A 139,832-nucleotide genomic window follows, 5' to 3' on the forward strand; every position below is an offset into this window, starting at 1 on the left:
TTGCTTACAAATAATAGTTGGAGACGGGCTAAGAGTTTTAACTCAGACTACCTTTTTTACTTCTTCTCCTTTCACTACACCTTCTCCATCTTTTTCAAATTACTCAACCCTTCGACTAGCTAGATCCTCTCAAAGGAAACAAAAAGTAACAACGTCCATTTTACCAAAAAAAAAAAGTAACAACGTCCATGGCAAATGGTGGCGGCAACAATAACGCTGGTGGCGGCAATAACAACAACGGTGGTGGGGGCAACAACAACGCTGGTGGAGGCAACAACAACGCTGGTGGCGGCAACCGCAACGGTGGTGGCGGAAACACAAACAACAGTGGAGGTTGCAATAGGACGGTGGAGTTACTACCCCACCCGGTGAAAGAACAACTCCCCGGCATTCAGTATTGTGTCAACAGTCCTCCTCCTTGGCGTATGTTTTAAAAAACAAAGAATTATTTTATTAAATTAGTGTTTTTTTTATGCTGGGTGTAAATAATGCTATTTCTCGTGTTGTAGTTGAAGCGGTGGTGTTAGGTTTCCAGCATTATTTGTTGAGTCTTGGCATCACGGTTCTTATTCCAAGTCTCTTAGTTCCAATCATGGGAGGTGGTGATGTAAGTTTTGATCTAACTTTAATTTCTTTTATGCGCTTTCTTTTGATCTATGTTTAACCTTTTTCCAATATATTTTGTCATTTCTCAGGCAGAGAAAGCTAGAGTTATACAAACAATGCTATTTGTGTCTGGATTAACAACATTGTTACATTCTTTCTTTGGAACTCGATTGCCTGTAATAGCTGCTGCTTCTTATGCCTATATCATACCTATCACTTCCATTATTTCCTCAAGCCGCTTCACTCACTACATTGATCCTTTTGAAGTAAGTCTTAGTCTTGGTTTCATCAATTTATTCTTACAAACCAAACCTCACTGATAAAAAACGGTTTGATCACATAATTAAACAGAGATTTGTGAGAACAATGAGAAGTATACAAGGGGCTCTGATTGTCGCCGGCTGTTTCCAAGTTCTTGTATGTTTCTTAGGCGTATGGAGAAATATCGCCAGGTAAAAAAACTATTAATATTATTTTGCTTTACCAGAATTCGGACTCACCAACTAAATGAAAGTATATTTTTATTTGTGTGATCATTAGATTTCTAAGCCCACTCTCAATTGCTCCTTTGGCAACGTTTGCCGGTCTAGGACTCTACCATATTGGCTTCCCTTTGGTATGCTTATATATACTCATTATGGTTGATTATTGAATATTTTATTATATTATACTATGTGTTGTAAAAATCTTTTGTTTTGTAGTTGGCGAGGTGCGTTGAGGTGGGACTTCCCGGGTTGATCTTACTGGTTTTAGTCACGCAGGTAAAGCTCTAGCAATCACTTTTTTTTTTGTTTAACATATGATAACCTACAAACATTAATAAACGTCATTTCTTTTTCTGTGGGTTTTAGTACTTACCGCGCTTTCTGAAGATGAAGCAAGGGGGGATTTGGGACGGATCAAGATGCGATCGCTATGGGATGATGATATGCATTCCATTGGCTTGGTTGCTAGCTCTGCTACTCACATCAAGTGGTGTCTATAACCACAAGCCTCAAACTACTCAAATTAGTTGCCGTACAGATCGTAATGGTCTCATATCCAACACTCCTTGGTCAGTTTTTCTATTTCAATGTTTTCTTATTGTTTTTTCACTATCAATATATTCAATTTTTTTTAATTCTATTCTCTTTATGTGAATTACAATAGGATATACTTACCATATCCTTTCCAATGGGGAAGCCCAACCTTCCACTTCACTGATTCTTTCGCGATGATGGCTGCTTCTTTCGTCACTCTCTTTGAGGTTATTCTTTAGTTATGGAATTGATAATCTGGAATCAAAATGAGTATTGAATATTAAAAATCAAGGAAACTATATGGTTATTAAGAGTGCAAGTGTTGTATGTTATTGCAGTCGACGGGTTTGTTCTACGCATCTGCAAGATATGGAAGTGCAACTCCGATCCCACCATCGGTTATTAGCCGTGGTACTGGCTGGCTGGTTAGTCTAAGAATAATTTAATGTCATTTTTTTCATTTTATCCGTTTATTAAATATTAACTTTCATCATCTTATAATTACTTGAATGAATATCTTGTAGGGAGTTGGAGTGTTACTGAACGGCATGCTTGGAGGCGTCTCAGGGATCACAACATCAACGTAAGGAACCTCTTACCTCTAAACTAAAATTTTAATTATCAAGTATTTATCTATCAATAACTACAAATTTTTATGTATAAATTCTAGTAAAGGCTTATGATATGGTTAACGCTAATGTTCAGAGAAAATGTTGGACTTTTGGCAATGACTAAAATTGGGAGTCGAAGAGTGATACAAATATCAGCTGCCTTCATGCTCTTTTTCTCCATTTTTGGTATTTTGTTGTTTTTTTTTTGTTAAAACTTTTCCATTGTACAAATGAATTTGGTGAAATTTTCTCGGTTTAGATCTTATTTATTTTGATCAAAATGCAGGAAAGTTTGGAGCCTTTTTTGCGTCCATACCATTACCAATCATGGCGTCCGTTTACTGCATCGTCTTGTGTTTTGTGTGTAAGTCTTTTCATGAAATCACACTTACATTTTCGTACAATAAATATGCTTTGTCGCTTTCACTGAAAAATAAAATAATTTATAATGCAATGTAGCTTCTGCGGGGCTTAGCTTTCTACAGTTTTGCAACCTTAACAGCTTCAACACCAAATTCATCTTAGGATTTTCCTTTTTCATGGCTATTTCAATTCCTCAATACTTTAGAGAATACTACAATGGAGGTTGGCGGTCTGATCATCACTCCAGTTGGGTCAGTACATCTTCTTGGATACTTTTGAGACAATTTTTTAAAACATATTATTTTCATAATATGGGTTGTTTCTTGGATAATGTGAATACAAACCAGTTTGAAGATGTGATAAGAGTGATATTTATGTCACACACAACGGTTGGGGGAATGATAGCAATAGTGCTTGATTGCACATTGTCTCGTGAGAACGATGAAGCCAAGAAAGATTGCGGGCTGAAATGGTGGGAAAAGTTCAAACTATACAATCTCGATGTCCGAAACGATGAGTTTTATGGTCTACCTTGCTGCCTCAACAAATTCTTCCCTTCTCATTGAAACTTTCACAAATATATTTCTTTCTAATTTGTTTGCCTTTTAAATGTTTCATTCTCGCTCTTTGTGTCACCTCAATTTTATAGCGTTTGTTAGATTTAGTTTGATACATTTTTATCTTCAGTTTTTATATACCATAAAAGTTTGTACGAATATACTTAAGGGCCCTATACTTAACAATGTTTTTTTTTTTTTGTAACACTAACAATGTTTCAAACCTTTTATTAGTTATGGGGGGTTTCAATTTTATGAAAATAGTCAGGTGGTGCATAGATTTTGTAATATTACCTAGTGTGAAGATATTATTCTCTTTTTGCTAAACAAATTCATAAATCACGGCAAGCCCAAAAGATAGTATTCAAGCAATCTACGATCCATAGGTAGTAGCCAAACCAGTAAGTTAGACAAATAGATCAAAACCTAAACTCAGATTCTCCATCAAGGCAATTTGACATTCTTAAGTCTCACTATCATAAACCAAACTTTGTCTTCCATCTACTATAGACCCTTCAAGCTCTTATTCCAACAAAAATGCAATTTAAGCAGGAAAAAAAAATTCAAAACCAAACCAATTTCTTCACCTTACTAATCCTCTGGCTCATTCTTCCTCCCGCCTTCCTTCTCTTCCAAAAGTCGACCACTCTCTTCATCACTCTGCTGAGCACTCTTCTGAGCCTCTTTAGCCTTCAACGCTCTTAACTTAGCGTGATTGTAATAAGCAACGCCCAAGAACGCAATCCCGTAACCAAAAAGATTAATAGGAGTCACAGTGTCCTTAATCACCGACCATGAGAAGGCGATCAAGAGCCAGTCCTTAACCACACCAGCAACATTCATGGTCAAAGCAGACGTTTTACCGACCAAAAGAAAAACAGCAAGATTCAAAGCAAACGCACAGAACGAGTTCGTCCCGAACACGAGGTAGTCGAAATGGAAGCTAGAAGTGTCTCTAAGAACCGGAAACTCCACAACAATCCAAGGTACAAACAAGAAAGCCAAACAACAAGGTGCAACGTAATAAAGAGAAGTGATAGGGTTCAACGTGATTCCTTTAGACGCAAGTAATATCTGAATCATTACCAAACGCGTCGCTTCGAACGCAACCGCACCTAGCTGGAGAACCACACCCCACACATCAAACCTAGCTTCACCGTAAGCAGCGATCGCGACGCCGAAGGAGATAGACAACATGTTAACCATTGTCTCCGACTTAAAACCTTCCTTCTTAAACAAGACACCGATGGAGTAAACAGCGACAGGCATCAAGGCCTTGAGCATCTGGATGAAGGAGACGGAGAGGTAGATGTAGGCCGAGTTGGAGAGCCAGAGGGAGAGTGAGTACAACGCGCCTATAGGAACGACTGATCTGAGGTAAGTGTCGCGTGACATTGAGACAGGCTCGACGAAGTTGAGGACCTTGATGAGGAGGAAAGCTAGGGTTGAGCAGAAGGACATGTGGATCATGGTGAGGGAGATGGGGAATGGCCAGTTGTACATCTTCTTGTCGAGGATGTATTTGTTGTAGATGATCACGGTGAAGCTTAGGAAGATCCATATCGCTACGTAAGTGTACGAGAGGATGATGTTTTTAACCACGCCTTCGCTCAGTGATCCGCCTTTCCCCATTGGCTAAAAATATTTATACAGATTCTATCGGCGGAGACGGTGGTTCTATGGCTGAGACAGTGGTTGAGCGAGTGAGTTGGTAATTTTTTTGGGTGTGAGATCCTGAAAATACGTTTCGAGTGTTTACCAAACAAAGAGACGATTCCCACGTAACGGAAGTGCTTCACCAACTTATAAATTTCTTTTAATTACCGATTAAACAATATTCATATTATAAGAAAACAATATCTATATTCTTGTATATAAATGATATAGCAAAAACAAAACAGTTCTCTCGAATAATCATTTTTAAGTTTTTGTCAGTTTTCAAGGAATAAAATAACTAAAATAATCTATTTTTATTTTGAAAATTTTAATATTTATTTTTTTTATTTTTAAAATTTGAAATCCTATACTCTTTAATAAAACTTATTTTGGTCATTTTTCTCTGAAGACCATTTTTGTGAAAAAAAATTAAAAAAAAAATTATCCTATGAAATTTCTCATATAGTAATTATAGGATATTCGCACAATGTAACACTTTTACAAGTTTACTTATCATAGCATACACTAAAGAAAAGGGTTAGCGATTAATTGTACACCTACTTTTACAATTACTCTCCTAATTAAAAGTTTAAAACCCATTATTTTTCCACGTTGCTTGCTTATTTTTTTGGTCAACTGAATTTTATATCATACTCAAAAAGGAATACATTGTCAAAATACATAACCAAGGAAGGAGAGTAAATTCTTAGACACAAAGCTGGCAGAAACTCAGTTCTCCAGAGACAGAGCCCTATATAAGGGAAGCAATGATTTATAACATACCAGGGGGTTGTACGCGCTGAATATTATTTTGTTATGGTTAAATAAGATATTTTTGGATGATGTAATTATGTGGTCAGTATTTATTTGTGAAGAGCATGATTTAATATTGTATTGTGTTATGTAGTATTAGGTTATAGATTAATATATTATGTGTTCGTCTTTTCAATAATGTGTTGTTGTATGTATAGTATTATTTGTTAGTGGTGAATTGAGCTTCTAATGTAAAGCATATTGAATTTCAATCACTTTGAATTTAAGCATTTGTTGATTCTAACATTAATGGTTTCAGCGTCAAAATTGTATTTCATATTTTCACATTTTTGAACATTATTCTTTTTTTAACAACATTGAACATTATTCTAATAAAATTTTTTTTTTCGTCTCCGCGTAATTTGACTTGAGCCGTCACCATCTATGTATTTATTTACATTTCCGGTATGCGGTGTTTCTTACCACCACCGGAAAAGGCTCACCTTTGTTGCTCTTGTTTTTCCTCTTCTTCTTCTCTTGTGAGATTATCTGATATTTGTTGTAGATCAAGTTTATGAGTTCCCAGTTGTGCGGTTGTTTCTCATGATGTTGTACGCTGTTCTTGTCAATATTTTTCCTCTTCTTCCTTAGATTTGACTAATGTTAGGAACTACATCTCTTTGGGTTGGATCAGAGTTTAGTTGTCTTCCTCGTAGTTGGCTTGCCGTTGATAGTCCCTGCTAGTCTTGGTGTTTAAGATCTGGTTTTTGGTGATCTGACTTTTATGTTCTCTTCATAGCTCGAGGATGGCTCCACAGTTTGCTGATTTTGTGTAGTCTCTTTTTCTTTCTTTGTTCTCTCATCTCGTTGCACTTTTCATCGCTGGTTGTGTCTCTGGTGGCTCTCCATTTCACATATATGTCACTCAAGGTTTGGATAGTGTTTTCCTTCGTGTATGTTTTGTGAGCTTGGAAGATTATTTTTTGTCTCAAACTTGAGCTCTTATTTCTCTGTGGTTGGCTTCCATTCTCCCTCCCTTATGTTGTTTTTCTTCTTCTCCTGCTTCCTTTGGTATAGGTGTGTGGAGTTAGTCTTTTGGTGCTTTGGTCTCTTCTATTCAGAGCTTTGTGGTTCTTCGTTGGCATGAGCTCCTTGTATGTGGTTGTTTTGTTTGTGAGGTAATTCATACCTTTTAGCTGGTGGTTGTGCATGTATTTTCCTGTTTCGTGGTGACTTTGGTCCGATGATTATTCTTTCTCGATCTTTTTTTTGGTGTTTTGGATTGGTGTTTGATCGCGTTCATTTGTGTTTCAGACTTTTATTGAGTAAGTGTTACTATAGTATTCTATTTTTTCTTTGTGATTGTGGAGATTTAAGTTTAGATTATGTGTCTTACTCTAGTTTTTTTTAGTTTAGTTATTTTCTGATTTTTAATAGTGAAATAAATTATAATTTGTAAATAAAATAATAGAAAATTAATAAAAATAATAAAATAGTAAAAATTTATGTTATTTTTAGTTGTGAATAAATAAAATATTTAAAATCTATTTTTATTTTTTATTTTTTCTTTATTCATCTCCAATTTTATTGACTAATACAATATATTATAAAACTTCACATAATAATGGTTAGTATGAGAAAAATAATAGTGCACAATTAGAAAGTACTAAGCCAAATTGCAATAGTGTAAAAGAAGAATGACCTAAAATATAAAAACAAAAATACATGGGTACACATGTCATCAAACCCCCTTGCCAATAAGAAGAGAAAAAACTAACTTTATATATATATATTATGACAAGTACACCATCCTTTTTTTATTATTTGAGGAGCATTGATAAAAAATAACCTTGGCTTCATGTGTTTATTACATGTGTGTCATTTCCTAGGTGTCATCACTACATGCACTCTCACCTCATTTTTTTAAAAGCCCTTTCTCAACTAGAATAATTACAAAAAAATGCCACTGGTCATTACATTATACTATAAGATTTTCGATCAACAATACACTCGGATTTAAAAAAAAACGGGGATTTAACTAAGGCAACATATTATTACCATTCAAACAGAGACTTTATTGTTTGTTCGAAAACTTGGAAGTGGTTCATTTAAATAAGGCAATAAAATATACGTGTGTTTTAAGTCATTTACGCTTGAGTAAATAATTGATTCTTTAAACTTCGTACAACTAAGTTTTTTACGGTTTGAATTGGTTATTTTAGCTTGATATGCCGATTTGTAATAAAATATCATAACATGTATTGCTGTTCATATCTAATCTTGCAACAAGTAAACCATGTTTATCATAATGTTTTGAAAAACTAATATGAGCTTCAAATCGTTTTATGATCTTTTAGATTCAAGTCATCGAAAATCATTTTTTTATTCCCAAAACTTAATGCTTCAAATTTAAAAGGAAACACAATTGAATTAATCACGAGATCGAATATATTATAGAAAAGAAAAATAAGAATGTTAACGTATTCAAGGAAACAAAATTCGACGAATTGAAATACTTACCTTAATCGATCGGAGAATATTTGTGAAATAAAGTTTGCGTGACCAGAACTTGTATAGTATCACATGGTTTGATCCCCTTTTTTTTTTACAGTAACGTCGTCATTAAGTGTGTCGCTTATGGTGCACTTGCTCATGTTTTCAATGATTTATGGAATTCTATAGATGCAGACATAGTATTATGTGTTTTACAGTGTTGGCAATTAATTGGGGACAAAGTAATCTATTGTATTTATTGTATATAATAAATCTTTTGGTGCTGATATTATATGTATATCTTGCTAATATTTTTCATCTTTCATAATAAGGCCGACTTAAGAAGGTTACTAACATTGATGGGTTTTCCAAAATTGTCTTCGACTCCACTGGTGTTCCAGAAATTGATGCTTTACGATTGATGTAATACATGCATTCACATTTTTTGTTAAATAATGTTTTTAATTTCTCAAGATGATCTCTTTGCTATTGCTCATAATAGGATTGCAAACGAAGACTTCTGAAGACATTATTGACAGCAGTTATTTTGTCTGTATTTTTTATTTTCTTCTGTTTTCTGATACATTGTTCCTTTTCTATTTTATTAGACTATTGTTTATGTTTCATTTAATCTTATATTTATAATTTACCTTTATGCAAACAAATATACAATTTAATTTTAAAGTCCATCGCATATAAATTTATATTGACATACTAAAATTTTTAGTTATAATCCGTACTTTCTTACATATATTTTTTTTACTATGATTTTAACTTTTATTATGTCTACATATTAAAAGTTATAATACTTTTAAATATACTCGCTCCGCGCAGAGCGCGGATTATCACGTAGTAGCGCGGATTATCACGTAGTAGCCTGTTAAATGGTATAAGCTTTCTTGGTCGACGTAAGACTAAACATTCGAAGCACATGAATATGGGTTTAGAAAGATTGACAAGTCTCTTTCACATTTAGTCATTTACTTTTGACTCTTCTTTAATCAACGAATTAATTATCTTCCTTACAATTGTATCATGTCTTGTCGGTCTGCTCTACGTAATTATATCATGTCGACGAATACAACTGAGATAATAAACTCTTTATAATCAAGTAGAATACTATTTATAACGTAGTATACATTATACATGCAGACCAAGTTGTATACATTTAAAAAAGAAAAAAAAGTTGTATACATTTGAAAAGGTGTTTACGTATATGTCTGCTTATTTCGATCTATATAGCCTATAGGTTACCATATATATATTCGAAATGTATTTGACTAAAGCTCTGTATTTTTTTCAAAGCTCCATAAATTAATTATAACTTATTTTATAATAATATCTAGTGAAGACCTAAATTGGATGCAGAAGCAGGACAAGTCCAGTTGAGAAGCTCCTCGATCATCTGCATTGCCATCTGATCTTCTTCCTCAACGTCGTCGATTTTTTTCTTCATCTTATTAATCCCAACATCACCGGCCCGTGCGTTAACGCCGTCGCTAAGTTCAACAAGCTTGACCCAGTTCTGAGTCGTTTTTGACCCGGCGCGTTTCTGCCAGACGCCGATGTGTGAGCTGTCGTTATCGAGGCGGAGACATGTCAGATATGGTGTCTGGCCTTTACAGTTTTTCCTTAGCTTAGCGTTTAGGTGTTCTGATAACGATTTAGGCGACCTTGACAGAGAGTTGATGTCTGAAGAATCTGAGTCGTTGGATTTGATGACGGGAAAGTTGGTCTTCGCGTTTTGGCCGTTCATTATAACCGCGGCTTGGTCGTAGGCCTTAGCCGCTTCTTCCGCCGTGTTGAATGTTCCTAGCCACACCCTTCTCTTACTGACCACACAAACACTTACGCATTAATAACGAAACTAGAGTATAAAAAACTATATATTAAAAAAAATACACATCATATGAACTATATATAATGTTTGCTGACCATAGAACATGAAAATTAATACTTTTTCTAGTAGTCTTCTTTTTCTTTTTGAGAAAGGTGTATAATAGATATTAGATAGTATATCATTACTTACCAAATTCCTTGCTAGTTAGGTTATTTCAGTTATTAATGAAAGGGTACACCATATACCTAGTATGATTTATTAGTTATTACTATATTTAAACAGATTTACCCAAAAAGAGCACTAAAAATGTGAATGCTAACAAAACAATAAGAAGATTTTATTATACGATAGATATAATACATACGCATGGATTCAATTGTATTTTTATACATTTATTTATCAATTAATGTATAGAAAAAATTACAAATATAAACAAGCCATTCATGAATGTGGTCTCTCTAGCTAATTGGACGAAAAATGAGGAAAACGATTTAAATGAAAACACATGTCCGTAAGAGTTGCATCAATCTTTGAAAGTATGATCGATGATGGTTAATTGGATATTTGGATACATATGCTGAAAAACAGTTTATACATATATATATATATATATATATGTATATATTGTATATATGACTATGTGTGTTAAATAGTGAAGAAGAGAGAACTGACAAGAGAGGATGACGAATCTCAGAGACCCAAGAACCCCACTGACGCTGGCGGACACCTCGGAATTTCTTCGAATGTACCATTTTGAGGCTATAAATTATTAGGGTTCTTAAGTTTTCTGCGAGAGAGATTCTTCTTTTCTTTCTGATATCTTCAACTACTTACTTAAACTCTCTGCTTTCTGCACGTCCTCTCTACGCATTCTATGATATTTATTGTCTTTTCTCTTTCCTTCCCATGCTATCGTATAAATCTCTGATATATATTCCATCTATAATTTTGTAATTCCAATCTAGAAGAGTACTTTTAACCTTTTATTGATAAGACGCTCAAAAATATCTCAAGTAAAAGTATGAATATCTAGAAATAAATATATATAATTAAATTTTAATTTGAAATAGAATTACTAATAAAATATAAATAGTAAGATTTTGCTACACTTGGAAGAATTCCGACGCAGAAATATTTTCTTTTCCACTTTCACGATCCGACATATATCAAGAATTCACAATTGAGTGGCGGACAAGTTTGCACGAAGTGCAAGAAACTCCCCTTCTGCAATGTTCTATGTCGATTATATGTCTCCGGCTTGGATATCTAAGCCGGTAAGTCATACACCATATCTTAGTTTTTATATATATATATAGCATTTGAAATTCTAATGAGTATTTTAGAAGTTTTCAAATGAATCCTCTTTCTCTTTTATATTTATGTTATTTTTTAACTATAAAATGCTCTGAATCATTCTTGATTTAGTAGACATGATTTACAGTCCAAGTATCAATTAAGGGTTTAGGAAAAAAAGGTATACATGTGTTCTGAAACAGGTGTAAAAATATTTTGGTTATTGAAAGAAAAAAACGATTTGTTGTCTCCACGCCAACGAGTGGTACCAACTACCACCTGGTCATGTTGCTTATTGCCTACGAAGCGCTAAGATCTACCATTCGTCTATTTTCTTCGATTTATGTGAATATTAGTAAGAATAATTTTGTTCCAAAATAGGAAAGATGTAGGTAAACCATATGCACATCAGATTGGTAGCCCAGCTTTGTAAACCATATGCACATCCCTCAAATACATGTTTAAAGCTTTAAGCTAGAGATCGAAAGAACATTGTTTACAACCAATTAGGAAGCCCAGCTTTGTAAATCATATGCACATTAATTCGTCTATTTTCTCTAGCATCTTCTCAAAAGTCTTCTTTGATAATGATGTCTCATGTGTATTCAACTCTCTCGCCTCTCACTCCCAACCATCATCATTTCCACATGCCGGAGACTCCTCTTGCTTATGGGAAAAAAACTGGTTTAGACGCGGAGAAACCTCTAGTTATAACTTAACTAGAGGAGGAAAACTTAACTAGAGGAGGCAGACCAATAAAACCAACACAAAAGGTTCAAGAAATGGAATGAACAAATGTTAGAGGAAAGGGTAAAAAAAGTCGACGTGGCCGAAGAAACCATTTCCACTAGTTTGGTTTTTCTTTTCTTTTCTATTAGGTTTCATTTGTAAATCCTTCACTCGGGTTGTGCTAAAACCCTCCTCTTGTTGCAAATTTTCTCAAACTTATGAGTGAAAACTCATACTTATACCATTTATTCATTTTAATATGAAAGCTTTTTACAAAAAAAAAAGATGTCTTGCTATTTCTACACCTAATTTAATCGAAAATATATGAATGAAAAAAAAAGAACTAATCATAATTTAGGATTATGGAAACCGCACCTCTTTGGCTCTTTCCCTCGAATTACTACTCTTAAAAAGACACGATAACCATAATCTTAGGATGTTGATCAATTACTTTTTTTCTGAATTCGTCTGAATTTTCTGTTAAAACGTTACTAACACGGTAAGAGGAATAACCTTTGCTATCTTTGGAAAAAATTTACTCTGAGAGTGACAAATTTTTTTTTCTTTTTGACATCAAGTAACAATTATTAATTAATGAAAAACCAAAGAATTGTCGGTGAGTGGCTCGCTAAAGTCCACGCCTATTTGGAGTATTAGTTGTGCATTAAATGTCATGAACATATGGACGACAGGTAACGATGGAGTATTAGTTGTGCATTAAATGTTATGAACATATGGACGACAGGTAACGACTAAACCTTAGGCTTAAATAAATGAATTTACCAACCTGTGCCAAATGTACCAGTTATGTGATATTATGAAACAAATAAAAAAGTATTTTAGGATGTGACATATAAACAGAGACATCCACTGACAGACCCACTAGATGTGAATTTTCATCGGTTCTGCAATTTTGAGATATATATGTTTTGAGGAAAAACAATGTTTATGCATTATAACATATCGTTCGAGTCTTATTATATATTTGTTTAAAAAAAATTAAATTACTTAAATATGCTTACCGTATAATTTCACAAAACTTAGGCTGTAACTAGATACACATATTTTAGAATAGAATTGTGTGGAATGAGTCATTCACAAAGATTCCATAAAAATGTTACCATTTGAGATGAATCAAAAATAAAATGTAAAGAATGAAATGAAATGGAATATATGGAAATCAATGAAATGTAGTTAAAAAACATTCAGAAACAAAAAGTCTCGCAAAGAATAAAAGAAATGAAAAATAAAATAAGAGTTTTATATTAATTAGAAGTTTTTATTTAATTTAAACTAAATCTATTTCATTCCCTTACATTCATGCAAATAACTACCATTCATGTTACATATACACTTAAATTTTCATTCCTTTTATTTTTATAAAAACTACTATTCCATTTACTTGTATTCCATTTTTTTGAATTCATCGTATTTTTCATATTCATGTAACTTAAAATCAGTTGAAGCCTTAGAATGATATATGTAATAGAAGTGATACAGAAAATATCCTTTATTAGTTGGTCTTATGTCTAGAGATTATATACTTTATAAATATGTTTTTGTTAGAATGAGAGAATTATTGAGAGTTTATTTATGGAGAATGAAGAACATGAAGAACATAGAGAGAGAGAAAGTAGATCTCAAGATGTAAGAGAAAGAAGGAGAGAATAGTTTCCTTAATTTAATTGTGGATCTGGGTACAAGTATTTAAAAACAAGTGACCTCAGTACACAATATAATAAAATATATTTTTCTCTTCTCTTCAATAAAATCGAGCCTATAAAACCCTTATAAAGCCTTATAAAACCTTATAAAGTCTGGCAGCTTAATTCTCAAGTCTGGCAGCTTAATTCTCAAGTCTGGCTGCTTAATTCTCAAGTCTAGCTGCTTAATTCTGCTTCATGTCAACACTCCCCCTCAAGCTTGACCATGTGGAACAAGTCAAGCTTGGAAGCCATGAAGTATTCCCTCATTAAAACCTCAACTAGGTAAAACCCTTTGGGAGAAAACCCAAGTCAAGGAAAAAGAGTAGAACACTTCATGAAGGAGAGATCATTGACATGATAGGTCTATGAGTCCCAATTTTGGATGAATGGACTCACATACCTTAGTGCTTGCTGCCTTGGTGAAGATATCAGCTAGCTGATCTTCACTCCTTGTGTAGCACAGCAATATGATCTTCTGCTCCACGGCTTGTCTCACTTTGTGGCAATCTACCTCTATATGTTTGGTCCTTTCATGGAAGACTGAGTTGCTAGCAATGTGTATAGCAGCCTGGTTATCACAATGCATCGTGATTGGCGTTGTAACTTCAATTCCCAAGTCCTTAAGAAGTCCCTTGATCCAAATCAACTCGCTTGTGAGCTTCCTCATAGCTCTATATTCTGCCTCAGCACTTGAACAAGACACCACCTTCTGCTTCTTGCTCTTCCATGTTACCAAATTGCCTCCAATGAAGGTACAATATCCAGTAGTTGATCTCCTACCAACTCGATCTCCTGCCCAATCCGCATCACAATACCCAACAATCTCAGTGCTTCTATTGCATCCCATCCATACTCCTTGGCCTGGTGCCTCTCTTAGGTACCTGAGAATCCTCTCAACCATGTTCCAGTGGTGTACCTTGGGAGCTTGCATGTGTTGGCTTACTTGGTTTACTGCAAAGCATACATCTGGTCGGGTAATGGTAAGATAAATGAGTTTTCCCACCATTCTCCTATAGTGCTTTACATCTTCATATGACTTGTCTTCAATCTCCCCCTCACGCATCACTTTGTATCCTTCCTCTAGAGGTGTTTTGGCAGCTCTTCCACCAAGATCTCCAGCCTCATTTAGTAAGTCAAGGGTGTATTTCCTTTGAGATAGAAACAACCCTTCCTTAGACCTACACATCTCGATCCCTAGGAAGTATTTGAGCTCTCCCAAGTCCTTGATATCAAATGAAGCCTTAAGGAACGCTCTGGTCGAGATGATCCCTTCTTTGTCACTGCCTGTGATGATAATGTCATCAACATAAATGAGAATGACAATGATTCCTTGCTGGCTAGTGAGGGTGTAGGGTATGATCAGCTTCAGACTTGACAAAGCCTCTTCCATTGAGGGTGGTGCTCAACTTATGGTACCAAGCCCTTGGAGATTGCTTCAAGCCATAAATTGCCTTCTTTAATCTGAGAACATTTCCTGACTTCACCATGTTCTCAAGACCAGGAGGTGGTCTCATGTAGACTTCATCCTCCAATTCTCCTTGAAGAAAGGCATTTTTCACATCCATCTGCCATAAATCCCACTCAAGATTGACAGCAAGAGATAAGAGAATCCTTATAGTGTGAAGCTTGGCCACTGGTGCAAAAGTGTCTAGATAATCTTCACCATACACTTGAGTATATCCCCTTGCAACCAGTCTTGTCTTCTTTCTTTCTGGTTTTCCATTGGCTCCATACTTGATAGTGTAGAGAAGTCGGCTTGTCACTGCCTTCTTTCCTTTTGGAAGTTCAGTCTCAAACCATGTATCATTCTTGATCATGGCTCTCATCTCATCTCCAACAGATTCTCTCCACTCTTTGTGTTGCATAGCTTCTTCATATGTTCTTGGAATGTATTCCTGATCCAATTCACTGATGAAGACTTGATGATCTTCTGGATATTGAGCAAGGGAGCATACTGCACTTATTGGGTGAGCTACAGCTTCAGCATTGAAGTAAACTTCTGTGTTGATCCACTGTGAGGGTTTCCTGATCCTTGTACTCCTTCTCAAAAGTTGTATCTGCTCAGGTTCTGCTTCATTTCCTTCACTTGGCGCCTCTACTTGAGTCTCAACATCTGATTCTGATGGCATCTCATCTTGATCATGAGCTACAGAGCTCTCTTCAGGTTGAGCTTGTGTAGACTGCTCAACATTTCTACTGCCCCCCTCATGATTAGGATGAGTGCTCTCAACACTATCAGCTGCAGTAGATGATAAATTTTCAGGGACAGGTTCCACCCTTGGTAAAGAGGGCATACTGATTCCCAGGCTCTCCATTACTCCCCTAAGGTTATTTGCTCTATCTGAGGCTGATTGAGAAAGATCTTTGAGCTCATCCCAACTCTTTCCATCATAATAGCCTCTAGATTCTGCAAACTTCACATCCCTCGAGACAAGAACCCTTCTTGACTATGGATCATAGCACTTATACCCCTTCTGAGTTGGAGAGTAACCAATGAACATAGCTTTTGAGCTTTTAGCATCAAGCTTGTTCCTCAGCTCCCCAGGTATCATCACAAAACAGAGGCATCCAAACACACGCAAATGGTCCAAAGATGGTTTGGTCTTATTTAGAACCTCAAAAGGAGACATGTCGTTGAGGACTTTAGTTGGAGTTCTATTGATCAGATAAGTAGCAGACATCACAGCGTCACTCCAGAATCTTTTTGGAACATTGGTGTGGAACATCATTGATCTTGCTACTTCCATCAAATGTCTGTTCTTTCTCTCAGCAACTCCATTCTGTTGAGGAGTGTAAGGACAGCTTGTCTGATGAGTTATCCCATGTTGAGCAAGATATTGCTTAAATGCATGACTTGTATACTCTCCACCATTATCTGACCTTAGAATTTTCATCTTGGCATTGAAATGGTTGCAGATATAGGTCTGGAAATTCTTGAAAGCATCCAACACCCTGTCCTTAGACGGAATCAGTGTCACCCAAGTGTATTTGGATTTCTCATCAATGAAGGTGACAAAGTATTTGTGGTTCTCTCTGGACACACATGGAGCAGTCCATACATCAGAGTGAACTAGGTCAAAACATCTTTCATAGATGGTGCTAGACTGTGAGAAGACTGTTCTACAATGCTTCCCCAATATGCAAGCTTCACAATCATCATTCTTGAAGAACACACCTGGAAGCATCAAGTTTAGGGCTCTTGTATGAGGATGTCCCAACCTATCATGCCATAGTGTGCTATCAACCCCGCTGGATGTACTAGCCAAACACTGAGAAGTGGATGGTCTAGACATCTCTGTCTTCTGAAGATGATATAGTTCATTGTGAACGTGCCCCTTTCCAATCACTTGGCCTGTCTTTAAGTCTTGAAATTCAACCTCATCTGGTCTGAAGACAACCTGACAACTCAGATCAACAGTAGCCTTTCTCACAGATAGCAAGTTTGATGTAAACTGAGGCATATACAAGGCAGTAGATTCCCTATCAAACAACCTCAGTTTCCCTATCCCTTCTATCTTAATCTTATCACCATTTGCTATTTGAACATACCCTGAGGCAGGCTGGACATCACTCATCAAGTTTCTATCACTAATCATGTGATGGCTTGCTCCTGAATCTATAATGATAGGTTTAGGGTCAAGAGAGTGTGTACCAGCCTTCTTGAATGAGATAAAAGCTTGGATAAGGGAATGTAGGTCACTCATGGTTGCTGGACCATCAGTGTTGGCTGCACTATCAGTACTTCTCCATGTTCCTTCTTCATTTGAACCACCAATGACAGATGAATACATGGTTCGACCTTGAATCGATGGATGCTCAAACTCTTTGATTACATTCCTGGCTTGATTCAAGTCACTTCTTCTTGGCATATTGTGGTTCTTATGTTGTTCTTTAGCCTTCTTGTACTCTGGAAACAACACCATGTTGGAGTTCTCCCTCATGGAGAGATATGGACCAGTGGACAATAGATTGTTCCTACTGATTTTGAGATAAACTGGACTTTGAAGAAGCTTTTCCTGATATGGTTGAAGCTTTCTTGAGTTCCAGAGAATAGGGTACTCCTCTATCTTGAGTTCTGGTGAGGTTCTTCCCTTTTGAAAGACCTTTGGACCAGTGGATAAAAGGATGTATCCAACAGATTTTGAATATAATCTGAGAAGGAAAGAAAGAAATTTGCGGAAGCTTTTGTGAGTTTCAGGAGCTTAATGCTCTGATACCATGTTAGAATGAGAGAATTATTGAGAGTTTATTTATGGAGAATGAAGAACATGAAGAACATAGAGAGAGAGAAAGTAGATCTCAAGATGTAAGAGAAAGAAGGAGAGAATAGTTTCCTTAATTTAATTGTGGATCTGGGTACAAGTATTTAAAAACAAGTGACCTCAGTACACAATATAATAAAATATATTTTTCTCTCTTCTTCTTCTCTTCAATAAAATCGAGCCTATAAAACCCTTATAAAACCTTATAAAGTCTGGCAGCTTAATTCTCAAGTCTGACAGCTTAATTCTCAAGTCTGGCTGCTTAATTCTCAAGTCTAGCTGCTTAATTCTGCTTCATGTCAACAGTTTTTATGTTAGGTTATTCAGCATTTGTTGATTTGAAAAAAAAATTAAAACTTCTAGTCTCTTCTATTTTTGATATTGATTTCCAAAATCCAATAATCTTAAAAACTAAATTTCGTATATCCAGAAAATCAACAGAAAATCTAATATTATTATCGATATTCCTAATAAATGATTTACTATCAGAACAATATTAAAATCTTCATTTTTCCATATTGTTCGGATGTTAGCAATAATATGCGGAATTGCGGATCAGATTGATTTACTTCTATATTGATAGTATACACATTCAAAAAGATCAGAAAAATGAAGAATTTTTAATTCAAAAGGAAAAAAACGAGAAAAATATTTTTTTTAGTTAGCTTTAATAGCAAACTAACGAAGAAAGTTCTATTTGGGGTTGTAGTAAAAAAGGAGAAGTGGATTACCCACACATGAGACTCGAATTGAAAACTTACACTTTCAGTGACGGTTGAAGCCCAAGACACACAATTGTGTTCAACATTGGACGAAAACGCCCTTCTCCATCTCACACAATGTTCAGCACTTGGAGAGAAGTCAGAGTAGTTTTGTGTTCCCTCTTCTAGGCATCCACCTACTTCACTCCCCGTCCACACATTTGCTCAATTTTCAAGTGCTAAATATATTATTATCGAATTATAATACTTTAAGAAATATAATTACAAAATATTTTAATAGGTATAATAATTTATTGGTTGATAGGATTGACAAAAGAGATTACAACCTATTGCAAGATCTCAACATCTCTGAAATCTACAATTCATTCTAAATTTTAATATTATTGTTAAATTAATTGTTAGTGGTTAACTTCTTTGTTAGAAATATCACTAATAAAATGTGTTAACTAAATATGTAATCAATAACGATACAAAAATATTTACCAAAATAATACATTTATTCAGGTTAAATGTACACATAATCATAAAAAGGTAATATATAACGAAAAATACGTTAGTGAATAAAAATAATAGCTACAGATGAAGTTAACTGCGTTTAAATACACATTCATAATTAATTAATTTCATAACATGCTAACTTAATGTTTTCATCCAATAATTAAGGTATATGTAGAATGTTAAAAGAATAAATAACATACATATCAATAAATGTTTATTCTTTGGTGTAAAACCATATATCAGCTAACAAATCATGTATTCGGTAATAATTAAGGTATCAACTAACAAACCATATATCCAAAACAATGTATCATCTAACAACTCATGTATCCAAACCATGTAACATCAACATGTTTTGTTAACACGGTCTAACTATTTGTGTAATGTTAAAAAAAAATCAATAACATACATAGTAGTGAATACTCGTCTTTAGTCCTAAGTCGTGTATTGTCTTACAAAATATGTATCAGATAATAACTAACATATCAACTAATAAATCATGTCTCCAACAATGTATCAACTAACAAATTATGTGTATAATTATTTCACAACTTATTAATTGTTACAATTTGTGGTACCTATTTGTAACATCTACCAAAATATGTATCTTCTCTAATGAAATAAAACTAAAAAATTGTTAATATCTAAATAATATCAGATAATCGTTATAATCAACGACAAACATAGAAGTTATCCGCATAAGAAAAAAGCTTCAAGAAAACTTCATGACCCAATTGAAAAAAACTTCACTCTTTAGCAGCTTACAAATCTTGGAAATGACATTCTTGAGTTACTCAAAATTTAAATCCAACATAACTTTCACATGCGCTATAAACACACATCTAAAAACCAAAACCAAGAAGATATATCATCAAATATCAAATTTTTACAGAAAAAAATTAAACCCAGAAAGTAAATTCAAAGGAATCAAGAAAATCTATTTTGAATTCTTTGCTAAAAATCTTTTCACATAATCAGATCAAAAATATAAAAGAGAAAAAAGGTGCAAGACATATTTCAAACGTACCTGAGATGGGTTTCCACCCATTTTTTCAATAACAAAGATCTTCATATTTTAAAATCAAATTATAAACAAAAGAATATAAGCAGAAAAAAGAGAAGGCGAGAGGAGATTAATGATAGAAAGATTGGAGAAAGATGAGAAAATAGGAGAGGATAGGAGAGAAGAGAAGGATAAGATATATGTTAATTAATTGAAAAGAAGGTTATTATTAGATAAATATTTGACAAAGGTTAAAGGCGTGTTCTGACATGAAATCTTACAGTTGCAGGGGATGTAAGAGCATGCATGGACAAAAACGGAATGAAAATTAGTTTCAGAAAGTATCGCATTCTCCTAATTGTGGGAGTCCATGCAAATAATCTCTAGTAAATAAAGCCCAATAATGCTTTTTTTTTTTTTTTGTCATTGGATAACTTTTTTTTTTGGATAACTTCAGAGCCCGATCCACGCAGTCCAACCCATCCACATCGACCCGGTCCAAAGTTGGTCATCGATCATTGCCCAAACATTCCGAAATTGACTCTTAAAGAGTCATCATCTTGAGGGGGCGTATTAGGGACAAATGTCTCACATCGGTAGTTGGAAGGGATCTTTAGTAATATATAAGATAGATGGGCCAATCCACTTAGACCACCTCCATCGGAGTATCCAATAAAGAGGTTCTTAGGAAAAACACAAAAAAAAATAAATAAAAAATGTATTAAAGGAGTAGAACCGGTGTTAAACATGAGACTTTAAGAATCACTAAACACCCCATACTTGACCATTTTGTATTGGCTATTCAAAAGGGGAAAAAAATTCTCATCTCTCTCTCTCTCTTTGGTTCTTCTTTCTCTTTTGGCCAAGAACACGTAAAAGAGTTGAAGCTGTTCGTCGTGCTGCTGATGGAAGCGCTTTTGAGAAATGGTACTGCTCTCACCTCTCTCTTAAAGTCTTAATTTTTTTTTGATTCGTAGATTCGAGTTTTCTTAGGGTTCAATCTAGATTCGTGATACTCTGTTTTGGGCTTTGATTCCAGTGAAGAAAGTGGAGTTATGATCGCGAAGGGAAGTGAAGAGATTCAAGTGTGTTTCGAGTGGAAATATCAATGATGATATATCGAAACCAAGCTTTGAAGATGAACCTAGATCACCTTTTGTCTTCTTCTAGTACGGTACCTAAAACCTTCCTGTGTTACTTCTCTGAGTAGTATCTTCCTTTATTTAGAGAGGATTTTGAAAAGCTACGATGGGAACATGGTTGATGCTAGCAGAATATGTTTCATTGTGTGGAAGAACATGTCAGAAGAGGTATCAATTTATTCACAATCACTTAAAAACTTAATTTTTCCTCTTCAAACCTTTATTTATATGCTTGGTTTTGCAAATTCTGCAAATCAAATGAACCCAAGCTGCTCTACTGTATTCTTGTACGAATCCAAATTGAGATTTACTGTCTATTGTTGTGTCCCAATCCAAATTGAAATTCTGCCTTGTGCGCTCTTCACGAGCAAGACGCTGGTTAAGCTAACACTCGGATCACATATTGATCTTGGGAACATTCCTTCAGGTGTGTCTCTTCCAGCGCTCAAGAGTCTCTTCATCAACACCATCTTTTTCACTTATGGAGATCTGTGTAATGTGCTTCTTCATGGTTGTCCAGTACTCGAGGAGCTGTCTGTACGTCACGTGAATTGTGAAAGAATTCCATTCTGCATATCCAGTAGGAGCATCAAGAAACTATCAGTTTACTACAACTTTGAGACTGTGATTACAGATATGCCCGGCATGTCATCTGATTCTTACTCCTGCTTCTGCTGATGTAAGTTTTTACTTAACATAACTCATTAAAAAAAACATTCTCATTATTGATGCTTATATGTGTGTGTGATGATGTTTCGGGTGATTTCTCGATGTGTTAAACGCGGACTATCTCTATCGGTGTTCAAGAATCTGGTTGCCTTACCTTATTTTCCTTCCTTCATGTTTCAGGCCCTATTGAAGAAGACGCTGGCTTGAGAGATTTAATCATCTGGCTTCCTGAAGAGGTTCTAGGCAGCATCTTGTCCTTACTTCCGACGAAACAAGCTGCATCAACATCTGTACTTGCTAAAAAGTGGAGGCATGTGTGATGATGGTAATATATTGCAAACTCATGGCGCTCGTTGGAGCTGCAGCATCCAAGTGCTAGACTGATTTCATTTCTTACTTCTAGCTAGACTTTCATCATAAACTTTTGTTTTTGTTAAACGTGTCTAATTCATAGGCAAGATCATGATGTGAATCACTCAGTGTGCTAGTTTGCACCACTTACAAATCATGGCAAAACTACTTTACTACCGTTAATTATGTTCAAATGCATTATCTAGTTGAAAACCATTTCTCTTTATGCAATATTGGTTATCAAGAGAGTCGGATCTATTGGTTATCACGGTTGAAAACCATTTCTCTTTATAAGCTTTGCAATATGAGTTGATGCTATGAAAACCATTTCTCTTTCGAGTGAAGCATTTTTTTTCTTTACATGCTTTATAAGATTATTTTGTTAACCATTTCTCTTACCATTTCACAAGTGATGAGTTACCATTTCTCTTACCATTTCAAATGAAGCACAAGTGATAGTTACCATTTCACCTAAAATATTTTGTTTCAAATCAAGATTTCAACTAATCGGTTTTTTCTGGTTTATGATTTGTATTTATATTTTTAATATGCTTTTATGTCATTTTTATTTAAATTCTTATGTATGCTTTTCTTTCATGTTATAAAATACAATCATTCAACTTCTAAAAAAAATAAAAAATAATAAAAAATTTTAAGAACCTCAAATAGGTTCTCCCATTGGACCATAAAAATTTTAATTATATTAACAAGGGTTCTAAACTTTTCATATCACAAAATTAATTATTAAACTATTCATTAGAACCCTTAATGGACTCTTACCAATGGAGTTGCTCTTATAACCAATTGGTTTTAGGTAGGAAGCCCGTCTTTTTTTTTAACACTTTGTTTTATTGAACTGATTTGAAACATATTACATCATAGAAGAATACGACAAAACCATAATGAGAAACTAATGATTCTTCTGCAACAGAAGCTCGTGAGGATAATCATCATTGATGACACATTAGCCATATCAAACTAGTTTTATTATAGAATAAGGTAGATTAGGTGTTCCCGTTTCAGAAGTAGCAGACGGACTTTTAATACATTATCAAAAACACGACAATCTCATCGTCTAGATAGGTCTTCATCTTCAATTGGTTTTAGGTTGGAAGCCCGTCTACTTTAACAGTTTAATGGTCTCTTTCCTTTCCGTAAACATATATTTAGAATAAAAATGGAATCATTTGTATACATAATAGATCAAGAAACTGTAGAAACGAGGCGTCAGATTAATTGTCCAAAAGAAGAATATTCCGTTCTGGATTTCTCTTGCGTTCGGTTTGGCCTACTAGAAAAGGTATATTGTGGTTTACTTAAGAAGATATATTGTCTCAAACCCATTAAGAGACTTCACCTCTTTCTTCTACTAATCAGTAATCCCTATACAGTTTCCTTAAGTAAACCACAATCCTAATCCAAAGGTTTCATTTTAAAATTCGATTTATTATCCTTATATATTCTGTTTCTAACTTTATGTTTACATAATTGCTAAGCGGTCTGGAGCATTTTCAAAAAGATCATCAAAAGGGAGATTATTTTGGTTCCTTGTGGTTTGTTTATTATTGTATTTTATAGTATATTTATAGTATATAAACTCATCCACAAAAAAAAACTACTTTCCACGAAATTGATTCAAACCTTTAAAAGAAAGCTGAAAGTTGAATAGTTTGTAGGTGAAAACAATATGGCGGAACAGTTGTTGCTTCATGGAACTCTTGAAGTAAAGATATACAGGATCGATAAGTTGCATCAACGTGCAAGATTCAATTTACGTGGCAAGGTACGTAATTCAAATATATAATCAATATAGTCCCAATTTGAATATGATTAATTATAGCGTTAACTGAAACTTTACAAATTAATTTTCATTGTGTATTGTTTTATTTTAGTGGATTGTGTATTTTGTTATTGTTACAAAATTTCTTTTAGTACCTAAATATATAATCAATATGCTATATATATATATATATATACCGATATATTTTAAAAAATCAACATCTTCTGTTACTAATAGAGTATGAATGTTATATATTAGTACATGTCTTAGATATTACAAATGCGACCAAGATATAATTTAACGAATATGACAGGTTATTTAACTTGTTAAATAAAAACTCACAATGATTACTAGGGTGACAAGGAACCTACGGCGGGGAAGAAGATTCAAACCCAAATCAAGAGACTAGCGGCCTCATGCACAGATCTACTAGGAGGACATCTCTACGCAACCATTGACCTAGACAGATCAAGGGTGGCTCGTACCATGATGAGACGTAATACTAAATGGTTCCAATCTTTCCATGTCTACGCGGCACATTCAATCTCCAAAATCATATTCACAATCAAAGACGATGAACCCATCGGTGCAAATTTGATCGGCCGAGCTTATTTACCTGCCACTGAAGTCATCTCCGGACAGCCCGTCGACCGATGGCTCGATGTTTTAGACCAGAACAAGAGACCGATCCAAGGAGGTTCGAAAATCCATGTACGCGTGAAGTTCACTAGCGTAACACAGGACGTAGATTGGAACAAAGGAATAATATCATCACCTCCCTTTAAAGGAGTTCCTAACGCGTTTTTCAACCAAAGAGAAGGTTGCAAGGTTACGCTTTACCAAGACGCTCATGTTCTTGGTGAGTACCCGGACATTACTGTCGCGGGAGGACAAGCCATTTATATACATCATCGGTGTTGGGAAGATATCTTCGATGCGATATGGGACGCAAAACATTTGATATATATTACTGGCTGGTCGGTCTACCCCGACATAACATTGATTAGGGATCCTAAACGGCCGAGACCAGGAGGGAACCTAAAGCTAGGGGAGTTGCTGAAGAAGAAAGCTGAAGAAAACGTGACCGTTCTGATGCTTGTGTGGGACGATAGAACGTCTAACAAAGCGTTTAAGAGAGACGGTTTGATGATGACACATGATCAAAAAACTTACGATTACTTCAAGAACACGAAAGTGCGTTGCGTTCTCTGTCCGAGGAACCCTGATAACGGTGAGAGCATTGTTCAAGGGTTTGGCGTGGCTGCGATGTTTACTCACCATCAGAAAACTATTGTGGTGGACGCTGAGGTGGATGGTTTGAAAACTAGGAGAAGGATAGTAAGTTTTCTTGGAGGTATTGATCTTTGTGATGGGAGATATGATACTGAGGAGCATCCTTTGTTTGGTACTTTGAACAATGTTCATTCGAATGACTTTCACCAGCCGAACTTTGATGGCGCATCAATTAAAAAAGGCGGTCCACGTGAGCCTTGGCACGATATTCACTGTAGGCTGGATGGTCCTGCGGCGTGGGATGTTTTGTACAATTTTGAACAGAGATGGTTGAAACAAGGTATTGAAACAACTAAAACTAGATTTCAACGGTTTATTTTTTTAAATTACATTTTATCACGACTTTACCCAAACAAACATGTTATAATAACGTTTAAACTTTTCTAAAAATGATTTGTTTTATATTACAACTATGAGAAAGCTTTATCTGAATTTGGCGCTTACAAATACTTTTTCAGAATATATCTTATCAATTTTTTTTAAGAATATCTTATCAATTTTTTTAATGTGAAAAAGAATTGCATGTAAATCAGAACAATATATGTGTTATAAACAAAGATCATTCATTATAAACTAATTTTGTGTGCTTACAGGTAATGGTAGAAGGTACCTAGTATCGATGGAACGGTTCTCAGAGATCACAGTTCCGCCACTACCAATAGTACGACCAGACGATGTCGAAGGTTGGACGGTTCAAGTTTTCCGGTCGATAGATAACGGTGCAGTTGAAGGGTTCCCAGAGGATCCACGTGAAGCTTCGAGCGTAGGACTTGTAACCGGAAAAAACAACGTCATCGAAAGAAGCATACAAGACGCTTACATTAACGCCATAAGGAGAGCCAAACACTTTATCTACATTGAGAACCAATACTTCCTAGGAAGCTCCTTTGGATGGAACTCAAGAGACGTTAATTTAAACGAGATCAACGCGTTACACCTCATTCCCAAAGAGATATCTCTCAAGATCGTGAGCAAGATCGAGGCAGGTGAGAGGTTTTCAGTGTATGTAGTGATCCCTTTATGGCCTGAAGGTAAACCGGGGTCTGCCTCGGTTCAAGCAATACTAGACTGGCAAAGGAGAACAATGGAGATGATGTATACAGATATTATCATTGCTCTTCGTAAGAAAGGCTTAGATGCAAAACCTAGAGATTACTTAACGTTCTTCTGCCTCGGGAACAGGGAAGTTAACAAGGCCGGTGAGTATTCGCCTCCGGAAAAACCAGAGGCTAATTCTGATTACGCAAGAGCTCAAGAATCTCGTCGGTTCATGATCTATGTCCACTCTAAAATGATGATTGGTAAGTAAAAAAAATAACTAACTTACTTGACAAGAAAATTACAATCAACGTTAGGTTTTTAAGCGGGCCAAAGGCCCATGGATCCATCAAAACCGAACCAATAATCATGAAGTTCCTATTTCTATGCAGTTGATGATGAGTACGTAATATTAGGATCAGCCAATATCAACCAAAGGTCTATGGATGGAGGTCGAGACTCAGAGATCGCAATGGGAGCATACCAACCTAACCATTTGCTAGCTACCAATCAAATGAGGCCGAGGGGCCAAGTTTTCAGCTTTAGGATATCACTATGGCTTGAACATCTACGGATTGTAACCAATACGTTCCAGTTCCCCGAAAGCGAAAAGTGTATAAGAATGGTTAATGCAAAGGCAGACGAGCTATGGGGACTATACTCAGCACAAGTTTACCCTCGGGATCACGATCTACCGGGCCATTTGCTTAGTTATCCGATTAGCATTGGTAGCAACGGGGAAGTAACAAGTCTTGCGGGCGTTGAGCTCTTTCCTGATACTAACGCAAAGGTTCTAGGCGAAAAAACTAATTATCTCCCTCCAATCCTAACTACTTAGATGATCTAACACGTGTGTCGCATACTAACAGAATGTGAAATTTCGGTTTACAGTTAGTAAATATTGATTAATCAAGCAAAATCTTCTGCATTCTATTATGTTGTGTCCCAAATATATGAATTTCTATTAAACCATACACATGCATGCCTATATTAATATAGATGTCACATCATCAAGATTAGTTTATCATTAGTTAAATACTTAGCAGAAGAAACTCAATTTAGCATAAGTTGAGATCTCCGCTAAAACAACACGCACTAGGGTTGGTGCTCAAGCTCAGTGGCTGGCTCGCGCAAGGTCTAGCTCGCGGTTTAAAGGATGGTCGTCTATGCTGTCTCAGTGGCCGTGTGCTCTTCCTCCTCACCTCGAACCTCCTCTTCGCGGTTCATGATCTGTTTTTCCAGCTTTATTCTATCCGAAGTCGGCACCTCTTGTAGTGTTGTCGAATTCAGTGGGTTTCGGTTGGAAATTAGCCTTGTTCTTCATTCCATACTTGCTGGTGCAAGCGATGGCTTTAGCAGCTTCAGTTTCAGTTCGTCGGTTCTCTGACGGCTACGGACGTGTGATGGTTCTCGTGTCTTTGACTGTCACAGCTTGCGTCCGGTCTTCGCTCACATCCCAGCACTACATGGGCTTACTTGAGCTTCTTGTGGTGGTGTGCGAGGCAATTGTGTGCAGGTTGGGCTCAGATTATGGAGTACAGAGGTTGCAGCCTGTTTTCCTCGGATCGGCACCATGTACATGTCGCATCCAGACAAAATAAAAGCTCGGTTTGGTAGTTGAAGCTGTGTTAGGTCGATGTTGTTGCTGTTTGTTTTGTGGTCAGGTGATTTGACGCTATCGGCGAGCTGTTCTCAGGTGGGCCATTATCTTTAAGAGCGGATTCTTCGGGGAGGCCAAAATTATCGGATTCCAACTCTCGGTTGAACTTGGTTCATCTTTTTGCGGCAAGTTATTGGTGCGGATTATTCGTCTCCGGACTGCAGTTGTGGTAGTGTATTTGTCTGGCTTTTGCTTCTATATTGAGTCGTTGTTTAGTTTTTTTTCTTGTTTTCTGCTTCGCGTTATTCTCTGTAATTCTGTCAAAACGAAAATTGGTAATAATATCTTTACATTTTACCAAAAAAAAAAACAACTACGATTGGAGATGTATACATGCTTTGTGTTAACTATTGAGAGCACTTCCAATGGGAATTCTACCCATTGGAGTTCTAAACATATATGTATATATATGTATATGTTATATGTGTGTAATTATGGGACCTATGATTTTACGGAAAATCTAATCGAGAGTTTTTTAGAACAATTTTTTTTTGTTTGAAGTCAGTAGACTAGTAGTGCAATACATCTAGAGTCTAGATCCTTCTGAAGGTAAGCAAAAAACTTGAGAGAAAGTAAAGATTTTTTCTGAATATTATTGAAGTTTATTAATCTCAAAACTTGATTACAATTCTTGGTAGGTTTTGCTATTTATAATGATGGAAAGAACATTCTGGTGACCTCACAGCTGGCATAACATCTTACTCATCCTCACCTAGGAGAGCATCAAATCGGTTGTGCAAAGCCGGGTGATTAGCTGTGAGGACCGTACTCTTATCTTGTCTTTTTGTTCTATTTTGACTCAGAGATTTGATGACCCTTGAGGATTGTTTGAGCTTGGTACCTAGAGAGCCCAATGCGTTGTTGCTTTCTGACCCATTGTTTTAATACCTTCATTAGTCTTTTAATCAAACGTAATGAAAACTCTTCTTTCACATCATCAATAATCGAGATGGCGACATAAATCAACTTATCCATCCACATTGCCGACACAATACATTCATATACCATGTTCACTCATTAACTAATACTTTCTCTTCTTTTTATTTTGTTTATAAATGTCTATTCATAACATTGTTATGCTATATCATCCACAAATCAACCAAAAAGGAACTAAGCCACGTCATCTCTTTATACTGCAGAGGGATTACTTAGCTTGGAAATTCTCGAATTAATAATGAAATCGTGACAATAACAAAAGGAAATAAAATGTGCGTTGACGGAAAAAGTATGCCTCATCACTTCATCAGTAATCACAGTTGCTGGCTGTCACATGCACGAATATCTTTATTTTCTATACTCAATAAAGCACACAAAAAAAAAGCTTTTGGAAATTATTGCTTTCTAATATTTTCAACAAACAAAATTTTATAATTAAAGAAAAAATAATTTTAATAGAATTATGAAAAGGAAAAAGTTCTGATTAAAATGGTAGGTAGAAAAAAAGTATTTTCCATACATTAAAAATGATTTTTTTATAATAAAAGTACAGTTGTAAAGAATAACTGATAAATCTATTTGTGGAAAATAAAACAGAATTTTTCTATTCTTGCAGAACCACCACACACACACAAACGCAGAACACGAGTTAGGAGAAGAAGAAAAAAAGTGGAATAAAGAACGAAGAAGAAGACACTTCTGTTGTGTAATCAATCAAGCTGCTGGGGAGGTGGCTGAACAAAACACTAATCTCAATTTCCCCCGAATATGCCATTTCTGAGGTTAGTTTCCATATTTCTTTTCAATTGAGTGATTGATTTTGGCCAAATATGGAAAAATTGGAATTCTTTTTTTTTTTTTTTTGAAATTGCAGGATTGTGAGACTTCTGCTGCCTGGGATCAGGATCTTGATTAGAAGGTCGCTACTTTGGTTGCTGTAGATGCATATCCGTGAATATATTCCTTCTTGGATCTTCCAGTTATTTGGTTGCATGGGGTGAGTCTGGATCCGAAGTTTTCTTCTAATGGAGTAAAGTTGAAATCTTTATTGTTTCTGAATCTGACCCATCATCTTTTGAGATCTTGTGGCTATATTGTTTCATTATATCTGTAGGTTAGGTTAGCTTAGCTTAGCTAGTACTATCTATCTCTCTGTATGGAAACTATGCATATGTATATATGGTTCTTGCTTTTGCATTTTAAGCAAAAGAATATTGATTCAAAGCATCTCTCAAGTTTTAGTTTTGCTATCTTTTGTTTCAAGTCTTTTCTCACTGGCGTTTTGTTTTTGGTTTATGTGGGGTTTTGCAACAGTACAGAGGTTGTTTTGGGAGCTGTAATAAACCACCACCGCTTATAGTTGCAGTGGATGAGCCTTCTAAAGGGTTAAGGATTCAAGGTCGTTTAGTGAAGAAGCCGAGCGTATCAGACGATTTCTGGAGCACGAGCACCTGCGATATGGATAACAACAGCACGATGCAGTCACAGAGAAGCGTTTCTTCTATTAGCTTCACTAACAACACTGCTACTTCTGCAAGTAGTAGTAGCAACCCCAATGAATTTGTAAACACCGGTGAGTTGAATGTGTTATTACTGCAAGTACAGTGCTTTGTTTTATTTACAACATGGTTCTTTGCTATGTCTTTTCTTATTCTTGTTCTTTGTGGTGTCGCTTCCCTTTAAAAAGTGTTGTGTCTGTTCTTTTTTTTCCTGGCTAGGATTGAACCTCTGGAACCAAACAAGACAACAGTGGCTTGCAAGTGGATCTTCTCAAACAAAGGCCAAAGTTCGAGAACCTACAATAAGGTTGGTGAAAGCTAGCTTTCTTTTTCTCTTTATGAGTGTAGTTGTTCTTCACAGAATTTTATTAGGAACAAGAATCAAATATTGAAAATAATTCATTAACAGATAAAACAAAATTGTTTGTTTGCGGTAGTTTAGATGGTCATTCATCTTCTCAAAATAATTTGATCTTTACATAAATTTCTCTGTTAAAATGCAATTATAGTATATACATTTTCTTGGTGGATAAATCTTAGCCATATCAAATAGGTGATTATTTGTTTTTTTTTGTGCAGCTGGAATGCAACATATGAGAGCTTGTTGGGTGTGAACAAGCGGTTCTCACGTCCAATACCTCTTCCTGTAAGCATTTTGTTTTTCCTTATTCCAGATTTATTTACATGTGAGTTTCAGGGTTTGTTGATCTGTAATGATTTTTTGATTATTGTCAGGAAATGGTGGATTTTCTGGTGGATGTGTGGGAGCAAGAGGGCTTGTATGATTGATTTTGCAAACTCTTTCAAACTTACTTTCCTCTTTTTCTTTTTCTTATATGTGTGTAATATCTGAATTGTGGCATCTTTAGTCTTATTATGTACGTATAAATGATTAATGGTTTGAAGAAAAATCCTACCAAAATCAAATTATTGCCGAGAAAGTAAATTTATCTTTCAAGTTGTACATGTCTGACCATTGTCAAAATGACTTTCTTCGTTGTCTTCTACGTCACTCTCAGCATCATCCATTGGTAGTTTTTCGAAAATAATATAATGACTTGTCGTGGTTGCTATTGTGACTAATTAGTTTTGTGTGTTTTAAGTTGCTACCATTGTTGATTCGTCTTACTATCCAAGAAGGTTACATAAATAAACAATGTAACGACATACTCAACAGTTGGACTGATTCTTTAGAACAAGCAATAATTCATGTCGTCACAATTATGTGTGTTTTTATTTATTTCCTTCAACGGTGAAAATCTATAAAAGTTCAAAGAACCCAACCTTCCAATGCTTTGTCAACAATTTCCATCCTACCAAGAAAAAAAAGGCTTTGTTTACAATGCATGTACTTGAACAATGTCCTTTCCTTCAATGTATTCGATCTTTTTTGGTTTGTCAGCCTTAACCATCACTTTCGTTGCCTTTTAAAACAAATAATATTCTTTGCTTTTCTTCTTTTTTTAAACCTGACCAACATTTTTATTTTGTTTTCATAACTTGTTAATTAATGATGCTGCAACTAGTGAAACTATACACATCTAAACACATGAACAGCATATGACAGACAGCTCAACTGGCTAATTGTTTAACTGTGACTAAATTGTAAATTTGTAACAAGTAGACATGATGGATGTTTATTGGGGTTTTCTATATTAGTGAATAAACCGGTTCAGTTTGGTTAAGAGAACTATAATATAGGTTTTGTATATACACCAAATAGGCAAAAAGTAGTACCAATTACCAAAGACAGTCTATAATCATTTCACTCAGAAAAAGTAGCGTCATTATGAGCTATAACGAATACTTTCTGTCGGGTTTTATATAATCAATCGCCTAATTAATTCCCTGATTGCACATTAATGTCATATCTAATACTGTAACACACCAAGTATTAATGCAAAATTTGTAGTCATTATTGAATAAGAATGAATTATGTTGTCTGAAAATATTTTCTTGTAAAATCTATGATTAAATAATCCCCTTGAAAATACAAATATGTTTTTTTAAAAACATCATATTCTACATATTCATATGATTCACAAATCGAAGCCAAGAGGAGCTTTTCAAATTGGACTTCTCAAATACAAGATCTGCATGGATTTGGATTGTGGTATCTTCATATATCTTTCTTGAACAAAGGCTTATGAAATCACCATATATAACATCACTAGGAAAACACGTTACGAGATATCCAAGATTTGATATTATTTTTCCAAATAAACAATGACTAACATTGTTACAGTCATGTTTTTCTACAACTAAATAATATAATAGAAAAAAAAACCACCAACCAAGTCGACCTTCTCAATGTTATACTTCGTCAACAATGCATGTATTCGACATTTCCTCGCCATTTATTCAGCCTTTTCTGTCAACCTTTAGCTCTCAAAACTTTATGAATATAAATTTATATTTATATTTTCTCCTTATAATAATGTGTATGTCGTGAGAAAATTAAAATAATAACAATTGGGGGTTCGGTGGGTTCAAGGAACAAAGAAGGAAGAGAAGGAATCCGACTTTCTCGCGTGTATACATTGAACCTAAGAGTTTTTCTCCCCTACATTAACCCCCACCGTAAGCTCCCCAACGTCTTCTCCTTCCTCTTAAAAGACAGTTTCACAATTTTTCCTCCATTCTCATATCTCTCAAAGTTTTAATCTTTCTTCTTCCTCTCCGTAAATCTCCGTCACCCTTTTTGCCCTAATCTTCTAGGGTTCTTCTCGTTTTATGTATCTCTGTCTGTTTATCATCTTCGAGTTTCTTCAAACGTTGATCGAATCATGTCTGGGATCTTCAGAATTAGTGGTATGTTCTTGAATCTCATACTATCCCTAATCATGGGTTTGATTTAGAATCTCGATTTTTACTTTCTATTTATAGATTTCTCGATGAGGAACTTTCTAGGGTTTTGAATTAGAGAAATGATGGATCTTTACTTTCTATTTATAGATTTGCTGATGAGGAACTTTCTGGTTAGATTCTAGGGTTTCGAATTAGAGAAATGATGGAACTTTATTCGTATAGGTGATGATGAGTTTTTCACTGGAGGAGGATCATCCATGCATCTATCGCCGGGGAGCTGTCCCGGCGTATACCTCCCAGCACGCAAGAGACTACGCGTTGCCTCTGCTGCTGCGACGTCGTTTTACAGTTCCTTCGAGGAGAAGCAAACTTCGATCCAAGTGTTGCCTGACGAGTGTTTGTTCGAGATCCTCAGGCGCTTGCCTTCTTCAGGGCGAGAGAGGAGCGCGTGCGCTTGCGTCTCCAAGCACTGGCTTAGCGTTCTGAGCAGCATCGCTAGGAACGAGTCTGTTGAGGAGGTGGAGAGTGAAGGGTTCTTGTCGAGGAGCTTGGAAGGGAACAAGGCGACGGATCTGAGGCTGGCTGCTATCTCTGTCGGGACGTCTGCTCGCGGCGGGTTGGGGAAGCTTCAGATCCGTGGGAGTGGGTTTGAGAGTAAAGTCACAGACGCTGGACTTGGAGCTGTTGCTAGAGGCTGTGCCTCTCTTAAGGTTCTGTCTCTGTGGAATCTGCCTGCTGTTAGTGATGTTGGTGTCTCTGAGATCGCGAGGTCGTGTCCTCTGATCGAAAAGCTTGACCTTTCGCGGTGTCCTGGGATAACCGACAAGGGCTTGGTTGCGATCGCCGAGAATTGTAAGAATCTAAGCGAGCTCACGATTGATTCGTGCTCTGGCGTTGGCAACGAGGGGTTGAGGGCGGTTGCGAGAGGGTGTGGTAATCTGAGATCTATCTCTATCAAGAGCTGTCCACGTGTTGGAGATCAAGGAGTTTCTTTCCTCTTGGCGCAAGCCGGTTCTTACTTGACGAAGGTGAAGCTTCAGATGGTGAATGTGACGGGTCTCTCTCTTGCAGTTCTTGGACACTACGGATCGGGGGTTACTGATCTTGTCCTTCATGGTCTTCAAGGTGTGAATGAGAAAGGGTTTTGGGTTATGGGAAACGCCAAAGGGATGAAGAAACTGAAGTCTCTCTCGGTGACGTCGTGCAGAGGGATGACTGATGTTGGGCTCGAAGCTGTTGGAAACGGTTGCCCTGATCTGAAGCATGTATGTCTCAACAAATGCTTGCTTGTTTCTGGGAAAGGACTCGTCGCTTTGGCTAAATCTGCTTCCTCGTTGGAAAGTTTGAAACTTGAGGAATGCCACAGGGTCAACCAGTTCGGTTTCTTGGGGTTTCTCATGAACTGTGGCTCAAAGATGAAGTCTTTCTCTATGGCAAACTGTTTAGGAATCTCAGAGGCTCCTCTGCCATCATCAACCAGCTGCAGCTCCTTGCGTTCGCTGTCTATTCGTCACTGCCCTGGCTTTGGAGATGCGAGTCTCTCCTTCTTAGGAAAGCTCTGTCACCAGCTTCAAGACATCGAACTCTGCGGATTGAACGGAGTGACTGATGCAGGCGTCTTCGAGTTGGTTCAGAGCAACAGTGTCGGTCTAGTGAAGGTGAATCTGAGCGGATGCATCAATGTCTCAGACAACGCAGTCTCTGCAATCTCCGTCTGCCACGGACGCACGTTGGAGTCTCTTAACGTTGACGGCTGCAAGAACATCACCGATGCAAGCCTTGTGGCGGTAGCCAAGAACTGTTACTCAGTTAACGACCTAGACGTTTCAAACACTTTGGTCTCGGATCAGGGGGTCAAGGCTTTGGCGTCTTCTCCTAACCACCTGAATCTTCAGGTTCTTTCGGTTGGCGGCTGCTCGGCGATCACGGATAAAAGCAAGGCGTGTATACAGAAACTCGGCCGCACGCTTTTGGGGTTGAACATACAAAGATGCGGTAGAATCAGCAGCAGCACTGTGGATAACCTTCTGGAACATCTATGGAGGTGCGATATACTTTATTAAATAAGTAGTAAGTCGAAGTCGTCTTGTAGCTTTTGGTCGCTAAGCCCCATAGATCTCACTTAGGACTCAGTTTCTTTCCTAGGAAGCAGCAGCTGTTTTTTTCAAATTTTTAGCAGGTGCGAGCCTGTTTCTACAGTTGTTGTTGTTCTTAAGAACATGTCACTGAGTTCTGGTGATCTAGTTAGGGTTTGGTCTTGGCCTTTTTTGGAGTTGTTGTCTCTTTATGTTTAGTGTTCTTGTGGGGAGTTCTTGTTATCTGGTTTTAGGTATGTGGTAGTGCCTTTCATCTTTCCTCGTGTAGAGCTTTTGGCAATGACGGTGTAACTTCTTAGTCGCCATTTACAACTCTTTGGAGTTGTTTTTTATGTGTTGTCTTCTGCCAAAATCTCTGTTTTTCCACTTTTTTGTTTTTGTTTTAAGGCACTATCTGTACTGATTATCATTGTATAAAGCTTCCCTGAACATACTATCCTTTGTAATATAAACATGATCCTTGGATCATTTTGTTGTTGATTACAAAAATTAAATGTCTCCTGTGTGACAAAAAATCTTACAAATAGAAAGCAATCAATCGTCTCTCCAAGTATCTCTTAAAGAGTAATAGCTTCTATCATTGCCAAACCGAAAAAGCTCCTTTAAACCAAAAGCAAAGCAGCAACCTCGGAGAGTGTTCATACAAGTCCTGTGTTCCCTTGGTGAAGTTTCTAAGCCATCGTCTTTGTACCTAACTAAGCTTCCTTTCTCGAGATCATCCCAAGAGCCTTGATCAATCTCCTCTATCCTATTAGCTTCCTCATCTTCATCCTTTGGCCCTACCCTCTCTCTGTAATTTGTAGCACAACAATTATTAATTTGTACCAAAAAACGACATAGAATGTTTGTAACAAACATTGTACATCAAGAACGTAATTTAGAAAAGACAAGGACTTACGAGTTCTTTTGTTTGGATTTTCTAGAGTATCCCTTGTTCAATACGGCATTGCCTGACACATGGTTCTCGAACCTTACCTGAAACATTTTACGTAACAATAACGTCGAGTTATGCACCAACAACGTCTCTCCTCTGCCTAAACCTCTATCAATTATCATGAAAAATATTGAGATGGAAAGTTAGCTATAAAACCTCATCACCGTCCTTCATCCCATAACTTCCGATGCACTCCGTATCGGTGACCAGCTTCTGATCCCCAAAACACAAGCAGAAATGCCCCCACACGTGTGGCCTTCACCATTAAAATACATTCTTTTAAAAATTGCATTAACCATAATGGGGTAGGAAAAATTTAACCAATGTTAAAGCACGTACCATGAGATCTTGGAGGGGCCCTTCTTGGGGACGTGGCTGAAGGCAGTCTCTATGGCATGCTTAAGATCCTTAACGCTCGCCGAGCTCGTTACGTGAACATCTTCACGTGGTAAATATAAAATTATAATCGAAGCTAACCAAACCAAAAATTAAAGATATATATGATGATGATGATGCATTTACCGAAGGAAGAGCTATCTAGTTTGAGAACGGAGAGCCTAATAGGTTCGGTAGGAAGCTTATCGTATGAAAAAGTCCGGCGATGAAAGCTCATATTCTATGAGTAAATGATCAATGAAAATCTAGAAACCCTAGGGAACACGATATTAGCATCCTCTTTGGTAGATTAAGGTTTCAAGATTGGTTTAAGAAGGGATTTAAATGCACCTTAGGGCTTCCTTTCTAATCGAGATTCGAATCAAAGGATAAAGTTTGGTGTTTACCTATTGTCTGATTCGTTTGGGTGTTCGAATCAGACGACGAGAATTGGTGTTGATGGGCGTTTTTGTTATTATTCCTTTGTTTTGTTGTTACTGCTGAAATTCCTTGTGGAATAAGTTAGGGTCGGCCGCGTTTCTTGTGATCTCTTCTCTCTCTTTCAAGCATCCTTTTGCTAAATTTGGAATTTCCTTTTTCTAATTATATCGAATCTTGTAATTTTTAACCTCCACTCTCCATTAAAAAAGCAATGACGTCTAGCAAAACCCTTTATTAATTAGAACCTTTTTAAACATAGAAATGTACATATCCATGCATACATGAGACTCGAGTCACTCAACTCATATACTATATATTAGGTAATAACCCGCGCATTCGCAGAATGTGATTATTAGTTTCGTTATTTTTTAATAAAAATACATTAGTTTGTTTAATCTGGATATCGGTTCGGTTTTAGGTTGTTTTTTTATTTTTAATCTCCTAAAATATAACTATCATTTTAAATCAATATTTATTTGGTTTGTTAGGTTAAAATGTTTGATGTTTTTGGTTTTTATTTCCTGTGATAATCAAAAATTAGTAAATTACTATTATTTGTTTGTTTTCATGTTATGAATCTTAAATAGTCGTGATGTCGAACCAATAGTTTCATATTATAGTTTCTAAACGGATAATAGTAAAAAAAAAAAAAAAAAATTATTAAGACAAATCATTTTACTACAATTTGGTCGACAGTTAAAGAAACAATAAGAAAAAGAATATTTTAACTTCCAAAAAAATTAGATATTTTAGTTGTGGTAAATACTTAGTTATAAGGTGCTCACGTCAATGTGCACATGTATGTGTATGTAAAAGTATATAAAGATATTTGATAAATATATAAAGATACTGTTAATTAATATTAAATGACATTTTTTCACAATAATACATGAAAAATAAAATTCTTAAAATGAAATTATTTAAAAACAAAAATATTTTAAAATTTATATAAACTATAATATATAACTTATATATAATTCTTTAAATATATGTATATATATATGCATATAACAGATCAAATTGGATATTCGTTCCTATAAATATTGATATTTGTGATTTGCTTTTTTTTTTTACGGATATTGCATTTTAGTATTTGATTTGCTTCGTACAGTAACGGATATCCGGATTTTTTGTTTCGAATCAAAACGCATAACGAATCGAATAAAAATTTATGAATAATTTGTCTAGCTGCAGGCTGGACAGAGCAATGGGAAACATCAGTTGGACAGACCTTTTCCCGACCTGCAGAAGCCACTACCTCCGTTATGAAGGATCAGATCATAGGCCTCTGCTGTCTGTTCTCGATTCTACAAGGAAAAAGGGAAATCACATATTCAGATTCGACAGAAGGTTGAGAGACAATGCAGAGGTGAAATCTATTATTTCAGATATATGGACACCATTCTCACATCTTCCAGTGGAGATCAGACTATCTATGTGCAGAAGGGCTATTATAAGATGGTGCAGAGAATTCCACCAAAATAGTAGGAAGACTATTGAGGATCTAAAAGAACAGCTAGACACTACCATGGCTTCTTCAACGATGGAGGATACGCTACTCTATGAGCTAAACGGGAAACTCCTAAAGGCGTACAAAGCATAAGAGGAGTTCTGGAAGCAACGAAGCCGACAACTATGGCTCTCCCTAGGCGACTCTAATACAGGTTACTTTCACGCAGTGACCAGAGGGCGAAGGGCAAGGAACAAACTCTCGGTTATTGAAGGGAAAGATGCGCAACCAGTTTATGAAGAAGAACTTATAGCTAAAACCATTTGTGACTACTACAAGGAGTTGTTTACCTCGATCCCTTCAGATGGAAGCGAAGCTGTGCGCAAAGCACTCCAACCACGCATATCTGTACTGATGAACCAGGAACTAATCAAGGACCCTACTCCGGAAGAGATTCATACGGCGCTGTTTGACATCCACCCGGACAAAGCCCCGAGACCCGACGTCTTCTCTGCAAATTTCTTTCAGGCAAATTGGGACGTGGTAGGACCAGCAATTGTAAAAGAAATCCAAGCTTTCTTTGTATCTGGTCACATGCCAAGCTCTTTAAATACCACACACGTCAGACTCATCCCAAAGACTACAGGAGCTAAAGGCGTAGCTGACTACCGTCCAATTGCCCTCTGCAACGTTTTCTATAAAATTATCTCGAAGCTGCTCTCCATTCGCCTCAAGGCAGTGCTCTCCAGCATCATTTCAGAGAATCAGTCAGCCTTTATCCCTGGCAGAGCTATATCAGATAATGTGTTGATAACTCATGAAACACTTCACTATTTAAAGATGTCTACAGCGGAAAAGAAGTGTGCCATGGCAGTTAAAACCGATATGAGCAAGGCCTATGACAGGGTGGAATGGAATTTTATCAAGCTAGTGTTTCAAAGGCTAGGGTTCCACGACAAGTACACAAATCTGATCCTACAATGCATCACTACAGTATCCTACTCTTTCCTTGTTAATGAGAAGGTATATGGAGATGTTAGACCTAACCGTGGAATAAGGCAAGGAGACCCTCTCTCCCCCTATGTATTCATCCTCTGTGGTGAGGTACTTTCTGGACTATGCAAGGCTGCGGAACAGACTGGCTCGCTCCAAGGAATCAGAGTCGCTAGAGGTAGTCCAAGGGTGAGTCATCTCCTCTTTGCTGATGATACTATGTTCTTTTGCCAATCAAGCGAGGAGAGCTGCTCCACACTCCTGCAAATCCTAAAGGAGTATGAACACGCATCTGGTCAGAAGATAAACTCTTTGAAATCCTCAATAACATTCTCAAGAAAAACGTCCCAAGAGAAAAGAGAATCAGCCAAGAGGATACTTGGAATTCAAAAAGAGGGAGGAAATGGCAAATACCTTGGCCTTCCTGAGCATTTCGGTAGAAGGAAAAAGGATCTCTTCACAGCAATAGTGGACCGCATAAGACAGCGAGCCTCAAGCCTGGGGTCTCGACGCCTCTCAAAAGCCGGGAAGGTTACCATGCTCAAGTCTGTCCTACAGGCCATTCCCACCTACTCCATGTCCTGCTTTCTCCTCCCTGCAAGTCTTTGCAAAAGAATCCAGTCTGCGTTAACACGCTTCTGGTGGGATAGTGACGACCAGATAAGAAAGCTAAGCTGGATAGCATGGAGCTAACTAACTAGCCAAAAAGCTGAGGGAGGGCTAGGCTTCCGAGAAATCCAAGAATTTAATCAAGCGCTCCTAGCTAAGATATCATGGAGGATCCTAACTAAGCCTGACTGTTTATTGGCCAGAGTTCTTACCGGTAAGTACTGTAGAAACAAAAGCTTCTTGGAAACTCCAGCTGCATTGTCTTGCTCCCATGGCTGGCGAGGACTCATGGGTATCACCAAAACAGAAGATCATACCTTGTGGCCCTATCTCAGAAGATATAAGTGATCTAAGAATCTCAGACCTCCTAACTACAGAGCAGAAGTGGAACAGGCAACGAGTGGAGGAGGTCATGCCAGAATTCTCTTCTCTGATCCTCTCCTTGAAACCAAGCACTACAGGAGCTGAAGATGGATACGTCTGGCACCCCATAAGTAATGGCATCTACACAGCAAAGTCGGGTTATTACTCCTTGCGAAGTATTGCGCAACAAATTACGGGAACAGGAAGCATACCTGGGGGGTTTGACTGGATCAAAGATGTGTGGGCAGGTGATTACTCCCCCAAGATTAAGACCTTCCTATGGTCAGCGATCCAGAAAGCCATTCCCATTGGAGAAAATCTACAGAGAAGGGGTGTTACTCAAGAAGCCAAATGTATAAGATGTGGAGATCTGGAAATAGAAGCTCACATCTTTTTCAAATGTGATTTTGCGAGAAAGGTTTGGCAACAGTTTCATCTTTCACCAACTGTGGACATCGCTTCTCAAACAGAACTCAAAACGGCGTTAGTAGCCTCCAGGACAACCCGCTGCCTTGCCCCCTAGGAGTCACCACCAACATACTTCCTTGGATCTTCTGGGCTATGTGGACAGCAAGGAATACACTAATCTTCGAAAAGAAAACCTTCACAGTGGAAGACACAGCCATAAAAGGAATCAGGTTAGCTAGGGAATGGATTCAAACTCAACCGGCTTCACACGTATCACCAGTAAGGGCTATGAGAGGAAGTACCAGCATGCTAGTCCTCGAGGCAACCCACAGATCCTCCACCGACATTACAAACTGCAAAACTGACGCGGCGTGGGATAAGAAGACCAACACAGTCGGAATTGCTTGGATCATTGAAGACCCCCCCCCCCCCCCGATCCATCGACTTGCGGGGAGCGATGATACATCAAAACATCTCCTCTCCTCTTGTGGCTGAAGCTCTAGCGGTGAGAGAAGCTCTCCAGACGGCGTCCTCCTTGAACGTGACACACCTTCGGATGTTCTCCGACAACCAAACCCTGATCAGGGCCATCACCGACAAGCGTTTCGAGAAAGAGATCTATGGCATCTTGAATGATATCGAAGCTTTTTTTCTCTGTTTGTCGATCTAGACTTTTTCTATCTTCCAAGGGCTGAGAATGGACAGGCTGATGCCTTAGCCAAATACATTCTCAGAAACCCAAACCATGTAATGGGCCAGCCTATGGGCTAAACTCCTATTTCCTTTTTAGTAATGCAATTTTCGTTGACAAAAAAAAAACAATAATTTGTCCAGCTCTATTCGTAAACAGTAAAATAACGTAAAGAAGAACCATGCATATGAGTTTTGTATTAAAAAAACGTAAAGTACATAGTGTGAACATATTTATGTAGAGTTTGGCTGAAAAGCCCTCTACATGTGATATGACATGTGTCCATTTTAGTGTGAACGCATTTATTATAATGTTTTTACACGTGACATGTGTCCAGTTTAGTGTGAACGCATTTATTACAATGCTGATCTTTTATCTTTTAATATATAAGGATATTGAAAAATATTCTAACAAAACTTTTGCTTAAACCCATATTTAGTTAACCAAGTTATCTAATTCTAACGTTAATATATGCAATGAAATGATCGTTTAAACGTTACAATATACTTCATTTGAGAGTTTTACAATGATTCAAATAAATCAATTTAAGATGACGTCTCTTGCAATGTTCATGAGCTGACTGATCCCCGCCGGAGAGAACTTCCGTGCGAACAGAAATGAGTCCTTCCTCGTTCCGCCGCCGTCTCCATACCTAAGACGTGCACTTCTCAGCTTTTGTATAAGTTCTGCCCCGACCTCAGATGGTTTATACGTTCGGGGATGACCATTATTAGAGAACGAGCTCAACGTCTCTCTTGAGAGTTTGTTACAGAGTAAAAATCTTGTATTATTCAACTCAAGTGTATTCTACAATCATCATCAGTATTTATACTAGCTATTCTACCGGGTTTTCACATTAAACCACCGGTTCAATCAATCTTATATACTCTAATACCCTCCCCTCAAGATGGAAGACACAAGCTGTGGATGCCAATCTTGCCAAGCAAAGACTTGAACAGAGCAGGTTGAACAGCCTTCGTCAAGATATCAGCAAGTTGGAGAGCAGATTGAACGTGTAGAGTCTTCAAAAAACCGCTTTGTAACCTCTCACGAACGACATGGCAATCGATCTCAACGTGCTTCGTTCGCTCATGATACACTGGGTTGGAAGCAATATAAAGAGCAGATTGATTGTCACAAAAGAGAGTAGCAGGGACCGAAGTAGGGCAATGAATCTCAGTCAAGATCGTAGACAACCATATGAGCTCACAAGTTGCATCTGCCATAGCTCTATATTCAGCTTCAGAGCTGCTCCGAGAAACTGTCTGCTGCTTCTTGGATCGCCACGAGATCAAAGAATCACCCAAAAAAACACAGTAGCCGGTGATAGATTGTCTCGAGTCAGGACATGCAGCCCAGTCAGCGTCAGAATATGCAGTAAGTTTCAGTTGCGAGGTCACAGGATAAAACAGACCTTGACCGGGATCATTCTTCAAGTAGCGAAGTACTCTATATGCTGCTTGCAGATGAGTATCAGTAGGAGCAGACATAAACTGGCTTAGTTTGTGTACTGCATACGTGATGTCAGGACGCGTATGTGTTAAGTAAAGAAGGCGACCCACGAGTCTCCTATAGATAGCCGCATCCGGAAGAATAGTACCAGACGTAGCTGACATCTTCAAGTTTGGTTCCATAGGGACAGAGAGAGGTTTGCATCCCAAGTAACCAGCTTCTTCAAGTAATTCTAGGGTATATTTGCGCTGATTCAGAGAAATGCCAGTCTTGTTCCTAGCAATCTCAAACCCCAAAAAATATTTAGCCGGTCCAAGATCACGTAGCTTAAAAGCAGATTTCAAGACCTCTTTAAACCGTACACTAGCAGCATCATCATTTGCAATGATAAGGATGTCATCGACATAAACCAGCACTGCTAAGAACACTTTTCCATCATATTTGATGAATAATGAGTGATCTGAGTGTGTCCGTATAAAACCATCACCAAGGATCACACTGGAGAGTTTCTGATTCCATTGCCTAGACGCCTGTTTAAGCCCATACAGAGACTTGTGCAGCTTACAAACAGAGTTAGGAGGAATCTTCTTGCCTGTAATCTCTTCATATCCTGGAGGCAAGCGCATGTAAATCTCTTCATCTAAATCCCCATTGAGGAAAGCATTACTGATATCCAGTTGTGTAATAGACCAGGCTTTTGCAGCAGCCAAGCTTAGAAGTAGTCTCAAAGTGCCAATCTTAGCCACTGGAGAGAAGGTATCTAAGTAGTCAAGCCCTTCAAGCTGTGTATATCCTTTCGCAACAAGCCGTGATTTGTGGCGCTCAATCGTGCCGTCGGGATTATACTTGATCGTATGAATCCATTTACAACCAACAGGGTGTTTCCCGGGAGGCAAGTCACATACCGTCCAAGTACCAGTATCCTCTAGAGAACCCATTTCAGACTTCATGGCAAGTTTGAACTCATCAGACAAAACAGCCTCAGCATAGGTTTTGGGAAGTTTATGAGTAGTGATCGAAAGGATAAAGTTTTTGTGGTCTGGATCAAACTTGTCATAACAGAGAAAAGATGAAAGTGGATATGATGTTGTATGTGTAGGATGATTAGGGGAATCAGAAGAATGATCTAAAAGATAACAATGATACTTATCAAGATATGCGGGTGCTTTTGTCTGCCTCTTTGACCTTGTGGTAACATCATAAACACCTGATGACTCATTAGGAACATAAGATGAACTAGGCAAAGAAGAATTTTGGAGAGGAATGTTAGCACTAGAAGGATGTTGCCTATGTGATGTGTTAGACGGGACTACAGTGTCAACATTCGGAGGTGTCAGATGAATAGGATCATGTAAGATGTCAGATTCATCAACAAAAACAGAGGAAGGAATATTATCACCAAGATCAAAGAAAGCAGGAAAGGAAGAATCCGGAACAGGCATGGGAAGAACATCCTGATCAAACAAAGATTTTCCTAAATCAAGAGAATGAGGATCAGTGGCAAAAGGAAAGATTGTTTCATGAAACACAACATTACGAGATATGATTATTTTGTTAGTTGTGGTGTCTAAAACTTTGTAACCTTTATAACCGTGTGGATATCCTAAGAAAACACCTGGATTAGCACGAGGAGTAAATTTATTTCGATCTTTCTGAAGAGTAGATGAGTAACACAAGCAACCGAAAATACGAAGATGATCATAAGAAGGGATCTTTTGAGTTAAAAGTTCATATGGTGACTTGTTTTGTAAAAGTGGAGAAGGTGTTCTATTTATCAAGTATATAGCAGTTTGTATGCATTCTCCCCAATATATCAAAGGGACTTTGGATTGAAAGAGTAGTGCTCTAGCTACATTCAATATATGTTGATGCTTACGTTCTACCACTGAGTTTTGTTGAGGAGTATATGGACAGGAAAAATAATGTGCAATGCCATTAGCTTTTGAAAAATCTGTGAAAGTGAGTTCAGGTGCATTATCTGTTCTGATGGCTTTAATTGTACATTTATATTGAGTTTGAATGAAACGAAAGAACTCAGGAAAAACAGTAGTCACAGAGCTTTTATTTGTAAGTAAGTAAATCCAAGTGACCCGTGTACAGTCATCTACAATGGTGAAAAAGTATTTAAAACCTTCATGAGTTGGAGTCTGAAAAGGACCCCAAACATCAAGATGAAGTAAATCAAAAGGTGATTTTGACATGTGAGGATTAGAAGGAAAAGACATGCGTTTTTGCTTAGCTAAAGGACAGACATGACATGGACTCTCGTGATCTATCTTACAAGAAGGCAAATGCAAAAGTTTGAAAAGAATTTGAATCTTATTGAAAGATGGATGACCAAGTCTTTGATGCCAGACGTCAATGGATGTTTGTAAAACCGAGTGAGCTTCAAATTGATTTGTAGAAGATACGTTTTCAGAGATGTGATGATCCAGGACATATAGATTCTGGTAAAGGTTACCCTTCCCAATCGTGTAGTCCTGAATATGCTCCTGAACATGAAATGGGTTATCAGGAAAAATGTAGCATGATGTGGAAGAGAAAAGAACAGAGATGGTGCTATCTTTTGTTAGTGCACTAATACTAAGAAGATTGAATTTGAATTGAGGAATGTATAAGACGTTAACAAGTGTTAGCTTTGAGGAAATTACTACCGTGCCAGAAACAGTTACAGGGATCCTAGAGCCATCAGGAAGAGTCACAATGGTGTCAGTGATGTTTTTAGTGTTATGCAATAAGGTCAAATCAGCACAAACATGACAGCTAGCACCCGTATCAATTATCCAAGCATCATGTATAGAAGTAAGGCCATTCTTCATTCCCGCAAAAATAAAATGAGGGTGTTCAGTGTTACCTGATGGAGGAATATCAAATGATGTTTGGGGAATGAGATGAGGCTGTGGTTTGGGTGTTGAAGCTGTTCCATCCGGAAGACAAATCGTGCTGCCTGAAATCTGAGAAAACTTGTCTTGGACACGAGTATCACTCAAGACGTTTAGAAGCTGATGTACTTGTTCGGATGTGACTGTTCCCAAGCAAGCTCCTTTCTGATCATGTAGAGAAATACCACCCGTATCTTGAACCACCAAGTTAGCCACATTCTCTTTGCGAGGAGGCCAGTTCTGAGTTGGTTTAGAGGACTGACCCTGAGCTCTGAGGTTGCTCTGTTGTTTGTAGCCTTGAGGATAGCCATGGAGTTTGTAACAACGTTGAATAGTGTGACCAGCAAGACCGCAGTGTGAGCAGATAGGACGGTTCTTGGCTTTGTTATAACCATTGTTATAAGCAGCTACAACGTTATCATCAGCAGAAGTTTGTTGAGAGATCTGAAACGCAACTCCACTGGTGCTTTTCATAGATCGTTGACGTTCTTCCTGTGACACAAGATTGAAGACTCTAGCAATGTTTGGCTTAGGCTCCATCATCAAAATCTGCCCCCTTGTCGCTGTAAACGTATCATTTAAGCCAGTCAAGAACTTTAATATCTTGTCTTGTTCATCTCTCTCTAGGATCCTCTTCAAGCTTGAACAATCAGGTCTGTTACAGCAGCAGGTATATGGACTTTCATGGTTCTTTAGCTCTTCCCAGAGTTGCTTCAATCTCGTATAGTACTCACTCACACTTTGTGAACCTTGAACTTCAGTGAAGATTTGCTGTTTAATCTCAGCATTCCGTGGTCCATCACTTTGTTTGAACTGATCATGAATGTCCAACCACATCTGACGTGCAGTATCTAGATACATGATACTCTTAGCAATCGGTTTATCCACTGCATTCACAATCCAAGTACATACGATATTGTTGCATCTGGACCAAGAAGCAAAATCTGGATGATCACCAAGCAGTTCTGGATAAGTGCCATCTACAAACACAGCCTTGTTTCGAGCACCTAAGGCCATGAGCATTGATCGCCTCCAAGTATTAAAGTTCCCTAAACCAGTTAACTTCTCTGAGACAAGAGTAATACCAGCATGATCCGCACTGTGGACATACAAAGGATTGGAATATGGATCTTGAATGGAAGCAGTCGCATCTGATCTAGCCATCGATGGATGTTGAGCGGACGGTGGCGTAGACGTGGAGTTGACAACATTAGCATAAGAAGGCGGCATCGGAAAGATGTAGGGAGATTCGAATCGTAAAGACGAAATCAGAAAAACAAGAATCCGAGATTCGACGAAGCAGAGAAAACGGAATCAATGAGCGAAAGATCGCAAGAACGTGAGAGCAATCACCACTGAGATGAAGTGATAGATCGCAAAGAACTCCAGAAGAATCGATCGAACGAAGACGATGACGATGACTGAAAGACTCATAACATCGAATCGTGAATCAGAGATGACCGGAGCTGAAATCAAAGAGAAACGGAGGTGATCGGAGCTCAGATCGGCGGAACGACGAAGCAGAAAGCGGAGATCTCACCGCTCTGATACCATATTAGAGAACGAGCTCAACGTCTCTCTTGAGAGTTTGTTACAGAGTAAAAATCTTGTATTATTCAACTCAAGTGTATTCTACAATCATCATCAGTATTTATACTAGCTATTCTACCGGGTTTTCACATTAAACCACCGGTTCAATCAATCTTATATACTCTAATAACCATGGTCGCTAACACTCCAATCAACGTGCGTGAGCGTAGCGGAAACACACCCTTGTGGATCACGCATGTGGAGGAGAGTAGGGAAGTAATGCTCCTCAGGGTAACAAGTGTCTTTCCTTACGCAAGGCTTGTTGAACTTGGACCATATCTCCACGTCACTCACGACCATCCGCGCATGGCTTCTTGTCAGCGTCCAGAACTGTGAGCCTATTCGAAACTCCTCAGGTTGAACCTCGGGGAGCATCGCGTAAGGGCCACGCGCTGCCCACCTGTCGTGCCAACCTGGCTCGTTGTTGAGAATCTCGATGAAGCTCTTTGTGGAGGAGGCGAGTGTGTTGTAAGTGAAGTTGAAGGAGTGGAGTGGGATGCAAGAAGGGGAGAGAAGGATGAACATGTAGTTCGAAGGGTCGTCGAGAAGGGCGTGAGCGAGTAAACGACGCGCGGATGAGATGAGTGTTGGGGTGTGACGGTAAGCCGGTTTTGAGGACGGTATGATCCGGTTACGGAAGAAGTCTGGTTTTTGTTTTTGAGCCGGGTCAGCATGCACGTAGACGTTGCAGAGAGACTTGTGATGAGAGGTTTGGTTGAAGAAAAGCTCCCAAAGTGGTGCTAATGGAAGAGAAGTTGTTGTTAAGAACATGAAAGCGAGCTTCTTGGGAAGTTTAGGTGGTGGTTTTGGATTGACTTTAGAAGCTTGATGAAGCAGCAACTCATCGTTATTTAGTTGCTGAGAAGTAACTACTCGGTGAGGTGTATAGGTCGTACTAGAGTTTTGTATTACTAAGTAGGCCGGTTGATTAACGGCGACAGTGATGGCTAGCCGAGGTGCCGTGAAGGTCATGATGATAGCTAAGGGCACGCAAACAAGTAGAATGAAATACAAAGCCAACATATTTTATGTTAGAATTATTTGTTTACCATTCCACGATGTATGTAACAGTGAATCTTTAACTTTGGCTTATTTATATTAGCTAAACTTTTGTGACAGTATTATTTTTCTTTTCTTGTCATTAAAAAAAAAACTGAAACGTAGATGGTATGGCCATCACATTGTTTGTAATGTGAGAAGCTTTATTTGCTTTGTGCTCTTTTCATGGCCCATTTGTTTACCAAAACGTGATCCTTGGCCTTTGTCACATACTCTTTCTTTTACGATACTTTACTCACATTTTATTTTCTTATAAATTTTCCTGAATTTAATCTTTGGCTTCAAACAGTAATCCTTTAAAACTGTGTTACAACGTGTTCAAATTAAAACAAAAATCTAATATTATAAATTGTTAAAGAGAGCATCTAAGGTTGGATAAAACAAAGTTTGCTGTGTTCTAAAAAATTCAAGTTGTCTGATTTAAAGATGGTCGACTGAATGGAATTAAGTACGAATATATCTCGTCATCTGTTACGTGTATCATATCTTCAGAGATACATTAGATGTTATTGTAATAATTTGGTCTTGCTAGTATTGTGATGACTGCAAAGAAAAACACAAGATATTAATCAAACATGCACGGCGGACTTGGAAAAGTGTTAAACATTCTGGATTTGAAACTTACAGGATTCAACTTTACCGTTTGGGTGGTCAAGCGACATAATTATCTAATTTTCATTGCGAACAATCAAATCTATCTGCCGCTAAGAGCATGTTTAATGGGGGAGTTTTTTTTAGTTAAAAATTAAAAACGGGTTTTTATATTTCGTTAAGAACCTCATCCTAAGAACCATTCATTAAACATGCTCTAATAGACATGTTCCAGAAGACTAAACGATTGGGCCTCGACCATCGGATATCCTGAGTTATCAATAATAACCCAAGATATTTATGTAACTCTTAAAATAGTATTGAAGAAGAAAGCTTATCATGTTATCATGCAACCTTTATATATATATGGAATCCACCGTTACAAGACTTGCACATCGCCAAACTCAAATAATATTTTATTCAAAAGAACATACCAGTAAAAAGTACAATAGACCAGGAGAAGAATAAACTCACTAAGAAATTATACAAGTCCACGAAAAGTATAACAAACTAAAGATCGACCCAGTTTACAGTATATAAAATGTTATGAACCGTATTAAGTATTTTAATATTCTTAACAACAATTTGTTTAACCTAATTTCTCTCAAGAGCTCCTTTACTGTAACGATTTAAATCCTGAAATTGTATTATTTGTTTTCACTAAAGCTGCTACTAATGGGCCCGAACAATGTGAAGCCCAACATTAGAGTGAGAATTAATCGGTGGCGTCATTATTTAATTAAATATTCACGGCGTCACCGCCTCACCGGAAAAGCAAACCAGAGCTCCTGAAAGAAGGCAAAAGATTAATTCAAGTGTGAAGAAGAAACGGAGTTTGATTCTACGTAATAAATAAGTTCACACTGCCTTTGCTTCTTCTGTTTTTCGATTTGATTCGAGCACTGGCTTTTTGCCTTTTGTGTGGGAAAGAGACTACTGATATATAAAGGTTTCTCCTTTAAGACTTGGGGGAAGAGACTGATCTATAAAGGTTTCTCCTTTTAAGTATAAGAACTGATGTTTCTACTTTCTGCCTTAAGCTGCTTTTACTCTAAAAACTGAAGTGAATTTTCATGGCAGATTCTCGCAGGACTTAAACATCGCTATGCCCTTCACTTGCTTCACACCAACGCTTCCTTTATGCTTCAAGTAAGGATACTCTTCCACTTATATTCTTCTTCAGTTATGTGATCTGAACTATCTGTCAGTGGCTGCTGTGTATCTGTGCATGGCCTCTTTTAAGTAATGGATGTCCTTTTTGCTGTTGGCTTTAAGTAGAGATTAGATGATAGACACCCACACCCCCATTGTTTTCTTTGCAGTTTTCTCTGATATACTGTGGTTCATCAACGTTATAATTTGAAGGCATGTTCAGATTCTTCTAAGTAATGGTTTTTCAGTTTTTGATTAGAGAAGTTATTTGAGATGGGTATATTAACCATTTGGATTGTTGGTTTCATCATGAATACATTTCATGTTAATATGACATTCTTAGGTCAGTATTTTGTATATATATATATATGCAGTGGAAGTGCTAACTACATAGTATTAGATAGTACAAATGATAAGGGTAAAGAGATCACACGTTCTTGTGTGTGTGACTTCTTGATTATTCACATCGAGCTAAAGATCTCTCACTTCTACTAAATTTAGAAAAATGATTTTAGTATATTATTAACAGAGATTCTGCAGCTCTGATTGCTCCATAAACTTAGGGAAACATGTGGCGGTTGATAAATTACAAGAGAGGAGAAGAAGCAAGAAAACATGGAACACCTTGTTTTTTTTTTTTTCACTAAAGTCTCTTACCGTTTCTTGTATTTGACCTTTGACAAGTTCTTGACCTATACTCTTTGCTACTCCCACCCCTATATATATTTAACCGAATCGAGAAATGATTTTGTCATTATCATCATTGCATATGTATCTATAATAGAACTAACTTCTTCCACACGTTATAACATACTAATCCCTCCTTAGCCTAAACATAGTAAAATGACTATCTTGTCAAATCCTTTGTATTCGAAGGTGGACATCTCTTCTTCCTCCTCTGTCTAAAACACCAAACTTCTTCTTTTTCTTTTACACTTTTAGCCTAAACGGTTTCGCTTATATACAAAATCATATCTGGTGGATACACACATCTCTCTGCATCTGCTGGGTTATATAAAGAATCTGTTACCTCTTCCTTCTTCATCTTGCATCTCTTGCCCTAATTATAATACAGGAATCACAGATTGTTTGGTAGAGACAATGCAGAAAGTTTGCTGGCCTTACTTTGATCCTGATTTTGACAATCTTGGTGAACGCATTTACGGTCCACCGTAAGCTCTTTGCTCTCTTCCTTCTGTTCCAAATCCTACAAAGAACAATTTTTCAACACCGTCTCCTTCTTTGGTGTGTGTAATTTTACAGATGCAGGGTCTACATAGACAACGACAGCATCCAAGATTGCACCGTTGTGAAGGTACGCACACAAGGTTACATGCAACATATTGGATCCATTGGTACATTGATCTGAAATGGTTTAATAATGAAATATAGGTGAATAGTGAGAACAAGCAAGGACTTCTTCTAGAAGTGGTGCAGATCTTGACAGACATGAATCTTATCATCACCAAGAGTTACATCTCTTCTGATGGCGGATGGTTCATGGATGGTACCTATCCAGTTTTCCTCATTTCCTCATTCTATGTAATCTTGATTAGTCTAATAAGAGATTAACTTACTTTCGTTTTGCAGTTTTCCATGTTAAAGACGAGCACGGCAGTAAACTCACTGATAAAACCGTCATCAACCACATCAAACATGTTCGGTCCTAAACTTATATATCTTCACTACTAAACTTATATTATTGTCTTTGATGATTTGAGTGGTTTTGTAATGTAGGCCATTGGCACGAGTAGGCGAGAGTCAGACTCTGTAAAAGCCAGTGATGCCAATGAGAACGCAAACAACAATCCTTTGGAACCACCATTGATTGATCATGGTGAGCACACAGCGATAGAGATGACAGGAACAGACAGACCAGGCCTCTTCTCAGAGATATTCGCCGCTTTCGCCGACTTACACTGCAACGTCTTAGAAGCTCACGCTTGGAGCCACAACGCTCGCTTAGCCTGCATCGCCTACGTCTCCGACGACAGCACTCACGCTCCCATCGACGACCCCAGCCGCTTGGCTTCCATCGAGGACCACCTCAGCACCGTGATCCGCGCCACAGCGGATCCCGCCTCCAACTCGACGCACGTGGGGCACAAGGAGAACGAGACGGATAGGTTTCTTGCTGGACAAGGCAAAGGGTGTATGAACTCCAACGTGGAGAGACGGCTGCATCAGCTGATGCTCTCTGTGAGAGACTTCGACGAGCCGTTCTGTGGTGCTTCGTCGCTGTCGCTGTTTTCGTCTAAGGTGGAGTACTGCGAGAGGAAGACGACGAGTGTTTCTATTGGGAGTTGCGAAGATAGAGGGTATTCGATAGTGACGGTGAAGTCTAAAGATCGGAGGAGACTCATGTTTGATACGATATGTACTTTGATTGATATGCAGTACGTTATCTTCCACGCTGCTCTACGGTCTGATGGTGCTGATGCTTTTCAGGTTAGGACAAAGAACATTTAACTTCTCTCTAGATGGGTTTGAATGTTTATTATGTCTTGGTTTTTTGAAAACCTTGTAGGAGTACTTCATAAGACACGTCGATGGACGTGCGCTGAACACTGAAGGAGAGAAGGAGCGTGTGATGAAATGCCTTGAAGCTGCTATAGAACGTCGTGTTTGCGAGGTAAAAAGAGAAAAGACCTTCTTGACTTCTCTAGTTAAGAATGGTAAAACAAGTTGTGGTGTGTATGTGTGGTGTGTGTGTGGGTAATGCAGGGGTTGAAGTTGGAGCTATGTGCAGAGAACAGAGTTGGCTTACTCTCTGATATATCTCGTGTGCTACGTGAGAACGGCTTGACTGTTGTTCGTGCAGACGTGGAGACACAGGGACAGAAGTCTCTCAACGCTTTTTACGTCAGAGACATTTCCGGGAACAAGATCGATATGGAGTTTGTGGAGTCAGTGAAGAAAGAGATGAGACCTATCCACCTCGAGGTTAAGAATGAAGACAGACCAGAAGACAGACGTGAACAGCTAGCCTTGGCTGCACCTCAACAGCAACCACAAGTACACCGTTTCTCGCTCGGTGAGATCCTAAGGTCGCAGATAGAGCGACTTTCACACAACTTCGTCCCGACCAAATGATTAATAGTTCAAGTAGTTTGGTATAAAAGATTAGAAAGTTTGCAATAAACTCACCATTGGTTTATAGTAATAACACCAAATGTATGTTCTCCAGTTATCTATACTAGACGTTATGGTACTACTACACTTGTGAAGCATGAGTTAAAAGAAAGCTAACAAAATGTTTTTTTTTATACGAGCTAACGTATCTGTTCTCTCTTTACGTGAGCCTCAAGTTAAGCCTACGTAGCCAAATGGAGTGAAGCGTCATGTGAAACGCATCGTACCTCTTAGGTGGATCGTTGAGCTCGAAATGTCTCCTCACGTACCTCAAATTACGTTTAAGACTTTGGTATTTCTCATCGGAGATGGACGTTAGAATCTCCTTCAGCCTCGGAATCTCTGAGACGTCGACCTGTACAGAGAAAGTCTCCCAGCGAAGGATATCACTGAAGGGCAAGACAAAGTTAACGGAGAGGATGACGGGGATGCACTCGGAGTAGATGGCTTCGATGAGTCTAGGGCTAGCTACCTCGTAGCCACTGGGACAGAAACAGAACTTTGAGCTTCTCATGAAGTCGTAGTAGTTCAAGTGTTTTGGAAGGTATTCGAACACGGGCATGTCAGGGTCACGTTGTTTCCAGTGGTCTAAGAGAATGGGACGGACCGGACCGTGGACTCCACCTGCGAAGAAGGCGAGGTGTGGCCTTGGGGAAGTCATTAGCGTTTTAGAGAGGCGGAGTTGGGGATGAACTTCACCACCGTAGAGTTTGATCTCAGGGAGAGTCGCGTCTTTTGCGGGGTTGAACCCTTCTGATGAGTTTGCGTTGCACATGACTCGGATTGATTTGTTGAAGAGATCTTCATTGGCTTTTGAAGTGAGAGGTCCCTGCATTAGGATCAACGATTAAAAAAAACAACCAGTCTTGACACGCAAGCATGAATATATAAGAGTGTTAAATTACCCAATCGTGACACGCAAGCATGAAGTGATCAGCTCCACTGGTTCGGTTCCAGAAAGGGTGTTTACTAGATATCAATCTGATGTAGTCAGAAGCAAACGTTCTGAGAGGTTCAACGTCAAAGTTATATTCGTACAAGTAACTGACCAGCCAAGTAACACTAAAGGGCAAGAAGTAAACATGGGCTTGGTCAGGGTCGTATGTACGGAACTTAGTCCTACTTTTCTCCATCTCCATAATGAATCTGCCTTCAACCGCGTATACACTCTTGCAAGGTCCGTCGTGAACTAACGGTGGCTCACCTTCTTCGTATACATACACCTTAAACCTCTTCTCCATCTCCAAGTAACTCCTGTTTAAATTTTTTTTTTTTTTAAAATTCAGCATCTTTCACAGATCAATGTTTTTGTTGCCTTGATACTACTATACTACTGCATGCTGCAGCTATCTGACACTTGGAACGCGCATTTGAAGTTAATTTTTTTTTTGAAAAAAAGCTAAGTGTTGACTAAAAGTGTTTATGGACCACCATACAATTATTAAGCAGGTCATGACATAAGTATAAAACTGTAACTGCAGTCTAATAATATAGCTGCTGAGCCGCAATTGGTAAAATGCCAAAATGTGCAAAGAAAGTGACGTATAACAGACCTTAATCCGGTAGCAGAGTTAAATTGCACCGCCTAAGTTTTGTATAGCATATATCCTATATAGTCTATATATATATCCTCAAAATGAATTGAATTTTGCTTGTGAAAGGAGTTTCTTGAATCGTGAGTGGGTTTCATCATGAATAATAGTAATAAGTAATTTTAGTATATACTTTTTCAGAGACTATGATACAAAAACTAGTGGTGTCTATGCGGTGTGTGAACTCTTTCGATACAAACAATAACCAAATTTAGAATTTTTGAGTTTCATTGGTCCACACTCATATCGACTCTTAGCGTCACTTAGAAGGATTATTTTTAATAATTACTACGCCAAAGCCAGAAAAAATATTAGCCGTGTGCAAGAAAAATGATCGTTAAAGCAAAGTTTTTAACTCAGAGTTTTGGAAGGCTTAAGACCTTTTCTTTTGTCTTGAATCTAAAGTTTCTCTTATTTAAATATTTACTTATGAAATATAATAATAATAATTTAGTTTAAAAAAAAAAGATAGTAATAATAATAAACTTACTGAGATAAAGCCGAGGGATTACGGTAGACTTGTGCGTTGGGAAGATCAACGCTGAACAATGTAGCGTTACGGTTAGAAGAAGCTGCTTCTCGTATCGAAGCTCTTGCCTTGCTTAGTCCTACTTCCACCGTTCTTCTCCGGTTTAGCTTATTCTTCTTCTCCGGTTTACTCCGCAACTGATTCAAACACACACATTCACATGACTAAACCGGACCGCAACGATAATTCGAATTTAACAAAAAAAAAACGGATCATGATGATGATGATGAAGGAAGGCTTACAGTGGCGTTCCTCGATCTGACGGAGAGGATCTGCTGAGAGACGACGTCACGAGAATCCACGGCTCTGTTTTCGTCCCCCGCATTGTAAAAGCTTCGTCGCAGCTCGCTTTCAGGGAAAGAGAACTCGAGTTTCTGAAGAGAGTAGTCGAAGAAGGAGATCGAGCAGCGAGAGATCGCGAATACGAGTGCGATTGATCCGACGCAGATCGATAGGAAAGAGAGTCTCGTGTACTGATGCTTATCCATTTTACTTCTCTGTTCTCCGAAAGAGGAAGGACATATACTGCGTTCGATTATTTTCCTTTCCCGGGAAAATCGAAAGAGAGAGAGATGAAGAAGAAGAGTGAGTGAGTGAGTGAGTCTCTCTCTCCTTGTGACGAGATGAATAGGCGCGGAGAGAAGGAAGTTTGGTTTTGGTTGTTAATGGAGTTTTTTTACAAGTGTTTTATAATTATATAATACGAGTTTGCACCGTTTGAATGAATCCACACGATTCATCTCATGTGTTCTTATTATCCCTTTTTTTAATTGGTCTCTTAACATTGACTGCATAAAAGAGAAACATATATAAGGTGTTATTTTATACCTTTTTATAATTTTCTACTTGATTTCTTAGCATTTATTACCCTCTTTTATCCATCTAGGGAGAAACTTAAGAGAATTCACATTGGAATGAATTTAATTTCTATATATCATTTCATAATTTCTTGTACGTGTTGTTCAACTTTTTAATGTGGTTTTATCCTACATGTTATTATTTAAGAATTTAATATAAAGTTTTAAGAAAAATTTGAAGAACCTAAAGTGTCACTTGGACGTAATTTATTGAAAATTGTTGCAGTATGGTTTTAATATTAGCAAAACCAAATGAATATATATTTATATATAGATTTTGATTACTATTAATTGAAGTGCGGTGTAGATTTTGATTACTATTAGGTCTGTACCGTCACAGTTTACCATTTAAAACTTTAATCTGAAACTTTTAAAATTCAGTCATTCAGCAACACACCCTTCCCTAAAACTTTTAAAAGAAAAGTAGAAAACAGTCCAAACAATACAAATTTCGTAGAAAGTTTCCATAGAATTAATGTAGTTATATCTTTATCCAAGTACTGATCTTTATAATGAGAACATTTAAATATATTTTTTTTTTTTGGTTTTGGAACAACAAAGTTTAAGACTTGTGTGTATTGCACGTTTTATCTTTATTTTCCCCGCATCACCGTTTTTCTCCCCACTAAATCCTGTTTTTTCTATAAATTGTTTTAAACGGCAGATGTGCTCTCATGAATAGCACACATGGCAGAGGGATGCACAGAGGATATATGATTTTTTTTACCCAAGATTAGTTACGTAAAGCGAAAGCTCCTTAGACATCATTGGGGATTGGTGTATTCATACAAATTACTATTCCTTCCGTTTCGATTTAACTGTCAAAGTATGAAAAAAAATTTGTTTTAAAATAAGTATCGTTTTAGAGTTTCAATACAAAATTTATTAATAAGATTCTCCAATTTATTTTTTCTATTGGTTAAAATATGGTTAGATATATAACTAAGTGTGATTTTATTTTGGAAATATACAAAATCATATGTTTTCTTAATCTATGATAAACCTAGAAGGACAATTAAAATGAAGCGGAAGAAATAATAAATATTTAAATGTATAAGCTGCTATATATTGTGGAAATAACTCAATATAGTGGCTCTTATTTTTCCAATGATCCCTCGAGTTTTTATAAAGAAAAAAACATACGGTACTTGTTTTATTAGTCAAGGAAAAAGGAAGAATACAAAGGACGCAACCTCATATAAGTACCTTTAATGTTTTATCATCATATCATCATACAAAGGACGCAACCTCATATCTCAGATTTTTACGCCGAGCTTCTCAAGAGCAGCCTTAATGCAGTCGCGGTCACATTGTTCCGCTTCGGTGATGTTGGGACTGTTAACTGGAGTCACGTCCTCTAGTGGGTAGCTTCTGTTGCCATGAAGCACACGTGCGGTTGCATCACTAGCTACACCTTTGACTATTACTGTCTTGTGCACTCCTCCAACCAGCCCTTCGTAGTCCGTGTCTCCGCTGTCTCCCACAAAAACCACCATCTTCGATAAATCCACTCCCCACCTCACCAGCAAATACCTGAAGAAACCAGAGAGGTAAGTTCTTTGGTGTGGTGATCAGAATGAGAGAGGTTCTAGATCTTGAAATGCAAACTTCAATGCATAAATTAGCGTTTGAAGTCATCTATGTTTCTAGTAGAGTCAGAAGATACCTGAGGGCCTGAGATCGTGAAGCAAGGACGGGGATTACGTTCAGCTTAGTTCCTCCTTTGCAGTATACTGCATTGCAACGCAAAGCCTGAACTCTCATCAACTTTCTCAGCTCCTTTACCGGAGGTACCTGCCAAGAGCATCATATGTAGCCAACCCACCACGTTAGGAATACTCAAAGTTGAGGGAATACATATTGTATAATTATCGAGTTTTATTTTACCAAAGTCGGCTCTTTGACTTTGAAAGATAGGCAATAGTTAGATGAGGAAGATTCATCTTCCGATAGAATCTCGCCATCATGTTGCCCCTTCTTCTTCTCGTGTACTGAACTGATCCAACGGACCAAAGTCTTTCTCAGGCTCTCTCCTCCCCACCTGTACTCTATGTGTGAATGGTAATCTGATTCTAGCGCATAAGGTAGTTTGTTCTTGTCTTCAGATGCAGATGATGTGAAGTAGAGTTCACTTCCACTGTTGCAGATCACGGCGTCAAAATCTTGAGGGTTTAATCCTCCTGAAAGAATCGTGGAATGAGTCTCGGATATATTCATTGAAGTTGAGAGGATGAATCCTATCGAAGACCCGTTTCTTCCGCCCACATCAGTAACTGTTTTAACCACTTCAAGAAGATCTGAGGCTTTGTCACAGTCCACGGAGATAACAAAGATATACTTCCGTTTTTTAAGTGTCGGAATCTTGCCACTTCCATAGACCTTGTCCGTCGATGTGCTCTTTGGCGCCAGTGTTGAAACAGCTTTCTCTAGCTTCGATTTTCTTTCACCAGAGTTCTCTTCAGCATCTAAATTGGTGCTCTTACCTTCTCCTTTCTCTCCGTCTAAGGAAAGTTTTAGGTTCAGAGAGATATCATTGATGTCTCTGAGGGAATCACTAGGTGAATCAGGGTCAGAGTTTTCAAAATCAGTGCTCTGCCACTGAGGATGTCTTTGCTTGCACGCTGCTATTCGAGACAGGTAGGTCTTGCAGTGCTCTGGCCAAGAAAATAGGTGTATGTTTTTTAGGCCGTTCTGTCTGCATCTTGTCCAGAGATTTTTGTCTGAAACTAGTTTCAGGAGAGCATCAGCTATAGCTTGCTGATCATGAGGGTCAACCAAAAGACCATTGTCAAGAACCTGTCAATTAATTAGACCATTTTATCAGAAGGTTTATTTCATGGAAGTATAGGATCACAAATGTAAAGTTATTCTGTAATATGGGGAGATATAAACCCGGTTAATGTCGACGGGACCTCCATTTTTTGTTGCAACAATGGGCAATCCATGAGCTCCTGCCTGTTAGGCACATCGCTTGGTCAAAAGATAGAATGACAGAGAACAGAACACTTAAGAGAAAACAAAGACAGTTACCTCAATTAGAGTCAGTCCAAATGGTTCAATCACAGCTGGATTGATAAAAACTCCCTGAGAAAAATGATTTGAGATAAGATGGATGAACAAACTGCTTTAGAGTAACAGCTGCAGAAATACAAGCTAACATCCTATACGTTGAAAATTTTTATTGGCTGAATGGACTATGAAGTAAAGTTATACTTTCAGAACCCATATTACTATATCAGTTAAAGAGTCAAAAGACACAACGATGGATAAATTGGGACAGAAATGAGCTATGAAGAGAAAAGTATCGGTAAGAACTGTATAGAGTCTAGAACCTTACTTTTGTTTTGGCTCCTAAGCGGTAAATCTCTGGCACATCAGATTGTTTGTGATGCTTAGGCATTGCCACTTGACCATAAAGATCATACTTGTCGATCAGTTTCAGAATTGAAAGGAGCACCGAAGCATTGGTGCTAGACAATTCATCGATATCATCTCGGTTTCCCATTATCAAAGTCTGCAATTAAAAGAGAAACAAAAAAAATGTGCAAAAGTGAAACATTGCCCATGAAAACTAAAAGCGGATCATAGATTTCTTCGAAAGAGAAGATAAAGAAGATGACTTACAAGGTTAGCAAGTTCCCTTAATGGACGACATTCTCCAAATGCTTTGACTAGAGTTACCAAGTTTTTCTTAGGGTCTGGCCGAGCAAGAGCGAGTATCATGGGCTTGCGTGGGTTAGAAAAGAAACGCATAATCTGCCCAAGTGAAGAGTTTACAGTAAATATAAAGGTAGCACTGAAACAACTTGCAGGTAACACTGTCACGACATGATGAAACAAAAGTGTTTATTGGTCCAAGATTTTACAAACCTCAGACCAAATTGGCGGATCAGGAGATTGTGGATTCTCATCGTCTCTTACTCCTTCCCCATCGTTATCCACATCATGTGGTACAATGTGATGAAATTCCATTCCTGGAGGAATCACCTACATTAAGACAACAAAGCTACCAATCAACACAAAGAAATGTTCAGAAACAGAAATCACCTGTAGCAGAGAGTAACTAAGAAGACAGGATGGAGGTGATACTTACCACCATGCGAGGCATAAACCTGCCATGACAGCTCACACCCCTTTTCATCCTGGCCCTGAGTTTCCGCTCCAAAACTGGATCAAAACCATCATAAAGACGCCACTGCTCTTCTATCTCTTGCCTTGTGCTAGTGATAATGATCTCAGAGGCATCAAGGCACAGCTCCTCTGCCTCAATCCGCCTCATTATTTTGTAGTTAGAATTTATCTCTTCTTTCGGCCGGCCTTGTTTCAGGAGTTGCTCTAGCTTATCACGACCAAGAGAATGTCCGGTGAAAACCATCGGTACATTTAGAGCCCCCGAGAGAAGTGCGGTGGAGTCGCCTGCATCTGCATAGTGCCCGTGAATAGCAACAGGCCAAACCGGTTTCCCACCACCGATATGCTCACTAAGAGCTTTGGACATCTGCATGACATGGCTAAGCGCCCTGTCAACAAACTCAGGGATGTGAGGCCAGAGGAGCTCTTTCTCTACATATTTATCTTTTGGACCGAATGGAATACGGATTATATAAGCTCCACTACTCTCTCCATGCTCCTGATCTGTGTCTGTGTCCAGAGGATTAAGCATCTCAGAAGGTTCGGCATAGCTCCAGTCAACGTCCGGTGCTGATACCTGACGGGTCAGCAAATCAACCCGGTAGACTCCCGGCATTGATCCCAAAGCCCTTGCAAGTTCCACAACATACTTCACCTGTTTGCCAGTAAAACGTTAAACGCTGTGTGAAAAAAAAAAAAAAATACAAGTTGAATGAAATAAACATTGCAGAAAGCCAACCTGTCCACCGGTATCAGAATCTCGACCAAGCTCCATGTTTTCACCTCGTATCAAACCGTGAAGACTGCAAGAAGAGCTCCAAATAAAACCACCATTAGCTTCTAATGTGTTGAAAATTTCAATCAAGTAACATATATATATACCTTATTAAGACGATGTAGAGCTTCTTTTCTTTGGGTTGAGCAAACCAGCTCTCAAACACATCAACAGAGCTGATCCGAGACATTCTCCCTTTGCTGCTATCAGTAGGAGTAAGAATCTCACCAGGCACGTCAGCTTTCTCTCCTTCGGATAAGTCCTCTGACATATCAGCAGTAGCCTCCAAGCGTGCTCTCTCTCGCAAGAGATGACGTTTAGCAGTACGCTTAGCATACTTCCCTGCAACCTAAGTGAATCACACAACAAATGTTGACTAAGGACAAAAAAAAAAAAATCAAGAAAGAGTAAACACAATAACGATTCTTCTAACAGTATCTCAGATTACTCTTTAACACAATTCACAGAAACAAATAATCAAAAAGATTGAAACAACTATCATGATCAACCTGCTTCTTCTGGCGAGCGAGATTCCAAATCCTCCAGCAGAGATTCTCAAGCCTCGTGTTCCTCTCCTGCGGACTTCTAGTTGCAGCAGCCTGTGCAGAACCAATCCAACGATAAAAGTAAAAAAAAAAATCAAAAGAGAGGGATGAGACGAGAGTGTAGTGTAAGTGTATACCTGAATCCAAGAGCGGTGGAGATCAGTCTCATCGAATCCAGTGATGACCTCCTCGACGAAATAACGAGTGGGACTGAAATGGCCACGCTCTCTTAGAAGCAGCGAGGATTTGGAGTCGCTGTATTTGGAATCGCCGATCCCCGGCTCCGCGGCGAGGATCGCCTCCAGGTAGCTGTTCACCCAGTCGTTTCCCACCATTCTCCGCGATCTGAACGAGAAATGGAAAAACTAGAGCCGGTCCTGCAGAATATACTTCGTCCGATCAGAATCAATTACACTTTGATTTCGAAAATATGAATGCAGGTTACGAGGAAAGGGAGATGGATCAAGCGATCGTAGGAAGAGAGAGATGGGAGATGGAGTTACAGAGGATATCGAGAGAGTCAGAGAGATCAGTTTTTTTTGGAAGTGGAAGCTTCGAGTTTCCCTACGCATGAGTGAGAAGCGGGAGGGGACGCGTGATTGGGAGATGTATCTGGAAAAAGGGAGAAAGTTTTATTTTTTACCTTCATTTATACTCTTCGATTTTAAAATTTAATTAAAAAAAAAAACAATTAGGGCCTTTTGTTTCTGGGCCGCGTCTTCCTTTTTTGTGTTTGGCGTTTAGGGTTGCTAATTCCTAATTAGTAGTCGTCTTAGGTATCTAATTCTTTTTTCTGTTGGGCTTTTGCCTTGATCTGTAACCCAATATAACTCAAGAGAGTGCAGCTAGGGTTAACTGTTTTTTTGTATACTAAAAAAAGGCTTATTTGCGAAATAACTTATAACCAAAGAAATAAAATAAATAAATTAGTTTTGTAGAAAGAGGATAGAAAGATAGGAAGAGAAGTCGGCGCGTCGTGGCGGGGAAGCTTCCTTAGTTCCGCCGTCGTCGGCTCTAGTCTCCGGGGGGTGAAGGCTATCACAGCTTCGCGTCGCCGAATCTCGTCCCCTAGTCCTTTAGGGTTTGGTCCTTTTAGTTTAATTTTATCTCATCGCTTTAATTTTAGGTTGTTGTTTATGCTCTCGTCGGAGGAGAGTGAAGTTCTCCGGTGGAAACGGTTATGTTGCATGTGATATTTTCTTTGGGTGGTTGCGGTGAACGGTGGTGGAGGAGATCTCGCCATGGCGATCGATTCTCTCCGGTTTTAGAGGCCCAAAGATGTTTGCGGTGAGGTTTGGTGGAGCTGCGGAGCTCCTTTTGGTCGAGAGATCTGAAGGCTGATCTCCGGCGAGGATGAGATGTGGTGGAGATGAGACGCCCGTGTGACACGTGCCCCCTCGTCGTCGAGGATGGCAACACGTGTCCTCGCATTGAAAAAGCTGGACATTCGAGGCGGCTCTATCCGGTTATGAGATTAGGGTTTCTCAAGTTGTGCCGGAGGGTTATGGGCCCAATTGGTTATCGAGTTTGGGTTTTTATTCTGGGCTTTTATTGTAATTTTCCTGGGTTTGGCCCGTACCCTTTAATATTAAAAACATATTGACGGAAAAAAAAAATATATATATATAGGAAGAGAAGATGTTATTTTGATTAGTTAGTGAATTATAGTTTTTTTGTTTGGTTAATGAATGCAATTTCCATACTAATAACTAAGGGTTAACTATTTCGTTGAAGAAAAAGAAATACTCCCTCCGTTTCATATTAAGTGTTGTTTTAGATAATTTTTTTCGTTACAAAATAAGTGTCGTTTTCGATTTTCAATGCAAAATTTAGTTTTTTATTGGTTGAAATATGTTTATGTGTATAGGTAATAATGTTTTTTTATAGAAAATGTACAAAATTAATTGTTTTTTAATCCGTGTGCCGAAATTTAAAACGACACTTATAATGAAAGAGAGAGAGTAATGTATATAAGTTTTAAGAGTTTTTTTTTCAGTTAAGTACTGCGTTACGTACTCGGTGTATAAAGTTTAAAAGCAAAAAGTGTGCATCTCCTGTTAAGTACTTTTACGTCTGCGCTTTTTCAGGTATCACATAAGCTGTCACACTTCTATTTTTAAACCACCTATTTACTTTGGATTTGAAACAATAGTCCAAAAAATAATACTAGAACAATGCAAATTTAAGATGCATTCCTTCATAGTTCAATCTTTATTCATGTGTTGGGGGAAAGCACAGAAAAGCACATGTTTTCTTTAAGTAGAACGATAATCTCTCAATTAAGTAAAATAATAACACACAATGAGAAGGTAAAAAAACTAATGAAACAAAACAAACTCAAGATGAGAAACCCTAATAACAAAAGTGAAATATAATATTCAATCATTGGGTGGGTTTTGGTTGATGAGCGAGACCAAGCTCGTCGTCATATTGCACTTCCTGTCCACTCCCATGAGATCCACGACCTACTCGACGACTCTTCGTGATCGTTATGCAGTCGTATATCATACCTATAACTAATATAGAGCATATAACGCTGATGGAGACGATGAGGACGATCAGTCCGGGTTCCATGATCAACAACAAACTGGGGATCTAATGCTTTATAGATTGTTTTTCGTCTGGTATGTCTTTCCCATCAACCTGATTTGTATTTATAACCCACTGGGATGCTTTATTTAAATAACATTAGGTTAGGATTTTGTTTTATTTTTTTATTAGATAAAGATGTTAGGGTGAGGATTTATAATTTTGATTTCGATTAAGATTAGTGCTCCTTGTAAATACGTGTTAATTTAAAAGCCCAATGTCCAACAATTTTCTCCTGATACATCTTTTTATAGATGGGCTTTTCACTACCGTGATCCGTTGGAGTTTCCACAACACACATACCCAATAAGCTTTTCACTTTATTAAAAAATAAATAAATCCAAAAATGTTACGTGTTGATTTAAACAAATGTTTTGATCGTGAACTTCTTAATAAACCAAAAGGTCCAAAACTGTTTTAAGTTAATTAACTATCAAATAAAAAGATGTCAAGTTTTATTTTATTATAAGATGCACTTAGATGATAACCCGCGCGGATGGGTGAGTTCTTATAATATTTTTTTATGAAATGATTTTAACATGATACAACACTACAATCTTTATCGATTATAAAATGATGAATAAAAATATTTGTCTCTTAAATATATCATCGTTGTTGAAGAGTTAACGTATTACATCTCATTTTAATTATTTTTAAGACTTCATATGCATAAAAAGAAATTAAGTTTTGCGGCTGACACAAATCACCAAAACCAAATAGGCAACATCGATTGTAAAATGATGAAATGAGATTAGGTTTTCTGCTCTCGATTTGTTTACTATTGACTCTCCATAAGTGATTTTATTTTCTACCTCTATAGAATTGTGTTTTCGTTCTCCTATTTACTTCATTGATACGAGTTAAGTTTCTTTTTTTAACTTCTTTTTATGGATTTAGTGAATTACATAAGTGTCAATTAAAAAAAATAGAAATCTGTAAAAATTAGTTTCACACCATATACATATCTAAGAATCAAAATTTGAAAAAAAAATCAACGGCAAACTATATTAACAGGTTAGTGTTCAAATCTAATATATCAAGTTGTTATAGAATATAAGTGCAGACTCAAAATATAAATGTTTGTCGAGTATATATTCACCAGCTCGGTCTAAAAATCATCCAATTATAACAACAAAACAAATTACTTATTTCACCAGTTCGGACAATATCTGAATCCGAACGGGTAATATCCGAACCCGAATAGATATCTGAAGATAACCAAACATAAGTATACTTAACTCTATATTTCTAGTTTATTTCTCTCATTTTATTCATAATATTTATATTAATGATTCTTATTGCTCAAAATTAGATAATATACATATAATTATAGACAAAATCATTTGCTACTCACTTAAAATACATATCAAATTCTTGTTTATTGCATTAACAAAAGTTGCATCTAAAATTTCAAAACAACAACTAAATTAGTGTTTTTCTATTTTTAAAGTTTTATCTCCAAACCTATTAATAGTTTAATCTTTTAAAAATTAAAAAACAATTAATTTAAAATATAATTTAAATATAAAAAATTTAAACAATGAATTATATATTTATTTTTTCTTCAAAATTTAAATATCCGAACCCGGCCCAAAATATCCGAACCCGACTCGAAGTGTAGAAATACCTGAACGGGTTCTATACCTTTATACTGAAATATCTGATACAAACCCGAACGTGTATCCGAACGCCCACCCTATGATATATGATCATTTGTATCTTGCTTGAACAAAAAAAAAGTTAAACCATTGATCACAAATTTTTTAATGTGAGACTTTTACCATTTTTAGTAATTAATAGTCATTTTTAAAAATTTTAAATATAACATATAAGAAAAAAATATAATTGTTTTTATTACATGATTAATGTGATTGTTTAATTTCTTTTAATAGTATAAATTAAACAAAAAAGAGAGAGGTAAAAAATATTTTTATCAAATATGTATTATTCATAATCATTAATTGTCATATATATGTTAACTATATTAGGTAATTCCGTAGCTTTTATTTAAGAAAAGAAAAAAATATTATTTTCTACACTATTAATTAATTTGATAGTTAGTTTAATAAAAAGCATAGTATAGATTTATATGGACCAATTTATTTTTCTAACAATTCTAAGAATCATTCTCGTTATGACACGTAGCTACGAAAACATGTTGTAATGCTCTAGGATTAATATATAGGGGATGACATAGTCACATAGAGTTGTCAACAACATGATATATCGATTAAAAATAGGTGATTGAAATGTTTAAACCTGATCATAAATATTTGTACGCAGGTCATACATACGCAAGAGTTGTAACTTATAACTTCTAAGGATAAAACCTTAAAAGTAATGCCTCCAAAACATGAAAAAACGTTACGTTCAAAGGATTTGACTCTTGGTGGTGAAAATGGCCAAACCCAACCATAATAAAATCAATAAACCTTATCTCTTTGTGGCCTCACCAGACATCACATGTGGTGTCATTGAACTCTTGTGGTTTGTGGGTCATCATGGGGTCATGGCTCCTTTCACATCCCAACGCCTATTTTCCGTCACTAAACCTAATAGATTTTGTTTTTGCTTTGTTTTTCGTTTGGACAAATAAAAAGTACATGAATGTATGTAAATAGCAAAAACTTATCGCCTGACATCATTATAACCGACATTATCCGATCATATCTATTACTCGGTTGCTTTTATCCTTTATTTTACCTTGGGTATGGACACCCATTATATCAAATTTAAACTCGGATAGTTGAACGTTAACAAAAATCTGATAGCAATTAACACGATAATCTATTGCAGGGCAAGCTATATCATTGGTTGGACAAGCCCATCAGTTCAAATATTTTTCAGCTAAGACAGTACTTATTAAGGGCGTTTAGAGCATATTTATCCCTAAGAAACTCTTAGGTTTTTTTTTTAAAAAAAAAAAATTAAAAAACAAACTAATTGTGGGCCGCCACAAGTCAGTGGGACCCGCAAACAGTGTAAAAAACTCACTAAATCGGTTCTTAATTATTAGTTTTTGTAACCGATCCTTAAGGATTTTGTGGGGGTCCACGCACTAAGAACCTCACTAAAGACCCCAGATAAACATGCTCTTAAGTGCTAAAACTGTCACCAAAGAAATATAATTTTGGACAATTCTCTCAGATAGCTTTTTTAAAAAGTTTTTGTCACAAAAATAGCGTCCAAAAAAGAAAATGACTAAAATAATCCATTTTTATTTTAAATTTTTAATTTTTAAATTTTTATTTTTTAAAATTTGAAACCCTATCCCCAGAACCCTACCCCTTAACTCTAAACCCTAATTCTAGATTAGTTAATCTTAGGGTAAAAATACATTTTTTCGAATGAATGTAAAATTTTATTCAACCAAAAAAACATGTTTACAACTATGTGCTTCTAATTCTTAACATTAAAATTTACGAGCAACAAAAATTTTGACTCTAAATGTGCTCCTAAGAACCGTGTATCTTTGCCCCAAATACATTTTTACTCTTTAATAAAATTTATTTTGGTCATTTTCTTCATTGAATGCTAGTTTTGTGACAAAAACTTAAAAATGGCTATCCTAGAAAATTTCTCTATAACTTTTATATGTACATCTAATTTATGTCGTATACTACATAAAAATAAATATTCTCTCTGTTTCATATTAAATGTCACTTTAGCATTTTTTTTTTCTTGTTACAAAAAAAGTGTTATTTTAGAATTTCAATGCAACTTTCAGCTTAAAATTAATTATAAATGCATTGATTTTATAAATAATTTTATTTATCTCAAATATTATTGGTTGAATATGTGTAATTAATATGAACTTTAATGTATTTCAATCAATTTCTTAATTTGTGTGACATTTTTTATGAAACGGAGGGAAGTATTAATCTGTACATTTTATTAGGACAAGTGAGTAGACAAGTAGTGGTTTGCTTAGTTTGTGCTGAGCTGTTATCTAGTGGATTAGAAACTGATAGCATCCATTCCACATCATGTACTATTAATTTTCTTAACTATTTTAATAAAGCAAAATTTCTGAAAAGAATCAACCAAAATTTTGGTTCTTTTCGGAGTAAAAAACAATGAAAATATGATTTGATGTTTCAAAGACCTCTTAAGAATTATGTGTTCTCTCTTTCTCTCTCAACGTTAAAACTTGTGATAGAAAGGCCAAAGTAAAAGGGAGAGAGAGACCCACGGATGATGTATACGTTGGGAAGAAAATAATGGCGCATCTAAATTTTTTTTTTAATATTATTATTATTAAAACAGTTACAGGAACCGATCGAAATCATAAAGTCCAACAAGCTTTTACGAAACAAGTGAATAATAACAAACCCATAAACAATCGAAAACATCAGTTTTGAATCACTTAAGACAAGTGGTAGGATAAAATACACTTAGCCGCTTCTGCGTCCAAGATTTCCTCTACCGCGGTTTCTTCGTCCGCGACCCGTGTACTGTAACTGCATCTCTTTAGCCTTGGCGCATCTAAATTATGTTGGCATATAGGTCCAGTCTACATGATCAGCCACCTACTGTTGCTTTTGTTAGGAGGTCGGTTGGATCTTATCTTTGAATACAACTCTCATGTTGATAAGGAATTGGTTGCATTGTTATTATAATCCTAAACTATTCATTTTTATTAGTTTATGTTAATATGTTGTCTCATTATATTAAAATAAATATCGGCAATTTCGTCTAAACACAGTGCTTATACACAACGATATCTATTGCATAGGTTCCAGATTTCAAATCCGTTCCAAAGACCAAAACTAAATATATTAAAAAAAATCGACAAGAATATGATGTAGCTTTTCAGTTCACGTGTCTGATTCACAACCCTTGTTGAAGCGAAAGGCCTCATCTACCGTGGTGAAAAGATAAGAAGAAGAAGCTCACTCATCGTACTTGAGAGATATGGAAAAATAATATTGATTTGATCAAACAAATCAAAGCTAAGCAAGTACAGTATTTATAATCTTAATCAGGGTGATTTATGGATCGACCGATGCTTAAAATACCCCCTCCAGATATAAGACGTGTCTCTGCCACTATTTTTACATTTTTTTTCTTTTCTTTTTGCTGATATCTTAATATTCTAATTCTAGTTATTTTTCTTAAATTTAATTCATGTTGTGTGCTGTTTTCCATAATAACCTGAGCTGTATATGAATTTCAGATTTGTACATTGATTTCTTCGAATAGTTTTTCTAGTGCCATGTTAACCCGCCTTAGTGGTTTCAAGAATCTCCTTTCGAAAACTTAGGTCTATGATTCACAAAATGCGATACTAATTTTCTTTGTTCTTTCGAGCTTCTTATTGTCCCACATAAATGTACCAAGGTCAAAATGTTGATTTTTTCTTACAGTCCAGTTTCTTCTTATGTTCAAAGTCCACAAAAACTAGTGTTGAATGTAACGGTTAGCCTAAGTCATGTTCTTTCTCCCCCTTCGTACGAAACCTGAAAAACACGTTAACACAACAACAACAAAACAGATCAACCGTTCAAAAGGAAAAAAAAAACGGAATTAACCAAATGAAAAAAAATGAATAAACGATACGTACCTCACACACGACGAACAACACATACCTGGGAATCATAACGTAACACGTAACGAGCCACACGACGACGGTTAACGGCAAACGGAACGGGTCTACGGCAGTAGAGAACGTTGACGGAACAGATAACGGTTAAGGCAAACAACGCAAATCTCAAACGGGATTCCAAAAAACATATCAAGTCCCTTGTTCCATATCCAGTTTTAATTACGCAATTCAACACTGCTGTTGGTTTTTTTTTTTTTTAATTTGTTCTAAGATATTTTCTGGTTACGGAAACATTATCTGCTTCGATAATCATATGAGTACTAAGGTACAATCTCATCTTCACCCAACATAACAAGTCTTAAAAGACGGTGTCGTTTCAGTCTCCGTTTTTTACATATCTCCGTCCGGTTTGACCCGGCCCATCCGCGCAGATCCAACTCGCTTCAGATCCAGACTTCATCGCGGGATCTATCCAGAAACTGTGGCTGATTCAGAAACAAGAACAAACCTGATAACCAGATCAGACATCATCCGCCTTCGACATAGACGATAGCCTGCTAGGCCTCGGCTGATAAGCAGATCGCCTCTTGAGCTGATGCGAAGACGGCCTTATCAGCGTCGTCAACGCTCTTCTCACCCACTCACCTTCAACGCCACCGATTCTCACCAGCGAATTAGTCATCGCCGATCTACGCATGTTCAAACCGTTAGTCGAATACGTCGCCGCCGAGCCTTGACCGTGCGGATTCGCCACGTTCTTATGCAAGCTGCACCGGAAGGATCCGGGATGAGTCGTCGGCGAACACATACACCTCCTCCTCGAATCGGGGATCTTATTCGGCTTCGAAACGGCGACGGATTGATTGGGGGAAACGGATCTGTTATCGATCGAGTAACAGAACGACTGATTCACCGGCGTTGATGTGAAGAGGTTAACGCGGGTGGGAGACGCGGATCTGTGGTGGGGATGATGCTGCTGACGGCTGTTGCTGAAAAAGGATGTAGACGAGAAGCTCGAGCTCGTTGAGGAAGCGAAACCTGATGACGACGGAGATGATACGCCGCCGTAGAAACGACCGGACGGTGATACAGAGCGTAGCACCGGCCCGCTTGATCTGGCTTTAGAAGAATTAAACACCATTTTAATTTTTTTTTTTGGGAATTTCAAATTGAAAGAGGAAAGAGATTTCTTGAAGAAGAAGAAGAAGGCGAGAGATGAGGATTTTTTTAGGCTTTTTTTCTCTTTAGGGGTTCCCGGAGGACAGTTGGTTCGGCAAACCTAGCGAGTATCAGAATGCGAATTTATAGCTGAAGAGGATGAATGGCGTTTCTGTAATTATTGAGAAAGTTCGTGACCTTTTGAGAAATTTGGTTTATCGGGTTAACTGACTTAACCATGGTTAAGAAGAGATTGGGTTTGGGATATCTTTTTTTTCTTTGTTTATCAACTTGCCTGGTTATTGCCGTCTCGGAAAAGAATCGGATTCTGATCCAACGGCTGAGATTGAGATGATTCATCAGAGTGTTTTTGTGGGCACTTGCAGTGGCCGCCACGTAGACGGATTCCAGAAAAGGTCAGCTTTCAATTTACGAAACTACCCTTTAGAAAAAATATGAAGGAAATTACGTAACTACCATTGTCCTCTCTAATCGCAAGGTGCAAGTTTTCATTTTCATTTGGCCCAAGGAGTCCCACAAAGACAACCTTTTCTTGAAGCTGATAGTTTTTTTCATTTTTTTTCTATATTTATCTCCTCGCAATTTATTGCTTGATGTAATGGCTCTAATTCCAGATTGATAAAATAAGATTTTAATAATTACATTTGAGGGATTTTGATTTGTATGTTTATGTTTAGTAAACCAAAAACAAAGCAAATTTGGCTATTTGGTATTTTCTTTTTCGACCAAAACAAAGATCCAACAACACCTGTCTCGCGTAAAATCATCAACCCCCACCACAATAGAGAGCGTGTGACCCGCAATATCTATATAAACTTGCTTCCAAAACGCGCCCACGGTTTCTTTGAACTAACTGTGGATTTACATATACATTTGGCTGGTATGGAAAAACAAAACAAAGAAACATAGATAATGTTCAGAATCATCTTCGAGTTGCAATTGCACACCGATAATAAATTGAGTTTGGCATAACGAAACAAAACCAAAACGTATTGAATTATAGGAAGTAACCTTTTCTAAATGAAATGAATAAAGCTAGCTTCATATTCAAGTTTATTAGGTTGAATGTATGAATTATTAAAATGCATGCGTTCAAAACTTAAAACTCAGTTTAAGTTCTTTTTTTTTTTTGGTAAAAAGTTAAGTTCTTTATTCATTTGGGGGTATATGTTTTAGCTTCCTAAATCCGTCTGTAGTTTCATCGAAACAAATATAAAAAAGAGTGCTAACTCTCAGTCTACAATAATTAGAACCTTCTTTGTTTGCATTCTTAGTATTTTTATGGTAAAATGTAGATGCTTCCTTGGTGTCTCCAAATTGTAAACCCTAAATATAATAACAAGTTAACAACTAGGCATTTCCATGTCCAGCCCAGCAAAGAAAAAGTCGTATCCAGCATAAAAAGACGCGAGAATAAGTTGACAATTTGTGACCATTATAAACTCAATTAGGAAATATATTGAATGACAATTTGTGACCATGATAAACTAATTAGAAAATATATTCAAATAAAGTACGAACGTAGGTTTATTAATAACTAAAGAGACCGCCTTTCTGGAATTTAAACTAGATTCAAACTTATGAGTCGGTCTTCGAAATTGTGCCTTGGTCCTGGGTTTTCTTCTTGGTTGACAGACCGAACCATCTACGTGCTTATTTATGCAATATATATATATCATATGTTGTTCCAACGGTTTACGTTAGTATGTAAGTCCCCATGATACAAAACCAAAATCAAAATATGTAGCATTATTATATACAATTTCTTATGAAAATATCTTCTTTGTTGTAGAGGCATCTTCCTTAGCTCGTTATTAATTACTTCAAAAGTAAACGAGTAATTAAGCATCATTTTTAATAGTAGAGTAATAATGTTATTTTCAGAATATTAAATGTGAAGTAATGGTCTAGCGAAAGAGTGAAATGAGCACATGGCGGAGATGAATGTTCCCAGCTGCGAGGGATGGGAGCGTGACTCTAACACCACTATGTGTTAGCCTGTCAGGTTTTGGGTCGTAATCTTCTTTACCAAAATACTATGGGGAAAATCCACTTATGCTCTTTTCTAATCTTCTTAACCGTCAGTCCTTTTTGGGATTTTAATTTAGACATTATCACATAATTTGTGTAAAGTAATGTCAGCTGAATTTTAGAATATCAAAAATCATTCCTTTTTAAGGAATTGAAAACTGACTTTTTAATAATTATGTCTTTTTGAATTTATATTCATGAATAATTTAATTAGTTGTGACAAGAGAAAGAAAATGTCTTTAGATGTCATGGCACAAATGTTTGTTGAAACAAAATACAGAGGGTCTCTTAATTTAGAACAAAATGAACGGGTTATAATAATCTCAATTTTGATTGGGGTTATTACATAACAAGAATACTAATGTTGCAGTGCTTTTGTGTCTGGTTGGCATATTATTGTATATGAGATATTAAATAAGTTATACATACTCTAATCATTGCTAGTGAGTTAGGTTGGAATGTGAGCAGATCTTAATTGATACTGAGGCTGGTTTACGTAGCAAACATCTATAGGTTAGCAAGGTTAGTCAAATAAGATAGCTAGTTTGGCTATTACCACCTATTTCAATTAATTATTAATGAACTTATATGTGCAAGCTAGACAAATGTGAAAAACAAGTTAGACCAATGAAAATATAATCATTTTTTAGAAGCCCAAATCATGGAGTATCCGGTCGCTTCAATTCGGTGCATTATTACCTGCCAGTGTTAATTAAGAAAGATTAGTTAATTGCAAAGTGGTTAAGCTTCTTACATTGCTTCGAAGTTCCAACTGCTGGTCTTAAAGCAGTCCTCGAGGCCTTGGGGTCAAGAGTCACATGCGTTTAGAATTTAGTCTTTTCATAACTATATGATTACTTTATGAAAAAATTATCTTTGAGTAATTAAGTTTGAGATCTCTACTATACTATATAAAAAGAACTAAATTAGAAGTTACTAAATTATGTCAAATCACCTAAAATATTTAGAGCCAAATAATGGTACACATCAGAATGTCAATTAACTAAATCCACAATTTTTACTAGATGTGAATTTCCTAAAAAATATGTCGAAGCCCAGCTTAGACTCACTGCACCCATTAAGTGACCCAAATTCTCTTTTTTCTCCGCCTTCCCAAAAAAAGACCTAACGACAACAGTTTTAGCGATCTCTGGCGAAACGCTTTCTCCCATAATAATCATCAATCTTCCTTCATTAATTTTCCAGTACAAAACAGGTGTCCTCTTCACCTTCTTGAGCTTCCCACAATAAAATTCACTCCCCATACAAGAATAAGTATCAGCTATCGCATCCATGGCTAACAAGACATCAAAATCAACGACGACAGAACCCTCCATTGTGGTCTTTAACGACGTTGCTACGGGTAGGGAGAGACCAAAATCATCTTCAACCACATCCATTTTTCGGGAGATTGCACACAGCAGGCGGAAGTGTCTGATTGTTGTACAGATGCGGCTCATCTACGAACAGGTAGTGATTCTATTTTCTATTCCTATATTATCTCTATTCAAGAATCAAAACCCCAAACTAATTGCATTAACACATGGATATATCTCCTGATTGTGTTGTTCTTGAAGCCAAGTATGAAAAGATATATCTAGCTTTGTATATCAAGGTAATTGTTAGTGAGAAATTCAAAGTTTTATGTGGGACCGTGTTATTTTCATCTCTTAAATTCAAAACCAATATATCTAAGCAATGGAAAACCATGAGCATCTCTGTATATTCTATTTTTTATTTTCCTTATCTTACTTATCAGCAGCAGTGTTATATATATATATATATATATATATATAATCTTAAACTTTCTCTTGAATTCTGTCTCGGTATGCGCAGCCTTACGAGACAGTGAATGAAACTCCAGATGTCAAACCAACTCCAGATGATACGAAGATGGATTATGGGCCAAGGAGAGGAAGATACTCAAGATGGTAACTTGAGGAATACTGTGTCTTTTTTTCCTTAAATATATAGAAGAAAAAAACTATCTAACATGTTTCCATGTGTTACACATTGCAGAGAAAGGAGTTCCACGTTTTTGGCTGATGGCCTTGAACAACAATGATGTCACTTCCGAAGACAATAACTGTAGCTTAATGTCCTTGATGTCAGGCCACAGAGCCTGATTACTGATTAGGCTCTCAAATCACTTAGATGGTGCATGACCGAAGAGCCTAAAGGATTCAAACTTGAGTTATCCTTTGACTCGAATCCTTATTTTAAGTACACAGTCTTGACAAAGTCTTACCATAACATGTCTTGACAAAGTCTTACCATAATATTGTTGAAGGTGACCCACTGCTTGAGAAGTCTATAAGGTACCTGCTTATGCTCTTCTACATATGTTCGATACGTCTTATGAGTATATATAGTAATATTAAATCAGATTCATCTAATGTACAACAGGAGCTCGGGCGATGCTCTTAGTCAGAGAACTGGGTGACATCTCGGAAACCACTATGGCTGGAGTATTGGCCACAGCTGAGGGAACCGAGAGCTTGAACACAAGGGTGTCATCTAAATTAATGCTCTTTAGAAATTTTGAGGTAAAGAATGCATCTTCCTTGCTCCTAGGTTAATTTTTAATTTCTATGTTTGATCGTTTATTTGTGAAAGTTTTACGACTTCTAATTGAGTGTTTATCTATTTGGTCTTCTCATTAGCATTATTTCTATGACTAATCTATCTTTGAAGGTGCATTTTGAAATGCAATGTGGGTGTGATTGTTAGACAATTTTGTTCATGTCACAAGTATTTGTTTGTATCAGATTCATCTTTGCTGAGTGATTATTTTTAAAAAAAATTATCTGTTTCAGCAGAGTTGGTTGTGGCTGCGGCAGAGGCAGTGGTTGTAAAAGACAAGAGTGATGGTAAGAAGAAAAAGAAAGCAAGAAGATTGAGGAACGTGGAGATTAATGACAAAGCAGGTGGCTGGGTAAAAGATTAGAGGCACAAAAATGTAAGAAAAAACCTTCAAGGGTTACTAATCCATCAAGAGCACCACCGGTTTGTAACAACATGTGGAAGAATATTTTCTTAGTGGAAGGTTGTGCTTGGACATTTGAGGTGTCATAAAGACAGAACTCTGTTTTTGTATTTTTGTTTTCTTTGCTAGCGAAGGAGAAAGAAAAACATTCAGAGATTATGACTGCAACAATATACGAATTTAATCTTTCGTTTTCAAATATTTTGTTATTTATGTTTGCAACACTCTGAATATGGTAAATATATGAGATATACTTTAAAAAATATGCAAAAAAAAATCTAATGTTTCAGTTGTTAGCTTCTCAAATAAATAAAGTTAATATCTATAATTCTCTTATATTTGTAACTATAATCTGTTTATATAACTATTTATGTATTTCTAAATTGTATTGTTTTCCATCAAATTATAATAGTTTTTTTTAAATAGGCAAATAAGAATAACACACAGAAGATCAAATTACCTTTTAATTTAATAAAATGAAATAATTCATTTTACAATTTTTTGTATCTTAAAAGAAAATTCATATGTTCTAAATTTATATTATATGTCAATTTTAAAGTAGAGACAATTTGCTGAAAATACACAAAAGAAGACAAAATTAAGAAAATACCTCACGCGCCTAAAAACTCAAATCGCTGTAGCCAAATTTGTGTCGTTCTACCGATAATGTCCCTATACTTAAGCCACGTTGTTGTCAAAAAGCTTAATCACTTGCAGATTTTCTTAGATATCTCTTCTAGAAATATATGTCACTGTTCTTTTGTAGGTCTGTCAATAGCTTCATTCCCCACCACACAATTTGGTTGATTCTCGCACCCTCCCAGTAGGTTTCTACACCACATATTTGTTATATATGATGAGATTGCAAGTTGGCTTGGGGACTATACAAAATTGTTATTTGTTAGTCCTTGCTATACACATTTCAGAACAATTACAGATCTAAACATTAATATGATTGAAATGTAATGCGTTTTCTAATCATATATAAATATTACTAATCCTTAATGAAGCATATTAGATTATTTGTAAACTTAGACACTAATATTCTATATATTATCTAACTTTACCCTATAAAATTATGTGTATCAGTTAACATTATAAATACCAACCATCATAATTAATCATGTTATTATCTGCTAAGTTATATTGTACGCATTATTTATTTGTTATCTTCCTTACATGTGAGTCACTTATAAAATCATTGTCGCTAACACATTTCTTAGTGACTACTACATCACTTAGTAGACAATACAAAGTGTTAACCTGAAAATATATCATTTAACATATGGTATATCAGTTGCCTTTGGTCGTACATACGGATATATCAAATAAAAGATAATACATACCATAATACTTACTTATATTGTTATCGTTTACTAGTAAATTTAGACACTAACATTGATTATATCATCAAACATTAGACTCTAACATTTTATATCTCATCTAACACTATAAGTACCAGCCAAATATATTGGTTTACGGTTCCAGTTAATTGGACAGAAAAAGGACATGATTATAATTTGTCACTTAACTGATAATATGAAGAATAAAGTTGTCCTATTAGTTTCGAAAGCATATAAAATTGGAGGTCAAACATAAGGAAAATAGATGAGGAAATATATACGGGGAATTATTCTTCTTCAGTTATGTATGACTGATGGGACTAATATACAATCCGACAAATGGTTTATTCCTGGTTAACATTTTGTAGCGTCACTAAGTGTTATAGTAATCAGTAAGATATGTGTTAGAGACAACGTCTTTGTGAGTGATTACATGTAAAAGGATAACAAATAATTAATGTGTATAATATAAAACTTAGCAGATAATATCACATGAATATATAATGTATTAGCGAGACATCATTTTCTTCTGGTGTAGCATTCAACAAATCATTCTCTCCGCCAGTGAGTATGATGCCAACATCACTCATAAACGATAACTCAGATCTAGGAAATGCTTGCATAGTCGTGATTTGGTCCACCCACATATTCTCTTTGTTCTTCCTCTTGCACAAGTCCACAAAGTTAACACATACTTCTACGGAACTTATTTATACATCAGCTTCACGATAGGACATGTAACAATATACATATATCATCATGGTTAAACTCTAAGTAGAACTCATAGTTGTTCCAGTACAACTTGCCAGATAATAAAACAAGTTATCATTATAGAACATGTTACAATACCAATTGCCATCTAGTAACAATTTTAACTGTTACAATAAAACTTGCCATATAATGGAAACTGTTATAGCCGAGAGTATTTTCTCATCATGTATCATATACGTAATCTACTATTAGCAGTTAACACCAATTTCAAAAAGCTATCGACATTGAATACAATACAGGGTACGAGTCATGTTGTTTTCTTGAAAACGCTACTTTCTTTTATTAGACGGACCATGTTGTCGACAGTATCATCTTCAGCCTCATCATCCCAAACAAGGTCTTGTGGGGAATGTGTGGTGTCCTCAAACATGGATATCGGCTCAACCTGTAAAATAGAGACAATCGAATTCATGAGCACCATCAGTAACACAAAACGTAGCAGTTAAGTGTAAGAGTACATGACACCGTTAAAACTTAATTAGTTGTAAAAATATGGGACACTGATAAACTTAGCAGCTATGTGACGATGATTCATACAGGCGGTTGCTAAGTATGTATTAGTTGCATAGAGTATCCGCTATTATATGATATTGCAGGTTACTTAACAAAGATACAGCTACTAGTAATAGTGTATTTGTTCATGTGTTATTAACGTCGAATTAGGAATTGTTTTATGATATTTGCTTCCACCTACATACTAATTACCAAAACCATCAATCTCATGTACTAACCTTGGCTTCCTCGTCTGGAGCTTTAACGTGTGCTGGATTTACACAGTATCTAACCGGCGATTGAGGTGTAGTTGATTCAGTAGCATCTTTCTCTTCTCCCTCTTCTGCTTGAGGCTCATTACATCCTGATTCTGAATCGGAATCCCGACTCAATAACTACAAGCTGGATCGCGTCAACGAGCCCAGGCAAAGCCACACTGGCCTGTGAGAGTAGAATCTCGTCTTTCTTCTTGATCCCAGTAACAAGCATTTCAAACGAAACTCGACCCCATGGATAGGCAAGAAATTCATCCATTTCCCTAATCATTTCAACGTGCTCTGGGATTATACGGGGGAAATGAGAAGTCGGAAGAAGAACACACGACGTAAAGGCAAGGCATGCATACTTCAGTCGCATCTCACGGTCCTTGACCCCTTTTCTTCAGCATCTCAACTGCTAGATCTACGAGGCAAAACTTGAGGGATCCGAAGAGTTCTCCCCAGTATAACTTCTCGTTAATGGGATTCTTCTTTCTATTTTTGGTGTTTTTGATTGGAATTTTCTTGCAATTGAGCCCAGTAACGTGAGCAAACTCGTGCAGGGACATCCTGATAGGTCTTCCAGCGAACAGAAACCAAATCTCGTATTTTTTCTTCACTCTAAGCATGTGGACAATGACGAACTGCCCAAAACTACCAGAGAACGATGGATTCTCGGCTTGTGATATGATCTTCCCAAACGTGGTGCTCCGCAAGAAATCTACTTCGTCGGGGTCAAGAGCCTCAATTATAGACTCGATTCTTTTGGGTTTGTGGTATGTGTTAACCCTTTCACCGTTGGGTTCTTCGCCGGCGGCAAACATGCGCTCCGGTAAACACAGCTCACCCATCTCAGGCTGGTGTGCACTGTTTGGTGATTCAAAGGAAAGAGATGACCTAGAAGGAGAATTAAGAAACGAGACTGTTGAGTAAATGAAAGGATACTTCTACATACAGCATAAATAAGTAAAAAAGTGGGTAATTACACTAAGCTCGTTTGCCCCTATCGTCTAAGGGTATAGGCTCTGCAGCAAATCTACAAGTACATTATAGATGTCCTTTAGGTGTGTAGGGGTGTTTCCGTATTAAAATAAAATCCACGGTGCAGCGGGTATCTTTCTAATTACCATTGATTTCGTGTATAGAGAGCCTAAATTGTCTTTAAAGTAAAAAGGTAATTTTAAAACTACAATTTAAAATGTACATTGTAAATGACTCGAGTAATCATTATATTAAGCATACTCATTTTTATTTATAAAATCATACGCTTCTAATACACCGAATAAGAAAATATAGCTACATATTTTTGTTCAAAATAAGCTTTGTTAAAATTAAATCGATATCAATACTAACTCATTAGAAAGTTAACATAAACCAAGTAAAAACAACTTCTATAGAAACAAATCAGAAACACAAATATCCATTACCTTCATAAAGCTATGTCAAGTTTTTAACTTTTAATCATTCTTTTGAATATGTGATTAGCTGATATAACCTTTTAATCGTTATGTATCCTCGTTATTTTAAAAATAGTTACTACATATAAAAATATATTGGAGTATACAACTAAAAACTATTAAACGAAAAAACAGTAAAAGCGCTGATTAGTTTCATAAAAATCTACAAATACCAACCAAAAAACTAAGTTCTACTAACTCAATGAATTCTACCAAAGAGTACATGTTATGGAAACCAAATAAAAAAAATCACTAATAGAAACTAAAAATATGCTACAGAAAGAAATATAATAGTTAAGAGTAGTAATCATTCTGTTCAAAAAATTAAGTTAGTTAAAATTCATATGATAACTTCTTTTATATCTACACATTACTAAAATATTAAATATTATATATATAATCAGTTTTTATAGAAATAATTCAAATCAATATGGTCTATCATTAACAACTCTCAATTAGAAAATATTAAAATATTTTAAGAAAAGTTAAAGCGCATAATAAAAATAAACCAAAACAATAAAACGATAAAAATTACTATGGCTACACTAAATGGCAAATATGACATACAAATATACACTTAAACTTTATATTATTTCAATATATATAAATGAACAACTTTGAATCAAAAAATGGAACAGTTCATCTGTTACACTTTTAAAATATACTATTACTAATGTGATGTTTTAGAAAACATAATATATGAAAACAATGTAACAATTTTTAAAGATTGTTGTAAATAGAAACTAGTAACAAAGAAAAGTAGAAAACTAAAAATATTCTTACTTAAAAGTTAAAACTTCACTCTTTCGTAATTTTTTCTTTTTATTTATCAACATAAAAATAATTTTAATATTAAATTATAATAGTTTCCACCTCTAATCGATTGAAACACCAAAATTTTAAAATATAATCTATATTTCCAAAAATAATATTGAAACATTATCCGCGGATCAGAACCTAGTTGACTCTGATTGGTGATCGGAGAAAAATATACTCTACTTATTCAAAAAAAAAAAAAATCTATAGTTAATACAAACATAAGTAGATTGGGACCGATTATATGTTTATACATGTTTGATACTATCCCCTACTACGTAAACATTGAATTGGTTTGGATTTTTTTAAATTGGTTGCAAGTATTTTCATGTTATTGACAAAAGAAAATCAACTAGTCACAATGAAGAGCCCAATGTTATGTCATATTGGGCAAGTACTTGAGGGACAAGCAAATCTTTTAAGCAACGGCCTAACCATGACACATTCACACAATGAAACTCATCGAGATACACGGCATCCTGAAAACAAGCCAAAAAGTTTTTTTTTTAATCCCTTCAAGGCTTCAAAGGTGATCAGATTCTGACAATAGAGTCGAGATATAACACGAGTCATGTGATTATCATCGTTTATTACAAGCCAAATAAAATTCTCTGGTGGCTTAAGAAGTGTTTTGTTGTACGCCACATGATCAGACATTTGTTTTGTTTAGAATTGTGATGAAAATGTGTTTTCAATTCTGAAAACCATATTGTAAATTTTATTCTAGTAAAACGAATAGTTAATTATATATTGGGGGAGTGGATTAGTAGACTCCAGCTAAGCGGAAAAAGCCAATTAGGTGCGCCTAATTATTGGTTATTAGTGAAAGCCCAAAGCCACCGCTCACGGGAGTCTAATCATGTCCCCATTATTTATTCATCGAAATTCGCATTCCCCCTATCATATCAACACTAATCTAATTTAGAAAATCTCTAGGATTAGTGGGTTTTAAACAACAAAAGCGTATTAGTATCAGTACCATAAGTCATAATTATCAAACAAGTATTAAAAGTTAGAATACGAGCCTCATATAGGTTGTCCACATAGGACTGAAAAATCAACCAATATTATGTTTTGCCACGTAAGCTACGGCCTATATTCAATCTTTTGCGTATTGTGATTTGTTGTTTGTGGACTTGAGTTCTCTATGCTTGGCTTTCTCTAATTTTGGTGTTTATGTTGGGCTTTATCTGATTCTGGCCCATTGCAACCACTCTCCTTCTTACAGGCCGTATCCTGAAACCTTAATATCATCCTCTTCATCGTGGTAACAGGAGATCAAGTAACGGAATCACGATTTATGTTCAATTCATAAACACAACATTTAATCTCAGTAAATTTTCTCCCCACTACTCCTCAATTCACCAGAACCTTCGATCTCTTCGGATTCTTCAGGATTTGGATCCTATAAATAGGCGTTCAAGGCTTCATGGTTATCACAGAATCTTTGATTTTTTCTACTCATAACTCCAACACATACCGGCGTGAACAATGGCTGCTCCCCAGATCTCCCTTTCCGAGTTGAGGCCAGGACGTTGTGCTAGGAGTAACACGCCTCCGTCCCAAATTGGAGGTAAGCGCTTTTTCAGATACAATCAAACATATCATATATTTAGATTTCCATAAAAGGCCCTCTAACTCTTCGAAACATGTAATGTAGGTCGTCTCTTTCTTAATGCAACTTCTGGGTCACACTTCTACTTTGACGATGAGGTGATAGCAAGTCAAACTTTATTCGATGAGTAAGGCCCTTCATTGTAGTGCATTAGGACAGAACATGTTCTCATATGTCTTTCTCATGCTCTCCTTACATCCCACCAACCAGGTTTTGTGCGACAAACGTAAGTGACTCCACCAGTGGTACCGAATACGGTGGAGTCCAGAAGCTGGAGACAGTTTCATTAGCGGAGTTGAACGCCTACGTTCTAACCTCACCCCACAAGTACGTTTTCTGATTTAACATCTACTCAAGCTTTCTAATATTCAGGACATTAAACCCATATAACTCACTTAAACACAAAATATTGAGTTCATATTCAGGACAGTGTCTCCTCCTTCACATGCACTATATGTTTTAACGCAAGTGCTGTTGGAGTTGTGAGGTTGTTTCCTAAATATTATCTTAAACCTCCAAACTTTTCAAAAATCTTCGACTTTTTTTACCCACCAATTTGTTAACATTCAAAGTTTGATGCTCTTAAAGATAACGTGTTGAGATGATGGTGGCAAATGGAGAAGAATCGGCTGTCTTTGTTGCCTTCGACACAGCTATCACTAAGCTCACCAATGCCAGGGCCACAGAGGTTTCCAACCCTATTGTGAGTGACATCGACATACTCCGAGCATCAACTAAATTTTGATGTAAGTTAATAGAAATTTGTTGACGTGGATTTTGCTTTACTTCAGGGTTATGGTGAGCAAGACCCAGCAGAATATAACCTCCCTTACTTCCTCCAAGACATTGTTCGGAAGAGCTACATTTCATCTCAAGCTTACAGAGTTAACTTTTCTTTCCTCCATGAGTTATTTACTGTCGCCCGAATCTTTGACCCCAATCAGAGAAACCCAGGGCCCTCCTTTGCACTGCATGTAAGTCATAGAAAATTCTCACCACTTGGGTCTCATTAAACAGCAAACTACTTATAAATTTAACTGTTTGTCTAAAGGGTGAGGGCAACAATCATGGTGACAATATCTCTGGAGAAAATTGTGCTTCTTGCAAGTACCATGTCGGTGACTCCTTCTCAAAGGACACTCATCTTCCTGAAGCTAATGACCAGACCATTGGACCTGCAAGTGCTGTGCAAGAAGCGTCAAACACCTACCAGGTGGAGTCCAATAGTGAGAATGTTGATGATCCACAGAGACCACCGCAAAGCTTAGCTTTCACCATGGAGCGGAATAGAGGAACAAATGTTTCTCCCATGCATATCGTCAAGGCACTCACGTTATGTTTTTCCAAATAATAGCACTAAGTCCACCATGAAATTAAACATTTCTCTTCGTTTTGGTTCTGTATCGTAGTAACATTTTGCGTTTATGATATAGAACATACTTCCAATTTTCAGTAACTTTAAATAATGTCCACTCTAAGATTTTATTAAAAATTTATAGTCATTATATCAAACAATTAATAAAATGAGGATATAAGCCTCAGATAGAGTGTCCACGTTGGCGAAAATAATCGGCCAATGAGAAACTATATTTTTGCCATGTCACCTTCTCTATTTGTTTTTACAAAATGATCTTTTAACTTTTTACTTAAACAATTATAACCGAAAATATTTTTTTAGTGAAATATATTATTTATATAAATATAATTATATTTTTTATTTATATAATAGTTTGTAAAGAAATATTTAGTGTAAATAATATCATAATTTTATAAAATACTAAAATAAATTGGATTGGTTTTCGACTTTCACAAATAAAAAGTATTATTTGTAAACTTAGAAAAAATATATCAAAAATATTCTTTTTCAGGAGAGAAAATAGAAAAATACATCGGAGACAAATCCATCTCTGTTATGAAATTCCTCTAATTTAGAGAAAAAAAATAGAGGAATACATAGGAGATGGTTTAAGGCATGACCGACGTAAATGATCGACGTTGAGATTTCAATTTTTCTGATTCTTACTATTTTAATGTTTCAATATAATTTGAATATTCTCTTTGCTTTATAATATAATGGTTTAAACGTATTTTTTGTTTCACTATATAAATTGTTTTTATATTTCAATGTAACTTTATACTTATTAGATATTGTGTGACCAATTAAATTATGTAAATTACTGTGTAATTGATTAAATTTATATATTAAATGACAGTTTTCTAAAGTAATAACTTTTAAATATTACAGATTTTAATTAAAACTGGAGGATATAAGCCTCAGATAGAGTGTCCACGTAGGCGAAAATAATCGGCCAATGAGAAACTATATTTTTTGCCATGTCACCTCATCTATTTGTTTTTACAAAATGATCCTTTAACTTTTTACTTAAACAATTATAACCGAAAATATTTTTTTAGTGAAATATATTATTTAAATAAATATAATTATATTTTTTTATTTACATAATAGTTTGTAAAGAAATATTTAGTGTAAATAATATCATAATTTTATAAAATATTAAAATAAATTGGGCTGGTTTTCAACTTTCACAAATAAAAAATATTATTTGTAAACTTGGAAAAGAATATATCAAGAATATTCTTTTTTAGGAGAGAAAATAGAAAAATACATCGGAGAAAAATCCAATGAAATTCCTCTATTTTAGAAAAAAAATAGAGGAACACATTGGAGATGGTATAAGGCATGACCGACGTAAATGATCGACATTTAGATTTCAGCTTTTCTGATTCTTACTATTTAAATGTTTCAATATAATTTGAATATTCTCTTTGTTTTATAATATAATGGTTTAAAAGTATTTTTTGTATCACTATATAAATTGTTTTTGTATTTCAATGTAACTTTATATTTATTGGATATTGTGTGGTCAATTAAATTATGTAAATTACTGTGTAATTGATTAAATCTATATATTAAATGACAGTTTTCTAAAGTAATAACTTTTAAATATTACACATTTTAATTAAAACTTATTACATTTTGAAACAGATAGAGTAATCTATAAACTAACTCTATATTGATATGAGGACAAAATTGTAAAGTGGTCCCGCCTTGAATTTCTCTTATTATGTGCATTCCTAATTGAAAAGAGATAATCAATCTAATATTATGTTACTCTCACTATATTTGAAATGGTCGAACCATAAACCAATTAAAGATGATGTAAAGAAAACATAAAGATGTATTTCCAGTTATCACAAATATATAATCAATTGACAACAACTTAATTATATCTAGCGTAGGATAACAAAGAAGAGTTTACATACCTTCTAATATTATAATATATCACTATATTATTGGCTGAATCAGTTTTCGCCAGCACAAATACTCACTCCATCCCTGGAGTTTAAGCTTTTCTATCTGATGATATTAGTAGTGGTCGAACTGTACATTGTAATTGGAGAAAGAAAACAAACAAAAATCAATTGAAGACTTTTAAGGTATATGAAACAAAAATTGGAAATAGCAATTCTCTGCAATTAAAGACTAAGGCAATAAAATTGTAAAAATACAAAATAAAACAAAAATATACACAGAAATAAAGATTTAGTAAAATAAAATAATAATATAATTTCCATAATTGATAATGCTCAGTTACACTAAAAGGTCTAAATTTATAACATACACAGTTTTATTTACATCCTTAAACCTATTATCTAATTAAAATTATTCTTAAAAATGTGCCAGCATGAAGAGTTAGAAAATATACGATAAAATATAATACATAACGTTAAAAATATATTATCACTGATCACTAAAAAATCATGTTAGTAGTAATAAAAATGAAATGACAACACATTTATTAAAACCATAGAACGACATGCAACAAGGTGTTATTAAATATACAAACTACAAATTAAATACAATATATGCTCAATGCAAACACACATAAAAATGAGACATCATATTTAGATATATTTAAATAAATAATTTTAAATATATTATATTCTTGATAATTTTAAAATTATTTAAAAAGAAACTAAATTATTAAAAAAGTAATATACAAATAAAACTAAAATAATATTTTGTAACATCAAAATAATAAATGAATCAAAAATATATTATGTTAATAAATAGATTTTAGATTTTAAAGACATCTAATTCATGTAATATTACAAAATTCAAAATTTTATTTATTACAATTAATATTTTACCATTAGATATTTTAAAATAATATTCTAAATCGATATTCAATTGTCAGTTTTCAACTATTACACGTAAAAAAAAAATTATTAGGTACGCTTTTTTTTTTGAAAAAGGGGTTTTTTTTATTTTAATTAGCTTATTGGAGTACTTTTTCTCTTCGTGAATTTATTCGAGATGAGATTCCGATCTTTTAAACTAAGATAATTTATGTTCTATACATAATTATATTTTTTTACATAACTCTAAAATCTCGGACATCATTCTTCATATTTTTTTAGTTAATTGTGTGTTACATATAATAGAAATACTTACTTCAAACTAAAAATAAAAATAAAAAATCAAATTTAAAAATTAGTTATATATAATTTAATATACAAAAATTCACATACAAATAAAAATGATAAATATAACAAATTTAAATATATTATCCGCGCGTAGCGCGGAGACAGGATCTAGTATAATTAAAGTTTAGTTATAAAGTAAAAGTTAGATCAATCTATAGATAATAAATGCATGACTATCTCGAAAATGAAATTTCTTCTCTTTTTTTTTTTACTTCCATTATTATTTTCACTTATTAATTATAAAATACTATTTAACATAAATCTCTTTAAAACTCCATACTAAAAATGATTTATAATCTGTAAACTTTTTTTTTTTGGTAAAAATGTAAAGATATTATTACTAATTTTCAGTTTTTGACATAATTACAAAGATAACAAAGAAACAGAAGAATGAAAAATAAAAACCTAAACATCAACTCAAACTTGACAAAACAAGAGACAGACTTAACAAGAAAAAGCTGATATCGGAGGTCTCAACTAATCCGCACAACCGCTTGCCGCAAAAGGAAGAATCACAGTTAATTCGAGAGTCAGAACCCGATAATTTTGGCCTCCCCGATGATCCGCTCTTTATGATTGACTCGACCAAGAACAGCTCGAGACAGACTTCCTAAGCGTTGACCAACACGAACAGCAGCCTCTCAAGAGGCCTAGAACTCCCGCATCACCAAGACCGAGCAATTATTGAGACGCAAGAAGCTCCGAAGAACCATACGCCTAAAGCCTGCACAAAAACGGGGTGATAAGCAGCCACATCTCCACGCCATGCCCTCCGGGTCACCTCACGAGCCGGAAGAGCACATCCACAAGAACGCAAAGCGACCACGCGCTTGGCTCTAGTGCTGGGATGACGTGCTCAAACACATGGAAACACGAGACACGTCTTAACCGAATGACCCAGCGGATAAGGAAGTCTCGACATGGACAGTCTCTGAGAACCAGAGAAGCTGACCGGCACAGACGGAACCAGATCGGATCAATGAAGAAACAGCCGTAGAAAGACACCGGAGGAGAGTCGAAGAGTTTCTTCGCCAAGGAAACAGTCACGAGAGCAAATGTGGAACGCCATGACCAGAAAGGGGACAAGTAAGCAGCCCACGAAAGGTTCCGAACCCAAGCCATAGATGACTTCTCGTCGGAGGCCTAAACGTGGCGACACACGCCAAAATGAAGACAGCCGGAGGCGACACACGACGTCTCCAGAGAAAATCTTACAGACGCGCCGTTGAAGATGAACCTCACCGCACCTACTGAGCAATAGATAACATGAATCGGCCTACGATGAGACACCACACGTAAGGTCGACTCACACGCCGCCGCACATCGCCGTCGGGATAACGTGAAGACATGGAAGACAGGTAAACGAACAGATCCCGCGCGGCGAAGCCACCCTCCTAGAGCACACGCTGCAAATCCCGACCCCAAAAAGCCGACCCTAACCACCCACCACTGCTACACCTACCTCGCATCATCACCAGAGACTCAAGACATCTGTCGGCTTCAGCCTAGGTTCCTCCACCGACGAAGCTCGAGCCACCATGGACAACCACATATCGGAGGCAGCCAGGGGAAGAAAGCAGAGCAAAGGAGAAAAGAGAGAGACAGGGGAAGAAGCCCTCCGGCGACGCCGCACGGTCCAGCCGCCCCGGTGGCAAAAGGAGATCTGGTTTTTTTAAAAGCTAAGGTTCGAGAGAGAAGAAGCTTATAATCTGTAAACTTGTTAGACCTTTTCATATGATTTGATTTAGTAGTATGTCATATACCCCATGCCTATCACGACAATTACCATTGTTCCATCTTTATTAAAATCAACTACATACTGACCCGCGCGACCTCGCAAATATGAATTTTTTAATTTTTAATTTGTAATATTTGATTGTTTTACATTACTTAGTCATGAATTTTTTTTTTTAGCGTGTTAAACCATCTATTAATATTAGATATCATCTAAACAAATTCAACATATATATGTAATTAGAAAATTGTATACAATATATAAAAACAATGTTTATGAATTTAAAATATAAATAAATAAAGAACTATGACTTAGTGTGGCATAGAAAATATTATAAAATAGTTATACATGTTTAAAGAAAATACAATGTTATTAAACTTCTATAAAAATTTACATATAAAAACGGCAATTAATAAAATTAGGGTGTTTTAAGTTAAAATTTAATTTAGGTAAAGACATTAATTGAACTGGAAAATACATGAATTAAATAAGATAGTTTAATTTAATTTTCAAAGGCATGAAAATGTAAATAACTTTGAAAAGCTAGGGGCGGTTTATATGAGTACTTCTATTTTAATAATAGAAACTAGATCTCGATCCGCGCAACCGCGCAGATTTTTGTTTTCATTTATTTTTATATAAATCTTTTGTTTTCAATTCTAAATTGGTATATATTATAATATATATATATATGTCTATCAATTTTTAAAACATAATAAGTTTATTGTATATTTTTTTCATTGAATAGAATGTTTCAAACTTTCACATGTATTTGTATCTTCTTCTATATATATATTTTTGGATTATTATTTCATTATTAAAATCGTAACTATATATATAAAAATTAGTAAAATATTGTTTTATTGTCATATTCAAAGATATTGTAACATTTCACAAATTTAGAATTTTTTTTAAAAATTAAACTTTTCGCTTCATATATTCATATTATCGAGTAAATAATTAAACATTTAGTTTTTGTTTAATTTTTAAAATAAACTATATAGTTTAAAATTTTTTTTCATTGGTTTAAGGTAGTAAAGATTAATAATTATTAGATAATATGATTTTTGTTATTTAAAAAAAAAATCTTTATAATTTAAAAGTTAACATCGACAAATATTTAAATATTTAGCATACGGAGGTATAGTATTACAACATTAAATTATATCTATTTAATTTATACTATCTATATATCCAATGGATCATCTATTGTTTAAATCTAATTATTGATAGCCCAATAAAATTTTTTGGTAGGCCCAAAATTTAAATGATAAGATTAGAGGTTAAATGTTGCATTACTTTATAGAAATATGTTCATTAGGTCCATTTAAAAAAAAATCACACATGAATCAAGGTTGTGACTTCTGTTTTAATATATAAGATGTTAGCATCACTTCTCTCTAAACTGGTTGGCTGATTGTCCTAATTTCAAGTGTAGAAAACTATCAAAACTGCACAAGTCAGTCTTAGCTTTACGATCTCCTCCAAAGTCAGTCTTAGCTTTACGATCTCCTCCAGTACTTGTGGACTTCTATAACGGAGATTAAAGCATTCCTGAGAAATTATCATAACACTACTACTGTTTACTTTATACTATTTTGTATACCAATATAAAATTAGCAAGAGATATATAGACATACATTATACTGTTTGAGATTCTCTTAGACCATGCACATCGGGGTATTTAGTGAGGTTCACGGGCTCGAGTTCTAAGGCCCGGGTGATTAAAATGAAATATAAAATGGGTCTGTTTCGATGAAGCGGGCCTTGCGCTTGATCCGGTATCAAGCGGTTTTAGCCACGTGTCAGTTGTTTAATTGATGAAAGATTCCGCGTAGAGGGGGAGGAAAGAAGGGTTTCCCCGTGTCTCTCCTCATTTTCTCTTCTCGAAAAAAAGCTAGGGTTTGTGTGTGAGAGGCGATTTTACGAGCGACGCCGAGTCTCTGAGTTGTTTGTGTGTGAATCGACGACGGACTGTCTTCTCGACGACCTGAGGTTAGTATCGAGTAGATTGACGGTTTAATTTGGTCGATTTTGCTCGAAATCGTTTTCGCAGATTTCAAATCAATTTTGGGGTTTTCGAGTTTGGGATGAAAATCGATAGAGGGTTTTCGATTAATTGATGTAAATCGGCATGCTCGTTTCATTTAGGGTTAGTTTCTGTGAGATTTCAAATCGATAGAGGGGTTTGGAGTTAGGGTTCTAAATTGATTCGGTTTTTCATTTGATAGTTCTAAATTTATTATATTGTTTGGATTTTAATGTTCAAATTCATTCGATTTGTTTTATAGATGGATCCCACAGAAGAGAGAAGTCATTCAAAGAAGCAAAAGGACTACGTCAACATGCTATCATACACTTGCGATTCTGAATACGGCATTCCGAGAAGGTGTGCCTGTGGTGGGAGAATCATAGACGAAGTTCGAGTGAAACAGGAGTACGATACTCAACCCAGGAAGCGGTTCTTCACCTGTGCCAACCACGAGGTAAGACACTGATGACCATTTCAATTCATTTATGTTTTTAGAAAATGGTTTTCTGATATTTTTTTGTTTATAAACAAGACTGATGGGTTTCACTACCGTCAGCCTTGAGTGATTGGTGTCCAGGAGCAGATCGAAAGCTTGACTGAGCGTCTGGAGGAGGCTGAGCAGCTGTTGAATTTGATTCCGAGTCTCAAAAACCAGATTGAGACACTGGAGGTTAGTCACATAGTTCTCAACTATTTTATTTATTTGTCTGTACGTTTATCTCTACATTTTGCTCTACTGTTATTAATTTTAATAACTTATAATTGTTGTTTCCATGTATAGGCACATGCTAGCGGACTCACTCGGCAGGTTGATCGCCTAACTGCGGAGGTTTATAACTTGACGGTGCAAGTAGCTGACCTGGAGAAGCTCTGCTTCGAGTAACAAGCGAAGGTAAACACTCAATCTCAACTGAAATAGAATTGAATGAACTGAACTAGCTAGACAACAACTCGTATTGAACTGAACTGAACTGAACTAGCTAGACTACAATTCATTAATAAGTGTACGTTTGTTGGTTGAAGTTTTAAATATTGTGTAGTTTTTAAGTGATTTGATGTGTAATGAATGCTAAGTAGTTCTGTAAATAAGTTGTTGTGTTAATTAAGTTGTGTTGTTGTATAATTAACTGCAGTGGTTGTTGTGTAATAAACCAATGCGAAAGTAGTTTAAAACATAGGAATTCCACTTCTAAAAACACAAACAATCAAAGCTTAAAAATCACTCAAACCTCTAAACACCAAACCAAAATCACACAAACCTCTAAACACAATGGACCCTTCTTCCCGTAACTCTCACGGGTTTGTTAACTTGTTAGCTTCGCAGAGCAGTCCACCAATAGACATAGACTCTGCTGAAGCACATGTTACCTCTCCCGGGTTAGTTAAACCAGCGGAAAGGAGAAAGTGGTCAACCAGAGAGGACATTGTGCTGATCAGTGCTTGGTTGAACACCAGCAAGGATCCCATAGTGAGCAATGAACAGAAGCTAGGATCGTTTTGGAAGAGGATAGAAGAGTATTTCAATTCAAGTCCTCACCTCGTTGGCTCCCTTCCAAGAGAGTGGAGTCAATGTAAGCAGAGGTTGGGAAGGGTGAATGCGGAGGTCTGCAAGTTTGTGGGATGCCATGAAAGCGCGTTGAAGGAGCAGGCGAGTGGGCAAACAGAGAATGATGTCATGAAGCTTGCTCATGACATCTTCTTCAATGACTATAATGTCAAGTTCTGTCTTGAACATTGCTGGAGGGAACTTAGGTTCGATCAGAAATGGAGATCACACTGTCAGCCGAAGGAGAAAAGGAAGGAAAGTGGTCCGGAGGTGGTGAGTGCTGAGGAAGAGGTTAGGCCTCCGGGTGTCAAGGCCAGCAAAGCTGCCAAACGCAAGAAGCCGAACGAGGCAGCTTATGAACAGATACAGAGCATCCTAGCTCAGAAAAACACCCTTTCCAATAAAAAAATCCTAGATCGTCTCTTAGCCAAAAACATTGAAACACTATCTGATCATGAAGTGGCGCTTAAGAATAAGCTTATCTCTGAAATGCTTTGATTTGGTTAGTGTAATAGGTTATTTTGCTTTGATTGTGTTAGTGTAATAGCTGCTTAAGAATAAGCTTATCTCTTGTTTTGCTTACTCATTGTGTTCTATTTTGTTTTGCAGGTCACGGGTTGGAAGGGAAGGGCAAGGTCACGGGTCTGAAGGTTGCTGGTGAGGGTCAGGATGTAGGACTTTATGTCAGTTTTTAATCACGGATGTAAAATAGGATGTACTATATGTAGGACTTGTCTTTTGCTGTTGATTCGCTGATGTAAAATAGGTTGATTCACGGATGTTAAACTTTGCCTTATCTATATCAACTATGTCTTTCAGTTTGGTTTAAAATTGTGTCTCATTTCTCTTCTCCATGTGTGTCTTTTATTCTTACAACTGAGCAAAGCACACAAAGAATCTGTCTCATTTCTCTACTCTAGTCACTTCTCTTCTCTAGTCACTTCTCTTGTCTCTCACTTCTCTTCTCTAGTCTCTTCTCTACTCTAGTCTCTTCTCTTGTCTCTCTATTCTCTTCTCATCGCAACAATCTGTAAAGTAAAGGGAAGTGAACGTGGTGATCGTGGTGCTCAACCACTATTAGAGTAAGAGAATTCAACAACAAACAACATCTCCAAATCAAGGTAAGTGTGATAATGCAAAAAGATTATTTTATGTGAAAAATCTTATATAATGTGAAAAAGAATGTAGATTATGAAAATGATGATATAATAATGAAAAAATATAGCTTATGCAAAATATGATAGAGAAATGAAATAAAAATAGAATTTAAAAAAATCTTATACAATGTGAAAAAGAATGTAGATTATGAAAATGATGATATAATAATGAAAAAAATATAGCTTATGCAAAATATGATAGAGTAATGAAATAAAAATAGAATTTAAAAAAAATCTTATATAATGTGAAAAAGAATGTAGATTATGAAAATGATGATATAATAATGAAAAAAATATAGCTTATGCAAAATATGATAGTTACAAATCCCCTTTTGTCATTTTTGTCTTTTAGGATAAAAAACACCAATGTCTTCCTCATCAAGTGATGAAGTTGATGAAGCTTTAGAAGAAATGGTTGACCAAGTAGTTGATAATTTCATCGACTAAGTTATTCATGCTCACCCCAACAAGCAGAAAAGACGGGCTTATATCGAAAGAGATCGGGAACAAGGACACAATTGGCTATGGAACGATTATTTCAAGGAAAATCCTACATACCCACCGGAAATGTTTAGGAGGTGTTTTCGAATGAACAAGCCTTTGTTCCTCCACATTGTCGAACGTGTAAGTAATGAAGTTCCATACTTTCAGCAAAGACGGGATGCTTGCGGAAGGAACGGGCTATCTGCACTTCAAAAGTGTACGGCAACTATACGTATGCTGGCATATGGTCAATCGGGAGATACATATGACGAATATCTCCGTCTTGGTGACAGTACATCACGTTTATGTTTGGAAAATTTCACTAATGCAATAATGCAATTGTTTGGAAATGAGTATCTACGAAGACCTACACCTGAGGATCTTCAACGATTAGCCAAGGAGAGATAGTATTCATGTCGGTGATATGTTAGCCATGCGCAGAAAAGTTCGAGATCAAGACAAGCATGCTCGTCTGAAAGCTGATTTAATGGAAAATATTTGGCAAAAGTTTGGTGATGAAGATGAATAAGCTTTGTATGTTCTTCAATTTTTCAATTTATGTAATCTACTCTTAATGTATTGAATAAAAAGTTTTCAAATATTTTATAATATATTTTAATGTTTTATTCATGTATTCTGAATATTTTGAATTTTTTTAAAATTATAATAAATATTATTATTTTATTCCTATGAACTCTTTTTTGAGGTTCACCAATGCAGAAAACAACAAATACAGGTTCATAACTATTCATGGACCCACCAAAATATATTAAAAAATCTTTATGAACTCCAAGGGGGATTCACCAATGCTCATGCTCTTAGAGGCTAACCTAGTACATGGATCAAAGAAAGAATACAATACAAGCATGTAAAATACTCTTAGTAATATCTCGCGGGCCACGCAATTTCGTTCAAACTAAACCCTCTTTAGATACATTAGGCCCAGAATTAAATAGCCCAAATGTAGACTCATTTGGATCGTTCTGACCGGGTTGGATCGCTTGCAGTCGCTAGTTGATAAGTATGAATTGATTAGGGGAGGGAGTTTAATTTTACCATAAGTTTAACATAAATTTTCAAATTTACCTTTAAACAATAATTATTTTTATAAATATTTAAATTTTGTGATAGAAAATTAAATAGCTCTCCTTAATATTTTATAAATGCTTTAAAATCTTTATATATATAATAGACTTTGCTTCTCTCCCACCTATGCCAACGAGGACGCCACGTCATAAATTGGACTCTCCTGCGCGCGACACGTGTCCTCTGCGCTGCGTTTCATTAAAGTGTTTTCATATTATTTCGGGCTTGGTGGTGCGCTTCATCTGCGGCCCATCGACCACAAGCTTTAATTATGTCTTCTATTGTTCTCCTTCTCCGTTGTAGGCGCGTTTTGTGTTTCCATGGAAACTGATCCTTCTTCCTTCTGATCCATCAATCAACCGGAGCCATAGCGAATCTAGAGTTTCCAGCAAACTATTCATCTTCTTCCTACTGATCAAGTAATCAATCGGTTACGAAATCACTGCTATTAAATTCTATCTTTAAATCAATCTACACGATCTCTCTTCAATGCCACTTTAGCTCTTCAAAGGCAGTGTTGGTTCGACTATAAAAAAAGTTAGCATCCTTACAATCTGTAGCATCCTATCAATCTATTATAACCAAAACAATCTCCTTATTTTCTGAAAAAAATGGCTAATGCTCGATTGGGTCTTTTCGTATGTGATTTCTAAGGTTCAACCCACTCTTTGTTCTCCGCCATTCAGCTACTGCTTACTGAGCACATAAAAATTGATGACTTCCCAGATCCAAAAGCAATACGCTAGACGTCATGTCTCAATATGAGGTTAATTTACTTCCTTCTGGGATTTTAGAAGTTTGAGTGAATCAATCATCTTTTTGAGAAATCTCCAACAGAAGATTTTGTTGGTATTTTTTTAATGAAAAATACCGATGGCACATAAGTAACAAATAATGCTGGGAGAGACATTGCATTCCGTCGGAAGAGGAGAAAACCGACAAGTATTGGCGACGTCGACACCAGATATTAAGGCAACAACCATCAGATTCAACCTTTGATTTACAGCAAAAACAGTGTTTGGGTGACTTCACCTCTTTACCTTCTCTTATTGCTACCATCGTGTTTGCTTTCCTTGACATTACCTCTTTAGCTGGACTACCTGGTAAGGTACATCAATGTCTTTTCTTGATGACTTACTCGATTTTCTGATCAAACTTTGTTAATAATCTTCATTTTTCCTTCAGCAATTCAGGCCAACAAAAACAATTGCTTAAGTTTTACGCTCAACTTGAGCTTCACATTTCATCGGACAACGTGTGCTTCTGTGTACGATTTTTATATTGCCATTAACTGTTGATCCAAAAAACAAATCTAAAATCCTATATGATTTTATGTATGTAGATAATTAGAAGAGCTTAGTGCTGCAAGCAGTCAAATTATTATGTTATCATTGCATTTTAAGATCACAAGATTCCGTAGCTAACTTGCCACTTCAACTATACAAGGTAACATAAATTCTTTGAACCTCATAGTAAAAGCTACATCTATGGTCACTTTAATGGGTATGCCTTTTCTGCATATCAGTGGTCCATTTTTGAAGTGCAAAAAGTGGTACTTGGAAAACAAGTAAGTTAAAAAATTTCTTTAATTCTGGATCTTTTCCTCTTCAAGAAAAGATGTAAGATGGCTTTTCTTATTTCCAGATAGACTACTCTTCGTAGCCCTGATTGTAACCTCAGTACATGTGATGGTGAGAGATGCTTATTCAAAATTTAGAATTGATGTTAGTCTTTTAGTCCCTGCAATAAAAAGATCGCAGATTAAAATATTTGTTTCTTTTGTAGGAATAATTCATACACTGATGTTAGGAACATTTTATATTTTAAATGAAAGCTGTAAAACGGAAGATGAGATTCTATCTTACTGGATTTCATAAGTTTCACAGAGACGAGAATATAGCTTCTTTCTTTTGTCAAACACAAGTTATTTGTTTTTTCATTATTATAGTTACAAATGTGTTTCTACATATGTGCTCTTTTGATTTGTTGAAAAAGAGGTAGTAGAGAAGACGAATTACACAAACACATACCATGGATATGTTGATGAATGTTTACGGGAAAATATAACGTACATGATGAGTGACTGGCTAAATCAATAATAGATAGATTAAAAGTCGTATAAGAACAAAAGCATTTTAGGTGATGTTGAAAAATATGCATAAAAAGTTGGAAATCTGCTACATATATTTGTATTCACACCTGGTCAATTATATTTTGTATTATCAAGAGTAGTGATTACGCAAAAACAAACCAAATGTGCGACTATCTTTGAATAAACCAGCTAGGAAACAAATTCGTTTGCTTATGTTTGTGTTCCATTTATGACTTATTGCAGATATAAGGTTTAGTTTACAAGTCTGAAGCCCATAAAACACATCTAAGTTAATTATAAAATGTAACTATGTAAGGTCATATTTTTCCCTCGCAGACGATGCTTCTCGAAGCTCTAATGAATTAATCTGATGCTTCAAAAACTATAATAATGCTTCTTTGATGGTCTGTTTCTCTGTCTCGGTAGGCTTCTTCACCCATTTTCTCTACCGTATTTAATTAGTATCTTTACCACTCAAACGACTCATATCTGGTGGGTAAATAAAATGAAAGCTTCGATTGGAATTTTGAGGATATTAGCATTGGCACATATTGATAAGAACTCGCTACAACCGAGTAAACTAACTATGGCGGGTATTTGTTCTTAACTACCAAAATTTATGTCTTTAAATACTAGGCTTTGCGGATGTAGATTTTAGTAGGCTTATTTTGGAGATAAATAGTGTGGAAAATTATCGTAGTTCAAGAGTTTCTGAAGTATTTTGGTGGAAAACATTTGCTACGAACCAGCTGGGAGACCAACTCCTCCCTATTGCTCTTAGTCAGACCCTCAAACCAGCTCTTATGCGGTTTGGTTCCAGTTCCAAGTTAATAAGAAAGCGAAAAGGCTTTTACTTTCTCTTCCAATGAATTTTATTTGCAGAAACTAAGAGTTTATTCCGAGAACTCACTTTTTTTTTTCTAATTATAGCTGTCACACAAAAAAAAGTGGTTACAGTTAGTCAAACAATAACAAACTACTTTATTATACCATTTCCAAATATTGAGTTTATAATAAAATAGTGTTTTAAAGCATGTGTTATATTTCAAATCATTAGGAAAGACCAATGTATTATCTTCACATAAGAAACGAAAATGGAGATTATTGCAAATCAAGCCCATCCTTTAGAGCTTGGACATGAACTACCAACTTCAGCCATTTAAGATTATAATATCAGGAAAATACAACTGAATAATGCAACCATCCTTCAGCTAATAAGACGCCTAGCATATATCAAATAGAACTTGCCCGAGCTCCAACAACACACTTTTTTGCAAGCATAACCGTATCATGGCTCCTGTAATCGTAGGGTTTATGGTGAATATAACATTGACAGATTTCTGAAATTCATCCCTCATGGTTTCTGTTATTCTATTAGGTTATAATACTTATTAACAAATAAGTGTCATATACATAGGCTAAAATAATAACACACCTTAAAAGAATTATTGGGCTGCACAGAGTTGTACATATACGTCATGCATCCTTTTTATTGGGACATTCAGTCAATAAAAAAACAGTGTGAATCATATCAGTTAAAACCTGACTTCTTTCTAACAATATAATACATAGTATATACAAGTTGTTTCTAAATACACAGTGTAAGAGAAGTTACTTTATTTAGAAACCATATAATAAATGTCATGAAAATCAAACTCTTAATATAATATTTTATACACAAACACTTAGTATAAACACAACCATTCTTAATAACAATAAACATTATTAAACACCACAAATTCTAACATAAAACCCATCCAATAAAAATCTACAATAATATAGTTCACACATCACACGACAATCACAAACAATTAAAATGGAGATCATAATATGAATGAAAGATCAATAAAAAGTGAACTTATATGATTTAAAAGAAAAAAATGATAAAAACATATACACCACCATAATAAAAATAGAAGATACTCTCATTCAAATCATTAAAAAAATTTAGTTAACTGCAACAAGACTAAAACTAAATCTTTTTACAACAAAAAAAATTAATAGTAAAATTACAAAATAAATAGATAAAATAATTATATAAAAAATTTACACATAATACAGAATCAAACATTTTAAGAAAAATAAACTTGTAGAACAAAATATAAAAGAACATTTAAAACTATTGCTAACGAGCATAATATATCTTATCACATATAATCTCTCATCACCTAAAACTTTCTAAAAGACAAAAAGCATTATCATACACGTCTCTTTCAAATGAAACCAAAACACAAACCACAAAATCATTAAAAAATAATTACCAAGATCACATGTAAAGTATATCCCGCCCGTAGGGCAGGCCGATCCTAGTAATTCTATAAAACATTTATAAAAGTTTATAAAACCAAACCTCACCTCTGAATACTAATCTTTAGACTATCTCCAATGGTACATTATTTTTTTCAAAATGAAATAATTCTATAACAGAATTGTGTTTTACTTCAATGGTACGATATTTTAAAATAAAAAATAAAGTGATAATAAGAAATGGATTATTATTTATATAGATTAAATCTATTTTTAATTATATTGTAAAGTAAAAAAAAAATAATAGAGTGAAAATAGAGTACCAATGACAGAGTCTGCAGTGTTGCTCATGCCAAGAAGTATTTGTGATTTGAGGAACGTACATGCCAAAATAGAGAGGACAAACTTATGGAACGACATAAATACATCTCGATTTGACTTTAGTTGAGAACAAAATTATTGTTATCTAGTTATTCCAAGCTTGAGTTTCGATTCATGCAGTTTACATGTTGTATTGTGTAACCAGATAACCAATATGGTTTAAGTTTTTTTTTTGCTTAAACCGTGTATTTATATATTGTTATATATATATATATATATTGTTGTAACAAACTTTACAGAACTAATTCAATCATTCAATATGGTATCAGAGCAAAGACCTCTTCTTCCATGGTGATTTTAAACTTTCGATCATCGTGAGTCTTTCTCGATCTCAGATTCTTCTTCAGCTTATTCTTGTTTTGATTGTTTTCGAGCTGGAGATTGTTACTTCCGTCTACTTTCTCGTGATTCTCCTTTCCGTTTCTTGAATCGCGATTCTTCTTGTTTCATCTTTCGTCTCTTGTTTCGGCTATCCCTGACATTAGTTAAAAGACATTCAAAACTTGAGTTAATCATTCACTACATAGCACATACATTTTAAAAAAAAAAACCACCAATCCAATCAAATCGATAAGGCATATAAAAAATGCATTAGTTCCGTTGGGGTCTATCCGATGACGTCTAAACTGAAGATGCCTACTACAAAATCAAAACCATGGAGAGAACACGGTATTGGCAACTCAATTTGTGTTTGCAATTCATGGTCCAAAGGGTTAGAGATATCGAAAGATAAAAATCCACTATGGCTTGTGTTAATTTGAAACGTAGGAGACACTGGAGAGATCACCATTCTTGTGCGATATTTTCAATTAAAATATATATACAAAATCTCTAATTAATAGCCAGTTTAGACTCTTTACTAATGTACCAAATCAAGAATATTTTATTCTTTTTCCTTTTGTCAAACAAATATTTTATTCCTTAAGCTCTCGGATTCTGCAAAAAAAAAATTGCTAATTAAATAATAAATAATTTAATATTTCTGCAAAAAATGAGGGTAATTCATAAAAAATCATTTTAGTTGCCAAATTAGTATATTTTCTTTTTGGCTGAATAACATAAAATTGACTCACGTGAGCTAATAATATAAAAGCGGAAGAAAGAAAGAAAGGGCAGAAAATAAAATCGAAAAAATATATCAAAAGGCTCTCTCTCAGTGTCCTCGCCGCGGAATCGCCTTTCGAGCCTCGAAGAGACTCTCTCTAGGGTTCGGTTCATAGATAGATTCCCCCTTCCTCCCTGCCTCAGCTGGTTTCGATTCTCTTCATCTCCGATCGAGTTTATAGGTTTTGATTCTTCCTCTGTTATGTATTTTCATTTTCTAGGGTTTAGATTCACTCTCTTCTCTCCTTTTGGGGTCACCGAATAGCATACAACTTTACTAACGCTTGATTGAATTTCGTAGCTATTGTGTATTTGTTCTCGAAGTTGAGAGCTTGTTTATTGATGATCACATCTCTCAACGGTGTCCTTTTTGAGGAGATGAAAAGTTTCTGACTTTCTTTAACATAGTTAATAAAAATAAAGAGTTAAGAGTATATGATGAGTCAAGTTCTAATTTTGATCACAAGGTTGTTTTTGTTTTCTTTTTTTTTGTGTGAGTAGTTATCGGCTTTGTTTAGGATTCGTTGCAGTTCTCATAGCTAAACTGTAAGCTGACTCTTTTTTATTTATTTTCCAGAGGTTCAAAAGGTTTTTGAAAGGATGGCACACAATGGCAACGATGAAGTTATGGCATCTCAGTGTGCCAGTGCTATGGTTGATATCAATATCAAGACTTTGGATTCTCAAACCCACACCTTACGTGTCGATAAATGTGTAAGCTAACAGATATCATGTTTTCTTATCCTTTATACTATGGACCTGATCACATCCATATGATGCATAATGAAGGCTTTAAACTATGATAACAATGCTTTGGTTGAAGTCGTGGAACTAATGCCTTATCTTAGTCTTCACTTGTTTTGTTTGTGTGTGTGTGGCCTATATAGCCTTTTCAAAGATTGGTGTACTGTTTCATTTTTCAGGTCCCTGTTCCCGCTTTGAAGGAGCAAATTGCTTCCGTTACTGGCGTTGTTACAGAACAACAACGCTTGATATGTCGAGGACAAGTAATGAAGGATGATCAACTCCTCTCAGCCTATCGTATCCTTCTCTTCTTTTCAATCCCTTGGTTTCGATTTTCGTGTTTGTTAGTGTCGTGTAGTAAGCCTGTAATTTCTGTTTATTTCTCTGGATAAAGTTCTTTAACGGGTCCATCTTAGATGTTGAAGATGGCCACACTCTGCATATGGTTGTCAGACAACCCATTTCACCGTTATCCGAGGGTTTAACTGGTAATGCAGGTTTGTTTCAAGTTCCCTCTACTCAAATGATTTGTGAGAGATTCTATTTCGACATGCTAAGTGTAGATTTTGTTTTTCAGCGGCTGATCCTGCTGCGAGTGCGGGTGACCAGCCGAGCGGTCAACGGTCACGAGTTTTAGTAGGATCCTTCAACATCGATCAAGCAGATGGAGTCTATTCAGATCTTGGTCAGGTGGACCCTCTTTTATCCGTTTCTGTTTTTTGTATGTGTTGGATTATGTGTGAGCCTTTTCACGAGCTATGTTTCATATCTGGCAGATTGTTTCAGCTGTTCTGGGTTCACTTGGGATCTCTAATACAGAAGGTGGTGGTAACGGTATGGAAGGAATTGATTCTATGGTAAGTGCCTATAATATCCTATGAGTTTCTATAATTCATTTTAGATCTAAGCTACTGACGTTTATTTGCTAGGGTCCCCTTCTTGAGAGTCTAACTCGGAGTTCTGGAGGACGATCTGTCACACCAAATGAGGCTGACCAGACATCTACACCCTTGGCATCTTCACAACCAGCTGTATTTACTCCCTTGGTTCCATAATTTCTCATGTTACACAATTTTTTGCTAGTAAGGTGCATTATGTTTATGTTCATGAGAACCCTATATTTTTACCATTGCAGGTGATTCCAGATTCATTGTCAACCTTATCCGAATATCTAAATCATCTGAGACAAGAATTTGCTGCAAATGGTTAGACTGATTCGAAATGATTGGTTCTGTGTTGAGAACAAATCTCGAGATTCTAACAATGGTACTGTTTTCTTTTTTTGCAGGTAGCAATGCTAATAACTTGCAAGTTCCTGTAAATTCAATGGGCAATGTGCAAGAGTCTGCTTCTACTACTGGAGAGAGTCGGATTCCAAGGCCATCTCATTTGGCTGAAGTGCTGCAATCAACAAGGCAATTGTTGACCGGTGAAGTAGCAGATTGTTTATCTGTATGCCCTTTTCCTTTTGTCTCCCGTTTCATGAAGTCTTATCTGAATACCACTTTTGTCTTTGCTTAGTGACATACAGTGTTTTCGATATCTTTTTTATTAACTGACTTACTTGAAACTGGCATTGGATGGTCAAAGCTATGGAAACAAGAATAACTGTTTAGTGTTTTGTATCTCCCTTCTGCAGAATCTCTCAAGGCAGCTCGTGGATCATGTTAACGTGACCGATCCCTCAACCCGAAGGTTGTGCCAGTCAAACATGATTCAGTCAGGAACCCTCTTGGAGAACTTAGGCATTTCGCTTATGGAGCTTGGCCGTACCACCATGATGCTCCGTCTGGGACAAACACCTGTGCGTACCTACATATTATGAATCTGATTCTTACATTTTTTATGATGCATTACCTTACATATAGTTCTGTTCACTCCCCTATATCTGTAAGAACGTTGTTATCTAAAATATTAGGATGATGCTGTTGTGAATGCTGGGCCTGCAGTGTTCATATCCCCTACAGGGGGAAATCCCTTGCCGGTCTGTCTCTTTGTGTTTTTTCCCCTCTTCTTTAGCAGTGTGTACGCTCTTTAACTTCGTATCTACCTTTCTAATTCTTGTAGTCACACTCGTCTCGGACGGGGACGAGTACTGGAGGCTTACAAGCAGGAACTACACATTCTAGCCCTTTCGGTGGACAATCAGTTACCTCTACCCCTAGAAATATTGAGATAAGAATACGCACAGGTGCCGTTCATACACTTAATTTCTAAGTTCTTTCCTGCTATGTTGAAAATCTGCAGATCAAGTATTTTTTTTCTACACCTTATATGGATTCGTCTTGGTTATATTAGGATCTTGGATGCCCTCTAGTGGGACAAACCAAAGAGAAGAAAGTAATACACAACAAACCCCTGGACAGTCGGTCCCTCCTCCACCCAGCGGCACTACTGATTCTTCCCCTTCAGTGAGAGGGCCATCTGAAACTCCTCGAAATCCTGTGGCCTTAGTTATACCCGTTGTTGCTAGATATCAACAGGTATCTACTGGCGAACGTAACTCCACTGGACTAAATGGTGTGCATCAGCCTGTCGCTGAATCTTCTAGGCAGCCACAGAGTGCCAGTACTCCAGGTAACATGCCTTCCGCTATGCTACTGATTTATTTGTTAAAATGTCGTCTAGAGGAAACTGTTTTTTGTGTCGTTGTATGTTTGATTTGACGTGCTTAGACCGGGTAGTTTTTAAGTTGCATAAAGATGGATAGGCTGTGTCATAATTCATAAACATTCTGCGTCTCTGACTTCAAACATGTAGGTGATAGCACTTCTGCTCCAGGCGCTCGAGGTTTCGCTGAGTTCAGAAACAGAATCCATCAGATTTTGAGACCCGTGACTAGTCGAGAAGAGCCTCAGGTGGCAGTATATTCATCGGCCACAGCATCAACGGAAACAAACGAAGCAGTTTCAAATGCACAAGTAGAGCCAGCAGCAACAGGGATGGATGAAGGGAATTTCATATCAAGTGTTCTTCAGCAAATCATGCCATTCATATCTCAAAACGTGCCTTCCTCAAGCTCAGCTGAAACTGCTGGCAGAGCCAGCAATAGCAATAGACAAGCCTCTTCAAGACAGGTACTTCGTATCTCCACTGTTTCGCCATCTTAACTTATTGCATACTTATTTTTATCCGTAGTAGATTATGTAACACGTCATTTCACTTTTGTGATTAGTATTTGGATTACTTTTGATCTTTGAATTGTGTAAATATAATACTAATGAAATTACTTGCTTGTGATGCAGGAGGAGGAAGGAGCAGAGAGAGGGGAATCAAGTAGGAGACCTGAACCACCGTCATCTCCAGAGTCAAAACGTCAGAAGGTAAAGCTGAATAAAATGAATTTAGCCAACTAAAGATACTATTGAGATTCCTTTGGTTTATGTTAAGATATTGTAGACATTAAGATCTGATAATGTGTGTGTTTGCATGCAGAGAGAGTGAGAGAGTTTGTTGGCGCAAGAGAAAAAAGAGCAAGGGAGTGGGAAGCACACACTTTTTGAAGAGTGATAGTTTTTTTTTTACTTCTTTGGTTATTTATTCTCTGAGCTTTTGTGATTCCAGAGATGGTTTTGACATTTCAATGGTATTGGGTAGGATTACCTAAAACTTGTCCATTTTATTTATTTATATAAAATTATGTTACTTTCCCAAAATATAACTGCATCACATTGGGTTTTGCAAGCAGAAAGCTGGAAGGTATACAAAACAAAAACAGTAGAAACTTAGGCTCCACGGATAACCATTAAAAGTAGGCATGGGCATTCGGGGTTTCAATCGGGTTTTGGTTTTGTCCAATCGGATTTTTGGGTTTATCAAAATCAATCCTATTCGGGTTATACAAAAGTTTGGTTCGAGACTGGTTGGGGTTGGAGTTCGGGTCGAGGTTAGTAAATCTTCAAAGAACCGGTACAACCCGATATATTTTCGGATTCGGGTCTAATCAGTTATTTGGTTTAAAAGTACATAATTTGTATTTACTTTGTAACCAAAACATAAGTAAAATCGGTTCTTCAATTTTAAAATACCTGATTTATATTTATTTTGTAACCAAAACATAAGTAAAATTGATTCAAAAATAAGAAAGGAACATCAAACGCGATCATTCAAAATTAAACGAAAGGTAAACATAGTTATTGATAGAAAGAAAACCAAATAAAAGAAAGCATAAAACGAAAACCATGTTCTCATGAAATGAGAACGTTATTCAATGAATACAAAACCAAAATCTAAAAACTTCAAGTTTCAATAACCAACTTTAACCATCAACATTAATGTAATAGATAATTATTTTAAATGTTCAATAATTTCTTAGTGTATTTTGAATACATATTAGGAATTAAGATCATGTTTGATGCAAGTTATTTTGGGAGATTTTGAATCTTTCGGGTTCTATCGGGTACCCATTTAGGTTCAGATTTGGTTCGGATAATACTCATAACCCAAAATACCACAAAACAAGATCCAATCGGTATTTACGTCGGGTTCAGATCGGTTCAGATTCATTTTTATCGGATCGGGTTCGGTTCGGATTTTCGGGTTTGGTTTATTTGCCCAGCCCTAATTAAAAGAATTGGTAACCAATAAAAAATGGCAATTTTCTCAAATAGTTCTTTTTAAGTTTTTGTCATAAAAATAGTTATCAAAAAATAAAATAACTAAAATATCATTTTTATTTTAAAATTTTTAATTTTTATTTTTTTATTTTTTTAAATTTGAAACTTTATCTCCAAACTCTCACTCCTTAATTCTAAACTTTAAATCTAGATTAGTTAACCATAGGGTAAAAATGTATTTTTATCCTTTAATAAAATTTATTTTGGTCATTCTTTATTGAAATCTATTTTTGTGACAAAAACTTAAAAATAACTATTATAGAAATTTTTTCTTATAAAGAATATGAAGAATAAGAAAGAAATGAATAAAAAAGAATAAAATAAATGTTAAGGAATGTAAAAGAATTATAGGTAACAAATATTTCTCGTAAATGGTGTAAATTGTAAGAAATGTTAAGAGAATTCACTATTCCCATTTAGTATCTTGATCATCATTTAGAGTCTTAGTAGGGGTTACTCGTTGTTGTATTTTAATGAATTTGAAAATCTGAACTAAATTTAATGTTATCGGTTCTATGATTTTCAAATCTGTATTAAAATCATGTGTTATTGGTTTAATGATTTATAAATTCTGTATCAAATCAAGTGTTATTCAATCCCACGGATTTACTAATATATTTGATTTTATAATGGATTTGAATGGATTTGTTTGGATTTTTTAGTTAAAAATACAAAGATTCAAATCCGAGGGAAAACTCCGGATTTGCATATTTTATTTGGATTTATAAATAGTATATGAATTTCTAAATCAATCAAAATGTCCGTAATGATCATATGCCAGAGATGGATATGACATGGATATGATTTTACATGTCAGCTTAACATCTCTGACATATGGATGTGCATAGTTCATACATAACTTACTATATGTATGAACTAGTACGATACAAACTGAATAACTAACTGCGGTGTACCAATAAATTGTTAATCTAGAGTGCGTCGATGTGACTATGGGTGAAAAATCTTCCTCTGGACTTGTTAAACTTCCATTATTAACATGAGTTTGAGAATAATTGTAATAACTATGGTCTGGACCCCATAAAGTGTCTCTATTGTTACATGGATATGATTTTTCTTTTTGATACATTAACTTGGTTTGGTTGTGTCGGTGGTAATAGATCAGCCTCCATTGGATACTGACGTTAGAGCACCGGCATTAATGAAACTCCGGTTGGGGTTCATAATTTGAATTTTTTATTATTTTTTTATTTTTTATTTAAAAAAAAAAAAAATAATAATAATAATTTGACCAATAATGGACCGCCATGTGGTGTGGGATCCGCTGAACAGTGATGATTCGGTTTCATACAGAAGGAGCGTGGCGAGACAGAATTATTACTGTAGCATATTATAATTTTTTTTTTCTGGGGAAACGTGTGAACTCCATCCACAAACCTCCAATGGTGGTGCTCCTAGTAACAAGTACATCATACACCACTTATGGATGTGACTATGACATGAAGGTAAGATCTTGAATTCTGCTCGTCATTTTAGAAGAAGAGACAAAAATTTAATAAATACAAACTTTAGGACTTGATAACTGAGACTGGATTGGGGAATGGTATTTTGACAAAAGAACGAATGATAGCTCACCGTCACCAAGGAACCTTACAATGCCTCCGCCTGGTGTTTAGTATGGTATGTTTTACATGTCAGCGTAACATCTCTGACATATGATCATTACAAACACAGCTCAGAAGTTTTCTTCATTGGTGTATTATTGGCAGTGGCAGGTAACGTTAGTGAAGATGGTGAATGAAGCCAAGGCAAACAATCCAAACTGGGGATCATAGAGAGAGATATAAAGCTTATTTTGAGTAGATATCTTATCTCAATGTTGACAATATTCTCAAAACTACGTTTGTATAGTATATAAGCTTCTCAAACAACGGCTTATTCTGACATGTTACTTCTCCAGTTCAGTACTGATCTCTACTAGATTTTGTTGTACAACATTTCAAAACCACAACAAATGTGCATGGAGATTATACAGCTAGTGTGGTTCAAATACATTAGACTAATCATATAATAGCGTGGAACAAATCAAACAAAAAAATAATGGAAATCATAAAATAATGATAACCTTATTTCTTTTACTTTTGGGATTTGTGTACTTACTTACTAGTACTACTAATAAAAACATGGCATCACATAACCAAACTGCGTACTATGTTGTAATTGCACAAAAAGTTACTGTCTAATACTGTCCCCTCTCTTCTATATAAGCCCAACTTCTCCTTCATTTTCTCGCCTTTAACCCCTAAAAACCCTTTGCTTCAAATCCCAACCAATCCAGCTACAAATTCACTTCCATATATATGTTCTTTCCTACGTGAAACGCTCTCTTCCGCTATTGTCACCTGCATTGCTTTTCATCCATGCACACAAAAAATAGTTTCAGACTTGAGTTGAACCGATAAGTTTTTGGTTGTCTTCTAAGACAATAGAACTATACAAGTAATAGTATACCTTTTGCGTTTGTTCTTCAAGACAGTGGAAGAAGATGGATTGCTGTGCCAGTTCCTCTTTCTCTGATTGATGAACCAATTGTTTATCTGCTTTAGCTGCAAACCTGTCTCCTGCACCAACCTCGCCTTATCTTCCTCCTGCAAATGCTAATTATTATCACCTGGGAGTTTCATTAAATGGAAGAAAACTAATGAGAAAGAGAGAGAGAGAGAGAGCTGACAGTAGGGTAAGGCCATTTGGAATGAGACTGCCACCATCCTTTGAGAACAGAGGTGGTGTCTCCAGGTAGCTTCCCAGCTCTTCTCTTCCTCATTATCTCCTCTCTTATGTCTACTATCTTCTCCTTGTAACCCTTTTTTCCACACCAAAACAAACAAAGTGTCTACCCTTGTTGGAACATCATTCATGTAAAACCTAGAAGAACAAGTTATTAATTAGTTTTGCATATATTACCTGTTTGAGTTCATGTTTAAGTTCTTGTCTAACACGTTCCATCAAAGACCTCTCACTCTCAGTAGGAATCAAAGGACCAAAACCCAAAACATCTAAGCCCCCATCGAACATATTAGCATCGCTCTCTACTTGTTCATCTTCATCGTCCGACATTGTTGCTCCCATTCCTTCACCGGGAGACACTCCTATCTCACCAACAAACAACACACACATGGTTTAATGATAACCCGACAATAATCTCGTAAATCAAAAAAAAAAAAAGGAACTTGTCTCTTACTAAATGACTAACCGGTTAAGCTTTGAAGAGACTGCTCAATCTCCCAACAAGCCATCACAGCTTCCATCGCATGAACACGCACGTGTTGTTGCAGTTGCTCTTTGAAAGAGCATAGAAGCAGCACATAATGCGTCTGTGTGTTATAAACTAAGATTAATTTCATTTCATAACAATTAACTATTAATTAATTTTATATTATATTATAAAGTTTTTATTTTATTACCATGAACTGGTCAAGCTCCTTGTCGTCCCCGCCGACGAGTCCTTGCCCGCCGCCGCATAAAGTGGAGTACTTGGCGACGACGTGCTGCGACTGAGCAAGCTGAGCGTCGATCCTCGGCAACTGATCAACCGGAGTAGCGATTCTCAGACACGCGACGTGCGCCGACAGAAGCTGCTCGTAGAGAGGATGAGAGAGGATCTCCGACTTGTGCCTCGCATTCTGCCAGCTCACGACTCCTTCTCCTCCTCCTCCGTCGTTCTTGTTCTCACCGCCGCTCATCATCTGCTCGGCTCCTCCTCCGGTTACGTCGTCGATGACGTCTCCGACAACGGCGGCGTTGTTGTTGTTTGCGGTGCGTTGGAGGAAGGAGGAGGAGCGGGAAAGCCACTGGTTAGCGGCGACGGCGGCGGCGGAGGAAGGAGAATCGGAGCTGCTCGCGGCGGTGGCGTTGGCGGCGGTCGTGTGGAGGTTGAGGAAGTTGTTGTCTGAGCGGAGGAGAGCCGTGTTGAGCCAGTTGGGAGGCGCAGAGTCCTGGAAATGTTGTTGTTGTTGCGGAGGTGGAGGAGGCGGAGGAGGTTGGTGTTGGTCGGTGAAGTGATTGAAAGAGAGGTCTTGAGAGAGATGATTCTGATGAAACGCCATCGTTTTGTTTGACTTTTTTTTTGTTGTTGTTGTTGTGTTCGAATCTCCTGTGTGTCTGAGAGGGAAAGATAAAGAGAGAGAGAGAGAGAGAGAGAGAGAGAGAGAGAGGAGGAGAAGGTGAATCTCTGCTTCTTATGACGATTGTTTCATATGTTTCTATTATCAATCCACATAAAAACCTTTTTTCTTTTATTTAATCGAAAAAGTGACAGAGAAAACGTTTGTGTTTTTTTATATATATGTAAGGGTGTGCAGACTCCACAGAGCTGAGACGAGCGAGAGATATTAGACCAACTATTCTCTCTCTATTTTTTTTTTTACCAGAGTAATTATCAAAGCGAATTAAAAAAAATAGAAGTGCTTGACAAAAATGTTTTATTTTTGCCAAGGAAGAAAAATTTGGTTTCTCAATTTCCAATCACTGTGGTCCACATATAGACTTTTTTTTTTTTTAAAGGGTGATTAATGAGTAAAATAGAAAGATTAGGTCACGACAAAAATGTGATTAAAGAAAGTAGGTCGTCATGCACTCATCTGAGTCGTTCATTGTGAATGACGATTGGATTCATTAAGATCGGACGGCGAAGCAAGGTCGTCGAGAAATAATAAATGTATTTTCTTTTTAAAAAGGAGTTGCTACGTGTTGTGTTTTCAGACGCAACGTATCTGGATCCACAAGCGCGTGTCTTTCACGCTCGAATTTAGCTGCCGATGCACAAACGGAACAGTAAAATACGGTACGCATCTCGAAAACAAACTCTATAACTTTAAATATAGAGTTTTTTGCTCCGTAAAAAGAAACTTCAAAACTTCAAATTTAAAGTTTTAAAAAGTGAAACTTTATATTTGAAATTTCACTTCTAAAAACTCTAAATTTGAAGTTTCATCTTTTTATTTGTATTTTGATCCTTATAATTAATTATACATCACATTTATGATTCTTAAGTATTTTCTCATCCATAATTTTAATCTTTAAAACTTTTGTATACTTTAAATATTTCAAATTTATTCTATAAATTAAAATTTTACATATAGAAGTTTATTTAAAAATCAAAAAAAGATTTATAATATTTTAAAAGTAGAATTAGACAACAAGAATATTACAAAAGAAACTTAATAATTTTTTTAAGAAGATATATACTTGAAGACATAATTATTACACAAATTTAAATATTACATCAACACTAATAGTCTAGTAAATTTTTTTCAGAACTTTTAAAATATTTTCCAAACAAATTTTGTATAACCGAAAATGGAGCATTTTAAAATAATTTTATGTAATAATGTGGTATTTTTCTTGTAGTTTAATATTTCATTATGTATTTCTATTTATAATTTTATATTTTAGTGTAATATTTTCTTAATTAATATTACTATAATATTTTATATATGTGCTAGTTATCTACAAAAGTTTTATGGATTTATATTAATTATGACAAATATAAGGAGTATAATGTAAATTATAAATAATTTTGAAGTTAAATTTGAAGTTTTGCTTTTGGAGAAGAACACCTTGAAACTTCAAATATAGAATTTGCAAAACTCTATAATAGGGAGTATTTTTGGAGATGCTCTTAGTGCATCAAAATGGGGTGGATTATGCAGTTATAAGCAAATAAAAAAAATCATTACTCCATATATGCAGTAATGATTTTTTTGTTTGTTCACAAATGCATAATCCACTGTATTTTGCAGTAAATTTTACTGTGGGATTGGAGATACTCTTAAAAGAAACAAAAGTACGTGTGAATAATTAGCTTCTTGGATGCTTAGAGCAAGTCCAATAGGAATCTTTAGCAAAAAATCCTTAACAAAAAAGTATTATAATAATATGTGGGGCCCACGAAATTTAAGAGTTTGTGTTAAATTAATCCTTAGTTAAGGATAGACTTGTTACTGTGCGAAGATCCTACCGCCACGTGGGATCCCGCGATTGGCTCTTTCCTTTTTTTTTAGCTAAAAAAAAATAATAAAAAAATAAAATAATTTAAAAACCTTACCTCGGTTATCAAGCCAAGAGTAACAGCGTTGCAGATGGTCTTAGCATCTCCGACAATGACATTTAAAATTGCACTAAATTTAGTGCTTTTTTGTCAAATTATTTTTGTCATTTTTAACAATGACACCAAATTTTATACCAAAAATAATATTCTATTATTTAATATTTTCAGTTTTAAACTTTTTAAATTTTTATTATTTGTAATTGATAAACAATTATTTTATCACATTGTAATTGATAAACAATTATTGTAATTGATAAACAATTATTGTAATTGATAAACAATTATTATTTTTATTATTTATAAGTGATAAATGATAACAGTCATTTAATAATTTATTTTGAAAATAAAAAATAAAAATAATTTTTTTTTTTTAATTTTGTAAAAATAAATTTAAAATACAAATAATACAATATATTTTTGTTTAATTACAAATTTTATAGTAATTGAACTATATTATTAAATGTAACATAATAAAATATGTAATTTAAAGATTTGATATGATGAATAGTTTTACATTAAATTTGGTGGGATAGTGTCAATTTTAGTGTTTTGTTGGAGATGAAATTATACCAAATTTGGTGTTTTTATGTATTTTATTGGAGATGTTTATAGTTTTATTTTATAGTTTTAGTGTCTTTAAGCTTTATTGTATAATCAAGTTTATAGTTTCTCTTGTATCATCTCTTTGAACACATAATTTATTCTCTCAATTCATACGGTTTACTATATAATCTGAAGGAGGGAAATCAGTTTAACCATCATGCAACTATTCTTTTATATGCAAAAAAATAATATATATATTCTTTTATATGATCAACGATAATATTGTTGTTTATACATGTGTGCACGTAATCTACTTTTGCTCTACCTCAAATGATAGATTTTGAACTATAATTTTATGATTGTTGCACCGACGAAACTTCGCAAACTGTTTTTAGTTTTCCTTCAAGATTGTCTTACTGATAACTTTATATAAAAAAATGGCAATACAGTTAAATCGCAATACGAATATGTTTTAAAATATTTTATATTCTCCTTGATAACATAATTTCAAGCAACACCATCTTGAAATGTCTCCACTAATGGTTCAATCATTCGATAAATCGTTTAAGGGAAAATATGATTTAAAAAAGCCAATAGCTCTCTGGCTCAGTTTCCTATGTCGAACCCGTGAGATTTAAGCCGCCTCGCTTCCGCTTCGCCTCCGTCGTCTTCTTCCACCGGTGATAAGAGAAATCTCATTCCCCCTGATCCGCCTGACCCGCTCCCTACCCTTTCCTTAGAGCTATTCCCCATCCTCTCCCCTACCACCTCCTCTAAGCGCCTCAACCGAACTAGAGTTTCAGTTCTCTCGACTGAATCTTCTCCCCACTCTCCCTCTAACCAAACTGTCCAACAGCCCTCTGCTGCTGGTCCTTCACTTACTGCTGACATTGAAATGGAGTTGGAAATTGTCTCTGGCTCTGTTCCAAATCCCAGATCTGAAACTACTGTTGTTGGATCTGTAACAGATGCTCACTCCAACTCTACGGTGAATCTTACTGTCTTGTCACCCAAGACTAGCTCTCCTTTGCAAACCAACAAAGCCATCTCACCTACTCACACATCTACTGCCAACCCGTCCAACCACCACCATTCAAATGCGACAGATACAAATCGTGTATCTGCCACTTTACCTCCAAACCCTGTAACCGCTGAACCCAAACCCGCTGAACCCAAACCCGTCTCAGCAACTACTCAATCTGGTACTCAACCCAATGCCCATTCCTTTCCCACTCTTGTTGAAAAAATCCGAAGGTTTGAAGATAAATCCTTGAAACGACTAGCACCTGCTACCACCTCAGCTACAGATAGACCAACGGTACTAATCCCTGATGAAGTCTTTCAGAAAGGAGCAGCATTGCACAAGGACTTCATTGTTTGTATTTTCAATGGTCGACCTCCGCCCTACAGTCAAATCCAAAGTGTGTTAAACCACATGTGGGGCAAAGGTACTAGACCGGAAATACATAACAACCCGGCCTCTCGCAGTCTCCTAGTTTGCATCACTAGTGACTACTTGAAGAAAAAAATATTGGAAAAAGGCTACTGGTATGTAGGAGATTCGATGTTCCATACCGAGCAGTGGACATCAACTCACTCAACTAAAGCTCCCTCTTTCAAGTCGATCCAGATATGGGCTCACTTAACTGGCATTCCACTGGATGTTAGGCATCAGGATGGGCTCAGTTTGGTAGCAGGTCTTGTTGGTGAACCTAAGGAAACAGATGATTTCACAAAAAACCTTGTTAGTCTCTCCCTCTCACATGCTAAGGTCGAAGTGGATTTAACCAAGGCCTTACCTGACGTAGTTGAATTCACTCGGCAATCAGGGGAGGTTGTTGAAGTCACTGTCTCATACCCTTGGCTTCCTCCAACCTGTTCTCATTGCAAGGAGATGGGTCATATAGCCAAAAACTGCCTCCTAATCCCTTTACCACAAAAAAACCCTCCAATCATCCCACCTTCCAAAACTCCATCCAAGACACCTACCTCCAAAACACCAGCCAAAATTCCCTCAAAAACACCATCTGTTCTTTATTATCGCCCAAAAACCATCCCAATAAAAGTTACTGGAGATGCAATTGAAGTGAATTCTCCTGGCTTTACTCCCTTGGCTCCTATTGCAGACCTACCCTCTCCTTCTCTAATCGCTCCTCCATCTACGTTACCCTCTACCTCTTCCTCCCCTGCTGAACCAGACCCAGTTCTTACCTTAAATAATATTGTCCCGGCCCCTCTTCCCAAATTTACCTCACCCTCTAAACCTTCCAAATTTACTAAGATGAAAACACCCGCAACCTTATCCCCTATCACCTCTCCCTTAACAAAGCAACCCTCTCTTAATATCCCTAGTCCTACTTACCAACCTTCACTGAAGAGGTCTCGTTCTGATCCATCTTTGTCCCCACCTAATTCTCTTAGCCTTTTAACCTCTTCTTTAAAACCGTCTATTTACCCTTTAATCTCTAACCATTTCTCCCTTTTGGCCTTTTTGGACTCCTCTCATCCTACGAGAGAGTCTGCCCCCCCTTCTTAATGTGTACTAAGCTATTTTTTTGGAATGTCTGAGGACTAAATGTCCCGGCCAAGCATACCCCTTTTTGTGATTGGCTTCGAACTAATAAGCCCTCTTTTGGTATCCTATTAGAAACCCATATTAAAGATCAGAATGTTACCTCTCTCTTGGATAAACTTTGTCGTGGATGGAAGTTTGCAACTAACCATGCCTCCGACGAGGATGGTAGAATAGTCGTTATTTGGAAAGATGATGTCCGTGTCAGGATACTGCATCAATCAAGGCAAACTCTAACCTGTGAAGTCACGCTCCCAACAACCCATCCCTTCAACTACACGGCAGTTTATGCCTCAAACTTAAGAACAGAGGGGATTCATCTGTGGGTGGAGCTTCTGGACATTTGGCAATCTCACCAGCTACACCTGCAGCCTTGGATCCTTGGAGGTGACTTCAATGAGATTCTTAACCCTTTTGAACACTCCCTCTCAGAAGTAAGTGTCACTACTCCACAGATGCAAGAATTTAAAGATTTTTGACGCAGTTGGAAGTCTTTGATCTTCGCTTCCAAGGACCGCTGTACTCTTGGAGTAACCACTGCCCCGAGAGCCCAATAGCCAAAAAACTAGACCGTCTGCTTGTAAACTCCAACGTCATCTCTGCCTTCCCCAACTGTTCTGCGACATTCCACCCTCCTCTCTTTTCTGATCATAGCCCTTGTGTTCTAGACCTAGCTCACCCCCTCCCCCTTGGTGGTACCAAACCCTTCCGTTTCTTCAATTACCTCACCCACCACCCCTCTTATCACCAACTGGTAAATGAGACATGGAATCTTGCCGGAAGTTTGGCACTAAATCTCACTAAACTGAGCTGGAAGCAAAAGAGTGTAAAGGGAGTGTTAAAACAACTGAATAGAGAAAATTACTTTAATATTCAAGTGAGAGTTTTAGAAGCTAGCAGTTTGTTACAGTCCGTGCAGGTGCAAGCTCTCAACGATCCTTCCACTACTACCTTTGAAGAAGAACGAAGAGTGCATGAGAACTGGGTGTTCTTGAGGGACATTGAAGAGAGTTACTCCAGGCAGAAATCGAGGATCAACTGGCTGTTAGAAGGGGATCAGAATACTGCCTATTTCTTCAGAATTTTCCAGACTCGGTGCAGCTACAACTCCATTCGTTCGTTTGTTCTGACGTCAGGAGTTATCCTCTCGGACCCACACCTGATGAGCCTTCACGCTATATCGTATTTTCGCAACATCCTAGGTCCTGATGTTCTGGTTGAGCCGCGGCTCCACTCCTCTCCAGCTTGGTTTGGGTTGCTCATATCTTATACTCCCCCTTCAGCACTGCTGCCTGCCCTTACTGCCTTGCCGACTTATGAAGAGATTACCTCCCTCATGTTTAAGCTGAACCCAAATAAGGCTCCTGGCCCCGATGGTCTAACTTCAGCATTCTACAAGTCTTCTTGGAGCTTCCTCGGTCAGGAAGTTGTAGAGGCGGTATTGCATTTCTTCCGTCACTCCTTCATGCCGTCTTCCACCAACTCATCTATTCTGACCCTAGTCCCAAAATTTCCTGGAGCATCCCTTATCTCTGAGTACCGACCAGTCAGCTGTCTTAATACCTTGTACAAAGTAGTCGCAAGACTACTAGTCAGGCGTCTTAAGCTCATCCTCCCTTCCCTGATTGTTACAAACCAAACAACGTTCGTAAAAGATAGACTGATTGTGGAAAACACTACCTTGGCGGGGGAACTTGTGAATGGATACCATAGGAGACAGGGACCGAAAAGAATCACCATTAAGGTGGATATAGCAAAGGCTTTTGACACAATCTCCTGGGAGTTTCTCTTCAACTGCCTTCACGGATTACACCTGCCTCCTCTCCTCATTGACTGGCTGAAAGCATGCGTGTGTTCCACAAACTTCACTGTAGGGTATAATGGGATGGTTCATGGATACTTCAAAGGGAGCCGCGGACTGCGTCAAGGTGACCCACTTTCCCCGTATTTGTTTGTTATTGCAATGAATGTCCTCTCTGTCATGCTCAACCGTGCAGCCTCAGAGCTAAAGGTCAAATATCACCAGAGATGTTCCTCTTCAAGACTCACCCATTTATGTTTCGCTGATGACCTTCTGATCTTCATTGACGGATCTATAGACTCTGTACAGAATGTCCTCCAGGTGCTAAAGGAATTTGAGCTTCGTTCTGGTCTTGCGGTTAGTGTACAAAAGAGCTCCTTCTTTGCGTCTGGCCTATCTCACCAGGAAATGGACACCATCAAAGCTTCAACAGGCATGCCGAATGGGATCCTACCTGTCCGTTATCTTGGAGTCCCGTTGTGCACAAAGAAGCTCACACTAGCTAACTGCGAGATCCTAATACAGCAAGTAAAAGCTAAGTTTAACTCCTGGACGGTCAAGACACTCTCCTTTGTGGGACGGCTACTCTTAATTAAAACGGTTATTGCTGGGATCACAAACTTTTGGTGTTCAAACTTTCTGCTTCTTATGGCCTGTATTGCGCGAATCAACTCTCTATGTGGCATGTTCTTATGGAAGGGATCTATTGAAGGGCATCACATTGCAAAAGTATCATGGGAAGTGGTTACTAGGAGCAAAGACGCTGGAGGACTAGGAATCAAGGACTTAGGCGCTTGGAATCGGGCTTGCTGTATCAAGTTAATTTGGATGCTGTTCTTTCAAGGTGGGTCAGTGTGGGTGGCTTGGTTCACTTCAGAGGTGCTTCAAGGTTCGCTATCTAACTACTGGACTGTGAAAACCAATGTTAATAATTCTTGGCTAGCAAATAAACTAAACAAGATGCGTGGAGAAGTGTATACCTGGATCAAAATGCGTGTAGGCAATGGAGCAACTTGTCGCTTCTGGACAGACCACTGGTCACCCTTTGGATCATTCCAAGACTACTTCTTACAAGACAGGGCTTCTAGACAGGGTATCCCCCTTGATGTTACTTTATCAGATCTCTAAGGTCAGAAACCTGGGTACTTCCAAGAGCTCGATCTGAAGCGATGGTGCAGGTGCAAACATTCCTAACAACACTGGTGCTGCACGAAGGGATGGAGGACGGCTATGAGTGGATTGTCAATGGAGTGAGGTCTAAGAGATACAAAACTGCACAGATATATTGGGAGATTAAAGGAGTAGAAGCACAGGTACCTTGGGCGAGTGTGGTATGGACTAAAGGTGGAATCCCAAAGCACAATTTTCTGGCTTGGCTGTTTATGTTGAACAGATGTCCTACACGCGATCGTCTTCTGGCTTGGGGGCTGCCTGTTGATGGTACTTGCTTGCTCTGTAACTTGGGGCCAGAATCTAGAGACCATCTGTATTTCCAGTGCCCTTACTCCTATAGAATCTGGTCGGAGATTTCTCGGAGGTGCTCGACTACGCCCTCCCGATCATGGCAGGATACGGTAACTCAAATGTTGCTTTATCAGGGAACAGACTTGCCAAGCGCCTGATCTTATTATGCTGGCAGGTTGTGATCTACCTATTATGGAGAGAGAGAAATCAACGATTGCACAATCAGCGCTTCCTCTCAGAGAATGAGATGATTGCTTCCTTGAATCGATTGATAAAGGACAAAATCCTCAGCTTCCGATCCTCGTCGCCTTCGCTCTCATCCTTCCTCATGCAGAGGTGGCTTACAACGGAGGTGATAAACACTACGGACTATTCATAAGGACCCTTCGACTTTCTGGAAAGCCAACTTCACCAAATTATCCATTTAACTACCTGATCTTAATTATGGATTTTTGACTAAGTATGGGTTAAAATGTGGGATTAACTATAGCAATATGCTTGTAAAACATTTTATTCTTTTTCTATAATATATGCCTTAAGTCAAAAAATAAATCGTTTATTTATTATTATTTTTATTTTTTTGAACACCCGATAATCGTTTATTTTATTCATAGTTATTATAAAGGTCGAGCCACATGTCATCTTACCCAACCAAATAAAAGCCGAGGCTGTCCCTAACCACACGTGTGAAGTATGAATTTAACCTCTTTGTCTTTTGGATTCAATTTATTTAGTAATTTTTGATTATATAGAACTTCTACATGTTTAGATTAAAAGTTTAAGATCCAAAAACAAAAATAAATCTGAACTGAAACGCGTGAAAATATCACGTTTGTAATAAAACCTGTTAATGGAGTTAAAAATTTCAAAAACCAAATTCGCGTACGAAAATTTTGACCGCATGCAGATGCATGCACACTTAACAATTGTGTTTTTTCATTTATAAATCGTACAGTGTAAATTACACTGAATTTATATCCTAAATTCAATGGTGAATTTATTAGATTACAAATCATGTAATCAAACAGTTTAAGTACAAACCTCCCCGCTGAAAATACGTAAATGTTCTTATTTATATGGTTTGGTACTTTTTTATGTTCTTGATTGTATGGCTATATTTTTTGTATTAACAATAGTATTCATATACAAGTTTGAATGTGAGTAATGACGTGTCAATAATAATATCATAATATTTTGATACGTAATGGAGCTTGATATTACTATTAACTTCTTAGATGAAACCTTAATGTTAAATTTGATCAGTCTTTTGCACCCAAAAATATCAGATCAATCTAAAATTGGCAGGAGTATATGTTTATTTCTTAGGAAGGGTATTTTTTTGTCACATCTTTGTAAAACTAAACATTAATAAAATCTCAAAATCTAAAATCTTTAGTGCCGACGAACAAGTATTTTTCTTGACCACGACTAACGTTTTTCTTACGTTGGTGTCGAATGACTTACGTCTCTCTTTGATGTGTCTCCTGCTCCACCCTTTCATTTGTATCCGTCTTCTTCCCATTTTGGTTTTATTCGAAAGAGATCCTATCGTTCGACTTGGTTGCTCCAGCCTTCAGCCTTTGATTTGTTCGTCTTTTTTTTTAAATCTGAAGGGTTTAAATATTGCATAATTGTCCATTATCCAGTGAATATTATACAAGTGACTCATACCTAGGTCTACAGAAATATTTATATTTAAATGACAAATGGATAATGACAGAAAATTAACAATTCAAATCTAGTATCAAATAATATAATAAGCAATCACAGAACTAATTAAAAGCCACCGATACGTAGCCAACCCCGTAAAAGTTGGAGCGTGCTTTCCACGTCACTCTAAGGAGCGTAACAAAGTCACTACTGAATTGCTTGTTCTACGGTTCCTTTGTTAACCACATAACTCACGATTACTTTCCCTCTATGTAGGAATGGCAATTGGACCGCAGTCCGCGGGCCTGGCCCGTACAAGACCCATGCGGGGAAGGTTTGGGTAGAGATACTGTAGGTCCATTTGTGAGCAGGTCTCGTGGGTTAAGTCTCATGCGGGTTGGGCCTTTGCGGTTTGGGTCATTGCGGGTCTTGCGGGGCAGACAGAATCTGCACCACTTCCTCTTTTGTTGTGTCTACACCTGAAAAAAAAAGATGGACGAAAATGGCGATATGACAATTCATGTTTTCTGTAGCCACGACTCCATTGGCGAGCACCAGAGGAGCATCACCACCAACCGGTTCTTCTCCTCGACTAAGGTCACCACCGGAGCTTCTCTCCGTCTTCTTTCCACCACCATAACTTCTCTTCTTGGAGATCCCGCCACCGGAACTTCTCTTCTTCCTCGAGCCTCCACCGGAGCATCTCTCCGTCTTCTTTCCACCACCATAACTTTTCTTTTTGGAGATCCACCGGAATTTCTCTCCTTCCTCGAGCCTCCACAGGTGGGGCGGATGGTACCGTTTGCCACTAATATTTGATGACCCGCGGGCTGCCCGCAAAGGCTTAAGATGTTAGCGGGGCGGGTTTGGGCTTAAGGATTGAGACCGCGGATCGTGGCGGGCCAACCCGCAAAGAACCACCGGAGAGAGAGACCGCTGCAGGGTGGGCTACGGCGGGGCGGGTGGTACCAATTGCCATTCCTACCTCTATGTAACGGCGAGATAACCGGTTGGCATAAATCCATAAACCGGAAATAACCACTGGTAAAGCAAATTAAAGAGCAAAAAAGGAGAGAAAAATGGAGAGAAAGAGGGGACCATCAATCATGTCGTAACTCCCGGCCAAAACAAAGACACGTGTCAATACGACGTTGCCTGGACCACATATGGTCCCCTCCAAAGCAATAGCATGCGTTTCGGGATAAGAGAATCCCAACCGTACATCTGGATTGATGCAACCCCGAATAAAGAAAAAAGATAATAAAAATAAATTACTTCAGAAAAAACCATAGATACGACAAAATTATATTTTTAAAAAATAAATTAAATAAATAAACGTGGGGACCAGTCCTAGATTTTTTCAGACTTAGGCTGACAGCCGCCGGCTTAATGAAAGTGGACGGCCGGATTTAACCCCAACAAAATTTTAAAAGATTATTATTTAAAACGTTTTAAAATTTGATGAAACAAAATTATTTTTAAGAAAGAAAGAAATATATAAACAAGGGGACCACATAGCGCGTGGGGTCTACTGACTGGTGAGGGGAGAGAAGGTGTTTAAGTAGCCAACTGTTTACCTATCTCCAAATGGTCCCCTGCCTAGTTCACACTAAAATTCTTATATAGAAACCATTTTATTTCTTTAAGGTAAAATCAATTTCGTTCTGACAAATAAGAAAACATTTCAATGAAAGATTTCAAAATTTATCATCTATTATATCTGACAAAAGGGAAATAGTACTCTAATTATTACTACTGAAATAATCGTTATATATTTGTATACTAGTATTAAAATTTGGTTATTTGGACATGTTATTCTTTAAAAAAAATGTTTGTTAAGTTTGAGTTAGTCTTTAAAAAAAAATATTTACGAAAGGGTCTTGTGTGGCCTTTGAGCCTTAATGAAAGACGACAAAAAAAAAAAAAAAAAAACGAAAGGGTCTTGTGTTGGTTCTAGTCTGAGACCTAGGTTCACTCGAAGAGATGATATGCGTCTGACAACTAATTACAAGTATTATCAAAGGCAATCCAATAGACCAGTGGATCCAAACTTTCTGGTTAATAATTTAAAAACTATATTTTGTAATTTTGTGTGTTTATTCTTTCTTAGTTTCTTTTCTCTTTTTCATTTGATGATTACCACCTTTTGTTGTTTGTTGCAGTTTCATTGATTTTTTTTCTTCTAAAAATTCTTGTTGAATGCTCTTTTGTAACTAGTAAGTAACGATAATTTGTAACCTCATTTTCCACTATGATTAATTTATCTGTAAAATTAACAAGATAACAAAAACTAGAACTCGTAAAAAGCAAAAAAATACTCATCAAAACTGAAAACTAAATTCCAATGAAAGAGTTGTTTAAAGATTGACCGATTTGTTTATGTTTCTAGCTGAAAATGTTGTTAGGGTTTATACAGAAACACATATCGTCCATTTCAATCTTCACATCAGAGATATAATAAGGTATTAATAAAATTTCGAACGGTGACTGAACAAATTGCTTTGCCTTTGGATCATATCGTTGCGACCGAGAGAGGATTATAGTCATTTGCTCTTTTAATGGAAATGTGTCATTTTCACAACCTTTTGATCCTTCTTGTTCTTCTTTTTTTTTTTATCTAAAGCTAAATACATCCACACAATTTCTCACAAGATATAGCGAAAATAAATAAGTTTCGTCCACTAAATTTACAAGTAAAATATTATATGTTATATTTACGATAAATCATTCAAACGCAAAAGCCAGCCAAACACCTCTGTAACATACTATTTTACTTACTATGCAACAGTAAATGCATGATACTAAAAATAGTAAAGAAAATTCTCTATATTTTATATTTACATGTGGAATCTCGCTACTCGAGAGTTACTATTTAATTTTGTTTGAAATGTTTCAGTTAAATTACTATAACATGAACTCGTGGTTGTGTGAGATATATAGTGTGTTTGTGACAATCCCAACTTTTATGACCCTAGGATGCACATGAAACATATTATAATAGAAGATCGGGTTAATCTGAGAATGTTAAATAATAAAAGTTAAAACTATAGAGATTGGTTTTTGCTATGTACAGTCTCATAACTCAAATCATGCACAAATTCCTCTGTATATCATGTGCCTCCTGAAATGCTTCTTCGCCTAGTTCAAGAATATCCATTGGTAGAATAATTTAGTGAATTGACAACTCTCACTCTCCTTGTCATCGAGGGAGCCCTCTAGGATTATTCCTCTTAGTGAGAGTCGGATCCAAATGACATTTATGAAGGAAAGAAAATAAAATTAATATAAATGGTTAACTTAGACCTCAAACTGAGAGTAACCATCTTATAGATTCATTATTTTACTTGGATGCATCATCAATGTATAGGAGGAGCGAACGGCATCTAAGTTTTACAAGCCGAAACAACTATTAGAGATTACAATCTTTAGTTTGGATAGTTTTTGTTAAATCGTAAGAATAAAATGAATGAAGATCTGAATTAATTTGCCGACAGCATTCTATAGTATTTTGTCAACGAATTAGCTAAAATCTTAAATTTTTGGGATAGAGATGGAAACGAAGTGTAGCTAATTGACAAAGATTTCCAGTTAAACCTGGTTGATAATCTATACAGATCAGAAGCATTAATATCATTTTGATGGGTTTAAAAGACAGTACGCACAGACACTTACATACCCTTTATAAAAGTCAAGTCTTACTCATGCTGGTCTTTATTCATTGCAAGATAGTATACAATATGACAACATGCATCTATGCATATATATTGCCGACATTACACATCATTATAGATATAACAGAAATGAAGCAAAATACATGAACACGAAAATAGGTTAAATGCAATGGATTATAGCGCAAAAGATATTTAGTTTATCATATTTAACTACAAATTGAAGTCTATCATAATTCTGACACGCCCAAATATTTGTTGAACACTAAATAGATGATATGCAGTGAGACATTTTTGTGTGAATAATGCACCTAGAGACTATATCACATTTCCAAAGATCTTGATATCTAACAAATCAAACTATCTTTGATACAAGTACACTACTCTTAACCAATAATACTCATTCCCCTCCCATTAACCTGATATCGAAATTGATTGATAGTGCTCAAATGTCTTCTATTTCATGAATTGCTCAAATGTCTTCATGTTATATTATTATTTATATTTAACATGTGTTTGTCTGTAGTTTAAGATTATATTTTTCAAACGTGAATCCAGAAATACACAGTGTTGATTTGAATCCCAACATTATTGATATTTTGATTGGACTCCTTTCTCACGTTTAGGGTTCTTTTCAAAAAGTTAGATGCAGCATATCTATTGTTCGACTTTATCATTGTATTATTATATACAAATATAATTAATGAACCACGAAAGGTCCAGTTTGGGGCCTACTTATCTTCTTGGCCGGCTATGGTAATAATTTTTCCAGTCCAAGCAAATTTAAGCCGAAGTAACAACGAATTTTGATGAAACGATTGCACAAAACCATGTAATAAGTAGGTTTCACAGTCAGTGAAAATAATAGAAGCATCAAGAGGAACAAAAACTATTGATCTTTAATGTTCAAACTAGTAGAAGTCATAGGAACATGTAATGTTAAGGAAGGTGAAGCAAGTGTAAAAATAAGCATTGAGTAAAAGGAGGTATATAAGAAGTCAAGAAGAATGAGACATTTGTATGCTCCTCAAGTTAAAATCCTCCCACATTAGACTGTTCTCCATTAAAAGCGGACCACCAAAAATAGAGAAAAAAGCAAAGACAATTTTCATTAATACTCAATTCTTTTGAGATTGGACCACTCCTCCACTCTCCTCTTCTTTCCTTCTCAATGCTTCTGCCTTTGGCCATACCATTATTACCACACCCAAATTGGTTGCTTACTTTTGGTCATCAATTTGACACATCTGAGTATCTTAGGCCATTTTCACTACCTAACATCGGAAAGAAGCTAAGCAATAATCTACTAATGAAAGACATCCAGCTGGTTCTTGACTTTTATGAGAATACGGCCCATAACTTTTTATACATCCTGAAGCTTAAAGCACCAGAAAGATGATAAGTACGAAACGGTCTCACAATCTATGATGTGTTAGTACATGAAATGGTAGTACTACTACTACCAATGATGTAACTAGGTTCTGAGAAACTGATAGAGAACGTATAAGATTTGGATGATATTAAAACCAATAGTTGATAGATGCTACCGAAAGGTTATTAATGAATTGAATGTGTGGGCGTTAAATTACACCAGGATGAATTTTGACGATGTGACATTGCAAGTTTGTAACTAACCAAGATAATGAATTCAAGTTAGATTATCCTACGTTATAATAATACTTTTAAACGTAAAATAACGTTATATTAATCAGGTAAACATTTAATTTTGAGTAGGCATAGCTTGGTGCCATGGACGATCCAGTTCCAAATGCGTTACTCTTACTTATGATGGATTGATCTAGTCTACGATGGCAAATCCTATTACATTTTTACCAAAAAAAAAAAAAAAAAATCCTCATACATTGAATTGGCCTTTGTTGCACTCTCAGATATATGAAATGGTCGTTTCAGCCCAGGGGCCATATGCTTTTCTACGATAACACACATCTTCTTACATTGATTTGGGCTTTGTTGCACTCTTAGGTATATCAAGTGGTCGTTCAGCCCAGGGGCATTTGCTTTCTTTTATGGGTCAAAATAAGAATAGAGATGAGACAGTAGGGAACATATATTTTGGATTTATTCATAGATTGTTTTCAAGGCTATTAAAGGAGCTTTGAGCAAAGACCAAATGGATAATGGTTGTCGAAAGTGACATTTAAATTCAATGTTGCTCGTTTGTTTGGATTTTATAAGCGAGGAGCCATCAAAGAACATTACAAAATGACTCCTCCTTGTGCTAATATAGACAAACATTACAAAATGACACTACAAAAGAAACCAAAAAAATATTTGTTTTCTTTATCCTACACATCTGCTTATGATCTTTTATCTGTGATATATGGACGAATACGCAGATCTTTTTCCATTTTTTCTTGAGCTCCTGCGAGGCAGACTCTTTTCTGAAGCTGAGCCAAAGATGATCAGATGAGTCCACTCTGATAAAACCAGTTTCTAATGGTTTAAGTGAGTATCCTTCACCTTACAATACTTATAATCATATAGTGTTGCTTCCTCACATGGCATTAAATTCAAGTCAGGTAGCAGGAAACTGCCATCCTCATTCTCTACCAAATTACATTCTGAGAGAGACGTAGAAATTTGTGTGTTCAACTTCATTCTCTTTAAGTTCTTGTTCTTGATGTCTCCTCGTTCGCTGAGCAATGCAATGTCCTGCTCATAAAAGAAAACACATTCATAAAGAGAAGATCTTAATCACATAGAGGAATGGTCAAGAATTCAAGAACTGGGAACCTTTTTGTTCTGCAATCTTTTGACATCAAAATCCAAGTCTGCGGTTACAAGAACCTGCGATAATAAACAAGAATCGTTTGATAATAAATGGGGGGAAGTTGAGTCACAAGAAACACAGGATGACAAAGTCCCCACTCTAATTAAATGTTTGTGAAAAATGGTCCCATGTGAATGTGATGATAACGATAACAATATGAACGCGTCTTGTCATTGAGGTTGATAACCTAACTCTCCTTTCCAAACACACACTTCACATATCTAATCCATAAACTCTCCCTAGAATCCAAACTAATTCATTTGACTTGTCTTAGAACTCATAGCGGTGGTCCACTGTTTACAAACTAGAGATAACTCATAGGCCGGCCCATCACAAACAACAGTTAAGTATTAGCCGATCCAGATTATTATTTATTATTAAGGAAAATATAGCTAACTAAAGTTTAATTAAAGATGATCCAAGTAATTATGCCGGATTATTGCCTATGCGATGACATTACTCGAACGACAAGGAACGAAACAGACAAACAGAAACGGTGACGTATCATGCTATTCTTTTGAGCAGCCCTACGAAATGACAAGAATACCCTCTCCATGTCAAACACTTCTAGTTTTGTCGGGGAAACAAAGCAGGAGAGAAGCAATGAAACGAGATATGTTTGTTGTGAAGATGAATATCTTGATGGTATTCAAACAAACATAGACGATAGAGTTTGAAAGAGGAAGATAAGGACGAACCTTGGATCTAGATCCGACGGGTGATGAGCCAATGGTGGCCTCGTGACCGTCGAGGTAAGCAGATGGAGAAGAAGAAGCGCTCCAAGAGAGCGGTGTACTCGGGCTACATCTCGCTGATTCAACTTCTTTTCTCGACCGTGGCTGCCGGTTTCCCCACCGGAGCGTAGGACACGAGAACAGAACAGGTCTCACTTTGGCTTTCTTGAGCTTAACAAGAAGCTCAGCCACCACTTCTCCATCTCTCATCGCTGACTTCGTCCAATCATCTGACGTCACCATCTCTGGTTCCAGACTTAACACTGACGAAACACACAGAGAACCAACCAAAAAGAAAAGGCAGAAGACACAAAGCTAAAGATACTACTAACTTTGAGACAGAGAGAGAGAGAAAAGAGGAGAAATTTTTTGGGTATGTGTGTGTGATAATGAGATTTTTTAAATTTAATTATAATATTTGTAAGTGTGGAGGTGTGGGAGACTTAAGTGGGACCCATGCTTGACATGGCACTTGGCTGCTAATCACTCACAACCGCTTTTATAACTTGGGCGGCTATTATAACAGTTTTTTACAAGTTATTTATGGGCTTTCTATTCATGGGCCTATTCTATGTGACCAATTAAGGGCCTTTTGTAAACAAAATAAATAAGGGCTATTTGCTAACTACTATTAAGGAAAGATTAAAGATAATTTGTTTGGTTGGTACTCTTACTGAGCTACTAATTTTCTTTCTTATCTCAAGATTAACGAAAACCATATTTCACTGATGAGAAGGATGATCACTTCACGGCAGAGATGAGCGAGGAGTGTAAAAGCATAAGAGTGCACCAAGGAGAAATGAGAACAATTAGTAGGCTAGGTCCGCTTGATTTCGTTCTTGACCCATTCTGCCAATTCGTCTTGGTCTGGGCATAAAATCTATAATCCGAAATCCGAACCGAAAAATCCGATCCGTACGCGGTCCGAAATGTAAAAAATACCCGAATGGATCTTCACTACAAGAAAACACATGCTTAACGACGAAATTTAACGAGGAAAAACAATTCTCGTAAATTTACGTCGAGTTTACGAGGAATTTAAGTGAAAAACTAAAGTCATCGTTATTTCCTCGTAACGTAACGACAAAAGTGTTTCGTCGTAAAGTGGATGTAATTTTACGAGTATTTTACGAGGAAAAACTATTTCCTCGTAATTACGACGTAAACTTTGCGTGATATTTACGAGGAAATAGTTTACGTGTATTTAGCGAGGAAATTTTTGAATCCACCAACTTTGTAGGTGTTACACGTTTTTTTGGCCACCTAATTAATTTTCGTCGTAAATTCATAGGAAACTTGCAACTACCAGATTCGAAATTTCCTATAAATATGGATGTTTGAACATCATTATAAACACACCAACAACAAAAAACGTGAAAAAAAATGGCTGGCTCCGGGACTATTTACGAGTTGCGGAAGTGGATGTATATGCATAGAGATGCTAACGGGAGAGTGACGAAAGAATACCTTGCGGGCCTGGAGACATTTATGCATCAAGCAGATTCAACACCGCTCGCCCAAGAAAGTGGTAAGATGTTCTGTCCTTGTCGGAAATGCAACAATTCGAAACTGGCAAACCGTGAAAATGTTTGGAAGCATTTAATAAATAGAGGTTTCACGCCAAATTAATATATCTGGTTTCAACATGGAGAAAGTTTTAATTATGATCAGAACGAAGCTAGTAGTAGTAATAGCAATTTTCAGGAAAAAGAACCGGTTGATCATCATTTGCATAATGAACATAGTTACCATCAGGAGGAGATGGTAGATTATGATAGAGTTCATGATATGGTAGCTGATGCATTCGTAGCTCATGATGAAGATGAAGAACCTAATATAGATGCAAAAAAGTTTTACGAAATGTTAAACGTGGCGAATCAACCACTTTACAGTGGTTGTAGAGAAGGTCTCTCAAAATTGTCGTTAGCTGCTAGAATGATGAATATTAAAACTGATCACAATCTACCTGAAAGTTGCATGAACGAATGGGCGGACTTGTTTAAAGAGTATTTGTCTGAAGACAATGTGTCTGCTGATTCTTATTATGAGATTCAGAAACTGGTTTATAGTCTTGGGTTGCCTTCGGAGATGATAGATGTTTGCATCGACAACTGCATGATCTATTGGGGAGATGATGAGAAGCTAGAAGAATGTCGATTCTGCAAGAAGCCACGATTCAAGCCGCAAGGACGGGGACGTAATAAGGTACCATACCAAAGGATGTGGTACCTACCAATTACAGACAGATTGAAAAGAATGTATCAATCAGAGCAGACTTCGGGAAAGATGAGATGGCATGCCGAGCATACTCAGACGGATGGTGAGATGACTCATCCATCAGATGCAAGAGCCTGGAAACATTTCAACAAAGTACATTCGGATTTCGCTAGCAATATCCGGAATGTGTATTTCGGATTATGCACAGATGGATTTAGTCCGTTCGGAATGTCAGGGAAACAATATTCATTGTGGCCAGTCTTTCTTACTCCATACAACCTGCCACCGGAGATGTGCATGCAACGGGAGTTACTATTCTTGACCATATTAATACCTGGTCTGAACCATCCAAAAAGGTCCCTGGATGTTTTCCTACAACCACTGATAAAAGAGTTGAAGGATTTATGGTCAACAGGGGTGAGAACGTATGACTGTTCAACGAAGATGAATTTTACGATGCGAGCGATGCTTTTGTGGACCATAAGTGATTTTCCTGCCTATGGGATGTTGTCTGGATCGACTACACATGGGAGATTAGCTTGTCCATATTGTAATGGAACGACAGATGCGTTTCAACTGAAGAATGGTAGGAAGACAAGTTGGTTTGATTGTCACCGTCGATTTCTTCCCATTGGCCATCCTTACCGAAGAAACAAGAATTTGTTTAGGCACAAAAGGGTTGTGAGAGACACTCCTCCTCCATATCTAACTGGAGAACAAATTGAAGCGCAAATCGACTACTACGGAGCTAACGAAACAGTTCGTTGGGGTGGTAATTGGCATGTCCCTCGTAATATGCCAGATTCTTACGGTGTTCATCACAACTGGCACAAGAAGAGTATATTTTGGGAGTTGCCATATTGGAAGGATCTTCTTCTGCGCCACAACCTCGATGTGATGCATATAGAGAAGAATTTCTTTGAGAACATCATGAATACAATATTGGATGTCCCAGGGAAGACAAAAGACAACATAAAATCGAGGTTGGACTTGCCGGATATTTGCTCAAGAAGCGAGTTACATATTAAAAGCAATGGACAAGTTTCCGTTCCGATATTCAGATTATCTTCAGAAAAAAAGTCGGTGTTGTTCAACTGGGTGGCATCAGAAGTGAAGTTCCCCGATGAGTATGTTTCGAATCTCTCTAGATGTGTTGAAAAGGGTCAAAAGTTCTCCGGGATGAAGAGTCATGATTGTCATGTCTTTATGCAACGACTACTGCCCTTTGCATTTGCGGAGCTACTTCCAACAAACGTACATGAAGCACTTGCAGGTACGTAGTGTATTATATCACAATAATTTACAAAATAATATATGACTAACAATGTGTTTAATTTTTTTTTGAATATAAAAGGCATTGGAGCATTTTTCAGAGATCTGAGCACACGCTCTCTTAAAGAAGAAGTTGTGGAACAACTTCAGGGGAACATTCCCATCTTATTGTGCAACTTGGAGAAGATATTTCCTCCCGGATTTTTTGACGTCATGTAGCATCTAGCTGTCCACCTCCCATATGAGGCATTGCTTCGTGGACCTGTACATTACGGATGGATGTATCAGTATGAGCGAGCCATGAAATATTTGAAGGGAAAAACAAAGAACCTCGCCAAAGTTGAAGGTTCTATAATTGCTGGAAGTTTGACGGAAGAAGTTTCTCACGTCACATCGTACTACTTTGCGTCAAAAGTACGTACCCGGAGAAGAGCTCCAAGAAGATATGATGATGGTGGTGTTGTGCCAACATATACAGTTGCTGGTGTTCCAGACATCTTTAGCCAGATTGGGCGACTCGGTGGGGAGTCTAAAGAGGTTTGGTGGTCGAGTGAACAAGACACTCATAGTGCACACACCTATATTCTACTCAATTGCGAAGATCCATTGATGCGTTATTTTGAAAGGTAACATATATTGACACTTCGAAACACATATAAGTATAATTAATTGTATAATTGCGAGAAATTCATTCCTATAAAATGTGATTTTACAACCTATTTGTTTCGCAAGTCGAAAAACATTTCTTGGTATATCCACAAGTGACGTAGACAAAAGGAAAGATCAACACTTCATTAAGTGGTTGCGGAATCAGGTATTAACTCAAACTCTTTTTTCATACATGATCTGTATTTCATTAACATTCTCTTTATTTTTGCAGGTTGATTATGACGACGACGATGCAGATTATCCTAAGTGGTTACACGAAGTAATTCAATCTACATTTGTAAAGGTCACCACATCACAGATGTATTTCACACGAGGCTATACTTTTCATACATATGAATATGGTAGACAGCGGGCGACCAGTAACTATGGAATATGTGTGAAAGGGGAAACATATTTCTACGGGATCTTGACGAAGATTATTGAAGTAGAATTTCCAGGGATACTGAAGCTGAAATGCGTCCTCTTCAAATGTGAATGGTTCGACCCCGTCGTCAACAGAGGTGTTCGGTCGAACAAATTCGGTGTAGTTGATGTCAACGGTGGACGAAGGTACAACAAATTTGAGCCTTTCATCTTAGCTTGACAAGCAGACCAAGTTAGCTTCCTTCCATACCCTCGGATGAGAGATTCAGGTATAAATTGGTTAGCAGTGATCAAAGTTACACCTCGAGGACGAATCATCAGTGGAGAAGAACCACCATTGCAAGAAGAACAGATAAATGAAGTCGAGGAACCTGAACAAGAAATTGATGACATCCTTCTCATTGATCCGCATAATCACGAGTACGAAGATCTTACCGATGATGCCACAGACGAAGCTGTTGAAGACGAGTTTAATGAAAATGATGATGTTTCTAGTGATGACGAGAATGTCGATGTATCCGATTGATGTATTTGTTTTATGAATAAGATGAGGGAGTTTGTTTTATGAATAAGATAATGTGGGGTTTGTTTTATGAATAAGGTAATGTGGGAGTTTGTTTTATGAATAAGCAAATGTGGGAATTGTGGTTTGGAATGGAAATAAAGATGAGGTTTGGAATATATGAAGTAGAAAATAAGGAATATGGGGTTCGGGGTTTGGGGTTTCGGATTCTAGGGATTTAAACGTAACACTCGTTAATTCCACGTAAGCACAAATCGTCGTAAAGTCCTCGTAGATCAACGAGGACATAACGACGAAATATAAAAATAAAGAACGCGGGACTCATTAATTCCACGTAGGATGAAATCGTCGTAAATACCAAGTAGGATGAAATCGTCGTAAATACCACGTAGGATGAAATCGTCGTAAATACCACGTAGGGTGAAATCGTCGTAAATACCACGTAGGATGAAATCGTCGTACATATCACGTAAGACAACGAGGAAATAACGACGAAACTTAAAAATAAAGATGGGGTTTGGAATATATGAAGTAGAAAATAAGAAATATGGGGTTTCGGGTTTGGGGTTTCGGATTTCGGGTTTCGGGTTTCGGGTTTGGGGTTCTAGGGATTTAAACATAACACTCGTTAAAAATAACGACGAAACTTAAAAATAAAGATGGGGTTTGGAATATATGAAGTAGAAAATAAAGAATATGGGATTTCGGGTATGGGGTTTCGGGTTTCGGGTTTGGGGTTTGGGTTTGGGGTTTGGGGTTTCGGGTTTTGGATTTCGGGTTTCGGGTTTCGGGTTTCGGATTTCGGGTTTCGGGTTCTAGGGATTTAAACATAACACTCGTTAAAAATAACGACGAAACTTAAAAATAAAGATGGGGTTTGGAATATATGAAGTAGAAAATAAGGAATATGGGGTTTCGGGTTTGGGGTTTTGGGTTTCGGGTTTTGGGTTTCGGGTTTCGGGTTTCGGGTTCTAGGGATTTAAACATAACACTCGTTAAAAATAACGACGGAACTTAAAAATAAAGATGGGGTTTGGAATATATAAAGTAGAAAATAAGGAATACGGGGTTTCGGATTTGGGGTTTCGGGTTTCGGGTTTGGGGTTTGGGGTTTCGGGTTTAGGGTTTCAGGTTTGGGGTTCTAGGGATTTAAACATAACACTCGTTAAAAATAACGACGAAACTTAAAAATAAAGATGGGGTTTGGAATATATGAAGTAGAAAATAAGGAATATGGGGTTTCGGATTTGGGGTTTCGGGTTTCGGGTTTCGGGTTTCGGGTTTGGGGTTTCGGGTTTCGGGTTTAGGGTTTCAGGTTTGGGGTTTGTGGTTTTGGGTTTGGGGTTTGGGGTTTGGGGTTTCGGGTTTCGGGTTTGGGGTTTGGGGTAGGGTTTCGGGTTTAGGGTTTCGGATTCTAGGGATTTAAACATTTCACTCGTTAATTCCACGTAAGCACAAATCGTCGTAAAGTCCTCGTATGATGAAATCGTCGTAAATACCACGTAGGATGAAATCGTCGTAAATACCACGTAAAAGGATTTAAACAAAACACTCGTTAATTCCACGTAAGCAGAAATCGTCGTAAACGCCACGTAAAAGGATTTAAATATAAAACCCGTTAATTCCACGTAAGTACAAATCGTCGTAAATATCTCATAGTGGAAAAACTAGAAAAAAAAAGGAAAATGAGAGAAATACCAGATTAACATGTGGCAAGACTTCCAACAATTATAATACGTAAGTCTCGCCCACATTAATTCTAATATCTTCTCCTTTTCCTATTTTTTTCAAATATTTATAATTTGAATAGGATTTTGCTGAGGAATGTGATTTGAGATAAAGTGTGATTTGGGAGTTTGTGTGTGGTTTGAGAATGAGAGTTGTGGGTATATTTATAGGAAAACAAGCCTCGTTAATTCCTCGTAAGCTAAATCGTCGTTATTACCTCGTATAAAAAAACACGGGCTTTTGTGATTCATCGCAATTTCCTCGTAAAAAAAAAACACGGGCCTTTGTAACTGCTCGCGATTTCGTCGTAAACTTACGAGGAATTTGCGACGATATGTAATCTTATATATACACCCGAGCGCTCACTCTTTCTTTCCTCTCTACTTCCTCTCTACTTCCTCTCCATTTCGTAGCAATGATAAGCCTCTCTGATTCCTCTCTAATTTGGTTAGTTTAGGATAGATTAGGTGGTTAGTATAGGGAATTTAGATAGGTTTGCAGATTTTATGTTATTTAGTGTTGATTAGGTGGATAATGTTGGGAAATATATTGTTGATGTTAATTTTAAAAATTTAATTTTTTTTCCCAGGTTCGAAAAGGAAGACTTACTGCCCATTACAAAGAGATCTTCGGTGAGTCGGGTAGTCGTTTAGACCCGGCCTCTTCTTCCGCTCCCGGTTCTTCGGGTCAGGAGACTGTCCCCGAGACTCAGTACACTCAGAGAGTCTCTGGGTCTACTTCTTCTAGTGCACCATCGGCTCCTCATGTGCCTTCCTCGATGGCTCATCCGACGATGCCTCCTCCTGTGCCTCCTCCGATGGCACCTCCGATGGCCGCCGATATTCATCCTGATTTGATGGTGCCTCCGAGTGCTCCTTACTCGCAGTACACTGTAGAGGACATTCTCAGTCTGCCAGGCAGAGAAGGTTTACCAGTCATCGACCCAGACCGACCGGACGAAACTTTGTGGTATGTTGCATTAATTTTTTTTTAATTCGTTTAAATTTCTTTTATAACATTAAAAAATAATTTATATTTTAAATTTGTATTTTCCAGGTGGGGGGTTGACGGATGTCTTGCATCGGACGTAACCGACACGATCAAGGGCTACTTCTCCATGCCACATCCAAACTAGAGTAAGACGTCTCACTACGTCAGAAAGACGTGGTTCAAAATTTACGCTGTAAGTTTCTATTAATTAATTATATATACTTTAATTTTTTCATGATTTATATATATACTTTCTAAAAAACTAATTGTTAATTTATTTTTTCCAACAGCAAAAATATAATTGGGCCTTGGGGATCACTGAGAGGGTGAGGAAGAAGTTTAACGCGAAGGCGAAAGCTCGCTTGTTGGACACGGTCTCCAACTGGAAGGGTGACTGGATCGTGAAGGGGTATGAGCGTGGCAAACCCGCTGAGCTCACCACGGATGTGTGGGATGGCCTCATCCGTTATTGGCGCCTTCCTGATTCCATTAGAATCTCCCAGGCTTGCTCTAACTCCCGTAACACGGTCGATGAGCACGGAAACGGGCCGATGCTTCACACTACGGGCCAAAAACCCCACGCCGGTGTCCGTTTGGAAATGGTAATTAAATATTTTATTAAATAATTTTTTTAATACATATATTTTATTCTAACTTTCTTAAATGTTTTTTAGGCCAAAGAGACGGGACATCTCCTGTCTCTTATGGAACTTTACGAGAGGACCCACAAGAATAAGGCGGGCGTATTTGTAGATGGCAAGTCCGAGCAAATCTACAACGACGTAGTTGCTCGGGTTGAAGACCGCCAGACTCAGCTGACCCAGCAGTCTACCGACGGATTACCCGTCACCTTATCCACATTTGAAGTGGATAAGATTTACGAGGAGGTAAATTTTCAAAAAAATTAATTTTTTATTATTCATTTAATATAACTTTAAATTTTTACTTACAATATTTATTTTTTGTTTTTAAGGTTGTCCCTAAAAAAAAGGGACGGACGTTGGGGATTGGTTTCGTCAACGATGTTCCGAGAGCGACATCGTCTTATGGTCAGCGACGGGATGATGAAGTCACTGAGCTGCGTAGAGAGTCCGCTCAGCTGCGTAACGAGTTGACCGCGACAAAATCTCGTATGTGTGGAGTCGAGGGCTTCTTGGACGTTATTGCGGCCACAAATCCGGAATGGGAGTCCATGTTGAGGAACATGCGACAACAACATCCCATTCAAGGCGAGTCATCCGACGTACATAACGAGGCGGATGTTACGAGGAGGAGTGATGAATTCTACCAGGCGATGAACGACCCTTAGTTTTTTTTTTCGGTTGTTGTATTATATAAATTCAAAACTTATTTATATATAAAATATTTTCATATTGATTTATTTTTATTTTAAATTTTAATTTATTATTAAATTAAATAATTTTAATTATTTTTTAATTATATTTTTAAATTCTGTAAAATAATAAAAACGAAGTAAATTCGTAGCTAATGTACGACCTCTTTATGTGGAAACCTTACGAGGAAATGACGAGAAATAGTAAACGAGTATTTTACGAGGAAACATTTACGAGAAAATAACGAGAAAAGATAAACGAGTATTGTACGAGAAAATCCTTTCGTGGTTGTTACGTGTATTTTGCGAGGAAACACTTTCAAGGTATTTAGGTGTAGATTACGAGGAACTCGTTTCGAGGTATTTACGAGGAAATATAGCGACGTCCTTACGTGGAATATTGACGTGGTCTTTACGACGAAAATCTCTACTTCGTCTTTACGACGAAATATATTCCTCGCTAAGTTACGACGAATTAGCGAGGAAATATGTGTTACGACAGATGAATAACGAGCAAACGCGCTTCCTCGCTAATTCGTCGTAAAGCCTCTTTTACGACGAACTAACGAGGAAAACCGCTCTCGTTAAGATTATGTTTTCTTGTAGTGCTTGTAAAGTGGTACAAAACATATCTGAATCCGAAGTGTTATTAACCGAACCCGAACGGGTAACCCGAAAAACCAAAAAATCCAAAAAGATATCCGAAGAAACCGTTCCGAATGTCCAAACTAATATACAATATAATTATATGAAACATGAATATATACTTCAAATATTCAATTTCATATTTATTTTGATATGATATCTAACAATAAGTATTTGAAATTTAAATAACTACTTTAAATACTTAATTATATATACATAAGTATATATTTCTTATGTTTTGCTTTTAAATTTTAGATTTTATTTCTAGTATATCCGAACCGATCCGATATAACCCGAATACGAATGATATATGGTTACTTTATTGGTTCTATGATGTGATACAAAACCGACCCGAACCCGATGTGTTATATCCGAACCCGACCCGTACTTGTAAATTTACTAGAATAGGACCTAGGAGGTGTTATAAAAAAAACCGAAATCCGAAAAACCCGATCCGAACGCAAACGAATACCCGAACGTCCATGCCTAAATTCGTCCAAGATATGAAAGGTCTTCTTTTCTCTCGTGTTTTATTTTCTTTTTCTTCCGTAGACGTTTTTATATAACATAAAGTTGAAATCTCATGAATCTTTTGTACAATCTTACTTAGGTTTTGAGTCGGGAGTGTATAATTAGTGAATGGTACACATGTGTATCTCATCCACTAAATTTTCCCAATTCAACAAATTTGTGTTACTTCATAACAAAATATGATAATACACAAGCAGTTCAAATTTGCTTATGTCTTTTATAAAAAAAAGTGGGTGAACTACTATTATTTGTCTATACACATGTTTGATGAAGGGTTTCATCCACTTTTTATTTATTAATTTGTCTTTAATTTTTTAGCATTAAAGTGAATCTTTTAATTTTTTTTCTTATTAATTAACTAACATATGTAAATACCATTTACATTTATTTAAGATGTAAATTTTGTTTCACTTAAATAAAATATTTTTATTTGTATTTTACATTACACCCTCTGTTTCATTATAAGTGTCGTTTTAGGTTTCGGCACACGAATTAAAAAAACAATTAATTTTGTACATTTCCTATAAAAAACACTATTACATATACACCTAACCATATTTCAACCAATAGAAAAATAAATTTTGCATAAAATTAATAAAATTTTCCATTGAAAATCGAAAAGGACACTTATTTTGTAACGAATTTTTTTTTCTAAAACGACACTTAATATGAAACGGAGGGAGTATATGTTATATATATATATATATATATATTCTTATTTGATATTATACTTTATTTTTAAAATGTGTTATTTTATTTTCTGGGATTTTTTTGAATATCTAAAAATTATTCATGTTTAATTAATTTTAAAGCTCAAGACAATTTTACTACTTTATAAAAACACATTTCTAAATCATTCAAAATAAGATACATATAATTTAACGCTTAAAACAATTATATGTGTATTAAAATTATTTTTTTCTGTTATATTTTGAATAAAAAATTTAGATTTATCGCATTTTATAAATTAATTTTGTAAAATAACTACTCTAGTTTAATATATATCCACAACATCAACGTCTTGATATCGGAAAAACTAGTTTTAAATTTATAAATGTTTTACTTTATATCATAATTTTTAATGGTTATCTGGAAAAATTTTATAATTAAAAAGGATAATATTAATATCCAGCACAAAGTGTTACAACAAAAAATAATATGGATCATGCAAATTAGATTGAAATTATATGAATTTTATTTTATTTTTCAAAAGGATATGAATCCTTTTATTATATTGTGAATCTTAAATTTAATATCAGAAGGAACCAACCAAACTTATATTCGATGTTGTTGTTAGGCATACTAAAATAATACAAATGAACAAAAGCACATGGGAACGAGTCTAGTGATAGCATTTATCATGCCTGACAAACATTTCACCAAATGGTTGTAACTTGTAAAGTGCCAAAGAAGGAGAGGTTATTTGAAACCTTAATCTTTGAATATTTATTTTTAATAAAATAATGTTTATCTATTACAAATAACTAAATATTTGTTTATATCATCATCAAAAGAAGTCTCTGT

At 36.4% G+C, this 139,832-nt stretch overlaps 18 protein-coding genes across 29 annotated transcripts; 9 read left to right on the forward strand and 9 right to left on the reverse strand.

Moving 5' to 3' along the window:
• The first annotated feature begins 188 nt into the window (after positions 1-188).
• On the forward strand, positions 189-3,165 carry LOC106409852 (putative nucleobase-ascorbate transporter 10). The gene is made up of 14 exons (XM_022705728.1): positions 189-423; positions 510-607; positions 696-872; positions 958-1,058; positions 1,147-1,222; positions 1,308-1,367; positions 1,458-1,660; positions 1,756-1,852; positions 1,964-2,050; positions 2,150-2,208; positions 2,331-2,422; positions 2,523-2,600; positions 2,696-2,850; positions 2,947-3,165. Exons 1-14 carry the CDS (start codon positions 189-191, stop codon positions 3,163-3,165), a joined length of 1,737 nt encoding a protein of 578 aa, XP_022561449.1.
• Positions 3,166-3,635: 470 nt separating this feature from the next.
• LOC106409901 (probable sugar phosphate/phosphate translocator At5g25400) lies at positions 3,636-5,124 on the reverse strand. Its single transcript, XM_013850445.3, has one exon. The coding sequence runs from the start codon at positions 4,786-4,788 to the stop codon at positions 3,748-3,750; it is 1,041 nt and encodes a 346-aa protein (XP_013705899.2). The 5' UTR covers positions 4,789-5,124; the 3' UTR covers positions 3,636-3,747.
• A 4,019-nt stretch (positions 5,125-9,143) lies between these two features.
• Positions 9,144-10,815, reverse strand: LOC106387055 (ethylene-responsive transcription factor SHINE 3-like). The gene is made up of 2 exons (XM_013826868.3): positions 10,571-10,815; positions 9,144-9,890 (listed from the first exon to the last, which is right to left on the reverse strand). The coding sequence occupies exons 1-2, from the start codon at positions 10,648-10,650 to the stop codon at positions 9,401-9,403; spliced, it is 570 nt and encodes a 189-aa protein (XP_013682322.2). The 5' UTR covers positions 10,651-10,815; the 3' UTR covers positions 9,144-9,400.
• Positions 10,816-23,729: 12,914 nt separating this feature from the next.
• On the forward strand, positions 23,730-27,314 carry LOC106407643 (phospholipase D alpha 3-like). Of its 3 annotated transcripts, none has more exons than XM_022705944.2 (5): positions 23,730-23,826; positions 23,950-24,056; positions 24,408-25,626; positions 25,940-26,647; positions 26,777-27,314. In XM_022705944.2, the coding sequence occupies exons 2-5, from the start codon at positions 23,961-23,963 to the stop codon at positions 27,220-27,222; spliced, it is 2,469 nt and encodes an 822-aa protein (XP_022561665.2). In that variant the 5' UTR covers positions 23,730-23,826; positions 23,950-23,960; the 3' UTR covers positions 27,223-27,314. The 3 variants fall into 3 exon arrangements, with proteins under 3 accessions (XP_022561665.2, XP_022561664.2, XP_048617905.1); XM_022705943.2 differs by having other exon boundaries at positions 23,738-23,826; positions 23,943-24,056; XM_048761948.1 differs by having other exon boundaries at positions 23,816-24,056.
• A 2,242-nt stretch (positions 27,315-29,556) lies between these two features.
• BNAC07G29400D lies at positions 29,557-31,443 on the forward strand. The gene is made up of 6 exons (XM_013847915.3): positions 29,557-29,762; positions 29,855-29,977; positions 30,300-30,553; positions 30,699-30,786; positions 31,059-31,125; positions 31,215-31,443. Exons 2-6 carry the CDS (start codon positions 29,922-29,924, stop codon positions 31,266-31,268), a joined length of 519 nt encoding a protein of 172 aa, XP_013703369.1. The 5' UTR covers positions 29,557-29,762; positions 29,855-29,921; the 3' UTR covers positions 31,269-31,443.
• A 1,514-nt stretch (positions 31,444-32,957) lies between these two features.
• LOC106410357 (EIN3-binding F-box protein 2) lies at positions 32,958-35,881 on the forward strand. Of its 2 annotated transcripts, none has more exons than XM_013850851.3 (2): positions 32,958-33,290; positions 33,510-35,881. In XM_013850851.3, exons 1-2 carry the CDS (start codon positions 33,266-33,268, stop codon positions 35,348-35,350), a joined length of 1,866 nt encoding a protein of 621 aa, XP_013706305.2. In that variant the 5' UTR covers positions 32,958-33,265; the 3' UTR covers positions 35,351-35,881. The 2 variants fall into 2 exon arrangements, with proteins under 2 accessions (XP_013706305.2, XP_048617906.1); XM_048761949.1 differs by having other exon boundaries at positions 33,058-33,290; positions 33,435-35,881.
• Positions 35,610-37,249, reverse strand: LOC106408827. The gene is made up of 5 exons (XM_013849521.3): positions 36,840-37,249; positions 36,657-36,756; positions 36,474-36,573; positions 36,282-36,358; positions 35,610-36,173 (listed from the first exon to the last, which is right to left on the reverse strand). The coding sequence occupies exons 1-5, from the start codon at positions 36,928-36,930 to the stop codon at positions 35,918-35,920; spliced, it is 624 nt and encodes a 207-aa protein (XP_013704975.1). The 5' UTR covers positions 36,931-37,249; the 3' UTR covers positions 35,610-35,917.
• A 10,445-nt stretch (positions 37,250-47,694) lies between these two features.
• On the reverse strand, positions 47,695-48,543 carry LOC106410194 (glycosyltransferase BC10-like). The gene has a single exon (XM_013850678.3). The coding sequence runs from the start codon at positions 48,541-48,543 to the stop codon at positions 47,695-47,697; it is 849 nt and encodes a 282-aa protein (XP_013706132.2).
• A 1,418-nt stretch (positions 48,544-49,961) lies between these two features.
• LOC106407468 (ACT domain-containing protein ACR2) lies at positions 49,962-53,639 on the forward strand. Of its 3 annotated transcripts, none has more exons than XM_013848332.3 (9): positions 49,962-50,212; positions 50,302-50,370; positions 51,449-51,545; positions 51,637-51,688; positions 51,766-51,880; positions 51,964-52,031; positions 52,111-52,821; positions 52,901-53,005; positions 53,098-53,639. In XM_013848332.3, exons 3-9 carry the CDS (start codon positions 51,475-51,477, stop codon positions 53,464-53,466), a joined length of 1,491 nt encoding a protein of 496 aa, XP_013703786.1. In that variant the 5' UTR covers positions 49,962-50,212; positions 50,302-50,370; positions 51,449-51,474; the 3' UTR covers positions 53,467-53,639. The 3 variants fall into 3 exon arrangements, with proteins under 3 accessions (XP_013703786.1, XP_048617907.1, XP_022562817.1); XM_048761950.1 differs by having other exon boundaries at positions 51,458-51,545; XM_022707096.2 differs by lacking the exons at positions 49,962-50,212; positions 50,302-50,370 and having other exon boundaries at positions 50,380-51,545.
• LOC106407469 (probable glycosyltransferase At5g25310) lies at positions 53,505-56,885 on the reverse strand. The gene is made up of 4 exons (XM_013848335.3): positions 55,869-56,885; positions 55,588-55,763; positions 54,411-54,759; positions 53,505-54,334 (listed from the first exon to the last, which is right to left on the reverse strand). The coding sequence occupies exons 1-4, from the start codon at positions 56,112-56,114 to the stop codon at positions 53,666-53,668; spliced, it is 1,440 nt and encodes a 479-aa protein (XP_013703789.2). The 5' UTR covers positions 56,115-56,885; the 3' UTR covers positions 53,505-53,665.
• A 640-nt stretch (positions 56,886-57,525) lies between these two features.
• Positions 57,526-62,592, reverse strand: LOC106407297 (probable sucrose-phosphate synthase 2). Its single transcript, XM_013848138.3, has 14 exons — positions 62,438-62,592; positions 62,072-62,311; positions 61,899-61,988; positions 61,497-61,738; positions 61,354-61,417; positions 60,577-61,269; positions 60,354-60,470; positions 60,108-60,239; positions 59,821-59,997; positions 59,514-59,567; positions 59,376-59,438; positions 58,371-59,279; positions 58,150-58,277; positions 57,526-58,016 (listed from the first exon to the last, which is right to left on the reverse strand). The coding sequence occupies exons 2-14, from the start codon at positions 62,267-62,269 to the stop codon at positions 57,740-57,742; spliced, it is 3,144 nt and encodes a 1,047-aa protein (XP_013703592.1). The 5' UTR covers positions 62,270-62,311; positions 62,438-62,592; the 3' UTR covers positions 57,526-57,739.
• A 7,093-nt stretch (positions 62,593-69,685) lies between these two features.
• Positions 69,686-71,397, reverse strand: LOC106410497 (putative protein TPRXL). Its single transcript, XM_013851005.3, has one exon. The coding sequence runs from the start codon at positions 71,207-71,209 to the stop codon at positions 70,589-70,591; it is 621 nt and encodes a 206-aa protein (XP_013706459.1). The 5' UTR covers positions 71,210-71,397; the 3' UTR covers positions 69,686-70,588.
• A 10,976-nt stretch (positions 71,398-82,373) lies between these two features.
• LOC106409445 lies at positions 82,374-84,527 on the forward strand. Of its 2 annotated transcripts, XM_048761951.1 has the most exons (7): positions 82,374-82,973; positions 83,061-83,142; positions 83,226-83,342; positions 83,441-83,502; positions 83,604-83,718; positions 83,807-83,989; positions 84,067-84,527. In XM_048761951.1, the coding sequence occupies exons 5-7, from the start codon at positions 83,617-83,619 to the stop codon at positions 84,364-84,366; spliced, it is 585 nt and encodes a 194-aa protein (XP_048617908.1). In that variant the 5' UTR covers positions 82,374-82,973; positions 83,061-83,142; positions 83,226-83,342; positions 83,441-83,502; positions 83,604-83,616; the 3' UTR covers positions 84,367-84,527. The 2 variants fall into 2 exon arrangements, with proteins under 2 accessions (XP_048617908.1, XP_013705536.1); XM_013850082.3 differs by lacking the exon at positions 83,441-83,502.
• An 8,034-nt stretch (positions 84,528-92,561) lies between these two features.
• On the forward strand, positions 92,562-93,335 carry LOC125590639 (glutathione S-transferase T3-like). Its single transcript, XM_048764282.1, has one exon. It carries the CDS (start codon positions 92,562-92,564, stop codon positions 93,333-93,335), a length of 774 nt encoding a protein of 257 aa, XP_048620239.1.
• Positions 93,336-101,363: 8,028 nt separating this feature from the next.
• LOC106411052 (ubiquitin-like domain-containing protein CIP73) lies at positions 101,364-105,787 on the forward strand. Of its 3 annotated transcripts, none has more exons than XM_013851728.3 (16): positions 101,365-101,569; positions 101,965-102,101; positions 102,311-102,428; positions 102,548-102,628; positions 102,709-102,821; positions 102,908-102,988; positions 103,061-103,162; positions 103,267-103,336; positions 103,420-103,583; positions 103,771-103,935; positions 104,050-104,115; positions 104,199-104,322; positions 104,430-104,708; positions 104,892-105,208; positions 105,377-105,454; positions 105,567-105,787. In XM_013851728.3, exons 2-16 carry the CDS (start codon positions 101,988-101,990, stop codon positions 105,573-105,575), a joined length of 1,881 nt encoding a protein of 626 aa, XP_013707182.1. In that variant the 5' UTR covers positions 101,365-101,569; positions 101,965-101,987; the 3' UTR covers positions 105,576-105,787. The 3 variants fall into 3 exon arrangements, with proteins under 3 accessions (XP_022562173.1, XP_013707182.1, XP_013707183.1); XM_013851729.3 differs by having other exon boundaries at positions 102,548-102,619; XM_022706452.2 differs by lacking the exon at positions 104,050-104,115 and having other exon boundaries at positions 101,364-101,569.
• Positions 105,788-108,746: 2,959 nt separating this feature from the next.
• On the reverse strand, positions 108,747-115,470 carry LOC106410520 (homeobox protein knotted-1-like 3). Of its 4 annotated transcripts, none has more exons than XM_013851033.3 (6): positions 110,170-115,470; positions 109,959-110,079; positions 109,670-109,854; positions 109,437-109,568; positions 109,217-109,353; positions 108,747-109,107 (listed from the first exon to the last, which is right to left on the reverse strand). In XM_013851033.3, exons 1-6 carry the CDS (start codon positions 110,809-110,811, stop codon positions 109,104-109,106), a joined length of 1,221 nt encoding a protein of 406 aa, XP_013706487.1. In that variant the 5' UTR covers positions 110,812-115,470; the 3' UTR covers positions 108,747-109,103. The 4 variants fall into 4 exon arrangements, with proteins under 4 accessions (XP_013706487.1, XP_013706486.1, XP_048617910.1 ...); XM_013851032.3 differs by having other exon boundaries at positions 108,747-109,115; XM_048761953.1 differs by having other exon boundaries at positions 109,437-109,598.
• On the forward strand, positions 114,253-119,440 carry LOC111208089. The gene is made up of 7 exons (XM_048764283.1): positions 114,253-115,560; positions 116,067-116,363; positions 116,414-118,642; positions 118,731-118,823; positions 118,909-119,043; positions 119,244-119,304; positions 119,370-119,440. Exons 1-7 carry the CDS (start codon positions 114,253-114,255, stop codon positions 119,438-119,440), a joined length of 4,194 nt encoding a protein of 1,397 aa, XP_048620240.1.
• Positions 119,441-126,644: 7,204 nt separating this feature from the next.
• Positions 126,645-128,448, reverse strand: BNAC07G29540D. The gene is made up of 3 exons (XM_013852240.3): positions 128,002-128,448; positions 127,267-127,320; positions 126,645-127,185 (listed from the first exon to the last, which is right to left on the reverse strand). Exons 1-3 carry the CDS (start codon positions 128,278-128,280, stop codon positions 126,967-126,969), a joined length of 552 nt encoding a protein of 183 aa, XP_013707694.1. The 5' UTR covers positions 128,281-128,448; the 3' UTR covers positions 126,645-126,966.
• Positions 128,449-139,832: the final 11,384 nt, after the last annotated feature.

Source organism: Brassica napus, chromosome C7 (assembly GCF_020379485.1).
Source record: "Brassica napus cultivar Da-Ae chromosome C7, Da-Ae, whole genome shotgun sequence".
NCBI lineage: Eukaryota > Viridiplantae > Streptophyta > Magnoliopsida > Brassicales > Brassicaceae > Brassica > Brassica napus.

Coding starts and splice junctions, on each gene's coding strand:
- LOC106409852 (XM_022705728.1), top strand. CDS start 189: ATGGCAAATGGTGGCGGCAACAATAACGCTGGTGGCGGCAATAACAAC. Junction 1,853..1,963: donor CTTTCGTCACTCTCTTTGAG/GTTATTCTTTAG, acceptor ATGTTATTGCAG/TCGACGGGTTTGTTCTACGC. Junction 2,209..2,330: donor TCAGGGATCACAACATCAAC/GTAAGGAACCTC, acceptor GCTAATGTTCAG/AGAAAATGTTGGACTTTTGG.
- LOC106409901 (XM_013850445.3), bottom strand. CDS start 4,788: ATGGGGAAAGGCGGATCACTGAGCGAAGGCGTGGTTAAAAACATCATC.
- LOC106387055 (XM_013826868.3), bottom strand. CDS start 10,650: ATGGTACATTCGAAGAAATTCCGAGGTGTCCGCCAGCGTCAGTGGGGT. Junction 9,891..10,570: donor GAGATTCGTCATCCTCTCTT/GTCAGTTCTCTC, acceptor TTGTGTGGTCAG/TAAGAGAAGGGTGTGGCTAG.
- LOC106407643 (XM_022705944.2), top strand. CDS start 23,961: ATGGCGGAACAGTTGTTGCTTCATGGAACTCTTGAAGTAAAGATATAC. Junction 24,057..24,407: donor GATTCAATTTACGTGGCAAG/GTACGTAATTCA, acceptor AATGATTACTAG/GGTGACAAGGAACCTACGGC. Junction 25,627..25,939: donor ACAGAGATGGTTGAAACAAG/GTATTGAAACAA, acceptor GTGTGCTTACAG/GTAATGGTAGAAGGTACCTA.
- BNAC07G29400D (XM_013847915.3), top strand. CDS start 29,922: ATGCATATCCGTGAATATATTCCTTCTTGGATCTTCCAGTTATTTGGT. Junction 29,978..30,299: donor CAGTTATTTGGTTGCATGGG/GTGAGTCTGGAT, acceptor GCAACAGTACAG/AGGTTGTTTTGGGAGCTGTA. Junction 30,554..30,698: donor CAATGAATTTGTAAACACCG/GTGAGTTGAATG, acceptor TTTCCTGGCTAG/GATTGAACCTCTGGAACCAA.
- LOC106410357 (XM_013850851.3), top strand. CDS start 33,266: ATGTCTGGGATCTTCAGAATTAGTG. Junction 33,291..33,509: donor TGGGATCTTCAGAATTAGTG/GTATGTTCTTGA, acceptor TTATTCGTATAG/GTGATGATGAGTTTTTCACT.
- LOC106408827 (XM_013849521.3), bottom strand. CDS start 36,930: ATGAGCTTTCATCGCCGGACTTTTTCATACGATAAGCTTCCTACCGAA. Junction 36,757..36,839: donor ACTAGATAGCTCTTCCTTCG/GTAAATGCATCA, acceptor TACCACGTGAAG/ATGTTCACGTAACGAGCTCG. Junction 36,359..36,473: donor GGATGAAGGACGGTGATGAG/GTTTTATAGCTA, acceptor AAAATGTTTCAG/GTAAGGTTCGAGAACCATGT.
- LOC106410194 (XM_013850678.3), bottom strand. CDS start 48,543: ATGACCTTCACGGCACCTCGGCTAGCCATCACTGTCGCCGTTAATCAA.
- LOC106407468 (XM_013848332.3), top strand. CDS start 51,475: ATGCAGAAAGTTTGCTGGCCTTACTTTGATCCTGATTTTGACAATCTT. Junction 51,546..51,636: donor GAACGCATTTACGGTCCACC/GTAAGCTCTTTG, acceptor GTAATTTTACAG/ATGCAGGGTCTACATAGACA. Junction 51,881..51,963: donor TGGCGGATGGTTCATGGATG/GTACCTATCCAG, acceptor TTCGTTTTGCAG/TTTTCCATGTTAAAGACGAG.
- LOC106407469 (XM_013848335.3), bottom strand. CDS start 56,114: ATGGATAAGCATCAGTACACGAGACTCTCTTTCCTATCGATCTGCGTC. Junction 54,760..55,587: donor AATCCCTCGGCTTTATCTCA/GTAAGTTTATTA, acceptor AAATTTAAACAG/GAGTTACTTGGAGATGGAGA. Junction 54,335..54,410: donor TGCTTGCGTGTCACGATTGG/GTAATTTAACAC, acceptor ATCCTAATGCAG/GGACCTCTCACTTCAAAAGC.
- LOC106407297 (XM_013848138.3), bottom strand. CDS start 62,269: ATGGTGGGAAACGACTGGGTGAACAGCTACCTGGAGGCGATCCTCGCC. Junction 61,989..62,071: donor TCCACCGCTCTTGGATTCAG/GTATACACTTAC, acceptor GGTTCTGCACAG/GCTGCTGCAACTAGAAGTCC. Junction 59,439..59,513: donor TTGGACTGACTCTAATTGAG/GTAACTGTCTTT, acceptor TGTGCCTAACAG/GCAGGAGCTCATGGATTGCC.
- LOC106410497 (XM_013851005.3), bottom strand. CDS start 71,209: ATGGTGTTTAATTCTTCTAAAGCCAGATCAAGCGGGCCGGTGCTACGC.
- LOC106409445 (XM_048761951.1), top strand. CDS start 83,617: ATGATGGTGGCAAATGGAGAAGAATCGGCTGTCTTTGTTGCCTTCGAC. Junction 83,719..83,806: donor CAGAGGTTTCCAACCCTATT/GTGAGTGACATC, acceptor GCTTTACTTCAG/GGTTATGGTGAGCAAGACCC. Junction 83,990..84,066: donor GGCCCTCCTTTGCACTGCAT/GTAAGTCATAGA, acceptor GTTTGTCTAAAG/GGTGAGGGCAACAATCATGG.
- LOC125590639 (XM_048764282.1), top strand. CDS start 92,562: ATGGACCCTTCTTCCCGTAACTCTCACGGGTTTGTTAACTTGTTAGCT.
- LOC106411052 (XM_013851728.3), top strand. CDS start 101,988: ATGGCACACAATGGCAACGATGAAGTTATGGCATCTCAGTGTGCCAGT. Junction 104,116..104,198: donor CAGGGGGAAATCCCTTGCCG/GTCTGTCTCTTT, acceptor TAATTCTTGTAG/TCACACTCGTCTCGGACGGG. Junction 105,209..105,376: donor GACAAGCCTCTTCAAGACAG/GTACTTCGTATC, acceptor CTTGTGATGCAG/GAGGAGGAAGGAGCAGAGAG.
- LOC106410520 (XM_048761952.1), bottom strand. CDS start 110,811: ATGGCGTTTCATCAGAATCATCTCTCTCAAGACCTCTCTTTCAATCAC. Junction 110,080..110,169: donor AGGAGCTTGACCAGTTCATG/GTAATAAAATAA, acceptor TATAACACACAG/ACGCATTATGTGCTGCTTCT. Junction 109,354..109,436: donor CCAAATGGCCTTACCCTACT/GTCAGCTCTCTC, acceptor TAGCATTTGCAG/GAGGAAGATAAGGCGAGGTT.
- LOC111208089 (XM_048764283.1), top strand. CDS start 114,253: ATGGAGTTGGAAATTGTCTCTGGCTCTGTTCCAAATCCCAGATCTGAA. Junction 115,561..116,066: donor CCCCTGCTGAACCAGACCCA/GTTCTTACCTTA, acceptor CGTGGATGGAAG/TTTGCAACTAACCATGCCTC. Junction 119,305..119,369: donor CCCGATCATGGCAGGATACG/GTAACTCAAATG, acceptor TTATGCTGGCAG/GTTGTGATCTACCTATTATG.
- BNAC07G29540D (XM_013852240.3), bottom strand. CDS start 128,280: ATGGTGACGTCAGATGATTGGACGAAGTCAGCGATGAGAGATGGAGAA. Junction 127,321..128,001: donor CCGTCGGATCTAGATCCAAG/GTTCGTCCTTAT, acceptor TTATTATCGCAG/GTTCTTGTAACCGCAGACTT. Junction 127,186..127,266: donor AAAGATTGCAGAACAAAAAG/GTTCCCAGTTCT, acceptor TTTTATGAGCAG/GACATTGCATTGCTCAGCGA.